General features: G+C 44.7%; 4 protein-coding genes across 6 annotated transcripts; 1 reads left to right on the plus strand and 3 right to left on the minus strand.

The window, feature by feature from the left end:
• Nucleotides 1-8,269: 8,269 nt before the first annotated feature.
• On the minus strand, nucleotides 8,270-8,881 carry LOC311137175 (achaete-scute homolog 1b-like; the record flags this gene model as incomplete). The annotated part of the gene is made up of 1 exon (XM_084171528.1): nucleotides 8,270-8,881. The coding sequence occupies one exon, from the start codon at nucleotides 8,879-8,881 to the stop codon at nucleotides 8,270-8,272; it is 612 nt and encodes a 203-aa protein (XP_084027654.1).
• Nucleotides 8,882-15,596: 6,715 nt separating this feature from the next.
• On the plus strand, nucleotides 15,597-19,607 carry LOC311137367 (interferon regulatory factor 7-like). Its single transcript, XM_084171815.1, has 10 exons — nucleotides 15,597-15,670; nucleotides 16,023-16,179; nucleotides 16,329-16,497; nucleotides 16,614-16,717; nucleotides 16,838-16,901; nucleotides 17,037-17,177; nucleotides 17,354-17,559; nucleotides 17,789-17,990; nucleotides 18,146-18,261; nucleotides 18,688-19,607. The coding sequence occupies exons 1-10, from the start codon at nucleotides 15,663-15,665 to the stop codon at nucleotides 18,859-18,861; spliced, it is 1,341 nt and encodes a 446-aa protein (XP_084027941.1). The 5' UTR covers nucleotides 15,597-15,662; the 3' UTR covers nucleotides 18,862-19,607.
• A 4,207-nt stretch (nucleotides 19,608-23,814) lies between these two features.
• Nucleotides 23,815-46,818, minus strand: LOC311137214 (uncharacterized protein). The gene is made up of 19 exons (XM_084171581.1): nucleotides 46,750-46,818; nucleotides 45,804-45,976; nucleotides 45,571-45,690; nucleotides 45,248-45,432; nucleotides 44,882-44,965; nucleotides 44,456-44,589; nucleotides 44,152-44,243; nucleotides 40,069-40,241; nucleotides 37,510-37,645; nucleotides 37,280-37,404; nucleotides 36,974-37,167; nucleotides 36,618-36,746; nucleotides 36,377-36,522; nucleotides 31,730-33,482; nucleotides 30,254-31,602; nucleotides 29,885-29,961; nucleotides 27,239-27,412; nucleotides 26,696-26,824; nucleotides 23,815-26,357 (listed from the first exon to the last, which is right to left on the minus strand). The coding sequence occupies exons 2-19, from the start codon at nucleotides 45,889-45,891 to the stop codon at nucleotides 26,193-26,195; spliced, it is 5,253 nt and encodes a 1,750-aa protein (XP_084027707.1). The 5' UTR covers nucleotides 45,892-45,976; nucleotides 46,750-46,818; the 3' UTR covers nucleotides 23,815-26,192.
• A 9,145-nt stretch (nucleotides 46,819-55,963) lies between these two features.
• Nucleotides 55,964-119,878, minus strand: LOC311137215 (ras association domain-containing protein 8-like). 3 transcript variants are annotated; one of them, XM_084171583.1, is made up of 7 exons: nucleotides 119,786-119,878; nucleotides 114,509-114,551; nucleotides 65,290-65,496; nucleotides 63,506-64,494; nucleotides 58,946-59,120; nucleotides 58,764-58,871; nucleotides 55,964-58,243 (listed from the first exon to the last, which is right to left on the minus strand). In XM_084171583.1, the coding sequence occupies exons 3-7, from the start codon at nucleotides 65,390-65,392 to the stop codon at nucleotides 58,200-58,202; spliced, it is 1,419 nt and encodes a 472-aa protein (XP_084027709.1). In that variant the 5' UTR covers nucleotides 65,393-65,496; nucleotides 114,509-114,551; nucleotides 119,786-119,878; the 3' UTR covers nucleotides 55,964-58,199. The 3 variants fall into 3 exon arrangements, with proteins under 3 accessions (XP_084027709.1, XP_084027710.1, XP_084027708.1); XM_084171584.1 differs by lacking the exons at nucleotides 114,509-114,551; nucleotides 119,786-119,878 and adding an exon at nucleotides 99,953-100,433 and having other exon boundaries at nucleotides 55,964-57,302; XM_084171582.1 differs by lacking the exons at nucleotides 114,509-114,551; nucleotides 119,786-119,878 and adding an exon at nucleotides 99,953-100,433.
• Between the last annotated feature and the right edge of the window lie 5,544 nt (nucleotides 119,879-125,422).

Below are 125,422 nucleotides of genomic sequence, written 5' to 3' on the forward strand. Positions count from 1 at the left end.
TTTAATGGCGGTTTTGGAGCAGTGGCTTCTTCCTTGCTGAGCGGCCTTTCAGGTTATGTCGATATAGGACTCGTTTTACTGTGGATATAGATACTTTTGTACCTGTTTCCTCCAGCATCTTCACAAGGTCCTTTGCTGTTGTTCTGGGATTGATTTGCACTTTTCGCACCAAAGTACGTTCATCTCTAGGAGACAGAACACATCTCCTTCCTGAGCGGTATGACGGCTGTGTGGTCCCATGGTGTTTATACTTGCGTACTATTGTTTGTACAGATGAACGTGGTACCTTCAGGCATTTGGAAATTGCTCCCAAGGATGAACCAGACTTGTGGAGGTCTACAATTTTTTTCTTAGGTCTTGGCTGATTTCTTTTCATTTTCCCATGATGTCAAGCAAAGAGGCACTGAGTTTGAAGGTAGGCCTTGAAATACATGCACAGGTACACCTCCAATTGACTCAAATGATGTCAATTAGCCTATCAGAAGCTTCTAAAGCGATGACATAATTTTCTGGAATTTTCCAAGCTGTTTAAAGGCACAGTCAACTTAGTGTATGTAAACTTCTGACCCACTGGAATTGTGATACAGTGCATTATAAATGAAATAATCTGTCTGTAAACAATTGTTGGAAAAATTACTTGTGTCATGCACAAAGTAGATGTCCTAACCGACTTGCCAAAACGATAGTTTGTTAACAAGAAATTTGTGGAGTGGTTGAAAAACGAGTTTTAATGACTCCAACCTATGTGTATTTAAACTTCCGACTTCAACTGTATGACACCCCTAAAGGTTCTACAGTATATGCACTGAACAAAAATATAAACACAACATGTAAAGTGTTAGTCCAAGAAATGTTCCATAAGCACAAAAACCTTTTTTTCTCAAATGCTGTGCAGAAATGTGTTTACATCGCTGTTAGTTAGCATTTCTCCTTTGCCAAGATAATCCATCCACCTGACAGGTGTGGCATATCAAGAAGCTGATTAAACAGCATGATCATTACACAGGTGCACATTGTGATGGGGACAATAAAAGGCCACTCTAAAATGTGCAGTTTTGTCACACAACACAATACCACAGATGTCTCAAGCTTTGAGAGAGCATGCAATTGGCATGCTGACTGCAGGAATGTCCACCAGAGCTGTTGCCAGAGAATTTAATGTTATTTCTCTACCATAAGCCGCCTCCAACGTCGTTTTAGAGAATTTGGCAGTACGTCCAACCGGCCTCACAACCGCAGACCACGTGTAACCACGTCAGCCCAGGACCTCCACAACCGGCTTCTTCACCTGCGGTTTGAGACCAGCCACCCGGACAGCTGATGAAACTGTGGATTTGCACAAACAAAGAATTTCGGCACAAACTGTCAGAAACCATCTCAGGGAAGCTCATCTGCATGCTCGTCGTCCTCACCAGGGTCTTGACCTGACTGCAGTTCGGCATCGTAACAGTCTTCAGTCGGCAAATGTTCACCTTCGATGGCCACTGGTACGCTGAAGAAGTGTGTTCTTCACGGATTAATCCCTGTTTCAACTGTACACACTTAGAAAAAAGGGTTACAAAAGGGTTCTTCGGCTGTCCCCTTAGGATAACCCTTTTTGGTTCCAGGGAGAACCCTTTTTAGTTCCACGTAGAACCCTTTTGGGTTCCATGTAAAACCCTCTGTGGAAAGGGTCCTACATGGAACCCAAAAGGGATCTACCTGGAACCAAAAAGGGTTCTTCAAACGGTTCTCCTATGGGGACAACAAATAACCATTTTAGGTTCTAGATAGCACCTTTATTTCCAAGAGTGTACCGGGCAGATGGCAGACATGGCATCATGTGGGCGAGCGGTTTGCTGACGTCAACGTTGTGAACAGAGTGCCCCATGGTGGCGGTGGGGTTATGGTATGGGCACACATAAGCTACGGACAACAAACACAATTGCATTTTATCAATGGCCATTTGAATGCACAGAGATACCGTGACAAGATCCTAAGGCCCTGTCACGAATTCAGCCGAGGCTGCTCCTCCTCCTTGCTCGGGCAGGCTTCGGCGTTCGTCGTCATCGGAGTACTAGCTGCCACCGATCTATGTTTCTGTGTTCTACTTGGTTTGTCTTTATTGCACACACCTGGTTCCAATGTACATTAATTTGTTTCCCTATTTTACCCTCTGGTTCTCTTATGGTGTTGTGCGTGATTGTTCGTTGTCTTGTTGTCATTTGCTTTGTGAGTCGGTATTTTCTTCCCTGCGTGGAGGATATGTTTATTTACTTGTGATAAGTAAAGTACGTCGTTGACCAAGTTCTGTGTCCTGCGCCTGACTCCGTCCTACCGCTACACACTGACGCATGACAGAATCACGCACCCATTATGGAGTCAGCAGGTACATCCATTCCTCCAGGATCGGTGGAGGAATGCATCCAGCAGCACTCGACCATGCTACAGACTCTTGGCACAGCCATGGATCGAGTGGTACAGACTATGGAGCTATGGGAGAGGGTTTTTTTTTCTACACCTCCTTCCACTACTATTCACTCCACACCGCTGTCCACCCCTTCATCACCTGGATCCAGTGGGATTCGGCTCTCGCTCCCGAGGGCATATGATGGAACAGCTGCCGGGTGCCAGGGGTTTCTGCTCCAGGTGGAGCTCTACCTGGCAACCATCCACCCGGCTCCCTCGGGATATGAGAGCGTATCCGCCCTCATCTCCTGTCTGTCGGGGAAAGCGCTCGAGTGGGCCAACGCTGAGTGGGGAAGTATAGACGCGGCATCGGTGCGCTATGAGGATTTCACCCGCCGTTTCTGGGTGGTATTTGATCATTCACCGGAGGGGAGAGCGGCGGGGGAACAGTTGTTCCACCTCAGACAGGGGAAGAGGAGCGCACAGGACTTCGCACTGGACTTCAGGACCATGGCAGCCAGCGCGGGATGGAATGAGAGGGCCCTGATCGACCATTACCGAAGCAGCCTACGGGAGGACGTTCGTCGGGAGCTGGCCTGCAGGGACACCACCCTTAACCTGGACCAACTGGTGGATTTATCGATACGACTGGATAACCTGTTGGCCACCCGCGGATGTCCGGATCAGGGTCCGTCAAGTCCATTCCCCAGCACTTCCGACCCTACACCGATGGAGCTCGGAGGTGCTGATCTAAGGGTGACCGGAAGGGGGGCCGTTTCCTGCACCAACTGTGGCCGCAGAGGACACACTGCTGGTCGGTGCTGGAAAGGGTCCTCAGGGAGTCGAGGCAGCAGGCAGGGCACTGGTGGACCACCCCAGGTGAGTAGGCACACGACTCACCCAGAGCTCCCTGTTGCGCAAATATGTGTTCATGTAGAATTTCCTGAGTGTTCCCCGCATTCCCAGCATAAGGCGCTCGTAGATTCAGGCGCAGCTGGGAATTATCAGTCCGGCAGAGCGTAACTATGATGTGGGGGACCGGGAGCTGTTAGCTGTTGTTAAGGCTCTGAAGGCGTGGAGACATTGGCTTGAGGGGGCAAAACACCCTTTCCTAATTTGGACTGACCACCGCAATCTGGAGTACATCCGGGCGGCGAGGAGACTGAACACTTGCCAGGCAAGGTGGGCCATGTTTTTCACACATTTTGTTTTCACCCTCTCGTACAGACCAGGTTCTCAGAATGCTAAGGCAGACGCTCTGTCCCGGCTGTATGACACAGAGGAGCGGTCCAGTGAGCCTACTCCCATACTTCCGGCTTCTTGTCTGGTGGCACCAGTGGTATGGGAGGTTGATGCGGACATCAAGCGGGCGTTACGCACGGAGCCCACTCCCCCCCAGTGTCCAGTGGGTCGTGTGTATGTTCCATCTGATGTTCGCGATCGATTGATCTATTGGGCTCATATGTCACCCTATTCTGGTCATCCTGGCATCAGTCGGACAGTGCGCTGTCTTAGTGGGAAGTACTGATGGCCTACTTTAGCTAAGGACATGAGGGTTTATGTTTCCTCCTGCTCGGTGTGCGCCCAGTGCAAGGCACCTAGACACCTGTCCAGAGGGAAATTACAACCCCTACCCGTTCCACAATGGCCGTGGTCACACCTATTGGTGGATTTTGTTACGGACCTCCCCCCGTCACAAGGGAATACTATGATCTTAGTTGTTGTGGATCGTTTTCTAAGTCCTGCTGTCTCATTCCTTTGCCCGGTCTCCCTGCGGCCCTACAGACTGCGGAGGTCCTGTTTACTCACGTCTTCCGGTACTACAGGGTACCTGAGGATATAGTGTCTGATCGGGGTCCCCAGTTCACATCAAGGGTCTGGAGGGCGTTCATAGACCATCTGGGAGTCTCAATCAGCCTGACCTCTGAGTTTCACCCCGAGAGTAATGGGCAGGTGGAGAGAGTAAACCAGTATGTGGGTAGGTTTCTGAGGTCCTATTGCCAGGACCGGCCGGGGGATTGGTCGGTTTACATCCCCTGGGCAGAGATGGCCCAAAACTCCCTCCACCACTCCTCCACTAACCTGTCTCCATTTCAGTGTGTACTAGGTTATCAGCCGGTCCTGGCACCATGGCATCAGAGCCAGATCGAGGCACCTGCGGTGGATGAATGGTTTCGGCGCTCTGAGGAAACCTGGAACGCTGCCCATGTACGCCTGCAACGGGCTTTCAGGCGACAGAAGGCGAGCGCCGACCGCCACCGCAGTGAGGCCCCGGTGTATGCACCGGGGGACCGGGTCTGGCTCTCGACCCAAAACCTGCCCCTTCGCCTGCCCTGCCGGAAGCTGGGTCAGCGGTTTGTGGGGCCATTTAAAGTCCTGAGGAGATTGAACAAGGTTTGTTATAGGTAACAGCTCCCTCCTGATTACCGTATTAACCCCTCGTTCCATGTGTCTCTCCTCAGACCGGTGGTAGCTGGTCCGCTCCAGGAGTCTGAGGTGCGGGAGGTCCCTCCGCCCCCACTGGACATCGAGGGGGCACCGGCGTACTCGGTCCGTTCCATTCTGGATTCGAGGCGTCGGGTGGAGGGCCTGCAGTATCTCGTGGAGTGGGAGGTGTATGGTCCGGAGGAACGGTGCTGGGTTCCTAGGAGGGACATCCTCGATCCCTCCCTGTTGAGGGATTTCCACCGTCGTCATCCGACTCGCCCTGCTTCGCGTCCTCCTGGCCGTCCCCGAGGCCGGTGTCGGCGCACGGCTGGAGCCGAGGCTGCTCCTCCTCCTTGCTCGGGCAGGCTTCGGCGTTCGTCGTCACCGGGGTTCTAGCTGCCACCGATCTATGTTTCTGTGTTCTACTTGTTTTGTCTTTATTGCACACACCTGGTTCCAATGTACGTTTCCCTATTTTACCCTCTGGTTCTCTCATGGTGTTGTGCGTGATTGTTCGTTGTCTTGTTGTCATTTGCTTTGTGAGTCAGTATTTTCTTCCCTGCGTGGAGGATATGTTTATTTATTTGTGATAAGTAAAGTACGTCGTTGACCAAGTTCTGTGTCCTGCGCCTGACTCCGTCCTGCCGCTACACACTGACGCATGACAGGCCCATTGTTGTGCCATTAATCCGCCTCCAACACCGCATGGATCAGCATGATACTGCACGGCCCCATCTCGCAAGGATCTGTACACAATTCCTGGAAGCTGAAAATGTCCCAGTTCTTCCATGGCCTGCGTACTTACCAGACTTGTCACCAATTGAGGATGCTCTGGACTGACGTGTACAACAGCATGTTCCAGTTCCCGCCAATATCCAGCAACTTCGCACAGCCTTTGAAGAGGAGTGGGACAACATTCCACAGGCCATAATCAACAGCCTGATCAACTCAATATGAAGGAGATGTGTTTTGCGCTGCGTGAGGCAAATGGTGGTCACACCAGATACTGACTGGTTTTCTGATCCACGCCCCTACCTTTTAAAAAAAAAGGTATCTGTGACCAACATATACATATCTGTATTCCCAGTCATGCCATATATTAGGGCCTAATGAATTTATTTCAATTGACTGATTTCCGTATATGAACTGTAACTCAGTAAAATCGTTGAAATTATTGCATGTTGCATTTAAATTTTTGTTCACTGTAGAACCCATTTGTAGGGTTCTTTGAACAGAACCCCAAGGGTTCTTCTTCATTAAACCAAAATGGTTTCCATATAGAACCCTTGTGTTCCATATAGGGTTCTATATGGAACCAATTTCAGTTCTATATAGAACCTTATGAGGTGCCATATATGAAGCATCCAGGAACCAGTTTTTCTAAGAGTGTACACTCATTCCATTGCTTATCAAAATGTTGGTATCCGTTTTGCAAATCCCGAGTCAGCATGTTTTAGAATGCAACCCAAATTACGCAAAACACATTGGCCTTGCATATAATATCAGCCTCGATCCCAGCTCCTGTAGTTGTGGTTTATTATGATTCTAAAGAGAGATAAAGTAGCCTATACCTGGTGAAATTAAACGAGTTATTTCTCTTTCAGCCTCGTAGGTTCTGACATCGATGTTTATTTACAATGGAGGCTCCCTCATAATACGCATAATGAGACGCAAAAGCGTCACACAATAGTGCGCACAATGGGGTATTGTGCTCTCCATTTCGCAGGAGATGGGCTTTTTGATTGGATTGTGTGCACCCTGAAAAACACAGTCGGGGATACAAGTTGTCTACAAGCCCAGGTTTTATTTAAACTGTTCTCAATCGGCCAATAAGATTTTTTGACCCGCTGCATTGTCTTCCTGACTTTCGCTGAGCCGTATTTCAAAGTGACTATAGGGCCTACCCCATTGAAGAAAGTGAATGGTATATACCTCTCCCTCCAGCTCTCTCTCTCTCTCTCTCTCTCTCTCTCTCTCTCTCTCTCTCTCTCTCTCTCTCTCTCTCTCTCTCTCTCTCTCTCTCTCTCTCTCTCTATCGCCTTCCCTCCCACCCTCAGCTCCAGGCCCTCTGTGTTATTGGGCGAAGAGAAAGCGAATGAAAAATAAACAATGCAGTGCATGAAACGTAATATTAATCTCCCCGTTCTTTATGCAGACAAAGCGCAAGGCAAGGTGCACGTCTTTAAATGGTTATTGAGTGCTCACACAGCTGCGCAGTTCTCCCGTGTGTGCCAAAACAACTCGGTAAATGGTCAGACTAGGCCTTTGAATAAAACCACAGAATAAGTCTCTGTTTGCTCAGTGCAGACCCTCAGATATATTTGTAAATCATATATGAGTCAGTCAGGTGTGTCTACATAATAATCAAATCATGTAGCTTATTATTTGTGAGCATGCCTGTCAGGCCTATACCAACTATTTGAGAAAGCTGAGAAAATAAATTAAAAACTGTGTCCAAATAATAATGCAACAACAACATATAATTTAATATAAATAGAGTTATCTTTATTCATAAAAAACGGTTTACACAAAATATATATGTTAAAATTGCATATGTACACTTTAGGAGGCTACGAAAAACGGAGAGCAAGTGCATACATTAAGAAAGGTCTCCATACCACGTAAAACCCTTCAATCTTTCACGGGAGGATGTAAAAGATATTGCTGACCAATCGCTTGACACAGACATATGTGCCAATTCAATTGTCCAGTTGTCCAGTAATGCTTATCACATCTCATGAGCTCTCACTGTCAGCAAAGTGGCAGTGTTCATGGTTGCAGAACATTTGCTTTTATCTCAATTAACAAAAATAAGTATTTATATTTAGCAAATAAGAATTTCAATTTCAGACAATGTACACCAAAAACGTTCATTTCAGATGGCGCCTCATCTTCGATACAATCTTCCCATCAGATGCAGTCAGTTGAAGAAGTCTTGTCCTCATCTGAAACTGGTGTCAACAGCAAAGTCCTTGAGCCAAAACCGTGCACATCTAACTGGGCTACTGTGCGGACCGCACCGCTGCTTTTTCATTTATTAATGCACTTATTCAAAGTCATCAATAAATAAATAATTCCAAGCGTCACCCTGCAGTCCTTCGACGCTTTGTCCATGCGTGCGCGCACAGTCTCTCCACCCTGTTATTCCGAGGGGAACCAAAGGGCCGTTCGTTGTACTCCCTTCTCTCTTGTAGCATAACAACGGTAACTCTGCTTTACTTTCCTCTCTCTTATTGCTTTGCATCTGCAAACGCTGCCTGGCGAGGGGAGAGAGAGAGCAACTCGGTGCCAAGAGAGTGTTCACTGGTGCCTCGCCTTGCAGAGTGAATCGAACAACTTGACATTATTTTCAACTTCTAGTCACTTCTGATAGAAGAAGCCCCTGCCTATACACAGGTGCCCTGCCTATACACAGGTGCTGTGGGATGGTAACGACAATTAGGCTACCGGTGTCTCAGTATCTGTCGAACCAGGTGGTAAAGTCCAGCAGCTCCTGCTCCTCGGAGCTCAGGGGCTCATAGCTCCCCTCGTCGGAGGAACAGGTGGAGTGGGGTGACTCCGGCTCGGCCGAGTAGCTGTTGGAGATGGTAGGGGAAGGCACCCCGCACTGGAAGGCAGCTGACACAGCATCATGCTCGTCTAGTAGCTGCTGCAGAGCTCGAATATACTCCACGGCGGACCGCAGCGTCTCCACTTTGCTCATCTTCTTGTTGGCTGCCCCGTTGGGCACGTGCTGACGCAGCGTCTGGAAGCCCATGTTGACCTGCTTGACTCGGTTCCTCTCGCGCTCGTTTCGCCGAGCCACGGCAACGGGGAGCTGCTGAGGGATGGAGTAGCCGAGTCCGTTAAAGCTGAGCCGCCGTTTGCAGCGCAGGAGCTCCGGGGAGCTGGAGCGCTGTCTTTTCAGCACCGTGGTCTTGCTTTGGTAGCCGGCTGCATTGGTGTCATTAGGGAGAGCACACTCCTGGGCTGGAGCGTGCAGGGTGATGGTGGTGCGCCTTTCCGTCAGTACAAATGGGCATGCGTTCTGCGCCAGTTGCGTGGTGGTGATGGTGGTAGTCTCCATGTTGTTCGGTGGTGAGACAGGGCTACTGACAGATGTGATTTGCAACAGCGCACCCTCACAGACACTCAGTGGAAGAAGATAAGAAAAAATAGACAGAGGTTGACAGTGCACTGCTCTCGTGTCCTTCGCGTGGGGACCTTGTGGCTATAGCTGAAGCGCTGTGGCTTTTTAGTGTCCAAGTCTTTCTTGACTGCGCTTGCTTACTCCACGAGCCGATCTGACCCAAACTTTGGCAGCACTCCTCTTTTCAACACGCGCCCCACACACCCCACCCCTTTGGAGATGCACGCTTCCCCGCGAGGCCCCGCCCCGCTGTGTGATTCTTCTCCTAGCCGACTCCGCGAGCCAGGCGCGTGGCTCCAGGAGCTCAATAAACAATCCCGAGCTTTCACTGCGCCAGGAGCACGCGCTGGGCTCATTTACATTCCAATGTCTCCAACTTGAAAGCCCGGTTGTGGATTCAAATAGCCTTCAACCGGGCAAAAGGAAAGAAAGACGGAGAGAAAGAAAAAAAAATAGGAGAGAATGAAAAAAGTGAATGGTTTGGTCCTTTAAATGCCTTTTGAATTTGACAATGTACCCCTGGCACGTCTTCAAATTATCAGTCTCTCTCCTTCCACCCTTCTCCTCTCGCTCTTTAAAACCCCAAATACCAAGGACGCTCTCTCCGGTATCCAGGCTACAGCCATTAAGAGGAAAATAAAAAGGCAAGCGTGTCTCTGTATAGAAGTATAGACCTTGCATAGAAACACGATTAATTTAAGGTAATATGAGTTGTGGGTATGTCTGACGTGCGCAATGACCCCAAAACGAGTGCGCTACAGGTGCACATTGTCTGCATAGAGATTCAAGCGTCTACTGCCTGGCAATATTGGCAGCTGACGATCGGTTGGATTCTGTGCCATTCCAACACTCAAATGCAAGCCTCAAATGTCATGCGTAAAAGGTGTATTCGCAAATATGGATTTAGATGTTTAGGCTACTAATATGTTATAACTAGGCCTATTCAACGAGGCAGTTATTACGCACATTGGACGTATTAATAAATATACAACTAAAGGTACCACACTGAACTTTGTGTTCTCGTTTGAGGCGAGTTTCACCATGGTCGATGTTGAATTGTCTTTTTCAGCACCACATTCGACTGGACAGCACGTTGCAACAACAGTCCTTATGTTATTTATGGTCAAATGGCTGCACAAACCTAATCCTCCACATAATGTGTAAAGAGGACAATAGGCCTATGCAGAATTTGATTATTCCTCATTCCATATGTTTATGGAATGCAACATTTTGTATTTTAGCGCGCTGTAACATTCTTTCCGCTCTTACAAAAAACGTTTGTGCACTGAGCGTTTTTCAACAAATAGTCTAAAATTGAAATCAATGGTATTCTCTGCCTCTGCGTCGTGTATTGTAAACTCATATTACATTCAACGAGACATCTCGAATTTCTTATCAAGTCGCTTTAAAAATAAACACGTAGTGACCTCTGGCGGTGAAAATAAGACATCAAGCCGTACAATCCTATTATCTTTCCATATCGCTATCGGCCAGTAGAGAGCAGCAATGGATAAGGTTCAAGATTGGTGCTATGGTTTTTCAAAGGAACCGTATTTCTGTAGGCCACTTGCCTATGATGCAATTGATTATTATTTTGTCTCCGAGTTAAAATGATGCACCAACAAGAACATAATAGGCTACTAAAGGGTTGATTTATATATGGCAATAGGGAATAGGGTTGGGGTGTTTCCATCAGCGGTACTTCATGAAGTAGGCCTATTTGTTTCTTAATGTGCAGTAGGCCTACACCACAGGAGGTTGGTGGCACCTTAATTGGGGAGAACGAGCTCGTGGTAATGACTGGAGCGGAATCAGTGAAATGGTATCAAATACATCAAACACATGGTTTGAGGTGTTTGATGCCATTTCATTTGCGCCGTTCCGGTCATTATTATGAGCCGTTCTCCCCTCAGCAGCCTCCGCTGGTCTACACTGAGTTTACAAAACATTAAGAACACCTTCCTAATATTGAGAACAGCCTAAATTCATCGGTGCATGGACTCTACAAGGTGTTGAAAGCGTTCCACAGGGATGCTGGCCCATGTTGACTCCAATGCTTCCCACAGTTGTGTCAAGTTGGCTGGATGTCCTTTGGGTGGTGGACCATTCTTGATACACACAGGAAACTGTTGAGCGTGAAAATCTCAGCAGCGTTGCAGTTCTTGACACAAACAGGTGCGCCTGGAACCTACTACCATACCCCGTTCAAAGGCACTTAAATATTTTGTCTTGCCCATTCACCCTCTGAATGGCACACATACACAATCCATCTCTCTATTGTCTCAAGGTTTAAAAATTATTATTTAACCTGTCTCCTCCCCTTCATCTACATGGATTGAAGTGGATTTAACAAGTGACATCAATAAGGGATCATAGCTTTCACCTGGATTCACCTGGCCAGTCTATGTCATGGAAAGAGCAGATGTTCTTAATGTTTTGTACACTCAGTGTATATATAAACAATATCAGATATAGCCTACAGTTAGTTGTGTTGGTCTATTATCATTGGCAGGTCAGGAGCTGGTCAAACCTGGACCTGGGGATAAAACTAGTTTCAACTGGTGATGCAACACCCACCTCCACACAGATTAGAAAATAAACACCCACAGGAAGTCCAACACCCTTAGATCAGTATTATGCCAATACAGGGACGTGTGGGTGTGTACAGTATGTTTCTTTATGATCCTTATACAAGCACTCATAGTGATGAAACCAGCCTATACGTACAGTATACAGTATCAGACCTGACTATACTCTGGGGTACAGAGTTACAGTAGATACTAAACATACCAGTCTATTTAGATAGTGTTGATAATGGTAGACAATCGAGAGAGGAGGGAGACAGGGAGAGACAGACAGAGACAGAAAATCAGAGACAGATAGACTGATATAGACAGAGAGGAAGGTATCCAGATAGACAGAATGGCAGAATGGTGTGGAGGGAGACAGAAAGAGAAAAATAGAGAAAAGTGGTTGTTTCTGAAGGTCTCAATCTCCCAAGAGATGCAGTTTGGATTTCCCCCTCAAAACTCCCTACAATATAGGAGCCTTGGGGGATCTTTGATACAGAACTCTCTCTCTTAATTGTCTGCTCAACAATACATGCTCTCCTCTCCGTGCTGCAAGATGCTGAATAATTTAGATATACTGGTAAGAAACTGGTAAGAAAGTGTGGCCACAATCCAGTGCCTAAACTGTCTTACCGGTATTGACCCATTTTTCTTGCACTTCCTGGTATGACAAATGCTAATCACAAACTAAAGCAAGAAGAGGATTTCAACTGAGAGATTTTTTTCAAGAGATTTTCCTAAACATTTCTGAATTAATCCATTGACCCTGACACACACTTGAGTAAACCTCTAACCACACTTCTCCATTCGCGCATGTATGTGTGTGAATAGGGATGTGAAAACTGCGTCTGAATGAGGGAGCTACATCCTTCCCCAGTGCCGGTCCAGGGGCCTACACCTGGCCACAGAGCCACAGGGGCCTGCTCCTACTAAGAGACAAACCACAGATTACGGCACAACAACACTTCCAATGAGCGGGAACAGGGAAGTGTTCAGCTAGAGTGAATTTCGCTTCCCCATTCCTGAGACGGACATGGTGGAGCATGTACTATATAGGTATAATAAGACTACTTTTAATCCATTTACCACAGGTTAACCAGAGTGTGAAGCCTTGATTAGGCTCACTGAGGCAATGAAGATAGGTCAGACTATGCTAAACAGAGGCTTCCTTGAGACAAATAGAGAGACTACTAGACTGCCACAGTGATTGTAGTGATAGTGACTGAAATAGTAATAGACAGTGATATGACTTTTGCTTTTTCATCATTGTGTGGCAGCCTAATATTGCTTCCTACTCATGACCTGTGGGTGGGAGGACACAGATCTAGAATAAAGAGGAAATGTGATTATTATACATCCTGGTGTTTCCCCCTGCTGTATGTCAGTGTGGTTGTATTGAAAGAGAAGGGCTGAAAAAACAAAGTGTTATTCTAGGCCCAGCTGAGAGACAATATTAGAGGTTCTCTCGTCAAGAAAGAAGAGGGCATCCCCAGCCCCTCTCACTCTGCTCACTGTCTAACTTATTTTTTACCATGTCTCACACGTAAGCAAATGATATAACAACACACCTGCAGCTTCCTCAGTCCAAAACTCCTGCTAAATGCACCCCTCTCTCAGTCCCATTGTTTTATTTGGGGTATAGGTAATTTATTATACCTCGCATTAGGACAGTGTTATTCAGGTTGACATTCTCCTATTACAATGCACAGAGGAGAAAGAAATGCTGTCCCTACCTCATTTTACAACCAAGACGCATGAACACTGGAGCGAACTGAAAGTGAAAACATATTCAGCAACTCTTATCTGAATGATGTATTACTGCATAATTAATTGAACCAAATACAGCAGGAATATGATTTTGTGAATTTTTACTATGAATGAACATATCCAATAGGATATCTGCAGATTCTGGAAATAATTTATGAATCGGCATCAGCCTAACCCCAGATGTGGGGTTATAAATAGGAACAATGCTTAATCTTGTATTTACAGAGAAGTTTCATAAGTGACAATCTGTGGTGATCCACCCTGGATCCGCTCGACCAATAGCACGTCACTCATAGCAGCTGTTGTGGGTTATAGTTAGCCCACAAACCCTGGACTGCAACCCAATCCACTACTAAGGTCCAGGCAAGTGACCAAATGGCTAAAGTAGATGGGTGCCTTGTAGAATTAATTAATGTATTAGGTCATGTTTGAATCAAACTCAAAGGGCTGTAGTGAAATGTATTTTCATTTTCATGCACAGTCACTTATAACTAAATATAACTGCATTGCTTTGATATAATATTAGAACAATTATATGATTTAAAGTCATTAGACCTACAAATATGTGGATTGCTGATGCAAGCACTCAACGTTTCTGATTAAAACTGTTCTAGTTGCAGTGTTCTAGGGGCCATTGTCTTCATCTGTTTGCCTGAAATCCCCTTAAGTTCCCTGGAAGTATTGTTCAATGTGAATGCAATTAAAGGACCTTCAGCATTTACCATATTGACCGCAGTTGGCATAGAGATTCAAATGTTTGTTTGTTTGTTAGTGAATTTCCACTCCTGGAGATAACATGAGACACACTTCCTGCAATTAGGATTCTTTAAGCAGTGACAAGTGCCTTCAGTGCATTCTCAGTGTGATAGGGGTGTCGAGACAAAACTAGCATGTCATTGAATATCATCTGCGTAAAATCCCTTTAGAACCAGTCAAATGGAATGTTACAGTTGTGACATACAGGTCTCCCTCCCCTCCCGGAGGATCTGAGCCCTAGGATCATGCCTCAGGACTACCTGGCCTGATGACTCCTGGCTGTCCCCAGTCCACCTGGTCGTGCTGCTGCTCCAGTTTCAACTGTTCTGCCTGCGGCTAGGGAACCCTGACCTGTTCACCGGACGTGCTACTTTGTCCTGGACCTGCTGTTTTCGACTCTCTCTCTCTCTCTGAATGCTCGGCTATGAAAAGCCAACTGACATTTACTCCTGAGGTACTGACCTGTTGCACCCTCTACAACCACTGATTATTATTTGACCGTGCTGGTCATCTATGAACGTTTGAACATCTTGAAGAACAATCTGGCCTTAAATGGCCATGTACTCTTATAATCTCCACCAGGTACAGCCAGAAGAGGACTGGCCACCCCTCAGAGCCTGGTTCCTCGCTAGGTTTCTTCCTAGGTTCCTGCCTTTCTAGAGAGTTTTTCCTAGCCACCGTGCTTCTACATCTGCATTGCTTGCTGTTTGCGGTTTTAGGCTGGGTTTCTGTATAGCACTTTGTGACATCTGCTGATGTAAAAAGGGCTTAATAAATAAATGTGAAATAATACAGAATGGAACAAAATGCATGATGGGTCGTTCAGACTGCCTTAATCCAGTTTTACTGATGATTAGGATGCATTATCATTACATGCTGTCCAAAACCCAATCCCAAATAAATGCATCCTCTAATACCTAAAACTCCAGAACAATGTGCTGTATGACATTTTATACTGGCCACCCGTGGGAATGGAACCCACAACCCTGGCGTTGCAAACGCCATGCTCTACCAACTGAGCTACATCCCTGCCGGCCATTCCCTCCCCTACCCTGGACGGCGCTGGGCCAATTGTGCGCCTGGATTCGAACCAGGATCCCTAGTGGCACAGAGATGCAGTGCCTTAGACCACTGCGCCACTCGGGAGATCGCTCTGTATAAGATTGACATCATAAATGTTTGTTATGATACAGCCTATTATGTATTGTATATTAATGACCCTGACAGTTTGATTGCCGATTTCAGTGTGAGAGAAAAATAGGCTATTTTGTTTGTTTCATTATCATTTGCTGACTGAACAAGAAGATGACGCAATCAAGAATGCGCAATCTATAGTGTCAGCATAACTTTCACTTTCAGACCGACGTTTCTCAATTCGCAACACCATTTGTTACACCAAACCAATGAGTTGGATACACATAGATGCATTAGATTAAAGTACCCAACCAACTCTGTGGGAATAAATAATAAATATATCTCCTCCTCTTTATCCAAGGGGGAAGTCCAACTATATGACATCATGACGCCTATAAAACTCGTGTGCCCGGCCATTAACTGAGAACACTTGTATAGTAGTACACGTCCACAGTAAAACAGAAAAAAGCCTACGCGGCTCAGCATTAAAGATGCAAAGGTAAGTAACATTTTTAATATCTGTACTTCAGGTAAACAGAGAGAATGTTCTGGTAATCTGCAGACTATAGTAGTTGTAGTTAAATTGATAACTGTACAATAGAGTTCGAAATTGATATTTCCATGGGCTCGGCTATGCTTAGTGAATGTACTGTGCTTTTAGGCTACTGCAAAAAACAATGTTACAGATTTAATTGATTGTTGCGAGGTAGTGCAATGGTAGTCTCTCTCTCTTTCTGTGGAATTAAGACGTGCTCTTTCAATGACAATTCGCTCACCAATTTTGCAGCTACTGCCCCTCTTTTCTTAAGTATGTAACGTTAGGCTATCTGCTTTCTCCTTGCATGATTCAGCTGCAAACCCAAACCTCAGTTCGCTGACTGGCTGATTGAACAGGTGCGGACCGAGCAATACGCCGGGTTGACCTTTATGGACAACAAGAAGTTCAGAGTCCCGTGGAAACACAATTCTAGGAAGGACTGCTCCGAGGACGACTGTAAAATATTCAGGGTAAGGAATATATGGTGGACGGTGGCCAGAGCTTTGCAGAAATTCAAGGAAATAGAGGGTGTGGTTTGATTGTAAACTGATTCATGACATTTGTTTATTTATTTATATATATAACTCGTTATGATGACACTTCAATTCTCTGGTTACAGGCATGGGCAGTGGTCAGCGGTAAAATCAATGAGCATCCCAATGACAAGGCAAAGTGGAAGACCAACTTCCGCTGTGCACTGAACAACCTGACCAAGCGTTTCAAGATGGTGGAAGACCACTCCAAGGACTCAAAAGACCCACATAAAGTCTACCTGGTCATCAATGAGTGTAAGATCACTAAGGCTTGTGTAACTTCTCTAAAGTGCCACAACTGTTAGCCTGCTGAACTTGAGTCTCTTCTTGCCCCAATTTTAAAAATTGATTAATGTTTTTTTTTGTTACAGATAACTATGAGAGCCCGCACATAGAAGAAATCACTCTGGAGGACTATGACATTGACATCTTCAGCTCTCTCACCCCTACAGACTACATCCCCCCAGGCATGGAGGTACAGTAACATTACATCTATATTGAACCAGGAGCTGGTTCTTTAACCCTGATTCTAGTCTTTTTTTTTTTGGGACAAACTTATGTTAAATCAGTGAAAAATTTTTTTTTCTCCAAACAGCATGATGAAATGCTTAACTTTAGCAACCTAACCTTGAACACCCAAGACCTGACCCAACACACAGGTACAGCACCTCCCCACCTGCAGAAAGTAACCCATTACAATGGGTTGTTAATTACAAACATTTAAATACAAATTCTGGAGAAAGCTTTCTAACGACGGGACAAGTTTTCAACTCTTCCTTTCTTCTTCTCCACAGAGGAGCAGCAGTGGACAGAGAATTATATACCGGTACACACACACTACCCAGTGGTACCAGAAGACTGCTACCCCATCCAGCCTCTACCAGAGCCCCAGCCAGTCTCACAACCAGTCCTAATACAGCAGCCATACTACGACGGTATGCCAGGGCCATACTTCCACAAGTCAATGAAAAAGGGACAATCCACACATCCAACTTGTTGTTATTGTGTAAATAACATTTTACCATGTAATTTCTGTATTGTAAAATAAAGTGAATTTCACTCATATAGTACAATGTGACCTATTTGATGACCTTTCCTATCTCCCCCACAGTGAACCAGGATGCCCTGCTCAACCCGCCTGCGGTCCACCCATCTCTCTTGGACCTGGAGATCACCATCTCCTACAGGAGGAAAGAGATGCTGAAGACCCAGGTGTCATGCCCCAGGGTTCAGCTCCACTACCAGTGTGACGCTCTCGAGCCCAACACCCAGCCCCTCTGCTTCCCCAGCACTGACGGCCTGCCGGACCACAAACAGGTACAGTACAGCAGCACACCTGGTGCTGCTACCATTCACCTGCACTACTATCTGTGGTTCTGTGTACTTACCTGTGGTTTTCCAATATGTGTCTTTATTAAATTATATGCAACTGAAACTGACTGGTCAATTCACTAGCAATGTACATAGCAACAAGACTCACTGGCGACACGCAAAACCACTACATTTTATTCCAAGACTAACTTCTTTGTGCCTCCATTTACACCAGATTGAATACACCAACCACATCCTAGAAAGCGTCCAAAGGGGTCTTCTCCTGGAGGTACGAAACACTGGTATCTATGGTTACCGGCAGGACAAGTGCCACGTGTTCTCCAGTACTAGCGACCCCAGAGAGGCACACCCTGAACCCAGGAAGATGCCCCATAATGAAATGGTACAACTGTTGAGCTTCCAGCAGTACGAAAATGGTAAGTATGGCTCACTGGCCGACACATAAACACACAAACCCAGCTATATGCACACACACAAACCCAGCTATACACACACGTATACTGGTACACACATTTCTCTAAGACATGTATCCACTGTCTGTCAGCGCTTTGACAACCATCAACCTTTTCAGAGCTGATAGCGTTTAAGGAGAACAGGCGAGGCTCTCCTGACTATACCATCCACATGTGCTTCGGCGAGAAGTTCCCAGACGGAAAACCCCTGGAGAAGAAACTCATTGTCGTCAAGGTAACCCTCTCTCTCATGAGCTTTAACCAGTAAGGCAACAGGCAGAATACTAACACACCCTAGAACGGGGCTCTCAACCCTATTCCTGGAGAGCTACCATCCTGTAGGTTTTCGCTCCAAAAGCTAATCTTGCACACCTGACTAGAATAATTAGTTAGTTGATAAACTGAATCAGGTTAGTTACAACTGGGGTTGGAGCGAAAACCTACAGGAGGTTAGCTCTCCAGGAACAGGGTTGGAGAGCCCTGCCCTAGAACAAACCTACTATATACAGTATGTATACATTCCTATGTAATATGTTGTATAATCCAGTTGCACATCCTAATTTTGAAATGTCTTCTCTCCACCTCTTGTTTCTCATTCCCTCTCCATCCCTTCCCCTCTCTCTCCTATTCCCATTCCCTTCTCTCCTCTCTGCTTTTCCAGGTGGTTCCCCTGATCTGTCGTTACTTCCACGAGGTGGCCCAAGGGGAGGGGGCATCGTCCCTCCAGAACGACAACGTCAGCCTGCAGATCTCCCACCACAACAGCCTGATGGAGCTCATCAATTCCGCCTGGCCCGACGGCCCACAGCACGACATGGGGCAATACTTAATCTAGACCACCAATGGTACCACATCACCACCCACCCAGCCAGCTCCTATCTAGGACTGGTACCGTATTACTAAATTGAATCTTCCCACAGGAAATCCATGTTTACAAAAAGTATATATGATGCAATTATCTGATCTCTAATTATGTGTACAATTCAAATTTGTAGATCTTTGAAAGTCAGACAAATGTTGAGCATTAGATCATTGTTCCTGGACCGCTACCGTCCTATAGGTTTTCACTCCAACCCTAATCTAGCGCACCTGATTTGAATAAATAGCTGGTTGATAAGACAACTGGGATTGGAGAGAACCTACAGGAGGGTAGCTCTCCAGGAACTGGGTTGGAGACCCCTGTGTTAGAAATAACAGATTCAGATCAGAATAATCTATCAATGTGTCATGCACTAGTAGAGGCCATCCTTCTCTTGATAGGTTAACAGAATGTGATACTGTTTGTGGGATAGGTCTTTTTTTTAATAAGTCAAAATCAAATCACTATCTCTGCCTGTTTTGTAATGAGTGTTCATGTCTCATTTAGTGGTATTTTCTCTTCTACTGAAGAATCCCCTTCTGTCCCTATGGGTCACACTTTAAACCTGTCTAGGTCACTCAACCCTTCAGTCTTTGTTCTTTTTATTGTCCTGAAAAACTTGTTTTATTGTACTGAAAGTTAGCAAAGTACACCCTGTCATTGAAAAGCACATTGTATAGTATGCAAAACAAGATCAATAAACTTTGCCTCTTGTTTCTTTACATTGGTTTATGACATGTCTGAGTGCAATCTCTACAATGGTGCAGGATTTTACCCAGTGAATTATGAAATGTTTACTTTAGTCCTGTATGTCATAAATCAAATCAAATCAAATTGTATTGGTCACATGCGCCGAATACAACAGGTGCAGACATTACAGTGAAATGCTTACTTACAGCCCTTAACCAACAGTGCATTTATTTTTAACAAAAAAATTAAAAATAAAACAACAAAAAAGTGTTGAGGGGAAAAAAAAGAGCAGAAGTAAAATAAAGTAACAGTAGGGAGGCGATCTATACAGGGGGGTACCGTTGCAGAGTCAATGTGCGGGGGCACCGGCTAGTTGAGGTAATATGTACATGTGGGTAGAGTTAAAGTGACTATGCATAAATAATTAACAGAGTAGCAGCAGCATAAAAAGGATGGGGTGGGGGGGCAGTGCAAATAGTCCGGGTAGCCATGATTAGCTGTTCAGGAGTCTTATGGCTTGGGGGTAGAAGCTGTTGAGAAGTATTATGGACCTAGACTTGGCACTCCGGTACCGCTTGCCGTGCGGTAGCAGAGAGAACAGTCTATGACTAGGGTGGCTGGAGTCTTTGACAATTTTGAGGGCCTTCCTCTGACACCGCCTGGTATAGAGGTCCTGGATGGCAGGAAGCTTGGCCCCTTGCGGTCGGAGGCCAAGCAGTTGCCATACCAGGCGGTGATGCAACCAGTTAGGATGCTCTCGATGGTGCAGCTGTAGAATTTTTTGAGGATCTGAGGACCCATGCCAAATCTTTTCAGTCTCCTGAGGGGGAATAGGCTTTGTCGTGCCCTCTTCACGACTGTCTTGGTGTGTTTGGACCATGATAGTTCGTTGGTGATGTGGACACCAAGGAACTTGAAGCTCTCAACCTGTTCCACTACATCCCCGTCGATGAGAATGGGGGCGTGCTCAGTCCTCTTTTTTTTTCCTGTAGTCCACAATCATCTCCTTTGTCTTGGTCACGTTGAGGGAGAGGTTGTTGTCCTGGCACCACACGGCCAGGTCTCTGACCTCCTCCCTATAGGCTGTCTCATCGTTGTCGGTGATCAGGCCTACCACTGTTGTGTCGTCGGCAAACTTAATGATGGTGTTGGAGTCGTGCCTGGCCATGCAGTCATGGGTGAACAGAGAGTACAGGAGGGGACTGAGCACGCACCCCTGAGGGGCCCACGTGTTGAGGATCAGTGTGGCAGATGTGTTGTAAACCTACCCTTACCACCTGGGGGCGGCCTGTCAGGAAGTCCAGGATCCAGTTGCAGAGGGAGGTGTTTAGTCCCAGGATCCTTAGCTTAGTGATGAGCTTAGAGGGCACTATGGTGTTGAATGCTGAGCTGTAGTCAATGAATAGCATTCTCACGTAGGTGTTCCTCTTGTCCAGGTGGGAAAGGGCAGTGTGGAGTGCAATAGAGATTGCATCATCTGTGGATCTGTTGGGGCGGTATGCAAATTGGAGTGGGTCTAGGGTTTCTGGGATAATGCTGTTGATGTGAGCCATGACCAGCCTTTCAAAGCACTTCATGGCTACAGACGTCAGTGCTACGGGTCGGTAGTCATTTAGGCAGGTTAAATTAGTTAGCCTGCTACGAATTATTATTATTATATTATTATTATTATTATCTTAGAGTCCTTGGGCACGGGGACTATGGTGGTCTGCTTGAAACATGTTGGTATTACAGACTCTGTCAGGGACATGTTGAAAATGAAGACACTTGCCAGTTGGTCAGCACATGCTCGGAGTACACGTCCTGGTAATCCGTCTGGCCCTGCGGCCTTGTGAATGTTGACCTGCTTAAAAGTCTTACTCACATCGGCTACGGAGAGCGTGATCACATAGTCATCCGGAACAGCTGGTGCTCTCATGCATGCTTCAGTGTTGCTTGCCTCGAAGCGAGCATAGAAGTGGTTTAGCTCGTCTGGTAGGCTTGTGTCACTGGGCAGCTCGCGGCTGTGCTTCCCTTTGTAGTCTGTAATAGTTTTCAAGCCCTGCCACATCCGACGAGCGTCAGAGCCAGTGTAGTACGATTCAATCTTAGTCCTGTATTGACTCTTTGCCTGTTTGATGGTTCGTCGGAGGTCATAGCGGGATTTCTTATAAGCGTCCGGGTTAGAGTCCCGTTCCTTGAAAGCGGCAGCTCTACCCTTTAGCTCAGTGCGGATGTTTCCTGTAATCCATGGCTTCTGGTTGGGGTATGTACGTACGGTCACTGTGGGGACGACATCATCGATGCACTTATTGATGAAGCCAGTGACTGATGTGGTGTACTCCTCAATGCTGTCTGAAGAATCCCGGAACATGTTCCAGTCTGTGCTAGCAAAACAGTCCTGTAGCTTAGCATCTGCGTCATCTGACCACTTTTTTATTAACCGAGTCACTGGTGCTTCCTGCTTCAGTTTTTGCTTATAAGCAGGAATCAGGAGGATAGAGTTATGGTCAGATTTGCCAAATGGAGGGCGAGGGAGAGCTTTGTATGCGTCTCTGTGTGTGGAGTAAAGGTGGTCTAGAGTTTTTTTTCCTCTGGTTGCACATTTAACATGCTGGTAGAAATTAGGTAGAACGGATTTAAGTTTCCCTGCATTAAAGTCCCCGGCCACTAGGAGCGCTGCATCTGGATGTGCGTTTTCCTGTTGATTTATGGCCTTGTACAACTCATTCAGTGCAATCTTAATGCCAGCATTGGTTTGTGGTGGTAAATAGACAGCTATGAAAAATATAGATGAAAACTCTCTTGGTAAATAGTGTGGTCTACAGCTTATCATAAAATACTCTACCTCAGGCGAGCAAAACCTCGAGACTAAACACCTTATCATAGATGTTACTATTAATCAAATGTATTTTAATAAAGCCATTTTTACTTTAGCAGTTGTCACAAAGTGCTACCCAGCCTAAAACCCCAAAGAGCAAGCAATGCAGAAGCACAGTGGCTAGGAAAAACTCCCTAGAAAGGCAGGAACCTAGGAAGAGACCTAGAGGAACTAGGCTCCGAGTGGTGGCCAAACCTCTTCTGGCTTTGCCGGGTGGAGATTTTCAGACTACATGGTCATTAAGGCCCGATCTTTCTTCAAAACATTCAAATCACAGTAGATCGGTCAAAGTGATCATGCTTAACATAAGTAACATTTGCTATGATAAAGGGGAGGGTATGTTTGGATAAAGATACTTAAGACACTAAGTTTGGTAGGGTTGAGTTTGTTGTAGCCTTGTATAAACACTGAAGAGAGCTTTTAAATAAATTTGATAATTTAGATAAAAGCTTTGCGACACCAAAATAATACCCTGGGATTTATCTAAAATGTTTTTATTTCAATGGTGAGAAATACCAATAGAGAATAGTTTTCAGTATTTTTTATTAAATACATTGTTCCAGATAAATATGTACAAACAGTCGAGTGGGACCTCCAGGCCCAGTGAGATAGTCAAGGCAGCAGTAAGAATAGCACAGAGCGGCCAGACGGAAAGAGAACCCTCTCCACTGGCTCAGTTAGAGCAATAAACCATTACAAAGAGAAACCTATAGCAGGGTTGGGGTTTCCACCTTAATTCCAGTAAATTCAGGCTTTAAAATTAATTCCTATGGAGAAATGTAATGGCTGTTTTAAAGCTAGAATGCACAGTTGAAACGATAAAGGGACACACCGCCCGTTTTGGTAAAAAGCTGAAGGATGGGCCTGGAGAAATGTAACCACTCTCAAATTCATAGACAGAGAGCTATGGATGACCATCCATGATATCAAAATGATAGTTTTAACCATGTTTTGAGGCTATACAGTGTTTGTTTACATTGGAGTAAAACAAGCTTATATTTTGGGTTCTGATGGGGTACGACAGTTGAACTAAGCTCATGAGGCATTTATAAGTTATATTCTTCAAGAAACAATGAGTTTATATATATAATTAATTTATACGTCCAAAAATTGATGTAGCAACTGCAGATTCTAGCTTTAACAATTGACAGGAATTGAAATTGAATTAATATAACCCCCACCCTGGTGAAATATCCAGCCTTATCTCATAATTTCATCACAGTTTGAGATTAACTGCTTCTGTAAAGATGAGTAATATCCTGTTAAATATTATGTTAGTGGGTTCCTTTCCAAAATGTTGCCCATTCAGTCACAAAATATATCTTAGCCCCCACCCCTTAATTTTCCATATTAGTAAAACATGAACACCACAAAAAAAGTAAATTGGGACAATATTGTATTTTATTTTACTTAGTTATAATTTTGTGTTCCCTCTAAACCACTTGTCCTAGAAGATCAAGTAAATGGAGAAACACAAACAAAATACATTTAACTCAAGCATTTCCTTTCCCCACTCCTCTCAAAAACAAAGTACGTATGCTCAATTCCAATCAACCCCTAGACACTTCAAGTAGATCTGAAAGGATCAGATACTGTAGGTACAGTATACACAATTTGGTAATAACTCCATCTGGCCCTCTGATACACCTATCCAATCCTTTCAGGTCTACAGAAGTGCCAAGGGGATATAATCTAGGGATCGATTTGAAATTTGAATATAGGTGTAGGACAAAACAGGGCCCAGTCCAAAGCAGGTCCACACACACCCATTCTACTACACACACAGAATGGGCACATGCAAATGACAAAAAGGAAAAGACAGGGATATCTTTTACGCACCTTTCTACAAATAAAGTATTTGAAAATGAGTAGAGAAGGCCAACCGTTTCCAGGTACAGTTGTAAGAAGTATTCATTAGCAGGAAGGAAGCCAACCACTTCCACCAATGAGAAACCATGATTACGGATGGCATGAATTGCATACAGTATGACTAGGGCCAGGGGTTTCTCCCACCCACTCCACCTGACTAGGAAATCCTTTGGCCCCTTGTTAGGAGTTTTTGTCAGGTCATGTGGTCATCAAAAACATCCTGGCCTTGACTAGGATTATGGACTATTACTTGATTAACAATTTCCAAGCTCGCAACTACAAGTGTGGCAATATTTTCAAGGACTAAAACAAATCTAGTTTGTTTGCGACAAAGAACAAACTGTGGCCAACCAGTGTCAAGAATAAGGGTTATTGCTCATTATTCAAACTGGAAAATAAGCTTTTGGAATCAAACTAAATCTTTCAGAAGAAATGTGAGCAACTAGCTGAGTTCATAATCAAGTGTGAATGTGTGAAGAAATGGGAAAAACATTGATTAGGCTGCAAGACAGGCATGATATCCTTTGTCATTTGACTAGTTAGCCTGCTACAAATATACAACAGGACTAGCCAATTGTTCTAGACTACCTATAAACTAAGATAAAACACAGGTGAAGGTGCAGAATTCACAAAATGTATATAAACTCCAGTGTCTGCTGGTTTTCACTAATCATTGGCAAATGACTGGTCAATTGATAAACTAAAGCTGATGATTGCAGTCACCTCACCTGGTTTCCTGTCTTAATCAAAACCTGATGGAAAGGTAGGATTAAAACGAGTAGACACTTTGAGCCTAGTCCAAATTTGAGAAAATTTACACAACTGAAACTTTCTCAACAACCATGCATTGATTATCAATGGGAGATTTTTTGAGGAAGTCTGAGTTGTGTGCCCTCATCTCAAGTTAGTATTCTGCCAATAGAGACCAGAGGAGCATTGACAATCTGAGCACCAGAGGAGGACAGCCGCTATGTGCAGAGCCACATACTGTATGGTCAACCAGCACTCCATCGGACCCACAGTCCCATAGCACAGAAACATTCACAAAAACAACAAACTTAATCCAGAACCATTCACAATATACATTTGTGAATTCCCGGTAGGCAGCTAACTCAACTGGAAGGGCGTACATACTGATAATTCAAAATCAATATTTACACCAAATCTAAAATCAGAAATAATTGTTTATACTTTTTCTTATTTTCTATTATTTTCTACTACATACTGGTATTTTTCTACATTGTGGTGTTCTTTTCTTCTTCTATGTCAATGACGGCATTAAGCTTTCTCACACCAAAAAATTAGGACTCATGCCACAGATAAATACCCCTCTACCACCGAAAAGATAAAAAATAAAAAGCCAGCACTGCTTCTATTCAGAGATTTTGCCTGCAGAAATAGCTGCTTCACATTATTCCTCAGCCTCTCTTGATTGAAAGGCTATCTGACTGAGAGCTGTCTCTTTAAGACAGAATCTCTGTGCTAGCCACGTACAGAGTAGACCAAGCTAGACCAACAAAGTACATCTACATGGTCTGACCCTGGGTGAACCTTGAAATAAATTCAATTCAAAACAGATGCTTGGCAGTCAGTGGTAATCAAAGTGCCAGACCACATAGGGTGCACTAAAAGTTACTTCCACATCTTCTTTCAACGAAACGGCTCTTCCATGATTTTGTGAAACAGTGAATTACTATGGACAGAACATAACTTTATCACACCAAAAAAAACAATGAAGAAAACCTCAAATTTGGAGGCACTATTTCTCTAAGCCCTTGCTTGAGTCCCCTAAAAACCTGTGACATGATTTGATAACAGAAATCGTAAAATGAGTGAAACTGGCTGAGAATGGCTGAGTATCCAGTGCATGTGGAGGAATGGGGGGTCCTCATGGGGTCTCTGGATCGTTTGTTCTATCAGTTTCTGCCTCCTCTGTCTTCCCTCCATCCTCTCCTTTCCTGTGTTTCCTGGCGTGTTTGTATTTGTCCACGTAGGCTTTGACCAGGTTGGCCACTTTCACTGGGTTGATCTCCCCGCTCTTACTGTGGCAGACCTGGAATCACAATGGAAAATAAATCACATGCAAGTTAGGTCAGCAATTTACAAACAGTCAAATTATTTTATTTACATCCACAGTGAAACACAATGGCTGTCTTTCATCATGTACTGCAAGAATTAGTGGAAGACTCTCGTAAATCTAAACTCTCATATTGCACAGGTTGGGACAAGCCCCTACATCAACCAATGAAAGACACTTGATCCAAAGATTGACTCATGATAAACATCTTTGGTTTCATTATTATGTGCATGTTCTCCAGTTCCCATAAAAACTCATTTTAATTCGGAATTGCAAACCACATGACAACACTTTGAGCCAATGATCAGGTGTACCTTCTGGACAGCCTTGCGTACGATTTCCTTGTACTCATCCTTAGTGATGTCTTTCTTCTGGTAGAAGGGCTTGATAGCCAGCTTCACCTCCTTTATGGCTCTCTCCTGCATGTGAATCTTTTTTATGTACTGAGGATAGACACCGGGGATTAGTCAATATACACTACTACGCTATGAAGGGGACTGGTCATTTGTTGGCAAGAAGTATACAAGGACATGTATACAGTGCATTCAGAAAGTATTCAGACCCCTTGACTTTTTCCACATTTTGTTATATTACAGCCTTATTCTAAAATTGATTCAATTCTATTTCTTCTTCATCAATCTACACACAATACCCCATAATTGCAAAGCAAAAACAATGGACATTGATGGGGCAAAAAAATAATTTTAACCATTTTAGAATAAGGCTGTAATGTAACAAAAATGTGGAAAAAGTCAAGGGGTCTGAATACTTTCCGAATGCACTGTATACACACAGATATCACCCAAGTGTGCATTGATACATTTGAAGAACATAATTTTCCTTTCTCTCAGACTCACATTATCATTTCTGGAAGCATCATCCTCTCCCAGGGCTTCATTGGGTTCCCTCTGCCCTACTTGTGGTAGACTGTTGGAGCTGGAGGGCTCACTGGGCAGCAATACAGACACACTGCCCCTCTTGGTGCTCTGGACCTTTGGGTCAGTGAGTGACGTAGCACCCAAGGCAGCCTCCTATGGGTGGGAAGGTTTACTGACTATGGATTGAATCCCAATTTGAAATTATGTGCGCAAATTAAATGTTCACGTAAATTGTGCATTTATGTTAAGGAAAGAATTACGCAAAGATTTGAGGTGATGGTAAATTACAGTACAATATTAACGTTTTAATTGTAACTTTTGTATTTCTTGTTCTTAAATCACAACAGCAATATTACCCAACTAATGAAATAAACATGGGCATAAATCTCAACCATCTATTGTCTCATCGAGACCTAGCAGGAATATGTGTTATTTTGCTATGGTATTACCAGCACATAAAAGCCTCTGACGTGTAACAGTCCTCCATTCTACAGTTTCGATTTTCCCAGCAAGGCTTCTACTTTCATTTCACAGTAAAACGCTCCTTTATCAGTTCCAGTTTCTGTCACATGATCTCTCTATTAGCCCATGTGATCTGCACTGGCTTTACGCTGACAGCCACAACAACTGCTCTCCGAGTCAAAAAAGACAGTCTGCCACCCTGTGGCCTTTTAGGAGAGGTGCATGTTAATTACAGGAACATTTTGTGATGAATGTTTTGGAGCACTAAATCACAGATATCTGTAAAGATCCACAGAACGTCTACTTGATATCATTAACATGACCGACCGTCCGGCAGTATGATGCCGTGACTAGGTGCCATTTCATAGTGAATTCCATACTGATTGATCATAACCAATGTTCCCTCTAAACTGCACACCTGCTCAGGCGCACAGTAGCCCCGAGACTGCCACACAGCTCCCCCGGGACTAGAGCGCAAGGAGAGAAGCACGATATTGAACTCACTCAACTTTCTAGAGTTTCCCTTTACTGTGGCAATTGTGATCGAATCAACGCAATATTAGCCACTTTCAATGCAACATACCGAAACAAATGATATATGCAAGAGATTTTGCTGTTGGCAGAACGCTTCGGAGTAGGATTCTATTGCGCACGACTCAGCCCATCCTCAACACAGACCCGTGCGGCATAACCAATCAGACCTGCTGTAGACCTATATGCAAATAAACCATTGCCGTATATGGATCTGTGCCATTTCCTTTGAACTGGACTGTGTTTACAGCTGTGGTATGCGCTTGTTTTGAGATCAAAGCAAGAACTGCATGTAGCCACGTGTGCACATTTTGTTCATATCCTTTGCTAGTTAGTGAGTTATTAGCCCAGTTATAGATCATTTGTAGTCAGCAAAAGGAGACTGATTTCTTCCTACAAGAGCACAAAAGTGTACATTTCTAGACATCTTTGAAAAGCAAGTTAAAGGGGAAGTGTTGTATTTTGAAACAGGCTTGAATAAGTTAAGTAGCCAATAGGCAGAGCGTAGCATAATTTGTCTGATTCTCTGTAATAATGGTATGGGAATAATAATACATTTTATTTTGTAAAGTGGTTTCTTGCATCAAACAACACAACAACATTTTCAGTCACCCCCTTGTCTGAAGGACAAGTGGATAAACAGGTTAATGGTCAAGCCCTGCATGTTTTTTTTCTCAAAAGTATCATGAAATGTAGGCCTACATTGAACACATTGGCTGCTACTGTAGGCTGAATGATAGAACAACTATTTCCATGTTAAAATGTTATGGGATGCATTTTGTCCATTGTTTTTGATGGTAGGCCACTCTGGTAGGCCTACATTATGATCAAATAGCCATAGTAGCCTACTTGGCCACTGTTAAAACTAACTTAAAGCGGGTACAGCCTCAGTGTTCACGGTAAACGCGCGCTAGATGTTGCACAGAATTTTCACAATGTTCAAGTTTGCCCTCAGCAGACCTCAAATTTGCTCAGGGCCGAAAAAAATGAGAGGGAACATTGATCATAAATATACTGAACAAAAAAATGAACACAACATGCAACAATTTCAAAGATTTTACTGAGTTACAGTTCATATAAGGAAATCAGTCAATTGAAATAAATAAATTAGGCCCTAATCTATGGATTTCACATGACTAGCCAGGGGTGCAGCCATGGGTGGGCATAGGCCCACCACTTGGCAGCCAGGCCCACACACTGGGGAGCAAGGCCCAGCCAATCAGAATTTGAGACATCTGTGGCAAAAGCTGCACCTGTGTAATGATCATGCTGTTTAATCAGCTTCTTGATATGCCACACCTGTCAGGTGGATGGATTATCTTGACAAAGGAGAAATGCTCACTAACAGGGATGTAAACAAATTTGTGCACAACATTTGAGAGAAATAAGCTTTTGTGTGTATGGAACATTTTAGTTTTTTTTATTTCAGCTCATGAAACCAACACTTTACATGTTGCGTTTATATTTTTGTTCAGTGTACATATTAGCAGGAAAGAAAGGCAGCATACAGCGGTAGAGGCCTGAAGCTACGCACAAAATAGTTATCTAGGTAAGTAGGCAAGGCCAACCTAATGCATCTATGTTTCTGAGAAGTAAGGAGAGGGTTTGTGTGAGGAGGTGGCTGAGCCGTACCTGATTGGAGGCCTGGGCGGAGGAGGCAGGTCTGCGAGCTCCCTCCTGTTTGAGCTTCAGTTTGTAGAGGGCCAGCTCTGAGACAGAGAAAAAAAAACACACAAGCTATGACCCTCTCTGTGTTATGTGAATAAGAGGTAGTTTCTGAATCTGAGTCAAACAGCTGACTAGAAAAAGTATACTTATGTAATACAACACGTAAGGGCTCTGATTGGGTCAATCCAGATTGTGGTAAATTAAGTTTCTTTGTCATATGCACAGGAACACTTGGTGTACACAGTACAATGAAATGCTTACATGGAGGTTCACCTCTCGACAATAATAAGAATAAAAAACGTAGAACATTTGAAAATGTACAATAATACACACTACTCCCAGTCTTCTCTGGCTGTGGTCCATCTGGTTCCTGCAGGTTCCAGGTGACCCTCTTCACCGAGGGTTTGGCCTTAGCGCCTGGCGTGACTGCCACTGGTTCTCCCCCAGTCTTCCCCTCCTTATCCTCCCCTTCTCCCTCCTTCTCCTCTTTGACCTCAGCCTCCCCTTTCTCTCCTCCTGGCTCTGCTTTCTCACTCTTCACAGAGTCCAGACTGTCCAGCATCATGTCCACGTCCATGTCATCAAGTTCATAGTCTGAATGCTCCTCTACCTCTTCCTTCACTGGGTTCACTGAGATGGGTTGGACAGATGGAGGGGTCTCTGTGAGGGCCTTTGGTACTGGAAGAGGCAGGGATGGGGCCACCTGCTGGCCGGCTGTAATCACTGCAGCCTGAGGAGGCGCAGGGACAGGGTTGGTGCGGAGTGTTGAGAAGCTGGGGCTGGGTTGGCCTGTGGGGGGAGCAGGGATGATGGAGGTCAGGTGTTGAGGCAGCTCAGGCCAGATGGGCTCAGTCTTGATGGTTTCCTTTAATGCCTGGTCTTTTTGATCTGTTACGTCTGAGGTGGAGAGGGCGCACGCCTCGTTTATGAGTGGGGAAGGTTTTTCTTTTTTGATCTCCTTGTGCTCTTGCAAGTCCTTGAACTCATTGAACATTGACAGAGGTTTTTCTTTCTTGATTGGTTTACTATCCAGTGATTCTTCGAACATATCAAAGGCAGACGGTATCTCTTTTTTTATTTCTTTGAGCAGCTTAGACTCCTTGAGCAGTTTTGCTGAGAGAGAGGCGTGCTTCTCTGTTCTAAATTCATTGCCGTCACTCTCCTTTTTCACCTCGGAGACAGAGAGAGGTTTGAGTCCTAAAGAAGAGGAAGGCATCTGTTTTTTGATCTCTCGCTCTTTTCTCTCTTCTTTAGCCTCTCTCTCCTCTTTTAGAGCGACACAGGAAAGCACTTTTTCCTTTATCTTCTCTGTCTGTTCTTTTAGCTCTTTGGAGGAGGTGGTTGAGGAAGACCCTGGTGGTCTGTGTGTGCCCTGTGACGACCCCTCTTCTTTCCTCCTCTCTCTGGACTGCGACCTGGACCTCGGCCTCTTCTTGTCTTTTGACCGCACCTCAACCCAGTTTTTTGACCCAGAGGACGATGGTTGTGATCGTGAGTGGTCTTTCCTCCTCTCCCTGGACCTGGACCGCGAGCGAGACTGCGAGCGACCTCGCTTCTTGTCCTTTGATGGCCGACCCTTCTCTCTCTCACTCCCTCTGCTGTCGTTCCTCTCCCTGCTCCATCTCTTCTGCTTCCTACTCTTGGACTGCTCTCTGCTGCTAGAGCCCGACCTTGACCTCGACCTAAATCAAAATAATAATATTAGCTATTATATTAACAGTATACACTAGAATACATTTTATATTATTATTAAAAGACCACAAAATCACTGCACACAGAATTGACATTATCACAGAATTACATTATTACCTGGAGCGCCTCCTGTCTTTGGAGCGCGAGCGTGACCGTCTCGTCATCTTGCGAGACTTCTCAGAGGCATCAGAGGTGGAGCTGTCTGATGGGGAACGAAGCCGTCTCCTCTCCCTCGATTCCGAACGCCTGGACCTCCTCTCTCCCCCCTCTTCTTCTCCTCTCCTACCCCCCTCGTCTCCTCTCTTCCTCCCTCGCTGTTCCAGGGCCTTGTCTCCTCCCTTCCTGCCTGCCTCCGGGCTATTTGAGGCAGACCGCCGCTCCGTGGAAGACCCCCCACCTTTGGATGTTTTCCTCCCCTGGCCTGAGGGCCTGGAGTGTGATTTAGACCTGGATGGGGACCTGGGGGGGCTGTCCTGGGGCTCTGACTTGATCTCAGTCTTCACCATCCTGTTGCTGTGGTGGCTGGGGGCTGAGCTGGAGGAGAAAGGAGCAGTTTTCTGGTTCTGGGGCTCTCTACTGTTGCCTGTCTGCCCATTCTCACCCTCTGGCTCTTTCCTCTCCCTCTTCACAGGGACCTGGCTCTGGGACAGGGGTGTGCTGGTGCCAGTCATCCCAGACCTGGGTGTGTTGTGTGGGCCGTGACCAGGCTTCGCAGTGCCTGGCTCGCTCTTCACATCCAGACATTCTCCTGAGCCCTCATCCCTCTCCAGTGACACACTTCTCTCCAGTGCCTCAGCTTTCACCTGGTGGCTGGCACCTTCCTTGTGCGCCATGTATGGTTTCCCCCCAGCATGGCTCTCTGCTTCGCTTTCTGAGGCATTGGAGTCTGAGCCTGTTGGGTGGAAAGGGTCGTATATATCCCCCTCCTCCTCTTTGACCCGTGTGTGTGAGGTGGTCAGGGGCCTGCTGCTGCGCTCCTCTCTTCTCCTCTTCGCCTCCTCTTCTTCCGTGGATAGTGGTTCTTCACTGTTGCCGGCGGGAACCATTGCAGAGGCGTTGCTAAGCTGCCGGGCGTACCACGCATTGCCACTGGCGTTGATCCGGAAGCACACCGTGGATGCCAATGCCGGGTTGGCAGTGGAACCAGAGGAAGAGGAAAAGGAGTTGGAGAAGGCTGACGAAGAGCCTGCTCGCTCTGGTCTCTGTCTCTGGGTCTGGCCCTCTGTCCTGCCCTGCTGCTGCTTGTCCACACTTGGCTGCCTACCCCTGTTACCACCCAGGCTGTTCACACAGGCCTCAGGGAAGCCATTACTACCACTACCATTAGCACTGCTACTACTCCCCCCTCTACTGGCACTGCCATTCGTTAGCACACCACTCTCCCGTTTTATCTTTGGTATCCTGGGAAGCACCGATACTGGTGCTTCCCATACTGGTTTAGGGGCGGCCTTCTTAGCCTGGGGCTGTGATGGCACGGTCTCCCTCCCTCGTGACCGAAAGTCTGGGGTAGGAGGGGAGGTAGAGGTGGCTTCCCTCTGGGTCCCATGGGGGAGTCGTACACCAGTGGCCCCCCAGTGGCTGTGTCCAGGACTAGGGCTGGGTCTGGGAGGCGGGGGAGTCTGGCTGTGGCTGGCTGGGCATGGGGATGAGGGGGTGAGAGGGGACAGGCAGGGCCCTGGGGAGCTGAGGGAGAAAGAGGGCCTGTTCAGGGGACTACAGGAGGGTCCCACCACCAGGTCTCCGTTAGTGGGGAGAGAGAGAGAGCTGGCTGCTGCTGGGTTAGGGGACATCCCTGAGTGGTGCTGGGCTACTGATTCACCAGAGCTGCTGCTCCTACTGCTGCCCAGCCTGGACGAAGACGACACACCCACTACAATACAAACAGAAGACAACCATTTACTAACCCTTTTCTGCTGTACAACACAGAATCCAACAGACTTCAAAATCAATGGTTGACAAACAATAAAACTAGGGCTGTCCCCGACTATAAAAAATCTTGGTCGACGAGAGTCGTCCTGTTACTTCAACCAATCAATTGGTCTAAATGTTTAAACGTATTTTTCCAGATATAGACAGACACACCCTATGTGTTTGAATAAAACCAACTACATATGCACTGAGCTTGTCTGATGCTTTAAGCACACTGTTTGATTAAATAATTAAGACACACAAATGACTCAAGAAAGAGCCCGATGTTCACACTTTGTTAAAAAGAATGACAGCGAGTGCCTGTGTGACTGGCGCACGTTGTCTCGCTCTCCTCCCTACTGCAGTGAAAAGGCACCACAGCACAGCACGCTGTCCGTGCTGAAGCTGCAACATAATTTCAGCCATTTAGTTTCTTACACATTTCTGACTGAAAAGTTATTTTACCGAAATTCCTAATTTGTTTAGGAAAAATATTCCCTATTCCCTCAACCCTTGCTCTCTTTACGTGAAACATGTAAGCGTCACATGCATGTGACCAATAGGGCCTGACCTATAGCCTATCATAATCACATCAATAAATTGGTTATAACAAACTCCGAACACAGTAATGTCAACAGCAAAATGGATGCGGAGGACGTGAAAAAGAAACTTGAAACAGGCAGTTTACTGGTTGCTCAGGAGGGAAGTCAGATCTGTGGAAGACATTTGACTTAGTTGTGGAAACTTCTGGAGATGAAGAAAAAGGAGGGTATAGGAGCAAGCGTTGAGTGAGCATTGTGTGCCAAACAGTTGCTGTTAGATTACAATATTATAATTTTTTCTGACCATTTGGAACAGTGTTAACATTAAATAAATAAGTGTACTAGTGTCTGTTCTAATGTAAAATATATATATATAAAGCCTTTATTACAGCATACTAAAAACAGTTGCATGCATTCGTGAACTGCGGTTTATTTATTCAAAGCTCCCTTTGTTATTTAATTTTAAAACTAAAATGATTGATTGCATTTCAAAGCATGAATGTCTCGTATGCTGTGTGATGGCATGAACGAATGAATGAATGAATGAATGAATGATTGATTGATACAGTAGCCTACATATTGAAATATAAGCCTAAGTAAGTTACGGTATTAAGACTAAACAGGACGCGCTCTTAGGCCTAAAGCTCAATGGTGTTATACAAGGTTACTGTACAAAGCCTACTAATGATAACGACATTACTTATTATGGTCCTCTGTAGCTCAGCTGGTAGAGCACGGCGCTTGTAACGCCAAGGTAGTGGGTTCGATCCCCGGGACCACCCATACACAAAAAAAAAAAATTATGCACGCATGACTGTAAGTCGCTTTGGATAAAAGCGTCTGCTAAATGGCATATCATATCATATCATAATGATGATCATAAATGATTGTAATAATAACAATAAGAAGATTATAGACCTAATTAAGTTGGGGTTTGCGCTCTCCTCAATTTTCTTAGACAATTAGGCTAAGCCCTATTCGCACGGGACTCGTATTACTAGAGAACTTTTTTACTATGTAATTATTACCCCAGAATCTCCGTTATTCCAGAGGACGAGCCGGACAGGATTCATTTTTTCTAAATTGCCCCCTGTAATTATTTTTTCCAATAAATTGACAGTTATTGAGGGTGGAGGTTTTTTCTAGGCGTGAAGATATTTCAACAAGTCGAGGCGATAACAGGGCTACACTGATAACTCGAGCTTGGTTCCCACGTTTCTAAACCATACCAAACCATCTTTGGTATAGTGTTGCCAAATTATTTGCATTGAGGAAGTGTGATCATAGGATATTTTAGCGATCTGCAGTAGACGCACTAAATGCCCCACAACCTTCAGATGTGAGCTAAACAGCGCACTTGCACCTGAGATGCGTTTTAAGGCTATGGATGCGAAAGTGAACTTATCATTCCCAAACGTTTAGGTCAGTTGTATGCTGCTTTGCGATCTATTAACAGCAAGGGTTACATTAAATAGGCGCAATCATTTTTACTGATGCATTTGGCAATATTCTATTCATACGCACAAAACATATGAACAAAAGCATTCACTGTGAAAGTTGATTCATATATAGGCTATGCGCAGCACTTCGTTCAATTTATCGAATCAGTTATTGTTTTCTTGCTCAAACCGTGAGCAACACCTGTCAAACTCAGACATTGGAGTTCGCCAAAAAAACGTAGGTTATTCTGGCTGGAATTGTTACTCTCCTGCCATGTACAAATTACTGACATGGCAGATTCGGATGGGACTAAAATGACAGATGTGGTGTTTTGTTGCTCTCAATCCCAATATGCTGGTTAATTTAGGTAATATACACAAAGCAACATAGGGAAAGGCGGCAATTCTACAGCTCACTGAAGATTATGTTTCAGAACCGTGGACAGCGACCATACCCAATGCGGGAGAAAGCACATTTGTTATAAAATAATATTAGATTTATTAGTGTTGCACCATTATTTTTACATAATATAACCATATACAATTTCAGTATCCCGTCTTAGAGTGATGGACTGTGCCGTCCCCGTGGCCTCCGTAATGGATTAGTCCACTGAGACAGGCGCAAATCAGCGGTGTCTTGTGCGCCATGAAAAATAAAATAAAATTGCGACCACTTGACTAAAGAAATCTTGGTCGACCAACAGCCTATCGACCAAACAATCAACCAGTCGACTAAATGGGGTCAGCCCTAAATAAAACGTTCACTAGTTCTTGAATAGCCAGGTATTAGATACAGAACAAGAAAAATATTAACAGAAAGAAAGAGAAAGGACAAGAGATTGAACTAAAGAAAGGAAAAAACCCTAGCAGCCCACCTGGTTTGGTAGCCTTGAGAGATCCGTCTCTGTTGATGACCACGTCTGAGCTGTCCATCAGCAGCATGCTCTGTCCTGATAGGATGCTGCCCAGTAGGTCAGGCACTGGGGCCACCTCCTCCACCTGGAGCAGGCTTGGGCCCCGCCTACAACACCATGGCAACCACAGGTCAGACATGTACCATATTGAAGGATGTGAGCTACATAACAATATAACGTGGGAGGAGATGAGAAGGTGTACCTGGAGAGGCCAGCAGTGATTGGTCGAGCCACAGGCTGGTGCGAGCGGAGGGCGGAGCGAGATAAGCCACGCCTCTTGGCCTCCAGCAGTGATGTTGTGGCCAAGGCATGCTCTTCCTCCTCTTCATTCCTGGGGTGGGATCAACAACCAATCAACATTCAGAACAGGGTTGGGGTCCATTCCACAATTGCCTGTTATTTTCTGAGTTTTTTAATTTTTTTAATTCATGGTTTTGTTTAAAAGTATTATGTTGTCTATATGTTCAGTGTTGTGCCAGCATTAGCTGGAGATTTTCACTCTCTGGATTAATAAAGTACTACGTTATCTTATAGTTGTGAGTTCTGCCTGAGACAGACCTGTCAGTGAAGGGGTCCAGGTCATAGGGGTCTCCATAGACAGAGAGCGAAGCAGCTCCTATGTCAGCTCTCATACTGCCCAGAGTGGTTTCTGTAGGCCGGTACACAGAGGGAAGGGACGAGCCCTGTTTGGGCTTCCCTATCCCAAGGCTATGGGCTATACGACCACGAGACGTAGGCTCCTTCTTCACCACCTAGAAACACACACGCAAACATACATACAGACAGATTGCACATGAGCACTCCTATCATTCTGTTGTAGGTACTATACATTTCCTGCTATACTTGCTAAATGTAAAGTCTCACCAGTTTCCTTCTAGACTTGGTCCTCCTCACTCTCCGTTTCCTCCTCTTCACCCCAGTGCCTGCAGCTTTGCCCTTACCACCCGTGGCAGGCGATGACCTCTTACTCTTGCCTTTCCTGCGCTTCACTGTGGGCACAGAGCAAATGCATCTCTTTTAACAACCCAGATAGGTTGTGTGTGTGTGTGTGTGTGTGTGTGTGTGTGTGTGTGTGTGTGTGTGTGTGTGTTCACCTGTCCTGCGTCGTCGGCTGGATGGAGCGCGAGGTGTGAGGTCCCGTATGTACACAGCTGTGTTGAGTCCTGCCACTACTGCGTTGATAGTGTCATCCAGCCAGGTGGACTGTGGCATCAGAAAACTGGGGGCAATCTGAGACCAGAGGTACACTGCATCACTCTACTGATTCTCTGTTGTCTATTTTGTCTATAGACATGCTTTACTTGACATGACCTTCACAGCCGTCTGATGAGAGGCAGCATCACTCTAAAGAGCCACCTCTCTCTGACTCTCTATTCTATTCCTGCATGTCAAATGTTACTTGGTGCAAGTAGCGCATTCAAACGAGACAAAATAACATAGTCATCTTTCATCAAATGTTATGTAATAAAATACTACATAGAAATACCCATCATACACGTATCAACATTCATTGAATCAGATGGCTCATTCATCACAAAACCAACTGATATTGCCAACTACTTTAATGATTTTTTCATTGGCAAGATAAGCAAACTTAAGAATGTCATGCCAGCAACAATTGCTGACACTACACATCCAAGTATATCTGACCAAATTATGAAAGACAAGCATTGTAATTTTGAAATCCGTAAAGTGAGTGTGAAAGAGGTGAAAAAATTATTGTTGTCTATCAACAATGACAAGCCACCGGGGTCTGACAACTTGGATGGAAAATTACTGAGGATAATAGCGGATGATATTGCCACTCCTACTTGCCATATTGTCAATTTAAGCCTACTAGAATGTGTGTGCCCCCAGGCTTGGAGGGAAGCAAAAGTCATTCCGCTACCTAAAAATAGTAAAGCCCCCTTCACTAGCTCAAATAGCCGACCAATTAGCCTGTTACCAACCCTTAGTAAACTATTGGAAATAATTGTGTTTGACCAGATACAATGCTATTTTACAGTAAATAAATTGAAAACAAACTTTCAGCATGCTTATAGAGAAGGACATTCAACAAGCACAGCACTTACACAAATGACTGATTGGCTGAGAGAAATTGATGATACAAATATTGTAGGGGGTGTTTTGTTAGACTTCAGTGCGGCTTTTGACATTAACGATCATAGTCTGCTGCTGGAAAAACGTATGTGTTATGGCTTTACTCCACCTGCTATATTGTGGATACAGAGTTACCTGTCTAACAGAACACAGAGGGTGTTCTTTAATGGAAGCCTCTCCAACATAATCCAGGTAGAATCAGGAATTCCCCAGGGCAGCTGTCTAGGCCCATTACTTTGTTCAATCTTTACTAATGACATGCCACTGGCTTTGAGTAAAGCCAGAGTGTCTATGTATACGGATGACTCAACACTATACATGTCAGCTACTACAGCAACTGAAATGACTGCAACCTTAACAAAGAGTTGCAGTTAGTTTCAGGGTGGGTGGCAAGGAATAAGTTAGTCCTAAATATTTCTAAAACTAAAAGCATTGTATATGGGACAAATCATTCACTTAACCCTAAACCTCAACTAAATATTGTAATAAATCATGTGGAAAATGAGCAAGTTGAGGTGACTAAACTGCTTGGAGTAACCCTGAATTGTAAACTGTCATGGTCAAAACATATTGATACAACAGTAGCTAAGATGGGGAGAAGTATGTCCATAATAAAGCGCTGCTCTACCTTCTTAACAGCACTATCAACAAGGCAGGTCCTACAGGCCCTAGTTTTGTCACACCTGGACTACTGTTCAGTCGTGTGGTCAGGTGCCACAAAAAAGGACTTAGGAAAATTGCAATTGGCTAAGAACAGGGCAGCACAGCTGGCCCTTGGATGTACACAGAAAGCTAATATGAATAATATGCATGTTGATCTCTCCTGGTTCAAAGTGGAGGAGAGATTTACTTCATCATTACTTGTGTTTATGAGAGGTGTTGACATGTTGGGTGCACCGAGCTGTCTTGTTTGAGCTACTGGCACACAGCTCGATCACCCATGCATACCCCACAAGACATGCCACCAGAGGTCTCTTCACAGTTCCCAAGTCCAGAACAGACTATGGGAGGCGCACAGTACTACATAGAGCCATGACTACATAGAACTATATTCCACATCAAGTAACTGATGCAACCAGTAAAATTAGATTTAAAAAACAGATTAAAAAAACACCTTATGGAACAGCAGGGACTGTGAAGCAACACAAACATAGGCGCAGACACATGCATACACACACGATAACATACGCACTATACACACACGTACACATGGATTTTTGTACTGTAGATATGTGGTAGTGGTGGAGTAGGGGCCTGAGGGCACACAGTGTGTTGTGAAATCTGTGACTGTATTGTAATGTTTTTTTAAATTGTACGAACTGCCTTAATTTTGCTGGACCCCAGGAAGAGGGGATCCATAATAAATACAAATTCAAAACCCAGGAGGGAAACATGGGTAACATAATTTTTCATACTGTAAGTACATTATCATGCTGCTCACTAAACAATCTTCGGTGCTACAGAGTAAGGGATGCTGACACTAGTGGTGAGGAGCGGAGTGCAGTGAGGGAGAACAAAGAAGCCAGTAGGAAGCAACACGCCTCATGCCAAACCTGTGCAGTGCGTGCCTGGGTGATGCGGTGGCGGTTGACACTGGCGCGGACCCTCTCGCTTTGCTGGGTGCGGGCGATGGCCCGGGTGGGGCCCGTCGTGGTGGTGCGGGAGTGGCTGGTGGTAGGACGGGAGCTGCTCAGACTCTCCGCGTCGCTCTGCTCCGCTGAACCCCCTGAGGAGCAGGAACATTGATGAGCTCTGGGATCTTGGTAAAAGGACTTACACTACCAGTCAAAAGTTTGGACACACCTACTCATTCAAAGTTTTTTCTTTATTTTTACATTGTAGAATAATAGTGAAGATATCAAAATTATGAAATAACCCATATGGAATCATGTAGTAAGCAAAAAAAGTGTTAAACAAATCAAAATATATTTTATATTTGAGATTCTTCAAATAGCCACCCTTTGCCTTGATGACAGCTTTGCACACTCTTGGCATTCTCTCAACCAGCTTCATGAGGTCGTCAACTGGAATGCATTTCAATTAACAGGTGTGCCTTCCTAAAAGTTAATTTGTGGAATTTCTTTCCTTCTTAATGCGTTTGAGCCAATCAGTTGTGTTGTGACAAGGTAGGGGGGGTATACAGAAGATAGCCCTATTTGGTAAAAGACCAAGTCCATATTATGGCAAGAACAGCTCAAATAAGCAAAGAGAAACAACAGTCCATCATTACTTTAAGACATGAAGGTCAGTCAAAACAGAAAATCTCAAGAACTTTGAAAGTGTCTTCAAGTGCAGTCGCAAAAACCATCAAGCGCTATGATGAAACTTTCTCTCTCTCCCGCTACTCTCTCCTCTTCCATCCTATCATCTCTTCCCTCTGCTCAATCCTTCTCCCTCCAATCTCCTGATTCTAACTCCTCAACCCTCCTCTCCTCCCTTTCTGCATCCTTTGACTCTCTATGTCCCCTATCCTCCCGGCCGGCTCGGTCCTCCCCTCCTTCTCCGTGGATTGACGACTCATTGCGAGCTCACAGAACTGGGCTCCGGGCAGCCGAGCGGAAATGGAGGAAAACTAGACTCCCTGCGGACCTGGCATCTTTTCACTCCCTCCACTCTACATTTTCTTCCTCTGTTTCTGCTGCTAAAGCCACATTCTACCACTCTAAATTCCAAGCATCTGCCTCTAACCCTAGGAAGCTCTTTGCCACCTTCTCCTCCCTGCTGAATCCTCCTCCCCCTCCCCCCTCCCTCTCTGTGGATGACTTCGTCAACCATTTTGAAAAGAAGGTTGACGACATCCAATCCTCGTTTGTTAAGTCAAATGACACTGCCCTACCCTATGCTTTGACTTCTTTCTCCCCACTCTCTCCAGATGAAATCCTTGAGACGGCCGGCCGCCCAACAACCTGCCCGCTTGACCCTATCCCCTCCTCTATTCTCCAGACCATCTTCGGTGACCTTCTCCCTTACCTCACCTCGCTCATCAACTCATCCTTGACCACTGGCTATGTCCCTTCCTTCTTCAAGAGAGCGAGAGTTGCACCCCTTCTCAAAAAACCTACACTCGATCAATCCGATGTCAACAACTACAGACCAGTATCCCTTCTTTCTTTTCTCTCCAAAACTCTTGAGCGCGCCGTCTTTAGCCAACTCTCTTGCTATCTCTCTCAGAATGACCTTCTTGATCCAAACCAGTCAGGTTTCAAGACTGGTCATTCAACTGAGACTGCTCTTCTCTGTGTCACGGAGGCTCTCCACACTGCTAAAGCTAACTCTCTCTCCTCTGCTCTTGTCCTTCTAGACCTGTCTGCTGCCTTTGATACTGTGAACCATCAGATCCTCCTCTCCACCCTCTCCGAATTGGGCATCTCCGGCGCGGCTCACTCTTGGATTGCGTCCTACCTGACAGGTCGCTCCTACCAAGTGGCATGGCGAGAATCTGTCTCCGCACCACGTGCTCTCACCACTGGTGTCCCCCAGGGCTCAGTTCTAGGCCCTCTCCTATTCTCGCTATACACCAAGTCACTTGGCTCTGTCATATCCTCACATGGCCTCTCCTATCATTGCTACGCAGACGACACACAACTAATCTTCTCCTTTCCCCCTTCTGATAACCAGGTGGCGAATCGCATCTCTGCATGTCTGGCAGACATATCAGTGTGGATGACGGATCACCACCTCAAGCTGAACCTAGGCAAGACGGAGCTGCTCTTCCTCCCGGGGAAGGACTGCCCGTTCCATGATCTCGCCATCACGGTTGACAACTCCGTTGTGTCCTCCTCCCAGAGTGCAAAGAGCCTTGGCGTGACCCTGGACAACACCCTGTCGTTCTCCGCTAACATCAAGGCGGTGACCCGATCCTGTAGGTTCATGCTCTACAACATTCGGAGAGTACGACCCTGCCTTACACGGGAAGCGGCACAGGTCCAAATCCAGGCACTTGTCATCTCCCGTCTGGATTACTGCAACTTGCTGTTGGCTGGGCTCCCTGCCTGTGCCATTAAACCCCTTCAACTCATCCAGAATGCCGCAGCCCGTCTGGTGTTCAACCTTCCCAAGGTCTCTCATGTCACCCCGCTCCTCCGCACACTCCACTTGCTTCCAGTTGAAGCTCGCATCTGCTACAAGACCATGGTGCTTGCCTACGGAGCTGTGAGGGGAACAACACCTCTGTACCTTCAGGCTCTGATCAGTCCCTACACCCAAACGAGGGCATTGCGTTCATCCACCTCTGGCCTGCTGGCCCCCCTACCTCTGCGGAAGCACAGTTCCCGCTCAGCCCAGTCAAAACTGTTCGTTGCTCTGGCACCCCAATGGTGGAACAAGCTCCCTCACGACGCCAGGAGAGCGGAGTCACTCACCACCTTCCGGAGACACTTGAAACCCCACCTCTTTAAGGAATACCTGGGATAGGATAAAGTAATCCTTCTACCCCCCCCTTACCCCACCCCAAAGAAAGAAAAAAAAACATATTGTAAAGTGGTTATCCCACTGGCTATAAGGTGAATGCACCAATTTGTAAGTCGCTCTGGATAAGAGCGTCTGCTAAATGACGTAAATGTAAATGTAATGAGGACCGCCACAGGAATGGAAGACCCAGAGTTACCGCTGCTGCAGAGGATAAGTTCATTAGTTACCAGCCTCAGAAACTGCAGCCCAAATAAATCCTTCACAGAGTTCAAGTAAGGAGGAGGAGACTGTGTGAATCAGGCCTTCATGGTCAAATTGCTACAAAGAAATCACTACTAAAGTACACCAATAAGAAGAAGAGACTTGCTTGGGCCAAGAAACCCGAGCAATGGACAATAGACTAGTGGAAATGTGTCCTTTGGTCTGGAGTCCAAATTGGAGATTTTTAGTTTCAACCACCGTGTCTTTGTGAGACGCGGTGTGGGTGAACGGATGATCTCCGCATGTGTATTTCCCACCGTAAAGCACGGAGGAGGAGGTGTTTTGCTAGTGACACTGTCTGTGATTTATTTAGAATTCAAGGCACACTTAACCAGCATGGCTACCACAGCATTCTGCAGCGATACGCCATCCCATCTGGTTTGCGCTTAGTGGGACTATCACTTGTTTTTCAACAGAACAATGACCCAACACACCTCCAGGCTATTTTACCAAGAAGGAGAGTGATGGAGTGCTGCATCAGATGACCTGGCCTCCACAATCCCCCGATCTCAACCCAATTGAGATGGTTTAGGATGAGTCGGACCGCAGAGTGAAGGAAAAGCAGCCAACAAGTACTCAGCATATGTGGGAACTCATTCAAGACTGTTGGAAAAGCATTCCAGGTGAAGCTGGTTGAGAGAATGCCAAGAGTGTGCAAAGCTGTCATCAAGGCAAAGGGTGGCTATTTGAAGATAACAAATATATTTTGATTTGTTTAACACTTTTTGGGTTACTACATGACTCCATATGTGTTATTTCATAGTTTTGATGTCTTCACTATTATTCTACAATGTAGAAAATAGTAAAAATAAAGAAAAACCCTGGAATGAGTACGTGTGTCCAAACTTTTGACTGGTACTGTACCTGTACTGTACAATACCTGTACTACTGCTTTGTACAAAGAGCATTGTAAACTTTTTTCTCAGAGGAAGACGTAATGACTCAATAGTACTGAGTGTGATTACTTGAATGGCGGTTGATGGCTTGACACTCTGGGCAGAACCATTCCTCCACAGGGACAGCATCTAGCGGGGGGGTCAGGCACTCCATGTGGTACCTTCCATGGTGCACAGAAATGAAGGGTTAGGAATTAACATGGATATGATCAGAACATAATAGAAAACCAGGGGGAAAGGCAAAAGGGTTCATTTTAATGACCAGATGGAGATAAATATATTCTGATTTTCCAGATGTCGTACAATCAGGAATGCATGGTTAATCAGGACAAATCCAAGAAAGATCAGGTGGTGTGTTTAGCTTGTGTCTCACCCTGCATCACAGCCGTCACAGAGCAGCAGGCGGTCTTCACGGTCGCTCCCCCCACACACCTCACAGCTGGTCTGTTCCAGCTCCAGGTCTATCACCTCCTCCTGGCCCTCCTTCACTGGCTTCTGCACTGTGATCTGCACTCAACCATCACAACACGCACATAGAGCAATGAAAGGAAAGTGACTGTCTGCAGCTCCCATGCATGATCCATATTTGGATACACAATGTTTGGACCCTAATGTTCTTTGCCACAAAATAAATCAAACACCCTTCATGAGGAATACACATGCCATCTGTAGTAGCTACTTCTCTACCTCTCAAAGACATCCCCCCCCCACCCAACACATTCACAACATTAAATCATGACCAAAAAAGGCAAATATAAGACATATTCAACTAGAGAAAGTCTGAACTTTTTTAACTCACCATTTTCTGCACTTTCCCGCCATAACATTTTCTCAGGTAGATGTTATTGAAGACTATTCTGTCCACAGGACAGGAGTTTGCATTCTGAGGAAAGAACAAAAACACGCTTGGAAGTACAACATTCGGACACACTAACATTTCATGACTGTCTGTCTTAACAAAACCTCAGTTTATAGGATTGAAAGTGAAATCTGAGGTGTGGTGTCTACTGTCCATAGTTTCAGTGACGCTCATCAATTTGACAGGTTAGTGTCTTCTAGTTCCTCCAACAATATCATCATTTTGAGTCTGTACGAACACCGAAGTCAGTAAAAGGCTTTGATGCCTTGACCTCTCTTCTTGCCCCCTCTGATGTCACCCACCCACCTTGGACCACTCAAGGATGCAGTCGAGGCAGAAGTAGTGCTTGCAGCTCTCTGGCGTGGCCACAGGCTGGCTGTGGAAAGAGTTGAGGCAGATGGGGCATTTCTCAGTGTCCTCGTCTGAGCTCAGACCTGCCAAGTCAGCCGACGCTCCCCCCACCGCCTTCACAGCATCCTCCTCTTCTTCATCTGAGGAACAAGTATGTTGTTTGATCAGAGGTTATGAAACTCAAGTGGTGGGTCTATACCTTGGGTACTAAAAGTGTATCATGGACCATTACCGATTATTTCCTATGAGTACAGTGGCCTACATCTCCATAACCTCACCATCACTGTCATCCTCCTCTTCTCCCTCTCCATCAAGGTGTTCTTCCTCCTCCTCCTCATCCTCACCACTGTCAGAAGCTACCTCCTCCGATTCCTCCCCAACTTCATCTGAGTCTTCATCTGGATGTTGACAAAGAAATGTACAGCCTTACAAAGTTAGTTCTCCTAATCTTTCCAATAGTAGTATTGGAAGATTTGAGGGGGTCATAAAATGTGGGGATATGAGCCCATACCTGAGATTGCCCACAATGCTGGCCTTTTCCCTTTTCCGTGGGTGGCATTCCGGTTGATCAGCTCATCCTGGCTGTCCTCTTCGTCCATGGCTGAACATCAGAGAGCCTCCAGCACCAATCTCTAGCTAAATCCCAAAGGCTCTGCTTAAGTGAGACTTATGAATTGTCAGTAGCTGGAAAATACATTACATTTAAATGAGTGCCACAACTTTTCACCTGGTCCATGCGCAAACAAAGCTTTCCTGTGTACTCAGTGTTGACACCTGCTACAAACAAGAACGCTTGTAGAAATATCAGATTAGCACCTCATGAAGGAGCTATATGAAAACTAGGTAGCATGTCACAAGTCAAGTGCCACTTGAAGTGGACAGTTAGCTAGTCCATTGACAAGAGACTTAACACAAAGGTTAAAGTCTGCCAGCCATATAACAAGCACAATAGACAGACAAACGAAGTAAAAATGTATACCAAGTTCTCGTTTTCGTAGATTAGATGGCTAGATTTTAGTAGCTGTTTAGCTTAACTAGCTAACAACTGTTGTTGCTTCAGTTTCCTCAATAACAACAAACACGCTGCGCGACTGTGGTGATGTACTGCTGTGCATACATGCTCGCTAAGAGTTGCCTGTTGTTACTAGGTTAACTTTTAAATAAGCTTTTGTTACCTAGCTAGTTACCTTATTGCAAAGAAAACATGCAAGTTATGGAATATTCTTAGCTAGCTATGCAACCAATGCATGTTAGCTAGCTAGCTGCATTGTTTTTGGAGAATAGCCTGCTAACGTTCGCCTGCTAGCTAGCTACCATTATTAGCTTGAGTCTAAATATAACTTGCAAGCTCGTTATGTTCGGTGCATGCGACATTCATGTTGATAAATGTACAGTTGCTAATTATTCAGGCATACGTTAATGTTTACTTCGAACGTGCAAAGTGTTTTTACACCTACCCTAAACGGTTGTGAGTGACATGTTTGGAGTAATTTGTCAGTCCACGATTTTTGTTGAGTGACACCGCCGGCTGGAGTGACGGAAATGGCCGAACGCACTCTTCTTCTTCTTCTTTGGGATTGGGTTGGCGGATCGCATCCAACTTTGAAGGTGCATACACCGCCGCCTACTGTACTGGACTGTGAGCCCAATAATATAATAATAATAATATGCCATTTAGCAGGCGCTTTTATCCAAAGCGACTTACAGTCATGTGTGCATACATTTTTACGTATGGGTTGTCCCGGGGATCGAACCCACTACCCTGGCGTTACAAGCGCCATGCTCTACCAATTGAGCTACAGAGGACCACATGAAATTATCTTCATTATTCCTGTTCCTCCTCTCACTACACCACCCAAACCCCAACCAGCCTCTCTAACCCCTTCACACAATCTCTTCCTATCTACATCATACAGTTCACAAAATGTCAACACATTTTCCACCGTTTCCTCCGCTATGCACTCATCACACAGACCTGTTGTGTGGAATAGACCCTAGTCTATTCCACACAACTTTCTCTCTCCTACATCACATCTCTTCCTTTACTGACCGGTGCAGTCGATACAATAGCCTCCTTTGACTACTAGCATCCCACTCCCTTTGCCAAAGATCGAGCCCTTTTGCCCGGCTCAAGGACTTGACTTCGCTGCATCCCAGCGGGGCCTGAATATCTACTCCCTCTCTCCTCACATAACTCTTAGCCACCACATCGGCCTTCTCATTACCCTCCACACCCAGCCAAATGCACTCAAATCACTGTAACACTCATATACGGTGTACCTGAAATGTATCCATTCAATCACTATTTGATACAATGTATGCCATTTGATACACATTTTTATGAAGTATATTCTGATTTCGTCTGTTCTTTTGGCATATAGGGGGCGGTAGAAACGTCAAAATGTCAGAATTTAAGTAGGCAATGTAGAGTGGCAGACCAATCTAGGTTGGATAGGTGAAAGCATCTTCGTCAGATAACGCAGGTTTGGTTCAAACTATTTTATACAAATTCTTCCAAGCCTAGATGAAGGAAATGATGAAGGAGATCAAGCCATTTTGGCCCTGGGTTCACCCCTAGTTTTTCCCCCAGTCTTTTGGCAATTTCAAACTGCAGTGACTAAGTTCACTGACATAGCACACAGCTGTGCAGCCACCGCAAGGGCATGTCATAAGCCATGATTTGTTTTTTTAATGACAGGAAATTAGCTTTAAAACTAACATTTTTTTGCTCGGTCCTTCCGGCCCCGCGAAACTGCGCTATGCCACTGCCTATGCTAACCATTATGCTGCCTATTAGGCTAGCTAGTTTATAGGTTACCCATGCCATCCAATCTTTTAAAAAATAGTACAACTTTACTGTAGGCTATGTGTGTGTAGCCGGACTGATCATAAGACTAATAATGGGCATACCGGTTGCCTACATACTATGTGGCTCTGCCGCCCTCTGCTGGTTTATGTAAAGATGACGCATGACCTGGATGGGCCTGTTACATAACAGGCTAAAGCGTAAGAAATTCCTGCTTTATTGTTGCTTTGTATCGTGGGAGAATTTGTCCCCACTGTATCCGATTGTATCCAATCAAGTAAATGGTATGGTCTGGCATTTTCGACCAGACAAGATTCCGTTCCTTTGATGTTGATAGCTCTGGCTTCGAGTTCAAAAAGGTCACTTGGTAATGTTGTTGAACCTGCGCGCCAGTATCAATAAAGCTTCAGACACACACAGCACTATTTAAATATGTTTATATATATATATGGGGGCGACAAAATTAGATTGTTGGTGAGCTTTGACACCAGCCAACCCGTCGCGGTCAAAAGTTCACATTTTGAACAGTTTTACGCATTGACCACCGTCACTCAAGGCAAACTAGACTAACTGCTATAGCATGTTACTTTTGATATTTAATATAATCTATCAGCAAAATGTGAGTATCAATCTGTTTAAAACGTGTATTAAATAATGGTATTGAGTGTCTGGCAATTGTATCTGACATTGCACTTTGCGTCTTACAGGACTTCTAAATAATGTAAGACCCCCTGTAATTTAAGACCCCCTGTATATAGCCTCTCTACTGTTATTTTATTTTACTGCTGCTCTTTAATTATTTTTTATTTGTATTTTTTACTTATCTATTTTTGACTTAACACTTATTTTTCTTAAAACTGCATTGTTGGTTAAGGGCTTGTAAGTAAGCATTTCACTGTAAGGTCTACACCTGTTGTATTCGGCGCATGTGGCAAATATAATTTGATTTGATTTGAAGATGCTCCGTAACGCGCCTTGAATACTTCATGATTGCACTACCACATTAGTCCAAATTATACAGTCTGTGTCATTCGCGCTCTCTCGTTCTGACTTCCACTACTGTCATGCAGCAGAATCCTTGGTACGTGCACAACCACACTCGCCTCATGGCAACGCCGTACATAAGCGAACAGAGTTCAACCACTTTCAGCAGTAGAACGGGTAGAGCGGTCTTTCTCAAAACGGGTTAAATACACGTCCCTTGACTCCCGTGACCAATGTTACATCACAGTTCGCCCGATTTAGACTGGGTGGAATCTTGTCGTGAACGCATTTCTGATTAATGTTGCCGATTGCAGGAAATCTATGCGGTGAAAATGGTTCATTCCTAATGTAAGACGTGCAGAAATGAACGCGCCGCACCCCAACTATAACTCAGGGAAATCTACCAAACCCATTGGTGGTGTTAAGCACACCCCTTGGAGCTGTCATTCGATGGTTGTCTATTGGACGGGCTGTACAGTAGGAATATGACAGCCCACTGGCTTTACGAGACGCCAATATATGTATGATTTGCATATGCAGGTCAGGTTGCAGATGCAGGGGAGTGGGCATGGTTGGGGTTGAGCAAGTGGACTGAACTTCTGTGTTGGTGTAGCCTCAACTGCTGTTCTTTAAATGCACCTAACTTTAATGACATATTTTACCTTTTTGAGAAAACAGTTACAGTGTTTGCATGCATTCAAGTGTAGCACTCATCAGAGCTATTGGAGTTATTTTCTCTTACAAATGACTGTTCAAAATAAAACTTGGGAGATTGGTGAGTAGGCTGTACTGTATATTCTTATCTGGTGTCATTTTGTATTCTGTTCATAATGAGAATATTTTCAAAATGTTTTTCAAATAGCTAGATGCGATATTTCACAGGTTGTATGATGCTGTGTTATAGGCCTATGTTGTAGAATGAATCACTTGTGTTGATCATATTGCAATTTTGACTGATAAGATTAAAAGAGAACCATGCTAAATATTTTACAACCTAAATATATTGAGAATTCAGATGAATATGCCAAAGATGAGCCTGCCAAGCCAACTATGACTGCCATATAGTTTTACATTTTTTGAATCCCAATGTTATTTTTCAGCATTTGGATGCACACTATTTAGGCAACTGCTCTGCCAAATTCCTAAGGCCACAATTAAGTTTATATTTGCATGCCATGTTGATATCAAATAAGATGTACAATTAGGATATTATTATTATTATTATTATTATTATTATTATGCTATTATTACTGTATAATAATCAACCATGTTTTTCCCCCCTCAGCACCTCATGGTAGCATTTAGTAGGATATCTTACAAATCTGAAATCAGGTAAGCCACTGACTAACGTACATTGTGCCTATCCCAATTCCACTGTGCGTGTGACAGCGGCTAACCTGGTTTTAGGGAGACTTCTCTGCCCCTCCTGCTGTCGTGGGAACGGCCCCGTCCAGACAGACTTTCTCTAAATGTAACGTATATCTGTAGCTGTACATCTTGTGCTATCTGACGCTTATTAGCATTACTGCCCTCCTTGTGGCCTTTCTGAGTACTGTATTATATCCTAGTACACTATCTCTATACAGGCTGTAATTCAGAGGCCTTTACATTAGGCTTACTATGGACCTGCCATCCTATAGACCTTTCATGCCATCTACTGGGACTCTACTGGTGGTGAGTTGTTCTTTGGCATTGCCTTAGTTGACTTTTATGTGTATTTCGTTAATTAGCATAGATACTTGTATCAATGTATGTAACTATGTATACTCAGTTCCAAAACATTTGGCTTGACAATGTGTCCCTATGGGAAAAAAGTAAACTTTCTATTGAAATCATGTGGCCTCAAGTATATTTATTTCCTTCTTACTATACAGTTAAAAGCTCTTGTGTTGTTTCAGTATTGAGTTTATTGCCTCCTGGATGACTCAGAGTGACACCCAGTAGATAGATAAGTAAGTGTTGTAAGTCAGACTCATTAACTGTTGCTTACTCAGCATGATGTGAATGTGCAAATACTCACGGCACCACCCCATCAACAGGCAGGCATGCAGGCAGCAGGGCTATATCCAGAACATTCAGGCCCCGGCTACAAACAGCCTCTAGCCTCCTACCTCTTAGACCCAGGCACATGTGTACTGTAAATTTGAAATGATTGGATTGGTATAAGCAATATGGCAAAAGTGGAGCTACCATCATAGGGCTTATACCTATCCAATCCTTTCAGATCTACAGATCTACACAAGTAAGTCTGTTTTTGGACAGGGCCCCCTCTCTTTCTAGTGATAACAACATTCAATGCCATGCCATGACAAGTCTCCCGAGTGGCGCAGTGGTCTAAGGCACTGCATTGCAGTGCTAGCTGTGCCACTAGAGATCCTGGTTTGAATCCAGGCTCTGTCGTAGCTGGCCATGACCGGGAGACCCATGGGGCGGCGCACAATTGGCCCAGCGTCGTCCAGGGTAGGGGAGGGAATGGCCGGCAGGGATGTAGCTCAGTTGGTAGAGCATGGCGTTTGCAACGCCAGGGTTGTGGGTTCGATTCCCACGGGGGGCCGGTATGAAAAATATAATGTATGCACTGTAAAAATATAAGTAAAAATATAAGTCGAACTGTAAGTCGCTCTGGATAAGAGCGTCTGCTAAATGACTAAAATGTAAATGTAATGACTTCCAACCCACTTCCTGTCTAGATACATATTGATCTGTCTGGTTAAGCTCGTTTTTATCAAGTTTTCATATCTAAAAGGCAAAGGTTTCACTTGCCTCTTGCTGAACCATACTAAACAGATAAGGTGAGAGAGGATCCATGTTGAGTGGTATTGTATCTGTGAGCAAACATAATGCCCTCATCAGGTAGACACTCTGCCAACCCATCATAATCTGTTAATGTTCTACTGTTTGAGATTGCTTTCCTCAGGGTTTGATTTTGAGTGGGTGAGGTTGTGTGTGTTTGTGTGTGAGAGAAGTAGTCCCTGTGTGACTGTTATGTCTGTACAGGCCACAAAGGGGACGTTTCCAAAGATTAGAGACTAACTGGATGTGCTTAAACTGCTCCTGAACTGGAAGGCCTTCCAGTGTGATAATCCCCAATAGGAAAACATCAATTTTACTCAGTCTGTGTTTTGGTATTTGTTTTTTTCCACATCTCTCTTAACTTCCCATGAGACTATCACACGACATTAGCGTTTAGTGTTCCCCTTCCACTGCATGCTCATGTCTGTGTGACCCTGCAACAGCTCAGTGAGTGTGTGTGAGCTTCCCTTTCCCAGGTGCAGTTTAGTGAAGTCATACCAGATCAGAGAACTGTCCCCTCTCTCCTTTCTCTTCCTACTTCTCTCGCTTTCTCTCCCTACTCCCCCCCCCCCCCCCTCTCTCCCCCTCTCTCTCAATTCAATTTAAGGGGCCTTATTGGCATGGGAAACATACGTTTACATTGCCAAAGCAAGTGAAATAGATAATAAACAAAAGTGAAATAACAAGAAAGATTTAACAGTAAACATTACACTCACAAAAGTTCCAAAAGAATAAAGACATTTCAAGTATCATATTATGTATATATATACAGTGTTGTAATGATGTGCAAATAGTTAAAGTACAAAAAGGAAAATAAATAAACATAAATATAGGTTGTATTTACAATGGTGTTTGTTCTTCATTGGTTGCCCTTTTCTTGTGGCAACAGGTCACAAATCTTGCTGCTGTGATTGCACACTGTGGTATTTCACCCAATAGATATGGGAGATTATCAAAATTGGATTTGTTTTTGAACTCTTTGTGGGTCTGTGTAATCTGAGGGAAGTATGTGTCTCTAATATGGTCATACATTTGGCAGGAAGTTAGGAAGTGCAGCTCAGTTTCCACCTAAGTTTGTGGGCAGTGTGCACATAGTCTGTCTTCTCTTGAGAGCCAGGTCTGCCTACGGCGGCCTTTCTCAATAGCAAGGCTATGCTCACTGAGTCTGTACATAGTCAAAGATTTCCTTAATTTTGGGTCAGTCACAGTGGTCAGGTATTATGCCACTGTGTACTCTCTGTTTAGGACCAAATAGCATTCTAGTTTGCTCAGTTTTTTGTAAATTCTTTCCAATGTGTCAAGTAATTATGTTTTTGTTTTCTCATGACTTGGTTGGGTCTAATTGTGTTGCTGTCCTGGGGCTCTGTGGGGTCTCTCCCTCTCGCTCTCTCTAGACTATGAGAACTGCAGGGATTTGGTGCTTATCTATCCCCAGCTAAGCCAGACATGTCCTGATCTTATCACCATAATCCAATTCCACATAATTAATCTTAATATCAAAACCGTCTTGCACTTTCAAGTAGCTCTGACAAACATACACTACCGTTCAAAAGTTTGGGGTCACTTAGAAATGTCCTTATTTTTGAAAGAAAATTTGTAAAAATTCTCCATTAAAATAACATCAAATTGATCAGAAATACAGTGTAGACATTGTTAATGTTGTAAATGACTATTGTAGCTGGAAACGGCTGATTGTTAATGGAATATCTACATAGGCGTACAGAGGCCCATTATCAGCAACCATCAGTCCTGTGTTCCAATGGCACGTTGTGTTTGCTAATCCAAGTTTATCATTTTAAAAGGCTAATTGATCGTTAGAAAACCCTTTTGCAATTATGTTAGCACAGCTGAAAACTGTTGTGCTGATTTAAAGAAGCAATACAACTGGCCTTCTTGAGACTAGTTGAGTATCTGGAGCATCAGCAATTGTGGGTTGGATTACAGGCTCAAAATGTCCAGAAACAAATAACTTTCTTCTGAAACTCGTCAGTCTATTCTTGTTCTGAGAAATGAAGGCTATTCCATGCGAGAAATTGCCAAGAAACGGAAGATCTCGTACAACGCTGTGTACTACTCCCTCCACAGAACAGCGCAAAGTGGCTCTAACCAGAATAGAAAGAGGCGTGGGTGGCCCCGGTGCACAACTGAGCAAGAGGACAAATACATTAGAGTGTCTAGTTTGAGAAACAGATGCCTCACAGGTGCTCAACTGGCAGCTTCATTAAATAGTACCCGCAAAACACCAGTCTCAACGTCAACAGTGAAGAGGCGACTTCGGGATGCTGACCTTCTAGGCAGAGTTGCAAAGAAAAAGCCATATCTCAGACTGGCCAATAAAAAGAAAAGATTAAGATGGGCAAAAGAACACAGACACTGGACAGAGGAAGATTGGAAAAAAGTGTTATGGACAGACAAATCGAAGTTTGAGGTGTTCGGATCACAAAGAAGAACATTTGTGAGACGCAGACCAAATGAAAAGATGCTGGAGGAGTGCTTGATGCCATCTGCCAAGCATGGTGGAGGCAATATGATGGTCTGGGGGTGCTTTGGTGGTGTTAAAGTGGGAGATTTGTACAGGGTAAAATGAATTTTGAAGAAGGAAGGCTATCACTTCATTTTGCAACGCCATGCCATACCCTGTGGACGGCGCTTGATTGGAGCCAATTTCCTCCTACAACAGGACAATGACCCAAAGCACAGCTCCAAACTGTGCAATAACTATTTAGGGAAGAAGCAGTCAGCTGGTATTCTGTCTATAATGGAGTGACCAGCACAGTCACCGGATCTCAACCCTATTGAGCTGTTGTGGGAGCAGCTTGACCGTATGGTACGTAAGAAGTGCCCATCAAGCCAATCCAACTTGTGGGAGGTGCTTCAGGAAGCATGGGGTGAAATCTCTTCAGAATACCTCAACAAATTGACAACTAGAATGCCAAAGATCTGCAAGGCTGTAATGGCTGCAAATGGAGGATTCTTTGACGAAAGCAAAGTTTGAAGGACACAATTATTATTTCTATTAAAAATCATTATTTCTAACCTTGTCAATGACTACATTTCCTATTCATTTTGCTATATTTCCTATTCAAACTCATTTCATGTATGTTTTCATGGAAAACAAGGACATTTCTAAGTGACCACAAACTTTTGAACGGTGGTGTATGCGCCTCAGCTACTCCCCCAACCAACAGAGGTAAGGGTTACAACAGGCATTTGGAGAAATGCCTGACATAGACAAAGTCATTAGACAACTATTGAAGGGTGGAAAAAATACATAAATATATGGGTGCAGATTCAGTATGTAAAGGGAAGAGGAATGTTCTTATGTGCTTTTCTTGGGATTCCTAACAAGTGGTAGCAAGGACAAATATTTACAGAGCAGTGGAGCAGCTAAGCAGAGTTTGTTTCAGGACAGTGGTGGTTCATGTCACTCATTCCATCAGACAGCCACCATGTTTACACAGGTAAACACAGAGAGAGGGAGAACGGTGGGACTGGGTCATCTGACGTGGGTCTAGAGAGAAGTGGGTCTGCTCACTGTTTATGATATCACTTACTGTAGTGGTGACATCCCTAACAAGATTCATTACAGAGCAGCAAACTGTGAATAGACATTTGACTTTTCATTGCTATCTAGTCTGCTAAATAAAATATCAGGACCAGGTCTACTTATCATAAAGGTTTGGATAGATTGCTTTAGCATTTTTGATAGTTTGCATAGTCTGTTAAAACTAGATTGTACTGTCATTGTTCCTAGTTATGCACTCTTGTTATGTTTGCTTTTTGAATAAGTTCCTTTTTATTTTCCATGTTCAATTACCATGGAAAGTCACTGTGGTTGAGATGAGAGAAGAGATGAGTATATGGTATGAAGAAGCACCTGAGTAGAGAATTAGCGTGCATTAAATGTGTATGTTCAGCCATCTTGTGAGTGGACATGTCAGCATAGCATAGTACTCTCCATAGCAGTCGGTGCTAGGTCACACATACTGTATGTCTACTGTATTATATCACCCACCCCCCCACAGCAGGGGAGACATTTTGGTAACAGACTGTATGAGCCACCTGTGTGTAATGTATTTATTGTGCTTTCTGTCACTCACAATGCATTGGAAGACTTGCAGTAACCATTCAAAACAGCTTCTTATAGCAGCTGTTATTAATCTATCAATACCTATAATAAATGTATAATGGATTAAACAAATGTGCCTCATAGAAAGAGCGACTTGAGTTTTCAGTCAGCTTTATGCACTAGCATGTGAAATATTCAGAGTTGGACATTCCCAACAGCGGCCCATTCTTGCAATATCCTATTGCATCACTAAACCAGGCCTATATATGCAAGTACATCTGCAAATATGATGTGGTTTCTTCAATTCTTCAAAGATGTCTTGGAGAGGCTTGAACGTTTTCATTCATTCATAACACAACAACAACAACAGCCAGATTATCTCAAACATAACGCACCATCTTTTATTATATTTAAATACACAAAGTAATAATTCTCTAGGTAAAATGTTTCCTAAATTATTTTACATTTCATACATAGGTACTATGTATTGTACTTCATACAGTATACAGTAGCCAAATGCTGTAAATATATTTATGTAGTATATACAGTATGTATATAGTATATCAGTGGATGCTGCTGAGGGGAGGACGGCTCATAATCATTTCTAGAATGGAGTCAATGGAAAGGTATCAACCACATGAAAACCACGTGTTTGATGTGTTTGATGCCATTCCATTGACTTCATTCCAGCCATTATTATGAGCCGTCCTCCCCTCAGCAGCTTCCACTGTAGTATATGTGGTAATCTGGATAATAATATTGACAGACAGTAGTTATAAAGACAGACAGGGGTTAAATAGAATATGTGGTGGTGACATTAAAGAGATAGTTCACCCAAATTACTAAATTACATATTGGTTTCCTTACCCTGTAAGCAGTCTATAGACAATGCATGACAGCAATCCATGCATTGGTTTAGTGTTCCTGGCACTGTTTCCACATGCTAACGTTTTAGCATTTGTGCCACAAATCCCATTAAAGTCATGAGACCGATATTAGCATTTTTCGCGCATCATGTTGAAAACATCTATAAGTGACTTTGTTGAGCTTCACAATCAATTTTAGATACTTTTGGATGATATGGACATGATGCGCAAAAAAATGCCAATATCGGTCCCATGACTTGAATGAGATTTTTGCCACAAATGCTAAAGCGTTTGTATGTGGAAACAGTACCAGGGAATCTAAACCAAAGCATGGATTGCTGTCATACCTTGTCCATCGACTGCTTACAGGGTAAGGAAACCATTGTGTAACTTTGTAATTTGGGTTAACTATCCCTTTAACTGAACAGTGAACAACTCCTTGGCCCTGCCGTCCCTTGTTTTATCTCCATGATGATTCTCTGGATGTCACGACTGCAAGATACACAAAAATAAGTGGGGATGATGTCTCCATTCATTTGGTTTGGTTTGGAAAACACTTTTCTCGAAACCAATTTTCTTGTTAAGGCGGAAGGAGAGCTTGATAGATAGAGATAGTAAAGCATGCCCTGGTAGTGGGTAGAAGTTGGCCCTAACCATTGATTCAGAGTCTGATTCAGATAATTATTTAACTACCTAATGGATTGGGTCATAGGGACATCTGATCCTAGATCTGTGGTGAGGGGCAACTTCTACCTCAAGCATGCTACTTCTATTTCCCCATTAAAGCCAGTGAAACAGTCCAAAGGAGGAGGGAGAGAGCACACACACCGGGGAAACCCATTCCAACCAGTTAGGAGGAAACCCAACATCCCACATACTAAGTTTGTGGCCCTTTATCATTACTTCTGAAATGCATTGTTCCATTCTCTGTCCTTAGAAGTAATGACTAATCTGAAATATTACTTTACCCTATCCAATCAAGTTGGATCAGAGATTACGTCATGGAAGGAAGGAAGGAAGGATGCATGTTTAAATTATTCATGACCTCACACAGGGGACATACATACAAGGCAATATGGAAGTAATCTCCCAAACAGAGACATAAAAGCCTCTCTGACACAATAATCAAACACAATTTTATTTTACACTACAGTCAGAATGGTCATTCATTGAGCCTCATTTATCAATTGTAAGCAGCAAAAAATTGTATTTTTGCATTCAAATGAGGCCCACTCTTTTATACAGAAATAGAGTGGTGACAGTGTAACATTGTGGTTGTGTTGAGACACAGCTGTCTGTAGAGAATAGGCCTGTTGTTCTGAGGGTGGAGAGACACCCTGCATCGCTGGACTGACTGGGGGAGGGGACACAGTGACATACTGTGGGGAATCATGAAGAACTCACAGCTACATCACCTGGGTGTCCCAGTACAGCTGCAGTAAAGGGAGCAGTAGGAGTCAGAGCTACTGTTAGTCCACAACACACACACAGAGAGAGAGAGAGGGAGAGGGAGAGCAAGGGAGGGTAGAGAGAGAGCCTGACGGAAACAGAGCTAGAGAGAGTGGGGATTGAGAGAGAGAGACAGAAGTAAGGGAAAGAGAGAGCGGTTGGGAAGAAACAGAGAGAGAAGATGGAGGGGAGATGTGCATCTGAGTAAGATGTTAGCAAAGCAGAGTTGAATAACATGATTGTAGACGGACCAATATAACAGATAACCAGAATGATCAGAGAATCAGATAGCATTAAAGGCGTAAGGGGCAGTCAGAGGATAGAAGAAGGTTGTTAAGGGAAACCGTCGGGGGCAGGGAGGGGGTTTGGGGCTCCATGCGGGGACCTCCACCCTTAGTACCAGAACAGAGGGGTGTGGCCGCCAAAAAGTCAAGCCGGGGCAGTAGGGAAGGGCGGAGTGGGACAGTGTGGGGTAGCGGCAGGTAGAGTGTCAAACATACACACCCTCGGGGTTGAGGCTGGACACCAGCGGGTTCTGCAGGTTGCGGGGGTGTCCCAGGAACTGCTTGGCTGTGGGGCGGGGAGGCGACTCTGAGGGGAGCAGGCCCAGTCCTGGTGGAGAGAGAGATGGAGGTTTAAGATGAGCAATCATCTGAGTGTGTGTGTGTGGTTGTGTGGATCCGTACCTCCGTTCCTGTATCCTTCCTGTAGCAGGTGAGCCAGTTCTAGCTGGTCCAGCTGGTCGCTGAGGTCTGTGCGTGAGTGTGTGTGTGCCGGCACGACTCCCGCCTGCTGGATGAACTGCTGCAGGTTACACTGCCTCAACTCCTTGTTCAGCTCATCCAACTCCTCCTGCTTCTCCTGGGAAGGGACACAGAGAAGGGGCCAGGACAGTCACACCTAATCCCAAATAGACCCCTATCCCCGACACTGACACACTTAATGATTCTATAGGCATAGGTGTTGGATAGGTCAAAAGTTGGGATTGGGCTTTAAAGAGAAAATCTCTCTTCTCATTCTATTCGTTTCTCTCAAGGGAAAGGGGATACCTAGTCAGTGGCACAATTGAATGCATTCAAATGAAATGTGTCTTCCACATTTAACCCAACCCCTCTGAATCAGAGATGTGCAGGGGGCTGCCTTAATCAAAATCATCAGCACCCAGGGAGCAGTTGTTGTTAGGTGTTAACTGCCTTGCTCAAGGGCAGAACAACAGATTTTTCCATCTTGCCGGCTCAGGGATTCAAACCAGTGACATTTTGATTACTGGTCAAATGCTCTTAACCACTAGGCTACCTGCCCTAGATGGTACAGAAATATGTTTGACACTGTGAAATAGGACAGTCTCAGTAATGTTTGTATTGTGGTAAGATGTTTTCAACATGAAAATGTTGTTGCTATTGCATGAATCAACTCCTTTGTTTTCTGGGACTACCTCACAAATATCCAAATACTGCATATCGGAACTGCTTAGTTGGAATATAAATCAACCACAAATATAGAGCTAACTGGCAGAGACATGAAATGTAATTTGCAAGGTTACTTAGGTTAGTTACATAATCATTGGAACAAACACAGACTAACTGGTGTTGAAATCTTTCAAAGGCTGTAATTCCTATTCCCACCACCAGAGTGCAGCAACAGCCACAGCATTAATCTCAGATGTCAGATGCTCCTCATATTAACGAACAGTCACGTGCTGCATACATCTCTAGCAAGCCACTGCTGCCTGCAAATGTGTAACATTCATGAACATACATTTCATAAGCTTGTTACAATCAGTAAAGTATGTTTAACTGTATAGATGCCCATCAGTTTGAATGTAACTTTGAATTGTATGGAAAATGTATGCACTCACTAACTGTAAGTCGCTCTGGATAAGAGTGTCTGCTAAATGACTAAAATGTAAAATGTAATTGAACTGGGTGAAAAAGAAGAAGAGAGAAGCCACTTGTCTTGCCAACATCAACTGTCAACTGTAAGTCGCTCTCGGAACAGTCGAGAGAGGAAGCGAGACAGAGAGAGAGAGAGAGGGGGGAGGTGGATAGAGAGAGTGGTGCTCTACACTGCCGCCCATATGTGGAAATTGATCCTGAATGGAATGGATTATTTGTGGGAAACAGTTGACACCTGCAGGCTCATCTCCATTAAGATTCAAATTCAGAGTGTTTAATAGTCACATTTACAGGGGTTGCAGGTGTGTTTGCAGGGTACAGTGAAAATCTTAGGCTCCGAGCATCACCTACCCACTGGGCACACACTGGTTGAATCAACGTTTCCACGTCATTTCAATGAAATTACGTTAACGTGGAATAGACGTTGAATTGACGTCTGAGCTCATCAGGTAATGACAGGAGCTGTGAGCTCATCATCATAAAAACACACAATACTGATGATGTTTACTATCAGCTTACGGGGTTTGCCTTGCAGTGAACCAGGACCAGCAAGCTATAGTTCTGTACGAGAGGAACAGCAAGCTATGGTTCTGTACAAGAGGAACAGCAAGCTATGGTTCTGTACAAGAGGAACAGCAAGATATGGTTCTGTACAAGAGGAGGACCAGCAAGCTATGGTTCTGTACAAGAGGAACAGCAAGCTATGGTTCTGTACAAGAGGAACAGCAAGCTATGGTTCTGTACAAGAGGAGGACCAGCAAGCTATGGTTCTGTACAAGAGGAACAGCAAGCTATGGTTCTGTACAAGAGAAACAGCAAGCTATGGTTCTGTACAAGAGGAACAGCAAGCTATGGTTCTGTACAAGAGGAACAGCAAGCTATGGTTCTGTACAAGAGGAGGACCAGCAAGCTATGGTTCTGTACAAGAGGAACAGCAAGCTATGGTTCTGTACCAGGCAGCAAGTGGGTCCTTCCTCCTTGAAGGACCATATAGGGCCAGGTAGCCTAGTGGTTAAGAGCGTTTCGCCAGTAACCGAAAAGTTGTTGGTTTGAATCCCCAAGCCAAATAGGTGAAACATCTGTTGATGTGCCCTTAAGCAAGGTACTTAACCCCAATTGCTCCTGTAAGTCGATCTGGATAAGAAATGGAAATGTTGTGACTGACTAAATGAGTGTCATGTAGACCAAGTCACATTCCAACTTAGAGAATAAACTGATCCCAAATGAGCTTTTCATGGTCTTTTAATGTAGCACAGCCATTACTTATGGATCCCCAGGAGATGGGTTTTAATAGTCTAAGAGCGCCTATGGCCCTTTCTTAATGTGGGATGTAGCAAATGCACTCAACCCACACGAAAAACATTACAATTTCAATAGCTACATAAACAAATAAGAGGGGGGGGGGTATTTGCACAATCAGTATAGCCTTCTGTTTGTTTTCTTGGATAAACTTTCCAAAACCATTCTTCTACCTTCATGTAAAAAGCTGTTCCTCCTACTGAAACAGAATTTACAATTCTGGGTGTATCTGACCTGAACAGTGTCCCTGATCCACAAAGTGTCTCTGTTCGAGTATCAGGTTCCATGTGGATTATGATGAGGCTTGTGTTTCCTCCAACTGGGTAAGGCCTTTATTCACCAGGCACTGCAGGCACAGCCTCACCACAACAACAACAACAACAACAACAACAACATTAGAGCCTCACCGATATGTTTTTTGTGGTCCGATACTGTTTGCGATTTGTTTGGGGGCAAAACTTACCGATACTGATATACTGTTTTACAGCGGGAAAATTAAAAAATTGCCATCCAAAAGAGCAATTGTCCAATAACTATGCTACAAATGTTGATTTCATACATTGTGACAATAATGACACATCATAAGAATGGCCACAAGTGTTCAGATAAGCATGAGATTCCCCTTTTCATCCAATTTTTTGAATATTGGTAATTGTGGAGTTATCAGCTGATACCGATATAGCGTTAAAAGGCCAATCCCGGCCGATAATATCAGTGAACCGATATATCGGTCCGGCTCTAAACAACATTACTGTCTCCAACTATCAGCAATCTCTGACAGACCTGCTTGTGGCCAAGTCAAGATAAGAAAATGCACTTGTGCAATTGAACAGTGGTAGAAAAAGTACCCAATTGTCATACTTGAGTAAAAGTAAAGATACCTTAATAGAAAATGAAAAGTAAAAGTGAAAGTCAACCATTAAAATACTACTTGAGGAAAAGTCTAAAAGTATTTGGTTTTAAATATACTTAAGTATCAAAAGTAAATGTAAAAGTATGAATTGAAAATTCCTTATATTAAGCAAACCAGACGGCACAATTTTCTTGTTTTTAAAATGTAAGGATAGCCAGCACTCAGACATCATTTACAAATGAAGCATTTGTGTTTAATGAGTCCGCCAGATCAGAGGCAGTAGGGATGACCAGGGATGTTCTCTTGATAAGTGTGTGAATTGGACCATTTTCTGTCCTGCTAAACATTCAAACTGTAATGACAAAATGTATGGAGAAAAAGTACATTATTTTCTTTAGGAATGTAGTGAAGTAAAAGTAAAAGTTGTCAAAAATATAAATAGTAAAGTAAAGTACAGATACCCCAAAAATCTACTTAAGCAGTACTTTAAAGTATTTTTACTTAAGTACTTTACACCACTGCAATTGAATAGTGATCTTTATTTAGTTTTGATATTTTTCTCCATTTCAGATTAAAGAATATAAGGAAGTAGAGGTACTGTCAATGTCATATGAATGAGAGTACAGATTCGTATATATGGGAGAGTGTATCTAATCAGTCCAGATGAGAACTAGGCTGTCACAGCCAATCATACCTGTCAAGCAAGTTCAGTCAGACACCCAACAGGGGTCACATTACAATTCATAACAAACATTCATAAAATTAGATTTAGGTACAAAACATTGTTTTAATTATGAGCAAGTTTTCCCATCACCATTGGAGTCAGAGATCATATTTACTTGTTTGTTGAGTGTCCTTGCACTGATGAGTGTATGCGTGTGTGTTTGCTGCAGTGTGCTGTCAAGAGGGGGTGAGAGAGGGTAGCTACACCAGTGGTTCCCAAACATTTTTGATAAAGTTTTTCAAATGTGATCCACCTGATCACAACATGTTTTGCCTCGATCAAAGATCATTAAGCTGCAGACATCCATTAATTGATTGATGTCATTGATTGGCTAACTTGGTTTCCCAGGTTTGTCCCACACCATTGACCCCCCATTTGGGAACCACTGAGCTTCTCGTGGGTACTGGGTAGGTGTGTGGGTGAAGGAGAGTGCGAGCTACACCCCTCTCTCCAGGGCCCTGCCCTCTCTCCTTACCTGCAGCAGTGATGCGGCCTTCCCCAGAGCCTTGTCCGTCTCTGATAACGCCCCCTCCAGCTCCTCGCTGTGCCTCCCCTGGCTCTGTAGCTCCGCCCTCATCACCCCTAGGGACTCCTCACCCCCTGCCTGATTGGCCCTCGCAGGCTGGGCGCCGCCCCCCAAGCTCTCCCGTTGGATCTGCTGCTCCAGCTGGGCGGAGCGAGATGAGAAGTCTTGGAGTCTCCGGCCGCAGTCGTCCATCTTGGAATGGAGCTCCCCCAGCCTCCTCCTCATCCCCCTCTCTCTCTCCACCTCCACCTGCAGCTCTTCTTCCCAGAACGTCTCATGGGCCAACTCAGCCTGGTTCCTCCTGGCTGCCTGCTCCAGAGCTTCCATCTCCTCCTGGAGATGAGCCTCTGGGAAAGGGGAGGGGGCTGGGGAGGCCCTGTTCCAGGACCGAGAGTCTCTCTCCATGGCCTCCAGCTGGGCCTCAATGGCCCTCAACCTCTCCTGCTGCTGAAGAACCTGCCGGAAAACCTCCTCTTTGGATGGGCCCACTGGAGGGGAGGGAGAGGGGGAGTGTGAGGAGGGAGAGGGGGAGGGGGAGTGTGGGGAGGGGGAGGGAGCATGGTGGGGAGGGATGGGGCTGGGTGAGGCCCTCTGTTCGGGGGAGTCGCGGGGAGACTTCCTGATGAGCTGCTTGGCTTTGGTTCTGGGGGAGGTGGAGGGCCCCAGGTTGAAGGTGAGGGACTTCTTGGGCTGGTTGTGTTTGAGGGGCTCTGGGTCGGGGTGTTTGGGCAGGGGAAGAGGGACGACCCGGTCCTGGCTGGAGCCAGAGCCAGACCCTGGTCCATCACTGCTACTGGGGCCGGTGCGGCGCAGGAAGAACTGGACGTCGTTGCTGTGCTGGCCCAGCTTGGCCAGGGACTCCAGGGGCTTCTCATTGGCTAACAGTTGCCTCTCTGAGTCCCTCAGTCTCTGGATCAGCACGTAGCGACCCGTCTGACCTGTGGCAGGAAGAGAGCGGGAGAGAGAGATAAAGCGAGTGAGAGAGGGTCAGAGAGAGAGAGAGAGGGTGAGAGAGAGTCAGAAAACTGAAACACAATAAACAACATCAAATCACTACAAATCACCACATAAATATACAGTAAGTGGGCATCATGTTGACACCCAAAGTTCCATAATCTATGCAGTTAACTGCTAGTTGCCCTTTCTCTGGCTCTGGGCTATTGCTAATGGCTATACAAGACTCTAAACTCTAGGTCTGCAGTCCTTCACTCAACTCTCTCTCTCTCTCGCTCGCTTCTCTCAGCAATGAAAAATATGAGTAGAAGACTGTTGTATAAGTCTTATACAACATATAAACATGTTCAAACAAACTGAAATCTCCATGAGGACTCTGAAATGAGGACAAACTCTCCCTAATGACCTGGCAGCCGCTCACGCACAGAGAAAAGGAAACCGCTAAATATGGGGTTTAGTTTTTGGCACTGCAGTATGTGGCTTCAGTTCAGCCTGAGGGTGTGGTGACAGAAGCTTGCTCCATACAAAGTTGACCCCTAGCCCCCTTCCCCCTTGGCACTTCTTTGAGGTCAGAAAGGATGGGATAGGTGGAAGAAATATGGTAATACAGTAATTCCAACTTGCCCTATGATCAGTGGGATTTTCACCATACTGCTGAATCCTTTTCAGATCTAGTGACTATGGGGTAGGGGCTAGTCAGGGTTGGTTTGGAAAGAGCCTTAAGGGTGTAGAGGGACAGAACTCGCACCTTAGAGAGGAAGAGGGACTGAGATACTGACCAATGGCCTGAGCCAGTGCGATGACCACATCCTGGCAGGAAGTCTCCTCTGATAGGCCACAGACCACGCGCACCACTCCATCCACCCACACCTTCAGCTCCATCTGAGATGCCAGGCTACGAGATGCGACAAGGACTTCAGTTCAGATCCGCTTGGCTTGGCTCAATCTGGCTCAATTCAGCATTGCATGGTATTACTGACTCCTCTCTGCAAGGAAGAGAAATATGGATAAGGTTAAACAACACCCTCACAACCAACCAACCAACCAACCAACCGACCGACAGTACAGAAATACTGTACGTGTTACACGGAACTTGTCGAACACCCACAATGTTATCTAGCCAAAGGGGGTGAAAAAAAGTAATCCCTCAAGACACAGCAGCATAATAATGTTGCAAACTTTAACACACCCCACAGGCAGCTGTGTCACACACAAGTGGCCCATTTCTCTCTCCATCTGTTGATTGAGGCTATGGGTTTAGCATCTCTCCTGCAGGCTCTATATGTAACAGAGACATTTTGACGTCAGGCCCTGCGTATGTGTGACTACCAGTAGTGACTGACTGAGCCGAGCCGAGTATTACCTTCCTGAAGTTTCCGATGGTACCTCACGGACCCGAGAGCGTCAACACAGATCTGTAACCCAATTAATTGCTCCACTTCCCTTCTTCAAAGACGTTATGACAGCTTAGATCCAAGGGGAGTGGACAGGCAGAATGCACTGTAGCCACTCAGTGTGTGTGTGTTCCACTTTGATGCCTCCCACCAGGAGCTGATCTGGCAGACCTGGCTGACCTGGAACTTCAGACACTGTCTCTGGGAAGAGCAGCATAGCCTAACACATGAGGATAATTAAGCCTGAGTGTATTTCAGAGTGACGAACAGGAGCAGCACTCCGTTTTATGACTGTGCTTGATCTGTATTCCACTAATAACAAGGCAATAACATGCGTAGCCTGACTCATAAAGTACACACATATAATTTTTTTAATGACAGTAGTAGTAGGCTAGGACTATACAGTGTCTCATTTGGCATATGATAACTCAGTAAGGCCAAAGACACCGATATGGCAGTGTGATCCTAAGAAAAGTTATGTCAACATGAGTAATAGATCAAATGACCCACTTGCTATGTAACTGGTACACAGCACAGCTAGTGTTCGAGCTCAAACCCCTAGCCTAGCTCCTCCCCCTCCTCTCGCTGATGTGTTTTTAACCAAATCCTCCATGATCTCCTCCTCATTGACTATTGGCTGTGGTCCAGGGGCCATCTATAGGGGAGCTGCCCAGCAGGAATGCACTGACTTCATCTGATGAACACAAGAATTCCAGCTTTCTTAACAAACCATCATTATTACGGTTTATATACCGTCACTAGCTCCCCTCCCTGTGACCAAGCTACCCCCAGCATTACTCATGATGTGGTATTTACAGGCCAAACACTGGATGCGCTGGGGAGCAACAGGGAAGCTCATTTGGCAACAGGACACAGAACTCATCACAACACCACCACACAAGATGGTGGTGTAGTAAAAACATAATCCGAAAATGTTGTTCTCTGTTCTTCAGGCTTCCATAAACGTAACTTGCATTCAGTTTCTCTCACACTAACCCCGCCTACTCTGCAAATGCAGCTCGCGTTGTCGTGCTGTTTGTTGCGACTTGGCCACTTGCCAAACTTTTCGTTTTTTACTTTTAATAACCATTTAATCTAAACTCTGCATTTAACACATTTACCAACGTCTTCGTTTCTTCCTCGCTCTACTTTTTTCATTCAACTTTTTACCCCGGACGCTTTAGTACCTGGATACCAACTACCGAGCCAGGCTACCAAGAGCTCAACTCATACAACGCTCTCTATAAAACTATTAAAGGAAAGTTCTAATTTCCAGCGTATGAGTGTGAATCCAATTGTTGGCCATAAATGCTGTAATTGTATGTTTTGTATCCCCCATGACTACAGAAACTGGGGACACGACTGACACAGCTCTGAGAGGCTACACCGAACACAAACACTCAGCCGGGCCGGTGCGTAGAAAGGAACAGCCGGCGACCTGCCACTGATAACCGACCCAGGACATCACCCGCCCCCCTGTACTTCTCTCTTGCTCTCACATTCAACGAGAGACAGACAACAACACAGTTGTGCGGGGGGTTGGTGGGGGCGTCCGCGGCCATGGAGGGAGCATCTAAGTCCCCGGGGGAGCCGGGAAATGTTTGTTCCCTTGGACTGTCGGCGTGCAGCAGTGAAAACTCATTTGAATCTGCTGGGGACTCGCAAGCAATTACATTTATAATATGCGACATATTTGTTGTTGTCACAGGGAAAGGTCCGATGGATACCTTCATTTGTGAAAAATGTATTGAACTTGATGCAGCTAAAGAAATTATTATTACTCTTCATGAAGAAATACAAAATTTGACCAAGCACCTTGAACTGAATAACGATTCTATGAGAATATCGCTTCCTATCAAAACATTCAAGAGGATTATAATGGGACCTTCCTGGACTATAATCAATTTCCGCCACTGCACTCCTCTACTAGCTTCAATCAGAAAATGGCTGCTCACTGTTCGACTCCAGGTGAGCGTAAATGGATGCATGTCGGAACCAGAAAGAAGGAAAATAATCGTTCTCGGCGCGCCGGCCATCTTCCCCCGTGTCCGGTCATATGACTTTCAAATCGCTTTGAGCCCCTGTACCAGCTGTCCTCTGTCGGGGGCTTGGGTGTTCCCTCCATTGCTGTGGATGACCCTCCAGATACCTCTTCCGGTCCTAGTCAATCAACTGTCTGGGCACAGCCTGGACCACCGCGGCCCCCCTCCGCTGGGTCGTGCTCTCTGGATCAGAGCTCTGTCCCTTTGGCAGTTGTGGCCTGCACGCAGCCGGCGTCGCAGCAGCCCTCTTCTCAGGTGAGTTCTGTGGCTCTGGCCTCGCAATCTGCTTCGAGACACGGCAGAGGCCGGATCATTCCGGCGATTGTGATAGGGAGTTCGATGGTGAGGCATATATCTGTACCTGGGGCAAAGACTTTGTGTTTTCCTGTGTCAAAAGTTCAGGATATCACCAGGTTGCTTCCCGGGGCTGTGAGTCAGTCACCGGGGCATGATACTGTCATGGTTCATGTGGGGTCAAATGACATTATGAAGGGCAGCTCAAAACAGCTGAAGATGGATTTTAAAGAACTGATTGGGTCTCTACTTAACACCAACAAATGCCCCATAATATCTGGCCCTCTGCCCTCCCTAAATCGTGGCATTGAATGGTTCAGCAGACTTTTAGCCCTTATTGACAATTTCGATACCTTCTGGAAACAAAGCTCGTATTATAAGGAGAATGGGATCCACCCAAATCATTTGGGTTCCTGGATCCTTTCACAGCATTATAAGGCTGCGTTGAGACAATGACTTATCAACGAGCCAAGTCCAGCTCATTTAATCCCTACTATTGTGTCGCTGAGTTGTCATAATGATTCAGCATATGTACATTATCCTAGGGGCGTTGGAAGACACAATGTAAATAACCTAATTTATGTCCTTCTTACTGCCCGGAATGCCTCTGCTGATCCTACAGCAATTGTATGCAGTAATCATATGCCTATGAACTAGAGTAATACTGTTAGCACTGAGGTGGTGTGCCCTAGTAGGAAGTCCACTGTGTGCAGCTCACCCTGCACTAATAAAAATAACCTAAGTATGTCTACTTCTGCTAAGCTTCCCAGTAAAGCAAGAAAAATTATCAAGCATCCCAGAAAAGTGTTATAAATAGCCCATGTTAACATATGTAGCTTAAGAAACAAGGTTCATGAAATCAATAATTTGCTACTAACAGATGACATTCATATTCTGACAATCTCTGAAACTCACTTACATAATACCTTTGATGATACAGTGATAGCAATACAAGGTTATAACATTTACAGAAAATACAGAAATGCCAATGGGGGCGGTGTTGCGGTCAATATTCAGAACCACATTCCTGTAAAGTTTAGAGAGGATCTCCTGTTAAATGCTGTTGAAGTAATATGGCTACAGGCTCACCAGCTTCCCCTAAAGCCCATTCTGGTGGGAAGCTGCTATAGACCACCAAGTGCTAACAGTCAGTATCTGGATAACATGTGCTTGACAATGCTTGATAATATATGTCATATCAATAGAGAGGTATACTTCCTGGGTGATTTAAATATTGACTGGCTTTCATCAGGCTGCCCACTCAAGAGAAAGCTTCAAACTGTAACTAGTGCCTGCAACCTGGTTCAGGTTATCAATCAACCTACCAGGGTAGTTACAAACAGTACAGGAATGTATTGATCATATCTTTACTAATGCTGCAGAATTTGGTTTGAAAGCAGTATCCAAATCCATTGGATGTAGTGATCACAATATAGTAGCCATATCTAGGAAAACCAAAGTTCCAAAGGCTGGGCCTAATATTGTGTGTAAGAGGTCATACAATAAGTTCTGTAGTGATTCCTATGTTGTTGATGTGAAGAATATTTGTTGGTCTGTGGTGTGTAATGACGAGCAACCAGACGCTGCACTTGACACAGTTATGAAATTGCTTATCCCAGTTACGAATAAGCATGCACCAATTAAGAAAATGACTGTAAAAACTGTTAAATCCCCGTGGATTGATGAGGAATTTAAGAATTGTATGGTTGAGAGGGATGAGGCAAAAGAGATGGCAAATAGGTCTGGCTGTACAACCGATTGGCAAAAGTACTGCAAATTGAGAAATCATGTGACTAAACTGAATAAAAAGAAGAAGAAACTACACTATGATACAAAGATAAATGACATAAAGAACAATAGTACCTTAAATGAAATTTTGGGGGAAAAGGCAAACTCCGCTCCATCATTCATTGAATCAGATGGCTCATTCATCACAAAACCCACAGATACTGCCAACTAGTTTAATTATTTTTTCATTGGCAAGATTAGCAAACTTAGACATGACATGCCAGCAACAAACGCTGACACTACACATCCAAGTATATCTGACCAAATTATGAAATACAAGCATTGTAATTTTTAATTCCGTAAAGTAAGTGTGGAAGAGGTGAAAAAAGTATTATTGTCGATCAACAATGACAAGCCACCGAGGTCTGACAACTTGGATGGAAAATTACTGAGGATAATAGTGGACGATATTGCCAGTCCTATTTGCCATATCTTCAATTTAAGCCTACTAGAATGTGTGTGCCCTCAGGCCTGGAGGGAAGAAAACGTTATTCCGCTACCTAAGAATAGTAAAGCCCCCTTAACTGCCTCAAATAGCCAACCAATCAGCCTGTTACCAACCCTTCTCAAACATTTGGTAAAAATGGTGTTTGACCAGATAAAATGCTATTTCAAGGTAAACAAATTGACAACAGACTTTCAGCACGCTTATAGGGAAGGACATTGAACAAGCACAGCACTTACACAAATGACTGATGATTGGCTGAGAAAAATTAATGATAAAAAGACTTCAGTGTGGCTTTTGACATTATCGATCATAGTCTGTTGCTGGGAAAATGTATGTGTTATGGCTATAAACCCCCTGCTACAGTGAGGGAAATAAGTATTTGATCCCCTGCTGATTTTGTACGTTTGCCCACTGACAAAGACATGATCAGTCTATAATTTTAATGGTAGGTTTATTTGAACAGTGAGAGACAGAATAACAACAAAAAAATTCAGAAAAAACGCATGTAAAAAAATGGTATAAATTGATTTGCATTTTAATGAGGGAAATAAGTATTTGACCCCTCTGCAAAACATGACTTAGTACTTGGTGGCAAAACCCTTGTTGGCAATCACAGAGGTCAGACGTTTCTTGTAGTTGGCCACCAGGTTTGCACACATCTCAGGAGGGATTTTGTCCCACTCCTCTTTGCAGATCTTCTACAAGTCATTAAGGTTTTGAGGCTGACGTTTGGCAACTCGAACCTTCAGATCCCTCCACAGATTTTCTATGGGATTAAGGTCTGGAGACTGGCTAGGCCACTCCAGGACCTTAATGTGCTTCTTCTTGAGCCACTCCTTTGTTGCCTTGGCCATGTGTTTTGGGTCATTGTCATGCTGAATACCCATCCACGACCCATTTTCAATGGCCTGGCTGAGGGAAGGAGGTTCTCACCCAAGATTTGACGGTACATGGCCCCGTCCATCGTCCCTTTGATGCGGTGAAGTTGTCCTGTCCCCTTAGCAGAAAAACACCCCCAAAGCATAATGTTTCCACCTCCATGTCTGACGGTGGGGATGGTGTTCTTGGGGTCATAGGCAGCATTCCTCCTCCTCCAAACACGGCGAGTTGAGTTGATGCCAAAGAGCACCATTTTGGTCTCATCTGACCACAACACTTTCACCCAGTTCTCCTCTGAATCATTCAGATGTTCATTGGCAAACTTCAGACGGGCCTGTATATGTGCTTTCTTGAGCAGGGGGACCTTGCGGGCGCTGCAGGATTTCAGTCCTTCACGGCGTAGTGTGTTCCCAATTGTTTTCTTAGTGACTATGGTCCCAGCTGCCTTGAGATCATTGACAAGATCATCCCGTGAAGTTCTGGGCTGATTCCTCACCGTTCTCATGATCATTGCAACTCCACAAGGTGAGATCTTGCATGTTGCCCCAGCCCGAGGGAGATTGACAGTTATTTTGTGTTTCTTCCATTTGCGAATAATCACACCAACTGTTGTCACCTTCTCACCAAGCTGCTTGGCGATGGTCTTGTAGCCCATTCCAGCCTTGTGTAGGTCTACAATCTTGTCCCTGACATCCTTGGAGAGCTCTTTGGTCTTGGCCATGGTGGAGAGTTTGGAATCTGACTGATTGATTGCTTCTGTGGACAGGTCTTTTAAGCTGAAATTAGGAGCACACTCTTAAAGGGAGTGCTCCTAATCTCAGCTTCTTACCTGTATAAAAGACACCTGGGAGCCAGAAATCTTTCTGATTGAGAGGGGGTCAAATACTTATTTCCCTCATTCAAATGCAAATCAATTTATAAATTTTTGATATGCGTTTTTCTGGATTTTTTTGTTGTTATTCTGACTCACTGTTCAAATAAACCTACCATTAAAATTATAGACTGATAATTTCTTTGTCAGTGGGCAAACGTACAAAATCAGCAGGGGATCAAATACTTGTTTCCCTCACTGTATATTGTGGATAAAGAGTTACCTGTCTAACAGAACACAGAGGGTGTTCTTTAATGGAAGCCTCTCCAACAAAATCCAGGTAGAATCAGGAATTCCCCTGGGCAGCTGTCTATGCCCCTTACTTTTTTCAATCTTTACTAACGACATGCCTCTGGCTTTGAGTAAAGCCAGTGTTACCTGTCTATGTATGCGGATGACTCAACACTATACACGTCAGCAACCACAGCGACTGAAATGACAGCAACACTTAACAAAGAGCTGCAGTTAGTTTCAGAATGGGTGGCAAGGAATAAGTTAGTCCTAAATATTTAAAAAACTAAAAGCATTGTATTTGGGACAAATCATTTACTAAAATCCTAAACCTCAACTAAATCTTGTAATGAATCATGTGGCAATTGAGCAAGTTGAGGAGACTAAATTGCTTGGAGTAACATTGGATTGTAAACTGTCATGGTCAAAACATATTGATACAACAGTAGCTAGGATGGGGAGAAGTCTGTCTATAATAAAGTACTGCTCTGCATTCTTAGCAGCACTACGAACAAGGCAGGTCCTACAGGCCCTAGTTTTGTCACACCTGGACTACTGTTCAGTCGTGTGGTCAGGTGCCACAAAGAGGGACTTAGGAAAATTGCAATTGGCTGAGAACAGGGCAGCACGGCTGGCCCTTGGATGTACACAGAGAGCTAACATTAATCTCTCCTGGCTCAAAGTGGAGGAGAGATTGACTTCATCACTACTTGTATTTGTGAGAGGTATTGACATGTTGAATGAACCGAGCTGTCTGTTTGAACTACTGGCACACTGCTCGGACACCCATGCAGAGCATGGAACTCTATTCCACATCAAGTAACTCATGCCAGCAGTAAAAATAGATTTAAAAAACAGATACAAATACTCCTTATGGAACAGCGGGGACTGTAAAACTACACAAACATAGACACATGCATACAAACACACGATAACATACACACTATACACACGTACACATGGATTTTGTGTTATAGATATGTGGTAGTAGAGTAGAGGCCTGAGGCCACACACTTAATATATTGTGAAATATGTTATGAATGTATTGTAATGTGTTTAAAATGTATAACTGCCTTAATTTTGCTGGACCCCAGGAAGTGTAGCTGCTGCCTTGGGATCCATAATAAATACAAATACAAAGGAGTCACAACTCAACATTGCCACATATAAAGGAGTCACAGCTCAACATCGCCACAATTCTATCTATCTTCCGGTTACTCACACAGGCTGTTTTCATTTAGAATGCAAGTCAGGGAGGGAGGAAGGGTTAATCTGTTTATCAACCTCACCAAAGGACATTCTAGCACTATGGTGGAATTGTCACGACTGGCCAAAATATTTTTGCTTTGAGTCGGCATGCACTTGTCCTATGTTGCAATAACTATGTGCACATAAAAAACACACACGCACACAGACCAAAGTGTGCTCACTCTATTCGAGATTAGATAAGATTAGTTTTCACTCATCAATTAAGTCATTAATCTCCATCGCATTGCTTATCTCCTTCAATTTCCCCCAAAAAATGATTCAAATAATAACAGCCCTCTTTCCATCCTCTGGTATCGGTCAGGCCGAGAGAAGTGGAATGCTACCTTACAGGCCTGTGTGAAAGAGAGAGAGGGAGAGAGGGATAGAGAGAAAGAAGAAAGAGAGACGCTGGAACAAACTCTCCTTTGTCTGTGAATAGACTAGGACTATAAAAACACACTCAGTAACCCAGTAAATCAAACATGGCATCCAACACCAACCCATCTCCCCCTGTCAGGGCATCACAGTGGCCTGAGAGACACAACGCTCAACACACTCCGGTAGGAAACTGGAACAAACACTGCACCTGAATTCTCAAAAATGGCTTCCTTTCCTTGTCACTTGCATTGATTCTGCAGAACTGGACGATAGGTGAAAGCAAGTGTAACAGTTGATATAGGCCTCCAAAGATTTCCTTTAATTTATCTAGTTTTCAGATTGTTGTAAAAGCAGGTGGTGAGATAAGGTGAGGACATATTAGATAAGAAGAGGGTAATGCTTTGGATTAACAGAGGTATCTGTCCCCTGACCCCTATAAATGAGCTCAATCTCATTTAACACCTCACCTGGCCAAGTCTTATTGGCCAAACGAGCCCTAGTGTGTTGAGGCTCATGTATGACAGGTTCTCACGCTGCCTATGACACCCTGTGACAGTGTGTGCCATGACAAGCTGTCCTCCCACAAAAACACACCCCCTAGACAGTGAAATGTGATCAAGCACACCAACAGGAAACAAACCAACCACACGGTCTCAAGTTACTGCCTGGCTATTCTCACTGTTCGTCTGTCACAGGAACAACAGTGGTATCTATGCCCCATGAGCACTATCATGTGAAGTTCATAGGAGCACATAAAATGTGGTGTCAAATGGAAGCTAAGAGAAATGAAGGCATATCTTTTCTCTTTGCTTATTTGAGCTGTTCTTGCCATAATATAGACTTGGTATTTTACCAAATAGGGCTATATTCTGTATACCCCCCCCCACCCCCCCCCCCCACACACACACACACACCTTGTCACAACACAACTGATTGGCTCAAACGCATTAAGAAGGAATTCCACAAATTAACTTTTAAGAAGGCACACCTGTTAACTGAAATGCATTCTAGGTGACTACCTCATGAAGCTGGTTGAGAGAATGCCAAGAGTATGCAAAGATGTCATCAAGGCAAAGGGTGGCTATTTGAAGAATCTCAAATTACCGGTCACCCTAGACCCACTTCAATTTGCATACCGCCCCATTAGGTCCACAGACGATGCAATCGCCATCACACTGCACACTGCCCTATCCCATCTGGACAAGAGGAATACCTATGTAAGAATGCTGTTCATTGACTATAGCTCAGCATTCAACACCATAGTACCCTCCAAGCTCATCATCAACCTTGAGGCCCTGGGTCTCAACCCCGCCCTGTGCAATTGGGTCCTGGACTTCCTGACGGGCCGCCTCCCAGGTGGTGAAGGTAGGAAACAACATCTCCACTTCGCTGATCCTCAACACTGGGGCCCCACAAGGGTGTGTGCTCAGCCCCCTCAGACAGTGTGGTGAAGAAGGCGCAACAGCATCTATTCAACCTCAGGAGGCTGAAGAAATTTGGCCTGTCACCTAAAACCCTCACAAACTTTTACAGATGCACAATTGAGAGCATCCTGTTGGGCTATATCACCGCCTGGTACGGCAACTGCACAGCCCACAATCGCAGAGCTCTCCAAAGGGTGGTGCGGTCTGCACAACACATCACCGGGGGCAAACTACCTGCCCTCCAGGACACCTACAGCACCCGATGTCACAGGAAGGCCAAAAAGATAAATCAAGGACAACTACCACACGAGCCACTGCCTGTTCACCCCGCTATCATCCAGAAGGCTGTAAGGGTTGGTGTGAGGTGTGACCCAGGTGCTGTGCAGGATAGACAGTAGGCAGTAGGCAGAGATGGTGAAACAAGGATCTTTACTGGTGGTCCCAAAGCCGGGATACAAAATAACGGACTTGTCCCGATAAAATAAAGGAGGAGCAAATTGGTCTCCAAAAACAGTCTGACAGCAAAAATACAAAATTCTAACTATGACTGAAACAACAATGAAACAGGGAGAACACTTCTCAAGTACCTGTACATACGTCTCGCGATCAGACACTGATTCGTACTGCTTGGCATCGAGAAACTAGCAGAGAAAACAGAGCAAGGGAACACAGGGAAGTGAGGGCATAAATACACAGGTGAACAGGTAGACACAGGTGACACCAATATGATCATGATTAGTCCAGACTGTGAGTGAGGAGGTGCCTAAGGTTGTCGGAGGAGTACATCTAGTGGGTCGCTCCGGAACTGCAACCCCCTCCTGGTGGGGGGAAGATGCAGGCGGTAGGCCACTGGGTTGACTCGCTGGACTACTCTGAATGGCCCGACGAACCGGGGGGACAGCTTCTTCGACTCCATGTGGAGGGGAAGATCCCGCGTGGAGAGCCACACCCTCTGACCCGGGCGAAAAACTGGGGCCGGGCGACGCCTGCGGTTGGCCTGATGTTGAGACCTGACCGAGGGCTGCTTAAGTGCCGCCCATACCTGCCTCCAGGTGCGGCGACAGCGACTGATGTGGGCCTGGACCGACGGGACCACTGCCTCCTCCTCTGGGAATAGGGGGGGTTGGTACCCATATTGGCACTGGAAGGGGGGCAGGCCAGTGGACGAGCAGAGAAGGGTGTTGTGGGCGTAATCCGCCCACGCCAGTCGCTGACTCCATGTAGCTGGGTTGCTGGAGGCGTAGCACATTTTTAAAAAATTACATTTTAGGCATTTAGCAGACGCTCTTATCCAGAGCGACTTACAGTTAGTGAGTGCATAAATTTTTTTCATACTGGTTCCGCGTGGGAAACAAACCCACAACCCTGGCGTTGCAAACGCCATGCTCTACCAACTGAGCTACAGGGGACTCAGCACCTCAGCACCCTGTCCAGATCCTGGTTGACGCGCTCCGTCTGCCCATTCGACTGGGGATGGAAGCCGGAAGACAAGCTGACAGAGGCGCTGAGGCAGGTGGCGAATGCCTTCCAGAACCTGGAGGTGAACTGAGGGCCCCGATCCGACACCACATCTTGGGGAAGGCCGTGGACCCGGAAAACGTGCTGCACCACCAACTTAGCCGTCTCCCGGGCCGACGGGAGTTTGAGAAGGGGAATGAAGTGGGCAGCCTTTGAAAACTGGTCCACAACGACCAGGATGACTGTGTATCCATCAGAGGGGGGTAGGGCGGAAATGAAATCCAGCGAGATGTGGGACCAGGGGCGCTTGGGGATAGGCAGGGGTCAGAGCAGCCTCCACTCCCCCAGGGCGAGCTTGACCGCTAGTAGCTCACGGTTCCCCACATCGTAACTCCGCTCCGCCAGGGACAGCCGACGGGAGAAAAACGCACAGAGGTGAGTCTTACCGTCCGTGAAGAACCGCTGGGACAGGATTGCTCCCACCGCAACGTCTGAAGCATCCACCTCCACAATGAACGGCAGGGACGGATCAGGATGCCCTAGGACCGGGGCCCAGCAGGAGATCGATAGCGCAGTCATATGGCCTGTGAGGAGGTAGGCCCTTGGCACGCCTCTTACTAAACACCTCCCCAAGATCCCAATAGTCCCGGGAACGCCTGCCAGGTCTGGGCCGGTGACAGAGTCTGTAGCCACCATCATCCCGGTAGCAACCGCCACTAGGGCGGTAGGCGGTTTGGAGTGCGGGACCTGGGGAAGAGGTGAGGACTGGTAGGTGGTCTGGGACGGTGGTTTGGGCTGATGAGTGGTCGGTGGAGACCGGAACATAGCCACCCGGACACGCACAGGGATAGTGCACCGGGTGATGAAGCCAGACCCCAACGGCTGGCCGTCCAGGCCCATGACCGGAACCGGCTCGGAGAGGGAGAGTAACGGAACGCTCCACCCTTGGGCCAGCTCCGCATCCATCAGGTTTCCCGCGGCCCCCGAATCCACCAGTGCATGCGCCCGACGCGCAGCGCGGGCCCACTGAACCCTGACGGGAAGAAAAGTCCTGTAGTCTCTGGAGTTGGAGTTGGGGTTTCGGGTTCCGGCTCGCTAGCACCCCTCTCGATATTAGCGAGCCCTCCCATTTCCCGGCTTCTCTGGGCATGAGTCGCAGTGGTGACCTGCCTGGCTGCAGTACAGGCAACGTCCCTGGAGCAGACGGCTCTGCTTCTCCATCCTGGACAAGCACGCCGCACCCAGCTGCATAGCCTCCTCCTGCACGCCTTGCGTCATCCCTCTCTTATGCGTCCTCTCACGACACTGATTGTCTACCCGCACCGAGAGGTCGACGAGGCCGTCCAGACACTCAGGTAGCTCCGTGAAGGAGAGTTCGTCCTTCATCCCCTCCGATAGCCCCTGCGCGTAAAGGACAACCAGGGTGGCCTCCTCCCATCCTGCCTCTCGAGCCCGGGTCCGGAACTCCACGGAGTAGTCCATTCTTAAATGGAAGAAGTTTGGAACCACCAAGACTCTTCCTAGAGCTGGCCACTCAGCAAAACTGAGCAATCGAGGGAGAAGGGCGTTGGTCAGGGAGGTGACCAAGAACCCGATGGTCACTCTGACAGAGCTCCAGAGTTCCTCTGTGGAGATGGGACAACCATCTCTGCAGCACTCCACCAATCAGGCCTTTATGGTAGAGTGGCCAGACGGAAGCCACTCCTCAGTAAAAGGCTCATGACAGCCTGCTTGGAGTTTGCCAAAAGGCACCTAAAGGACTCTGACCATGAGAAACAAGATTCTCTGGTCTGATGAAACCAAGACTGAACTCTTTGGCCTGAATGCCAAGCGTCACGTCTGGAGGAAACCAGGCACCATCCCTATGGTGAAGTATGGTGGTGGCAAAATCATGCTGTGGTCTCTGAATGTCCTTGAGTGGCCCAGACAGAGCCCGGACTTGAACCCGATCAAACATCTCTGGAGAGACCTGAAAATAGCTGTGCAGCGACGCTCCCCATCCAACCTGACAGAGCATTTAGACGGCAATGCCCAGGAGCAATTTGGTTTAAGTGCCTTGCTTAAGTGCACATCAACAGATTTTTCACCTAGTTGGCTCAGGGATTCGAACCATCGACCTTTAGGTTACTGGCCCAACGCTCTTAACCGCTAGGCTACCTACCGCCCTGTAACAGCATGTCAACATGCCACCAACAACAGCATGAAATATCATACATACTTAATCGTGCACATCTATTCTGGTATAATGTAATTATGTCCAATGAGACATCCAGCAGCCTCTGACAGCTTCTCCAACCCCAAATGTCTTTAGGTCGACTCCACCACATCCTTACAGTGGCATTTCCAGGCCTGACTGACACTCATCTAATGGTTGTGTGAAAGGTGTGGAGGATCCACATAGATCGCTCACACATGTTCAGAAACACAGGCCCTCCACACCCAAAGTCTCAGAGAACAGAGAAAAAGCAGGCCAAAAATATCCCCTGACCCCATCCCCCACCCTAAGTTGCTCAATGCTGCTCTGCTCATGCTCATTATTTCCTAGTTCAGCACAGATCCACCCAGAGATAAATAACAGTGATTACAGACATGTGCCCTTCCCTTTTCTCACTTCCCTTCTCTTTTTATGTCTCTCATCATCATCACCCAGGTAGCCACTCAGCCAGCCTCTGTCTCTGGTCAATGAGAGGGAGAGAGAAGCCTCCAACATGGCTGCCTGCTGCACACAAATCATTATACCAATGGAAGAGACAAACACTGACACACAGGTCTAGTCTGGTGCTCTAGTCCTAGGAGTGAATAGGGTGAAAAATGAGGTGTTCTTCCTCAGAAGAGAGAGCTCCCCGCCCTGATAACCTCTAACCATGGTAACCATAGACACATTCCTTTGGCTTCACACTCACTCAGTAGATCACTCTAAACACACACACACACACACACACACTCACTAAGATTCACACAACACACACACACGCTCATGCAAACACACACAGATTCACACAAGTATGCACACAGTGCTAATCTAGTTTTTCAAAAGTATCTTTAATCTGATTACAATCTTTTTGCTGGTAGCGTAACTGCTGACGCAAACGCATACAGATTCACACAAGCAAGCACACAGTGGCCAACCAATTCTAAGTTTCCACCGTACAGTAGAGGTGATGGTCAGTCATTGGTGACCTTTGTCTAGTTTAATGTCAGCCGAACTACTAGGGTCAGCTCTCAGGGGGACAGGAGTACACATCTCTACAGAGCACAACAGAACATGTTCAACTAGACTGAGTACAGGTTTCTCTCAAGTGATCAGCATCAAAGCCCACACCGACACACAGGCAGCATGTATCTCTCCGTCAGTGTGTGAAAGAGTGTTTGTGTCTGTATGAGTCAGCCTGTATAAAGCACAGGGCCCAAGACAAGCAGAGCATGAAGAGGCCTCCATATGTACTCCACAGCTGTTCATAGAGTGGAACACGCATACACACACTTTCACAAAGACACACCTACTTACTGTATGTCAGACACACCTTAGAATAAAGGATATGGGAAAACTTTCCACATGTGCTTTAGGTTATGAATCCGATCCAACACCTGCCCCTTAGGCAGTGAAAAGCAAGGAGCGGTATGGATGTGTGTGTGTGTGTGTGTGTGTGTGTGCCGAAACTAACTGCGCTACAGGCTAATTTAAATATAGCCCCACCCCTCAGAGAGAAAGCGCTGTTGACACCAAGGCCCACAACTATTATTGTACAATCGCTGAGAGAGAAAGAGCGAGAGAGAAAGAAAGAAAGAAAGAAAGAAAGAAAGAAAGAAAGAAAGAAAGAAAGAAAGAAAGAAAGAAAGAAAGAAAGAAAGAAAGAAAGAAAGAAAGAAAGAAAGAAAGAAAGAAAGAAAGAAAGAAAGAAAGAAAGAAAGAAAGAAAGAAAGAAAGCGATTGAGTATCCCTTGTCACTGAGTAGTCACATGGAAGAGAGGAGAACAATGAGGAACAAAGGCCAGTGTACAGCACACACACCCTCAAAGATGACGCACACACACACACACACACACACACACACACACACACACACACACACACACACACACACACACACACACTGAGTTTCAAACACATTCTCGTTCTCTATGAAACACAAACACAAAAACAAACTCTCTCCCTCTCTGTTCTCTCCCTTATCCTCACTCACAGGAAAACACACACTGTCCTTGACACACCAACACCCAGTATCAGTGTAAGTAACGCCCCAGCTCCCTGAAGTAGACAGCGTGATAATGAGTAACACTCTGGCAGTCTGGACAGTGGGCAGTGCCCAAGTGACGTGCACGGCTCTGCCTGCTGTGCCACTCTACCCCTGGGCAGAGACTGAGACAGTAACAGGCTGGCACCAACCACCCTGGTCCCATCTGTACTTTGGGGAGACTCATTGTTATAATGACCACATGTATTCATGCCCTCTGGGTTCCTCTTGCTTTGCACCACAGAGACACTAATTGCTGCTCCTATCAATAATGTAGAACAACACTGTCTGTCACAATGGGCGCCCACATATTTATGTCGTCCTCCCGCTTGCTTTGTTTGTTAGACTTGACACTCATTACCGGCTTTGTTGGTTCTGTCCGTCTTGTCAGGCCGTCTGTTTTATGACCATTCTGCCCCAGGTGGGACAGCGATAACGCTGTAATAAAACTGTTGATTAAACTTTATTTTGTCTTCTCTAACATCCTTTTTTACATCCCTCATTCCCTCTATTCTTCTTCTGTCCCTCCATCGTTCAGATCAGCTCCACAAGTGAGAGAGATAAGACTAATAAAACAGCCAATTAGGTCAAATCATCATCATCATCATCATCATCCGCATCCAGCAGGGTTCTGACAAGCTAACTGCCCCACTTGGAGCAGGTGCTGGAGGTCAAAGAACAGGCTCAGCAAAAAATAAAAGAAGACTCAAGAGTCTAGAAACATCATGGTACAGAGCAAGCAGCCTAGGAGTTTCTAACTTCCTGATGTCTGAGGAGGAGAAAGACAAGATGCTGTCACATTCGGACACTCTAAACACAGACACAAAAAACCCACAAAACTGCATCCTGCAGTAGGCCATATCTAAGCAGATGTGTTCACATGCAGAAGTGATTAGCCGTAGCTTTGTCCTCCAGCAGAGCTGCACTCACTGACTGACTGACTGACTGACTGACTGACTGCAGTAGAGAACAGGGAGTGGTCACAGGCCCTGGAGGAAATAAGATCTGTGATCTCAAGCCTCCACATGCTGCCCTAAAAAGGACTTTAATTCCTGGAGAACTTTTCCAACAGGACCACACCTCAGACTGGAGCGGATTAACCTTTATGGTCTGTGACAAAGTAGTAAAGAGGTTTGAACAAGAACATAACCTCAACGGAACATCAAAAAAACTAGAAAGGTCCCTGTGTGTGGAGGTAGAGGCAGGTTTTTTCTCCTGTTTCACAGTCTGTATAGCTGTGTGTGTGTGTGTATGTGTGTATGTGTGTGTGTGTTTTACTATACTTGTGTGGACCAGAAGTCCTGAGGACATTTCGTTAGTCCCCACAAAGTCAAATTCTATTTCCATGGGGTTTAGGGTTAAGGTTAGAATTAGTGTTAGGGTTAGAATTAGGGTTAGGAGCTAGGGTTAGTTTAAGGGTTAGGAGCCAGGGTTAAGTTTAGGGTTAGGCTTAAGGTTAGGTTAGGTTTTGGGGTTAGGGTTAGGGTTAGGTAAGGGTTAGGGAAAATAGGATTTTGAATGGGACTGAATTGTGTGTCTTCACAAGGTTAGTTATACAAGACTGTGTGTGTGTGTATGTGTGTGTGTGTGTGTGTCGCGGTTTGTTCTCTCACACAGAGGAGGGGGCCAGGCTGCTGCAGCCTCTCTAGACAGCCTGGTCTCATAGACTAGACGTAACATAGTAAATGTACATCCGAGACACTCAAAATAGTATGATACTGTATGTTACGTTTGACATGGTTACGAAAGTAGGTTGGTTGGTTGGTCGGTCAGGTGGATGGGGGAGGTATAACGCAAACGTCTAGCAACCCAAAGGTTACATATTCAAATCTCATCACGGACAACTTTAGAATGTTCGGTAATAACCATTTTGCAACTACTTACTACTTTTTAGCTACTTTGCAACTACTTAGCATGTTAGCTAACCATTCCTCTCACCTTAAACTTAACCCTTTAACCTAACTCCTGACCTTATCTTTAACCCTAGCCTTAATCCTAACCTTAATCCCTAATCCTAACCTCTAGCCTAGCTAATGTTAGCCACCTCGCTAACGTTAGCCACAACAAATTGGAATTGGTAACATATCATACAAATTGTAATTCGGAACATATACCAAATGGATGATGGACATCCACAAATTAATACATACCATACGAAATGTAACTTATCATACAATTTGGCACATCCCGGATTTACGTTTAATATGTTATGTCTACCCTTGAGTCCAGGTTGGACACACAGCTTGTTAATTAGACTGAGCGGTTGCCTGGTTTTCCAGCAAATGGAGCGCAGAAACAACTCATGAATAATGCATTTCACAGCACATTAATTTGGCAAATATTTCTCTGAACAAATCCCAAACACATGTGACCGGTCGGCAGCGCCTCTTTGAAAATATCCCCTCTGTCTGTCTGTGGTAGGACTATTCAGATGCTAATGACTTAGCAGGAGGCATCATAAACTGTGGTAATAAGCTGTTTCAGCCACTAATATAGAAGAACACTTCACTGCTACAGACATCAATATCAACTCATTATACTGATTGGCTTACTGAAGCCTTAAATCCTCCAGGTTTGTGGGTTTATTTGCCGCAAGAATGACAACATCTTTTATATTAAATCTGTTTTAGTGGTTAGTTAATGGTGTGGACACCTGTGTCTCTAAGGCTCTGTGAAATGACAAGGCATATGCCAGCCAGGCATTGTTGAGCAACATCTCACTCGGTTTAAAAGATGCAGAGTAACCACCCAGTTGGATTACATACACTCAGCAAAAAAAGAAACGTCCCTTTTTCAGGACCCTGTCTTTCAAAGATAATTTGTAAAAATCCAAATAACTTCACAGATCTTCATTGTAAAGGGTTTAAACACTGTTTCCCATGCTTGTTCAATGAACCATAAACAATTAATGAACATGCACCTGTGGACCGGTCGTTAAAACACTAACAGCTTACAGACGGTAGGCAATTAAGGTCACAGTTATGAAAACTTAGGACACTAAAGACATCTTTCTACTGACTCTGAAAAACACCAAAAGAAAGATGCCCAGGGTCCCCGCTCATCTGCGTGAACGTGTCTTAGGCATGCTGCAAGGAGGCATGAGGACTGCAGATGTGGCCAGGGCAATAAATTGCAATGTCCGTACTGTGAGACGCCTAAGACAGCGCTACAGGGAGACAGGACGGACAGCTGATTGTCCTCACAGTGGCAGACCACGTGTAACAACACCTGCACAGGATCGGTACATCCGAACATCACACCTGCGGGACAGGTACAGGATGGCAACAACAACTGCCCGAGTTACACCAGGAACGCACAATCCCTCCATTACATTTTACATTTTAGTCATTTAGCAGACACTCTTATCCAGAGCGACTTAATTAGTGAGTGCATACTGGCCCCCCGTGGGAATCGAACCCACAACCCTGGCGTTGCAAGCGCCATGCTCTACCAACTGAGCTACAGGAGGCCTCCATCAGTGCTCAGACTGTCCGCAATAGGCTGAGAGAGGCTGGACTGAGGGCTTGTAGGCCTGTTGTAAGGCAGGTACTCACCAGACATCACCGGCAACAACGTCGCCTATGGGCACAAACCCATCGTCGCTGGACCAGACAGGACTGGCAAAAAGTGCTCTTCACTGACGAGTCGCGGTTTTGTCTCACCAGGGGTAATGGTCGGATACGCGTTTATTATCGAAGGAATGAGTGTTACACCGAGGCCTGTACTCTGGAGCGGGATCGATTTGGAGGTGGAGGGTCCGTCATGGTCTGGGGCGGTGTGTCACAGCATCATCGGACTGAGCTTGTTGTCAATACAAGCGATCTCAACACTCTGCGTTACAGGGAAGACATCCTCCTCCCTCATGTGGTACCCTTCCTGCAGGCTCATCCTGACATGACCCTCCAGCATGACAATGCCACCAGCCATACTGCTCATTCTGTACGGGATTTCCTGCAAGACAGGAATGTCAGTGTTCTGCCATGGCCAGCGAAGAGCCCAGATCTCAATCCCATTGAGCACGTCTGGGACCTGTTGTATCGGAGGGTGAGGGCTAGGGCCATTCCCCTCAGAAATGTCGGGGAACTTGCAGGTGCCTTGGTGTAAGAGTGGGGTAACATCTCACAGCAAGAACTGGCAACTCTGGTGCTGTCCATGAGGAGGAGATGCACTGCAGTACTTAATGCAGCTGGTGGTCACACCAGATACTGACTGTTACTTTTGATTTTGACCCCCCCTTTGTTCAGGGACACATTATTCCATTTCTGTTAGTCACATGTCTGTGGAACTTGTTCAGTTTATCTCTCAGTTGTTGAATCTTGTTATGTTCATACAAATATTTACACATGTTAAGTTTGCTGAAAATAAATGCAGTTGACAGTGAGAGGACGTTTCTTTTTTTGCTGAGTTTATAAACCAACAGTAGCAACACACAGCATAAACACCAACAGTAGCAACAATTATTAACCAGGTAAAAATGTAATAAGGCTAACGGACAGACCGACAGAGACAGACAGACAAGACATTCACCTCACTGCAGAATGTCAGTCCTGCAGCTGAACAGCACAGTGTGAAAACCACAGTCTGGGTGAAATCCCAACGATCATCAACTAGCTACCAAGCATGGCAATACTGACAAAGGAGTTGACTTCTCGTCATCACCAGTCAGAGTCAGTCAGTGGGACAGTGACTTGATGACAGGTTCCTACTCTAAACCACAAAAAAAGCACACATCTGGACAAAACGGTCCAATCAGAGGTTATATATGGTGTGGTTTAATCATACCAAGAGAATAATATAGGTTTTGCTCACACTAATGACACCCACCATCTCAGATCATTCTGAAATTGTTTCTGTAGTTAGAAACAAGTAAGATTGTCATTCTTCAACAATATTTTGTTTAAATATAATTAGATCTATGAGAAATTAAGCTAATTGATTGCACCCAAATTGGACATTTTATTTTATAGGATTCAGATAATATTCAATAAATATAGTACCCAACATCCAATTTGTGCCAAACTTCTTCATACCAATGAGTAAGACATGAGGAATCCCCAAAAACTTCAAAAGAGTGTGGCGGTATAGCAGGAACAGAAGCATCTAGTGGTACTACGTTTTGGTAAATAATGTAAGTGACTTCAATTATTAATTTCAATAATTAAAAAATAAACATAACAGGGAATACATGACATAGTATGGAGAAGTAATACTCCAAGCCACAGCTTTATAATATTTGTAAAACATAGAGAACTGATACTGTATACTAGTTGTTGGGGTGGGATTGGCATGGGGTGTGGGGGGTCCGTTGGTGGCTTTTGACCATTTCTTTGGGATTCCTCAACTCTTACTCATTGACAGGAAGAAGTTTGGTCCAAATCGGATGTTGGTGCTATATTTATTTAATATTATCTGAATCCTATACATTTAAATTGCCAATTTGGGTGCAATCAAGTAGCTTAATTTCTCAGTGTTCAAATTTCTATAATGCTAATCGTATCTGTTACTAACTACAAAAATGATTTCAGAACAATCTGAGATGGTGAGTGTCGAAATCCTCTTTCTTGTGCTTTTTGAGGTGGAACGACCCCTTTGCTTCTGTTTAATTAGTGGGGCGGTAAAATTCTGTTTTAGGTGGGCGTTTGACAGACGTCAGCAGAAATTAAAGTTTGGGAAGAGCTGAACTATGTAGCAGGCCCAGTTTTAGTGGCTAATAAAGACAACAATAGAGGCTTACTTATAGTTCCTCAGACCTACCTCATCCACTACCACAACTGCTCTAACTGGATAAACACTTTATTCACTACTGTAAAGTATACAGCAGGCAAAGTTTTTGTAAATAAATGAAGACGACAATAGAATGTTACTCATCGTGGCTCAGCCCTATACAGCCCATACACTGATAGAAATACATGAAATACACGGCCTGGCTGCCTCGTTACAAGGCTAAAGGTGGTGAGGTTCTAGAACAGAAAATAGGACTTAGCCTAGTCATCATTACTCAGCCCCTCCACTGATATGAGAGACGGGGACAATGAGGAGTGAGTGGTGTGGCTATTGAGCTCTACAGAGTACAGGAGGCTTTATTGTTAGCAGAACTACTAGGCTACAGCCACAGACTGCTGATGGGCACCTATATGTGTAATTATACAGTCTCTACCTGACTCAGCACTACTGCCGGCCTGGCAGGGAGATCACACACACAAACACACTGGATGAAACACATTCCGAAGTGGCTGAATTTGAATCACTGAAAAAAAGGAATGAGAGAGTAGAGAAAGAATGGCAGACAGAGAAGAGAAGGAAATTAGCCTAGATCAGGGTTCCCCAACTGGCCCCCGAAGTTTTCTGAGCAAAAATGATTGTTGACATAAAAGACTGTAAAAACACCAGCAAATCAGCTCCAAGTGATTTTAATTTAGGAAATCTGTTCAAAAGTATTCCCACGCATAATAGAGAGATACAGTGTATGTGATCATATACAAATGTAAGCAAGATTTGAAATGATTATGTTTTAGTCAAATATTATATATCTGTTTGGGCTGCTTGCGGTCAATTTGCAGTCTACAAATTATTTGTAATTATGTTCCGGCCCCCTGACATCCGCTCCAGAAAAAATTGTCTCGCAGCTGAATCTATTTGATGATCCCTGGCCTAGATCATATCATGTTGATGCTAGGTTTGTGCCTAAAATCATGGACTTCATCTAAGAACGGAGAGGCTTTATTCCTACCTTCAGGATAGTTTTTTAATTTTTATGGTATCCTTAAATTGCACTGATGACAGTTATATTCGTAGGCCCTGTTCTAGTCTCATCTATGTGTGTGTGCGTTTGTGTCTCGTCCACCAGTACCACTGGGCTGGTCTCATTAGTAATTTAAGGCTCTTTCCATGTCTGCTAACATCAATAATTAAATCCTGTTTTTTTTGTTTTCCTTTTTGGGATTTAATGTTCCAGCAGTACGCTCCAAAATGTTCCAAATGATACCCATTTAAACCCAAAACACTAAGTTAAAAGTTGTCTATAGCCTAAAACCAAACAACAAATGGGAGAGTCTTTTAGGATCCAGTCCAGACTAGTGCAGGTGTGTATACTTTAACAGGGCTGTCCAGACAGTAATAATATATGACTCCAAATGCAAAACATGGAGTTGTGGGCTAGATGAATGTTTTAGCAGATGAGCTCTGTTCTGCATTCCACCCAGTTAAGTTACCTCCCAAGTCACCCAACCTGGCTGGGGCCATGCAATGTTAACAATAGGGCATTTCCATGTAAAAAGCTCCATGAGCGCTAGCATGTGAAGTTCATAGGAGCACATCAGATTTGGTGTCAAATGAAAGCTAAGAGTATATGTTTGAGAAATTAAGGCATATATACATTTTTCAAACATTTTCCATCCTAAAAATTAATAATAAGCAAAGGCTTTGATTTCTGGTCAAACAGATAGAAAATGGTCTTAGAAAACATCTACCAGAAAAAGTCTTAAAAGATACTAGAAATACATCAAAACACAATAATGTTGAAGTAAAGACCGTGCCCAATAATATCAACATTTATATTTAGTTTTGCAGAAATTATTTACATTCTGTAAGTTTAAGAAATATTGTCTTGTCTTTCTTTAAGATATTTTCTAATGTCTCTCTCTCATGAGGATGGAGGATAATGAAAGTTCACAGAAGTAACAAGTAAAGGTAGACCTACCAATTAGTTATAGTGATTTTAGTGATAGCAATTTGGTTCATTAAAATGTGACATTCTGTTACCAAATCGGAACTGAATTGGCTACAATGGGAATTCATAGTAGTCAGTCACAAACCACAGTTGGGTCACCTGCTACTGTCCTCCCTTCCACTGGCATACTGTCAGCTCATAACTGTTTTCTTTCTCTTTCTGTCGCGTTGTGGTCAAAGCAAGAGTGTGAAAACTGTCTGGACAACCCCCCCTCTTCTCTCTCCTGTTAATGTCACCTTGCTGACACCTACTCATGAACCCCCACTCTTTCCATTTACTGTAACCAGTCCTCTCATCCACTGAGCACCGACCGACACTAGACGTCCATGGACGTTGAAAAGTTGTTAAAATTTGGTCAGTCCAAATCTGAACCAATCATAGACATCTGTTTCACAAGTTTGGACAGCACAGTACAGTACAATACAGTACAGTAGAGCATATTACGGTACAAGATGAAGAAAGTAAAGAAAAGTAGAGGTCAGTACAATATAGTTCTGTACTGTACTGTAGAGTACAGTTTAGTACAGTAGAGTAAAGCACTCTACTGTACTGTACTTTACTGTAATGAACTATATTTTACTGTACTATGCTGTACTATGCTGTACTATGTGTAGCTCAGTTGGTAGAGCATGGCGTTTGCAACGCCAGGGTTATGGGTTCGTTTCCCACGGGGGACCAGTATGATAAAAAAAATAATAATAATGACTAAAATGTCAAATGTAAATGTACTGCATTGTACTGAACTCTACTCTACTCTGATGTCCAAACTTATGAAACATAGACGTCTATGATTGTTACAGATTTGGTCCGGTTTGCCCAACAGCAATTCAACACTGGTTTCAATTAAACTGAACTCAGCTTAGTTTCTATGAGGACCTAGTTCCATTTCTTCTCCCTAAAACTAGGGAAATATTTGTCAAAGTTCCTAAGCTGGGGTCATGCAATGGATACTGTAGTCAACCAACAGCCAGCTCTATCACATGACACTAAACAAGTCTTAGTTTCCTACGGCTCAATTTCTTCTCTTTCTCCTCCGTTTCATCTCCTGAACACTAGTGAAACATTTATCAAAGTAATACACAGGTTAGGTAATAAACATGTGTTATAGATTAACATGTAGCTCCATGGTTAAGTTCAGGGGTATCCAAACCTCCTATCACACACACATAATATTGACCTTGGAGAGAGTGACAGGCTTCTCCATGGCCCTGGGAGAGTGGGATAGGAGCAAACACAACACAGGAATGTGTGTGTGTGTGTGTGTGTGTGTGTGTGTGTGTGTGTGTGTGTGTGTGTGTGTGTGTGTGTGTGTGTGTGTGTGTGTGTGTGTGTGTGTGTGTGTGTGTGTGTGTGTGAGTGAGTGAGTGCGGACATTCAGGTGAGGTCTTTACTTAAAACAGGCCAGGGGGGATTCATACACCCTGAAGAATGTGTGTTGTGAAAGCATGCGTTGAGGACAGATGTAAGGTCGAGGGCGGAGTAGGGTATGGGTTTAGGGGCAGAAGGTGTTTGGTGTGAGGGGAGCAGAGTACGTGGATGTTTATGGACGCTATGAAGGTATTATTGACTTGAGTGTGGTTGGTGTGGGTCATGCAGTGGGGATCTATAGGTGGGTATAGGGCTAAGAAGGCCTAAGGCTACTCATTAGGAGAGATTTATAAAGCGGTGCGGAGGTGTCAGCCACAAATCTCTCTCTATCTCATTAAACTGGGGGACGAGTAACGATTATCGCTCTCCAAGTGGAGGGGTGAATGGATGGAGGGATGGAGGGGTGAATGGATGGAGGGATGGCGGGGAGGATGTAGATGGGATGGAGGGGAGGATGTAGATGGGATGGAGGGGAGGATGTAGATGGGATGGAGGGGAGGATGTAGATGGGATGGAGGGGAGGATGTAGATGGGATGGAGGGGAGGATGTAGATGGGATGGAGGGGAGGATGTAGATGGGATGGAGGGGAGGATGTAGATGGGATGGAGGGGAGGATGTAGATGGGATGGAGGGGAGGATGTAGATGGGATGGAGGGGAGGATGTAGATGGGATGGAGGGGAGGATGTAGATGGGATGGAGGGGAGGATGTGGAATTCCTTGTATCCCAGACACTTTATTGGAACAGGGTTGTACATCTGCCTCGCTCTGTCCCAGCCCTGGAAACCTCCTTTTCACCCCTCTTCACACACACACACACACACACACACACACACACACACACACACACACACACACACACACACACAGACATGCGCACGTGCACACAGTGAGAGAAACCTGCAGAATGGTTCACACACACAGTCAGGGGTCCATAGTTGACACTGGCCAGGCTGTTGAGATTGATTTCTCCTAGGGAAGATATCTCTCCCCCAGGAATCCACAGAGGTGGGGCACACAGAGGAGGGAGGCATGGGGGAGGGGTTAAGCTCTTCTTTGTGTATGCCTGGGATCTATTTAGAAAGTTAATTTCCACACACACAGCTCAGGCACTTTTCAATATTTCAAAGCTAAAATGTCTATGGTGGTACAACCAGTACACAGTCCACAGAGCAGGATGGAGATATAGCCAATTTTTACTTTGTGGCTGTGGAATCTAGTGGAAACTGTTTATCATCCGGTTTGACGGGCTTGAAAATCACTGCACCATTTTAAGCACCTCCTTCGCCAAATCCTGATTCGTTCAAATAATCAATAACGAAAAAACCCAAACCAGGAACTGCTGCTGCTCGTAACCACATAATTCAATGTGAGTCTTGACAGATTCTCGCCGTTTCATCTGTCCAGGGTTTCCAGGTCTAGCTAAAATTTCCAGCCCAATGACCCACCCAAAAGGCCTGAAAACTAGCTCAACATTTCTTTCCACAGCAAGAGAGGAGTTGCCACATTTATACAATAAACCTTTTTCCATAACGTTATTGAGCCAATTAAGAAGGAATATTGACGTAACTTGTAACAACATTAGAAGCAAAATTCGGGTTTCATTTCTACGACATTACATAAAACTCACTTGAATATGTCACAAGAGAAAAGATAATTCACCCTTATTAAACTCGCCAGATCACTTTCCATCACTGGATGTCGATTTAACTCATTTGACTGCTATGATTAAGCAATAAGGCACGATGGGATATGGTATATGGCCAGTAAAATATAAAAATAATGTATGCACTCACTAACTGTAAGTCGCTCTGGATAAGAGCGTCTGCTAAATGACAAAAAAATATTTAAAAAAATAAAGAAATACCACAGCTAAGGGCTGTTCTTAAGCATGACACAACGACTGCCTGGATACAGCCGTTAGCTGTGGTATATTGGCTTATTGCTATTATAAACTGGTTGCCAAAGTAATTAGAACAGTACAAATATTTGTTTCGTCATACCCATGGTATATACGGTCTGATATACCACAGCTATCTGCCAATCAGCATCCAGGGCTGATTGGCAGATATTTACATTTTCGTCATTTAGCAGACGCTCTTATCCAGAGCGACTTACAAATTATAAATCCCTTTTGCGCATGTGCATATCTATAGATAAATCCGACAGCTGAGTTTGAGTGATGAAAGTTGGACAGATGATATCGAAATCTTTGAGCAAGGAACACTTAGACAAACTTAAAAAAAATAATTTTAGGCTATTTTCTGGCAATTGTGCCATTATTATGTGCCAGATGTTAAGACTACAAACAGTTATAAATGGCCCATTTACGAGATTGACTTGTAATTTCAATAGGCATAGGCTACAGACTAAAATCTGGGTTTATGATTGTAATTCAACATTGCCGTGGTTTGCCTTGATATATGCAGGTAGCCTATAGCCCCTGATAGGCATACATCTTATTTCAGATAGTCTACAGTAGCCTAGGCAAAATGTAGGCAAGATGTAAACTGAATGATTTACCAGCTTGCTTAGTTCAAATTAACAGACTCATTTGTTCAACATGAATAGCTTAGTGATTGGGGTAAGAAGTGCTTGTGTTTCCCAATAGCCTGCTGAAATAGGCTACTGAGGATGGGGTTGTAACTTCAATCACTGAATTAAATATTAATAATATGTAGCCTGTGTCCGTAAAATGTATATAGTATGTATAAGCTGGAAGTAGAAGCCTAAGTGTTGTTGTTCATTAGTTTATTCCAATTAGGGGAGGGGTGGTATGGTTAGCCGAAAATAATAAAGGAAAATATATTTTAAAAATGTGTATAATTAAAAAATTAACAAAAACCCTTGAATGAGTAGGTGTCCAAATTTTTCACTGGTAGTGTATATATATATATATATATACACAGTGGGGAAAAAAAGTATTTAGTCAGCCACCAATTGTGCAAGTTCTCCCACTTAAAAAGATTAGAGAGGCCTGTAATTTTCATCACAGGTACACGTCAACTATGACAGACAAAATTAGAAAAAAAATCCAGAAAATCACATTGTAGGATTTTTTATGAATTTATTTGCTAATTATGGTGGAAAATAAGTATTTGGTCAATAACAAAAGTTTCTCAATACTTTGTTATATACCCTTTTGTTGGCAATGACACAGGTCAAACGTTTTCTGTAAGTCTTCACAAGGTTTTCACACACTGTTGCTGGTATTTTGGCCCATTCCTCCATGCAGATCTTCTCTAGAGCAGTGATGTTTTTGGGACTGTCGCTGGGCAACACGGACTTTCAACTCCCTCCAAAGATTTTCTATGGGGTTGAGATCTGGAGACTGGCTAGGCCACTCCAGGACCTTGAAATGCTTCTTACGAAGCCACTCCTTCATTGCCCGGGCGGTGTGTTTGGGATCATTGTCATGCTGAAAGACCCAGCCACGTTTCCTCTTCAATGCCCTTGCTGATGGAAGGAGGTTTTCACTCAAAATCTCATGATACATGGCCCCATTCATTCTTTCCTTTACATGGATCAGTCGCCCTGGTCCCTTTGCAGAAAAACAGCCCCAAAGCATGATGTTTCCACTCCCATGCTTCACAGTAGGTATGGTGTTCTTTGGATGCAACTCAGCATTCTTTGTCCTCCAAACAGGACGAGTAGAGTTTTTACCAAAAAGTTATATTTTGGTTTCATCTGACCATATGACATTCTCCCAATCCTCTTCTGGATCATCCAAATGCACTCTAGCAAACTTCAGACGGGCCTGGACATGTACTGGCTTAAGCAGGGGGACATGTCTTTCACTGCAGGATTTGAGTCCCTGGCGGCGTAGTGTGTTACTGATGGTAGGCTTTGTTAATTTGGTCCCAGCTCTCTGCAGGTCATTCACTAGGTCCCCCCGTGTGGTTCTGGGATTTTTGCTCACCGTTCTTGGGATCATTTTGACCCCACGGGGTGAGATCTTGCGTGGAGCCCCAGATCGAGGGAGATTATCAGTGGTCTTGTATGTCTTCCATTTCCTAATAATTGCTCCCACAGTTGATTTCTTCAAACCAAGCTGCTTACCTATTGCAGATTCAGTCTTCCCAGCCTGGTGCAGGTCTACAATTTTGTTTCTGGTGTCCTTTGACAGCTCTTTGGTCTTGGCCATAGTGGAGTTTGGAGTGTGACTGTTTGAGGTTGTGGACAGGTGTCTTTTATACTGATAACAAGTTCAAACAGGTGCCATTAATACAGGTAACGAGTGGAGGACAGAGGTGCCTCTTAAAGAAGTTGTTACAGGTCTGTGAGAGCCAGAAATCTTGCTTGTTTGTAGGTGACCAAATACTTATTTTCCACCATAATTTGCAAATAAATTCATAAAAAATCCTACAATGTGATTTTCTGGATTTTCCTTTCTCATTTTGTCTGTCATAGTTGACGTGTACCTATGATGAAAATTACAGGCCTCTCTCATCTTTGTAAGTGGGAGAACTTGCACAATTGGTGGCTGACTAAATACTTTTTTTCCCCACTGTATAATAATAATAGTGAAGACATCCAAACTATGAAATAACACATATGGAATCATGTAGTAACCAAAAAAGTGTTAAACAAATCAAAATATATTTTATATTTGAGATTCTTCAAAGTAGCCACCCTTTGCTTTGCACTCTTGGCATTCTCTCAACCAGCTTCATGAGGTAGTCACCTGGAATGCATTTAAATTAACAGTGTGTGCCTTGTTAAAAGTTAATTTGTGGAAGTTCTTTCCTTCTTAATGCGTTTGAGCCAATCAGTTGTGTTGTGACAAGGTAGGGTTGGTATACAGAAGATATTTGGTAAAAGACCAAGTACATATTATGGCAAGAACAGCTCAAATAAGCAAAGAGAAATGACAGTCCCATCATTACTTTAAGACAAGAAGGTCAGTCAATACAGAACATTTCAAGAACTTTGAAAGTTTCTTCAAGTGCAGTCGCAAAAACCATCAAGTGCTATGATGAAACTGGCTCTCATGAGGACCGCCACAGAAATGGAAGACCCAGAGTTACCTCTGCTGCAGAGGATAAGTTCATTACAGTTACCAGCCTCAGAAATTGCAGCCCAAATAAACACTTCACAGAGTTCAAGTAACAGACACATCTCAACATCAACTGTTCAGAGGAGACTGTGTGAATCAGGCCTTCATGGTCGAATTGCTGCAAAGAAACCACTACTAAAGGACACCAATAAGAAGAAGAGACTTGCTTGGGCCAAGAAACACGAGCAATGGACATTAGACCGATGGAAATTTGTCCTTTGGTCTGGAGTCGAAATTTGAGATTTTTGGTTCCAACCGCCGTGTCTTTGTGAGACGCGGTATGGGTGAACGGATAATCTCTGCATGTGTATTTCCCACGTAAAGCTTGAAGGAGGAAGTGTTATGGTGTGGGGGTGCTTTGCTGGCGAGATTGTCTGTGATTTATTTAGAATTAAAGGCACAATTAACCAGCATGGCTACCACAGCATTCTGCAGTGATACGCCATCCCATCTGGTTTGGGCTTAGTGGGACTATTATTTGTTTATCAACAGGACAATGACCCAACACACCTCCAGGCTGTGTAAGGACTATTTTACCAAGAAGGAGAGTGATGGAGTGCTGAATCAGATGACCTGGTCTCCACAATCCCCCGACCTCAACCCAATTGATATGGTTTGGGATGAGTCAGACCGCAGAGTGAAGGAAAAGCAGCCAACAAGTGCTCAGCATATGTGGGGGCTGGTGGATGGGTTAATAATAAAAAATTAAATAAAATAATAAAAAAGGTTTCTGCCGATACTCCTTTAAAATCATAGATTTAGTACCTTCACAGCCTGCATTATGCTTATGCTTGGCACCTAAACACCCTCTCTCAGGCCCCTGTGTGTGTGTGTGTGTGTTTGTGTGTGTGTGTGTGTGTGTGTGTGTGTGTGTGTGTGTGTGTGTGTGTGTGTGTGTGTGTGTGTGTGTGTGTGTGTTCAGGCCCTCCCCTTGCAAAGACTACAGCTTTATTTACGGTCTTGTATGATGCTGTGAGTCAACACGGCTCCTCAAACACCCCATCGCCATGTCTCCGCCTGGTGTCACAAGACTCTCCCAGGGGATTGTGGGATGTTTGCGTTTCCACGGTCACAAGACAGTGCTGAGGAGACAAGCTGCGTCAAGGTAAATCTCACTAGGCGCACCACACACACACACTGCGAAAAGGGAAATCTAAGCAAGCCTAAATATCTTATATTGATTGATAATTCACTTTAAAAAAATAAAAAACCAAACTAAATGATCTAACGTCATTGGCAAATATTAATTTATCTGAGTTGAAGATATTAAGGTCAAATATCTTGAAGCCTTTTTTAGGTTAAAATAAGCAAAATGATCTGCCAATGACGTTAGATAATCTAGCTTGGAAAGAATAAAACACTAATTATAAGTGAATTATCACTCAATATAAGATATTTAGGCTTGCTTAGATTTCAATTTTTGCAGTGTGCGCACACACACACAGCCCCTCGTCTCTACGTCCACAGGTGTCCGGAGGCTTGGCAACACTGCCAAGGATATTGACAGAACACACACACACACACACCCTCCCTTGTCTTCAGGTCAGGGTGAAAGAGGTAATGCAGTAAGAAACAGACAGGGCCTGAAGCTGAGAGTGCAGTGGAAAAGCACACACCACCGTCACCCAGGTAGACTGTTGTCAGTAGCAACAAATCCTGAGGTGTATGTGTGTTATCAGGTTGTAATCTGACAGTGAGGGAGTTTGCTGCTACTGGGGCACAAAGTTCTCGCTCTTTCCCTACCGGACTAAATGACCACAGCCAAACTGTCCGGGACTTTCCATTAGAACTTCTCTCTAACTGGTTGACTGAATGCAAACATGCAGCAATTGGTATCAAACATTTCCCTCCAGAAACACAAACAGTCTGAAATCTATTGGTTCCTGCCACACAGTTAGGGCCCTATTTCAAAGCAATGTAAACGTGGCTTATTGAAAGGACTGATGAGGTTACATATGAAAGTCAAACTGTTCATAGAGCATAAGAGAAAGAGAGAAAGAGAAAGAGAGAGAAAGAGGGAGATATTGGGAAATACAAGTGTGTGTGTGTGTGTGTGTGTGTGTGTGTGTGTGTGTGTGTGTGTGTGTGTGTGTGTGTGTGTGTGTGTGTGTGTGTGTGTGTGTGTGTGTGTGTGTGTGTGTGTGTGTGTGTGTGAGAGAGAGAGAGAGAGAGGGAGGGAGAGAGAGAGAGAGAGAGAGAGAGGAAGAAGAGTGCTTATGAGGAGAGCAGCACTGGATCAATCTTTTATCACCATAGTGCGCTCTCCTTCCTAATGGATCACACATGAGCCAAGCACAACACTGCCTGCCATCACATTATACACACACAGAACACACACACACACACTCCTTCACTTTCTAAAACACATAAGAAACAAGCAATACTTTCCCTCATGCAAACATTCCTATACTGTTGCCTTGAGTTGAGTCCACCTTCAGTAGGTAGCCTAGGTCTCGTCGTGATAACCAGTGACAGGCAGAACCACTTCACGGCATGAGGACAGTCACTTTATACACCCACATCATGATTTAGATGGAACTGACTGCACTCACCAAGATTACACTACAGCTAGACACACACACACACACACAATTCATAACAGAGGCGGAGAAAAGGGGTCATGCTTGTCCATAGATATGTAGTGAAGCAATAAAAGGCCATTAAAAATAACATCACTGTGAACACAGCCATCCCTCAGAGGATGCTCCACTCTCTCCATGCTAAACACACCCAGCCCAGCCAAATGTCATGGGAAATGAACCATAATGCAGGTTTGATCCTGTGTGTGTTTGCGTGCACAGACGAGAACTAAAACAACCAGGCTAATACAGGAGGGGAACTTAGAGGTGATGTCACTGACTGAGGAGACAGCTGGATGATGTGCTAAACATTCACATCCCTCCATCCCTCCACAACCATCTATTACCACTGACACCATCTCACACACTGACAGACAGACAGACAGACTAACATACTGGTACAGTCACACACTTACACAAACCAACATACACAAACACACATGCACACACAGATAACACATGAAGTATGGCTGTTTACTCAAATCAAATCAATGTTATTGGTCGCATACACATATTTAGCATATGTTATTGCGGGTGTAGCGAAATGCTTGTCTCAGGGTAAGCCAGGAAATAAAATCACCTCTCTTTCTCTCTCTGGCTCCCTAATCGATCCACAGGATTGGACAACAACTACAGACTTATAATGAGACGCTATCCGTAACACACACACACACACACATAGGCTAGGATAATGAGTTATGTTTTAGCAAGCGTAGCATGCTAACAGTTAAATAAGCTTTGTATATGAGTGAACTTTGCTCGTGCCCTCCATAAATGTATCTTTCATCTGTGAGGGTAAAAAGAGCTGGGTGACGTGCAGGCTGTGGAAGAGATACCCATGGCTTTATCATGCCTTCTCACACGCATGTATAGACATACAGAGAGACACACACACACACACACACACACACACACACACACACACACACACACACACACACACAGGTACACACACGTGTTGGACAGACAGTTTCCCCCTAACAGGTTTGAGTCGTGCCATGCTACAGAGGAGGGGGCTTAGCACCAACAGGTACATTTAAGGACACAGTAGCCTGTTCAGGGACACTGAACACACACACACACACACACGTAAACACACTTTGGTTGTTCCACCTTAAAAAGCACTAGAAAGAGGATTTCGACACCCACCATCTCAGATTGTTCTGAAATCGTTTCTGGAGTAATTAACAGATATGATTAGCATTCCTGAAACATTATTTTGTTGAAATATAATTTGATCTTTGAGAAATTAAGCACATTTATTGCACCCAAATTGCCCCTTTTTATTTATAGGATTCAGATAATATTCAATAAAATATAGTACCCAGCATCTGATTTGGACAAAACTTATTCCTACCAATCAGTAAGATTTTTAAAAAATACTCCAAGCCACCCACGGACCCCCCACACCCTATGCCAATCCCACTCCAATAACCAGTATACAGTATCAGTTCTCTATGTTTGACAAGTAGTATGAAGCTGCGGCTTGGAGTATTGCTTCTCCATACTATGCAATGTATTCCCAGTGAATCTGGTGCTCGTATGAATACTTTTTCTACAAGCCCAAAACGTTGATGGAGAAATGGGCTAGGGACTAAAATGTTGTGACAACCCTAATAAAATTATGTAATTGCATGGCAGTCTTATGCATTTGGTCTTTTACCATTGAAGACCATTAGAGACCATAACATTGAAACCATTAGAACTGATGTATCCTAATGTTTTAACAGTAACTACTCTAGACATTTTTTGAAGGGAATAAACCACACACAAAGGGGCCGTTTCCTGGACACAGATTAATTGTGAGGATGACAACACAATTAATTTTCCTCATGAGGCAAATAGATTGGTTTTCTACCCAAACTTGCACTTCTGGGTAAGCTTTTACTCAAACATAATCTGACGCAGTTACAGTTCAAACACAAACTTCCTCACACACTACTGAGGAATATTCAAACACATATAAACTCCCTCACACAAACACACACACTCTTTCTCAAAACAAGATGTGTCACACTCACCAGGTGTGGAAATGTCTTCCTTCTCAGCTCTCGCTCTCTTTCTAGCTTTTTCTCTCTCAGGTAGATTCCACTCGCTCCTCCAAGCTCTGGAGAGAGGGATCAGGAAGTGTAGTCCCAGTGAAAGAGGGAGGGAGGTAAAGTCCAGCAGGGGTCAGAGTCAGACGAGGTGGCTGGAGACTAAACTGATATGTTCGTCTGTACTTTCTATCTTTCTCTCCCTCTCGGTTTCTATCTGTCTCCCTCACTCGTTCGCTGGATGCTTCAGGAATGCAGCTCTCCTGGGTGTTCTCACCATAGCAAAGATCTGAGACTGCTGAGCTCTGACACACACTCTGCTGACAGGGCAGGCCCCTCCCCCTCTCCAGGTAGTGGGAGTAGAGTAGTCTCTCTCTCTCTCTCTCTCTCTCTGCCTTTCTCTTTCACTCTTAATAACACACTCAGAATTTGATTTGCTGTAATGAACTGTCTCAATATTCACACCGTACACTGCATAGTGTGTGTGTATGTGTGTGTGTTTGTGTACATACGACCCGAGGCAGTAGACTTCCTCCCTCTTGCCTCTGGTCACATGAACAGCTGACTATGCAAATGAGGCTCTCAGGTGATGTTCTCTTCCTGGAATGAGGTCACAGTCCCATGGCCAGGTGTGTGAGTGTGTGTTTAAACAGGGAGCCTCTCCCAGAGAGTGCAGGGCGAACCTGACCATTTGGGTTGGGAACACACACACATACGTCCTGCCCTCCAGGACATATATTGTACAGCACTCAGTGTCACAGGAAGGCCAAGAAGATCATCAAGGACCTCAGCCAACTGAGCCACGGCCTGTTCACCCCTCTACCATCTAGTAGGCGGAGACAGTAAAGGTCCATCAACGCTGGGACCGGGAGACTGAAAAACAACTTCTATCTCCAGGCCATCAGACTGTTAAATAGTCACCAGTAGCTGGCCTCCGGCCAGTAGCCTGCCCTGAACTTTAGTCACTGTTACTAGCCGGCTATCACCCAGTACTCTACCCTGCACATTAGAGACTGCGTGTGTGCGTGCATGCATGCGTGTGTGTGTGTGTGTCATGTTCTGCTAAGCTACTAAGGCTGTGTTTGGAGCCATGCCAGACAAATTAGATGTTTTTGTGTTGGTATTGTCACGGCAGGACAGCCTCCCCTATGGCCTTTAGGGTAAACACACTAGAAATCAATACAGACTGAGCATTATGCTAATTTACAGAGACTAACCTGATATGATTCATAACCATCTTTAACTAAACACATTCACAAACACAGACACATTGACACTAAAAGGATTGGTCTATGTTTTTCTTGCAATAGCCCATATGTGTCCCAAACGTAATACCATTTAAACAAGGCTAGGCCTAGCTTTTTACTTCAGCCTGAACTATAGAATCCCTCAGAGAGTTTGCTCACATCTGACACTGTCCACTGACACAAGCTTTTGCCACATTTAAGAGCTGAGATCCACGACAGATCCTGCCTGTAATTCTCTCTCTCACACAAACACACAGTAGGCCACTTCTGACTGGAACTACAGTAAAGGGAGAGTACCCTAGAGGTTCGGCTGCTAGTGGCCAGGGTGAGAAAAGCAGAAGGTGTCAGAGGGAAGTAACTTTTTGAAGGGACAATTTCGAGAAGTCCGTCTTTTTCCTAACGATTAGGGCCTACTTAGTTGGGAAATCCCATAAGTCAAACAGAGCCAACTGGACAGGGTTGAGAGCTGAGGGCTGAGGTCAAGTTGGGTTAGTTGTGGGCTCTGTGATGTAATGATTAGTCTGAAGGCTTGGAGATTTCACAGTCACCTTCCAGGCATTCCTGAGGGTGCATTCCTCCCTCTATACCTCTATGCTGTTCACAGACTACAGCTCAGCCGTCAACACCATAGTGCCCTCCAAGCTCATCACTAAGCTCGGGCCCTGGGTCTGAACCCCGCCCTGTGCAACTGGGTCCTGGACTTCCTGACGGGCAGATCCTAGGTGGTGAAGGTAGGCAACAACACCTCCCCTACGCTGATCCTCAACACGGGGGCCCCACAGGGGTGCATGCTCAGCCCCCTCCTGTACTCCCTGTTCACCCATGACTTTGTGGCCATGCACGTCTCCAACTCAATTATCAAATTTGCAAATGAAACAACAGTGGTAGGCCTGATTGCCAACAACGACGAGACAGCCTACAGGGAGGAGCTGAGGGCCCTGGCAGAGTGGTGCCAGGAAAATAACCTCTCCCTCAACGTCAACAAAATGAAGGAGATGATCGTAGGATTCAGGAGACAGCAGAGGGAGCACGCCCCCATCCACATCGACGGCGCCGCAGTGGAGAGGGTGAAAAGCTTCAAGTTCCTCGGCGTGCACATCACTGACAACTTGAAATGGTCCATCCACACAGACAATGTGGTGAAGAAGGTGCAACAGCGCCTCTTCAACCTCAGGAGGCTGAAGAAATGTGTCCGGGCCCCTAAGACCCTCACAAACTTCTACAGATGCACCATTGAGAGCATCATGTCGGGCTGTATCACAGCCTGGTACGGCAACTGCACCGTCCTCAACCACAGGGCTCTCCAGAGGATGGTGTGGTCAGCCGAACTCATCACCAGGGGCACACTGCCTGCCCTCCAGGTCATCTACAGCACCCGGTGTCACAGGAAGGCCAAGAAAATCATCAAGGACCTCTGCCACCCGAGCCACCGCCTGTTCACCCCGCTACCATCTAGAAGGCAGAGACAGTACAGGTGCATCAAAGCTGGGACCGAGAGACTGAAAAACAGCTTCTATCTCCAGGCCATCAGACTCTTAAATAGTCACCACTAGCCAGTGGTGGAAAAAGTACCCAATTGTCATACTTGAGTAAAATTAAACATACCTTAATAGAAAATGACTCAAGTAAAAGTGAAAGTCACCCAGTAAAATACTACTTGAGCAAAAGTCTAAAAGTATTTGATTTTCAATATACTTAAGTATCAAAAGTAAATGGAATTTCTAAAATATACTTCAGTATCAAAAGTAAAAGCATAAATCATTTCAAATTCCTTATATTAAGCAAACCAGACGGCACCATTTTCTTGTTGTTTTTTATAATACGGATAGCCAGGGGCACGATCCAACACTCAGACATAATTTACAAATGAAGCATGTGTTTAGTGAGTCCTCCAGATCAGAGGCAGTAGGGATGACCAGGGATGTTATCTTGATAAGTGTGTGAATTAGACCATGTTCCTGTCATGCTAAGCATTCAAAATGTAACAAGTACTTTTGGGTGTCAGGGAAAATGTATGGAGTAAAAAAGTACATCATTTTCTTTTGGAATGTAGTGAAGTAAAAGTAAAAGTCAACTACAGATACCCTGTCACGGATTCTGCCGAGACTGCCCTTCCTTCTGGCTCGGGCAGGCTTCGGCGTTCGTCGTCACCGGAATACTAGCTGTTGCCGCTCTATGTTATATGTTTCTATGTTCACTTGATTGTTGTCTGTTGTTGCGCACCTGTTCCCCATTATGTTAGTTTGTCTGCCTATTTAACCTGTACACGTCCACTGTTTGGTGTGCGTGTTTATTGTATGTACGAGTGTCATTAGTGTGAGCGGGTTTTGCTCCTCCTTTGTTGTTTGGAGGTTTTTGCTTGTATTTCTTTACTACACAGTAAAGTGGTTATTCATCTCATTCTGTGTCCTGCGCTTGACTCTGGCCTACCGCATTCCACCGACATTCGTGACAGAAACACACACCACTATGGAGTCAGCAGGAGCAGCCGGAGTAACCGAGACGATGGAGCAACAAGTCCAACGTCAGGAAATCATGATTCAGACTCTCGGGGTCACCATGGAACGAGTATTCCAGACAATGGAACGATGGGAGAGAGGTGGTTTCCCGTCACCATCTCCAACCGCTCAACCACCTACAACACTGGTCACCGCTTTGCCATCTGGGTCCAGTGGGATTCGGCTCTCGCTCCCGAGGGCATATGACGGAACACCTGCCGGGTGCCAGGGATTTCTCCTCCAGGTCGAGCTGTACCTGGCCACCATTCACCCGGCGCCCTCGGGATACGAGAGCGTGTCCACCCTCATCTCCTGTCTATCGGGGAAGGCGCTAGATTGGGCCAACGCCAAGTGGGGAGGAATAGACGCAAGTACTGTCTGCTACGAGGATTTCACCCGCCGCTTCCGGGCGGTATTCGATCATCCACCAGAGGGGAGGGCGGCGGGTGAACGTCTGTTCCACCTACGACAGGAGATGAGGAGCGCGCAGGAGTTCATGCTGGAGTTCAGAACGTTAGCAGCCAGCGCGGGATGGAATGAGAGGGCCCTGATCGACCATTATCGCTGCAGCTTAAGGGAGGACGTCCGTCGGGAGCTGGCCTGCGGGGACACCGATCTCACCCTGGACCAACTGGTGGACATGTCCATCAGGTTGGATAACCTGTTGGCAGCCCGTGGACGTTCTGATCAAGGGCCGTCCATTCCATCCCCCAGCACCTCCGAGTCTACCCCCATGGAGCTCGGAGGTGCTGCGGTTAGGGAGACGGGGAGAGGGACCGTCCCCTGCACCAACTGTGGCCGCAGAGGACACACTGCTGGTCGGTGCTGGGGAGGGTCCTCAGGAAGTCGAGGCAGCAGGCAGGGCACTGGTCGACCGTCTCAGGTGAGTAGGCACCCGACTCACCCAGAGCCTACTGTTGCTAATTTGTGTATAGATATTGTTTTTCCGGAAGTTTCCTCCCATTCCCAGCATAAGGCGCTAGTAGATTCAGGCGCGGCTGGGAATTTTATTGATCGGCAGTATGCTCGTAGTTTAGGGATTCCTACTGTGTCTGTTGATAAACCTTTCCCTGTGCACGCCTTAGATAGTCGCCCGTTAGGGTCAGGCATAATCAGGGAGGTCACCACCCCACTTCTGATGAGGACGCAGGGGGGTCATGAGGAGAGGATTAGCCTCTATCTGATTGATTCTCCTGCGTATCCTGTGGTGTTGGGACTTCCCTGGTTAACCATTCATGACGCCACTATTTCCTGGCAACAGAGGGCTCTTAAGGGATGGTCTGGTCAGTGTTCAGGGAGGTGTGTAGGAGTTTCCTTGGGGGCAACTACGGTGGAGAGTCCAAACCAGGTTTCCACTATGCACATTCCCACCGAGTATGCCGATTTGGCTATCGCCTTCAGTAAAAAGAGGGCGACTAAATTACCACCTCATCGTCCGGGGGATTGCGCGATAAATCTCCAGGTAGGAGCTGCACTTCCCCGGAGTCACGTGTATCCTTTGTCTCAGGAGGAGAAGGCGGCTATGGAGACATATGTCACCGAGTCTCTGAGACAGGGATACATTCGGCCATCCACTTCACCTGTCTCAAGTTAATTTTTTGTGAAGAAGAAGGATGGTGGTTTACGCCCGTGCATTGATTACCGTGGCTTAAATCAGATTACCATCAAGTACAGCTATCCATTACCCCTGATAGCTAGTATGACGGAATCATTGCACGGGGCACGCTTCTTCACAAAACTGGATCTCAGGAGCGCGTACAACCTAGTGCGTATCCGGGAGGGAGATGAGTGGAAGACGGCATTTAGTACCACCTCTGGACATTATGAGTATCTTGTCATGCCATACGGGTTAATGAATGCTCCATCAGTCTTCCAATCATTTGTGGATGAGATTTTCAGGGACCTGCACGGACAAGGGGTGGCGGTGTATATTGATGACATACTTATATACTCCACTACAAGGGCCGAGCATGTGTCCCTGGTGCGTATAGTGCTTGAAAGACTGTTGGAGCATGACCTGTATGCTAAGGCAGAGAAATGCCTGTTCTTTCAGGAGTCCATCTCCTTCCTAGGGTACCACATGTCCGCGTCTGGGGTGAAGATGGAGAGTGACCGCGTTTCGGCCGTGTGTAATTGGGCGACTCCAACCACGGTAAAGGAGGTGCAGCGTTTCTTGGGGTTTGCCAACTACTACCGGAGGTTTATCCGGGGCTTTGGTCAGGTAGCGGCTCCCATTACCTCGTTGCTGAAGGGGGGACCGGTGCGTCTGCGGTGGTCAGCTGAGGCGGACAGGGCTTTTAGTCGCCTGAAGGAGCTGTTCACCTCGGCTCCAGTGCTGGCTCATCCGGATCCCTCCTTGGCCTTCACGGTTGAGGTGGACGCATCTGAGGCTGGGATAGGAGCTGTACTTTCGAAGAAGCTCAGCCCGGCGGAGCGCAACTATGATGTGGGGGACCGGGAGTTGTTGGCGGTGGTCAAAGCCTTGAAGGCGTGGATACATTGGCTTGAGGGAGCTAAACACCCTTTTCTCATTTTGACTGACTACCGCAATCTGGAGTACATCCGAGCGGCGAAGAGGTTAAACCCTCGCCAGGCAAGGTGGTCCATGTTTCTAACCTGTTTTGTTTTCACCCTTTCTTACAGGCCAGGCTCCCAGAATGCTAAGGCAGATGCTCTGTCCCGACTGTATGACACGGAGGAGAGTTCCGTGGAGCCCACTCCCATACTTCCGGTGTCGTGTCTGGTGGCACCGGTGGTGTGGGAGGTTGACGCGGACATCGAGCGGGCGTTATGTAATGAACCCTCTCCTCCCCAGTGTCTAGAGGGTCGTAAGTACGTACCGTTAGAGGTCCGCGATCGTTTGATCTATTGGGCTCACACGTCACCCTCCTCTGGTCATCCTGGCATCGGTCGGACAGTGACCGATGTCTTAGTGGGAAGTACTGGTGGCCCACCTTAGCCAAGGACGTGAGGGTTTATATTTCCTCCTGCTCGGTGTGCGCCCAGTGTAAGGCTCCTAGACACCTGCCTAGAGGGAAATTACAACCCCTACCTGTTCCACAGTGACCGTGGTCCCACCTATCGGTGGATTTTATGACTGATCTTCCTCCCTCAAGGGGGAACACAACTATCCTGGTCGTTGTGGATCGGTTCTCTTCCTGTCGCCTCCTTCTTCTGTCCGGACTCCCTACGGCCCTACAAACTGCCGAGGCCCTGTTTACACACGTTTTCCGGCACTACGGGGTGCCTGAGGATATAGTGTCTGATCGGGGTTCCCAGTTCACCTCAAGGGTGTGGAGGGCGTTCATGGAACGGTTGGGGATCTCGGTTAGCCTTACCTCAGGGTTTCACCCCGAGAGTAACGGGCAGGTGGAGAGCATTAACCAGGAGGTAGGTAGGTTTCTGAGGTCGTACTGCCAGGACCGGCGAGGGGAGTGGTCGGTTTTCCTACCCTGGGCAGAGATGGCTATAAACTCCAACCGCCACTCCTCAACTGACCTCACACCATTCCAGTGTGTGTTATGTTATCAGCCGGCCCTGGCACCGTGGCATCAGAGCCAGATCGAGGTACCTGCGGTGGACAAGTGGGTTCGGCGCTCGCAGGAGACCTGGGACGCTACACATGAACGCCTGCAGCGGGCCAGCAGGCGTCAGAAGGCGAGCGCCGACTGCTACCGCAGTGAAGCCCCGGTGTATGCACCGGGGGACCGGGTCTGGCTCTCGACCCGAAGCCTGCCCTGCCGGAAGTTGGGTAGGCGGTTTGTGGGCCCATTTAAAGTCCTGAGGAGATTGAACGAGGTATGTTATAGGTTACAACTTCCTGTTAATTATCGTATTAACCCCTCGTTCCATGTGTCTCTCCTCAGGCCGGTGGTAGCTGGTCCACTCCAGGAATCTGAGATACGGGAGGTTCCTCCGCCCCCACTGGACATCGAGGGGGCACCGGCGTACTCGGTCCGTTCCATCCTGGATTCGAGGAGTCGGGCGGGGGACCTGCAGTATCTCGTGGAGTGGGAGGGGTACGGTCCGGAGGAGCGGTGCTGGGTTCCTAGGAGGGATATCCTCGATCCCTCCTTGTTGAGAGAATTCCATCAGAACCATCCCACTCGCCCCGCGCCGCGTCCTCCTGGCCGTCCCCGAGGCCGGTGTCGACGCACAGCTGGAGCCGCGCGTCGGGGTAAAAGTCAACTACAGATACCCTGTCACGGATTCTGCCGAGACTGCCCTTCCTTCTGGCTGGGGCAGGCTTCGGCGTTCGTCGTCACCGGAGTACTAGCTGCTGCCGCTCTATGTTATATGTTTCTATGTTCACTTGATTGTTGTCTGTTGCGCACCTGTTCCCCATTATGTTAGTTTGTCTGCCTATTTAACCTGAACAAGTCCACTGTTTGGTGTGCGTGTTTATTGTATGTACGAGTGTCATTAGTGTGAGCGGGTTTTGCGCCTCCTTTGTTGTTTTGGAGGATTTTCCTTGTATTTCTTTACTACTCAGTAAAGTGGTTCTTCGTCTCATTCTGTGTCCTGCGCTTGACTCTGGCCTACCGCATTCCACCGACATTCGTGACATACCCAAAAAAACTACTTAAGTAGTACTTTCAAGTATTTTTACTTAAGTACTTTTTTTGCAGGCTGTTCTGCGTCAGGCTTGATTAGCATTGTATAAGGCTCAACCGTCTCCCCTCCCCCTCTTCAGAGATTACACCTCCCTCTCTTTTTCCCCCGTTTCCCAGAAAACCTAATTCAACAGGTGGGAACAGGTCAGATATACACCGCACTGGGCAAAAACTGGTTGAATCAACATTGTTTTCACGTCATTTCAACCCTCCAAAAAACACAACAAATCTATGTGTTGACATTGAATCAACGTGGGAAAACGAATTGGATTTGCAAAAAGTCATCAACGTAAGGGCATGTCGTCTGTTTTTCACCCAACTTTTTCCCTAAATCCAATGACATGGTAAACTGTTTGTTGATTTCACTGTGAATTCACGTTAGTTGACAACTCAACCAAATGTAAATCAAAACTAGACATTGAACTGATGTGCCCAGTGGGAAAGGTCTTTAAAACATACAGGAAGTAGAATACAGGCAGGGTCGTGTTCAATAGGAGCCAACAGGAGAAAACACTTTAAAACTAAAAGGGACTACAGTCCAATAAGAACATTGATATTATTTTTCCTTTAAAATAAGTTTTGCTTCATTGTTTGTCCAATTGAAGCCATCCCAGGATTGCAATGACACGCTCTGAGTTCTGAACTTTTGTTGACATAGAATTTGTGGTCAGGGTAAGTAAGACCAAGGTAGTAGTAATGTTTTGTTTTTCCTTCCTAGCAGAGCTATAGCATAGCCATATCATTATGGGCAGGGTTGAACTATTGCTCCTGCATTGTAGCTCTGCTCAGTGTATCATTAAGATAGGCTGGATGGCTTTCTCTTAGGTAATTGCATGGTTTACTCTTAAATATAGTACATCCCGCAGAAGTTAAAAACAAAGCCTTTCTCTCAATCAGGGAATAATGTAGGTATATCTTTATGATCTCATTAAGAAATCATAATAATCCCACCTAATTTCATCTGTACTACTACAACAGGCCATTGTCTTGTCTGTGCATTAAAACGGTTCATATACCAGGTCAACAATAGGAAAGAGAGAAGCAAACCTGGTAGCCTGTATCTCTTCCTCTGCTGTCATCCAGTCTAGACCATTTTGGTGTCATCCCACAGCCAGTGCTGGGAAGGGAAGGGCTCTCTATCTCTCAGTCATGCATGGAGCCCCTCAGTGTGGAACACAAAAGCCAGTCAGGGTTTAAGTCAACAGTACGCTCAAATCACACACTGACCCCAAGCCCCAACCCTCAGCTCCTCTGCATTCTGGGAGTTCTGGTGGTGGGGGTGGGTGGGATAACGAACCACCAGGCCAGACAGAGAGAGAAACAGAAAGACAAGTGAGGGAGAGAGAGAAAGAGATGGATATAAACAGACAGAGATGGACAGACAGATGATCAAAGAAACACACACATTGACAGGGAGAGAGAGAGAGACTGATGAGAAGAGTAGGCAGAGACAGAGAGAAACAGTCAGACAGACAAAGAAACAGAGAAAGAGACAGAGTGGTAAAGAGGGTCTGGAGGGTGGTGTTGTTGATGATGACAAAAGCCAGTGGAAGGTAGCAACGGTTATAACATTTGTTAAATGATGTAAATACTCCAAACATTTTAACTTTTTTAAATCCATCAGACATTGAATTATAGCACATAAAACATTTTATTGGCACAGACAAATAATGAATGGAGTTCAGTGATTTTGGTTAGGAATTCAGGTATTCAATGTATTGTAAAATGTCACTTTTATTTTCTAAGAATGCACTCATATATACATTTTCTAATGGTAACAGGTATTTTTTTATATTTTGTGTTAAAATAAAGAAAATTATATTTGTCTCATTTGCATAAATATACTGGGTATATTTGCAAATATGAATTAATTAATATAAAGGGGTGGAACAGGGCTGCAACCACCAAAAACTTGCTCTGTCTAGGCCTACCTGCACTCACCTGTGCTGTCTAGACTGCCTCATTAATTACTGTTGTATAATTCAACAAGTGTGTCAATAGCAGGATACCCTCGGATAAAAAATCAGCACAGTTGGCTCTAGATTACACCTATCTATACATACTTTACATTGCTTGCGAGATCAGACATAATATCCCTATAATCCGAGTGTTCATTTTCGGAAGTTGCTTTCATTTCAGCGCATCTAATTTGTAAAGATTTCAACTGTATTAAATTATAACTTTTTTCAAGTCCACAAAAGTAGTACACCCATCAAAATAAAATGCGTTAAATCCTTGATGAAGCTTTAGCATTCTTATAGATGCAACAGAAAGATAATGTATTCCATTGAGCCCATTTCAGCCATAACCGGGGTGTGTTCGACAGGTCATTACAAACATTTCAGCAGTCGTAACATTAAAGAGAACAAACAGCACAAGCAAGAGTATGAAAGAGTCGTAGGAGTAAAATGAAAGCAATCAATCCACCGAGATTTAAGTGACAACTGGATTTTGCACCCCTCAAACACAGGAAATAGATCCTCAGGTAGCAGGGCATGTGCTTTGCTAGTGGAAGGGCATCAAGTCCCGGTTAGGGTGAATGGACCAGTCAGGTGATTAGAGGTCAGGGGTGAACAGAGTAAGCCTTTCAGAGAGTGTGTGAGGTCGCCCTGTCTCTGTCTGGTTCTCCCTCTCCCTTTACCTGTCTTTCTCGATGTCTGTCTGTCTGTCTGTCTGTGTCATTCTCTCCCTCTCTCTCGCTCTCTCTCCCTCACTCACTCCACTTCTCTTTCTCTTCCGTGGATCAAATTATTAATCTTGCTGTGTGTGCAGTGGGGTGGCTGGTTGAGTCAGTGTACGTCCCACCCTCACCCTTCCCTTCCCCCTGTACGCATCCTCCTGCCTGGGGAACATGACACTGTCTCCTCTCACATAATGGACTTGTATTGTTCTACTACACATTCATTTATAGATATCATCCTCACAATATACTATACGTCTCATATTCTAGAGAGTACTAGTGTAAAAGGGCTCATCAGAACCTGGCATAAAAATCATCTAGTAGCCTAAAGAATCTACAGAAACACTGCTTTGCATTACACCACCAGTAGTGACATCATACAAGGCACCATGTGGCAGGCAGCAACAACGCGGCCCCAGTCCCTGTTCCTTAGTCAAGTATTAATGTCTACGGATAGATAAAGCCATGACATACTCCACCACAGCTTCCTGTGAGCACACACTCACACTCATGGGCGCGCACACACACACACACAAACACACTTAAAATCCTGAGTAGATACAGTGAAGGAAAAAAGTATTTGATCCCCTGCTGATTTTGTACGTTTGCCCACTGACAAATAAATGATCAGTCTATAATTTTAATGGTAGGTTTATTTGAACAGTGAGAGACAGAATAACAACAACAAAATCCAGAAAAACGCATGTCAAAAATGTTATACATTTATTTGCATTTTAATGAGGGAAATAAGTATTTGACCTCTCTGCAAAACATGACTTAGTACTTGGTGGCAAAACCCTTGTTGGCAATCACAGAGGTCAGACGTTTCTTGTAGTTGGCCACCAGGTTTGCACACATCTCAGGAGGGATTTTGTCCCACTCCTCTTTGCAGATCTTCTCCAAGTCATTAAGGTTTCAAGGCTGACGTTTGGCAACTCAAACCTTCAGCTCCCTCCACAGATTTTCTATGGGATTAAGGTCTGGAGACTGGCTAGGCCACTCCAGGACCTTAATGTGCTTCTTCTTGAGCCACTCCTTTGTTGCCTTGGCCGTGTGTTTTGGGTCATTGTCATGCTGGAATACCCATCCACGACCCATTTTCAATGCCCTGGCTGAGGGAAGGAGGTTCTCACCCAAGATTTGACGGTACATGGCCCCGTCCATTGTCCCTTTGATGCGGTGAAGTTGTCCTGTCCCCTTAGCAGAAAAACACCTCCAAAGCATAATGTTTCCACCTCCATGTTTGACGGTGGGGATGGTGTTCTTGGGGTCATAGGCAGCATTCCTCCTCCTCCAAACACAGCGAGTTGAGTTGATGCCAAAGAGCTTCATTTTGGTCTCATCTGACCACAACACTTTCACCCAGTTCTCTTCTGAATCATTCAGATGTTCATTGGCAAACTTCAGACGGGCATGTATATGTGCTTTCTTGAGCAGGGGGACCTTGCGGGCGCTGCAGGATTTCAGTCCTTCACGGCGTAGTGTGTTACCAATTGTTTTCTTGGTGATTATGGTCCCAGCTGCCTTGAGATCATTGACAAGATCCTCCCGTGTAGTTCTGGGCTGATTCCTCACTGTTCTCATGATCATTGCAACTCCACGAGGTGAGATCTTGCATGGAGCCCCAGGCCGAGGGAGATTGACATTCTTTTGTGTTTCTTCCATTTGTGAATAATCGCACCAACTGTTGTCACCTTCTCACCAAACTGCTTGGCGATGGTCTTGTAGCCCATTCCAGTCTTGTGTAGGTCTACAATCTTGTCCCTGACATCCTTGGAGAGCTCTTTGGTCTTGGCCATGGTGGAGCGTTTGGAATCTGATTGATTGATTGATTCTGTGGACAGGTGTCTTTTATACAGGTAACAAACTGAGATTAGGAGCACTCCCTTTAAGAGTGTGCTCCTAATCTCAGCTTGTTACCTGTATAAAAGACACCTGGGAGCCAGAAATCTTTCTGATTGAGAGGGGGTCAAATACTTATTTCCCTCATTAAAATGCAAATCAATTTATAACATTTTTGACATGCATTTTTCTGGATTTTGTTGTTGTTATTCTGTCTCTCACTGTTCAAATAAACCTACCATTAAAATTATAGACTGATCATTTCTTTGTCAGTGGGCAAACATACAAAATCAGCAGGGGATCAAATACTTTTTTCCCTCACTGTAAACAATTATTCACTTGTAACAGAACAGCTGTTTCCCAAACTCCCTGTCTAGGTCCAGCCAGTCTGCCTCCCGTACATTAGCCTTCCCATTCATCCTGTATCTTTTTCACACAAGACACAGGCAAATAATACAGGCTCTCTTATCAGCAACCCAGCTCTGAGTATGAGAGATAACCTCTCACAGGACTGGTCTCCCCTGACTAAAGAGATGCTGAAATGAACCTGGTATGTCTGCTCTATTGTGTAGGAACTGGTAACTGACTGATCTGCGCAGGTCAAGTATCACAGGACAGCCAGGTCGATCGAGCAGTGTGTGTGTGCGTGTGTGCGTGTGTGTGTGTAACAGGAGATCCTCAGGCCATCAGACAGACAAGAGTGCACCTGTGGGAGTGGCCGAGAGCTCTGCTTCTGGCGTTGTCACGGTTACCAAACACAAGGCGAGCCACCTGGTTGGTGGAGCAGGAGCAGGGCAGCCAAAAGAGGACAACACTTGAAAGCAGTTGCCATGCCAAAATGTGACAAAGTAGCCTAATTCACAGACACAGCCCAAAGATTGTCTGTGTCGGGACAAGGCCAGAGAAACACAAGACAGCTCACAGCTGCAGTCTCAAGATAGCAGCTTTCTCTACTACACAACCAATACGACCAAATGGTTTAAAGAACACAAATCTTGAGACCACAGACACAATTGTCACGCCATCAGTTTGAACACAAATTCTTTCCATAGACTTTCACTGAAATGAAGACAACTGTAAGCTCCATGTTTAGGGCTAACGCAGCATTACACTAAAATTACTGTCAATTTAATTTCCCATGGAAGGGAAATCCACCACCAATCTAGCCAGAAAATGAATCATACTCATCTTAATTAATAGTCAGCATGCAGCAATAACAACAAAAGATCTATGACTCCTAAAAGATGTTCAGACCGTAGATAGGCTACATGAGAGCTTTGATAAATGTACCCTCACCTGATATGAAGACAAGACATTTGTGCCAGTGTTAGACCTGCATTCACCTTTAGACACTCAAGTGATTGCTCTGCTCTTGTCATTACCATGGTAATGTCTTTAATAGATAGGCTACTGGTAAGAGCATTTTTCATCAGTCAGTTGCCATAAGACAATGTGAATGACACATAAGCGAACAAAAAGTTAAATTGCAGACTGATTTCATAATTCGTTTTTTGTTACAATCTGCCTTAGAACGACATCAACGTCTATTACTTCACATTATTTCAAACACTCTGAAAGCAACAGTTTGACAAAGACAGCCAACAGAAAAAGAGCCAGAACAAACTTCCAAAACAGGGGACAAAAACCCAACAACTACTCACTTTCTTTAGTAGACTCCAACCATTTGTCTGGGTCTCTGTGGTGCTGTGAAAGAAGAGCAAGAGAGAGAAACACACAGTGAGAGTGTGTGTTACACTGCTCCCTGATCCAGTGGAGTGAATAAGAGCCCCACACACTCAGCGCGATGTGGAGGGAAGGGGTGGGGGCAGGAGAAAAAAGTGAAGTGGTGCCGCCATTCTCTGTCGCCCTGGAGACCAATACTTTTTCAAAGAAATCGACCAATGACAAACACTGGCGATTGTGTTGAGACAAAAAAGTCACATGACTGCAGGACTGCCGTTCCCTCAGCACAAAAAAAACACAGGGAGAGAGAGAGAGCGAATAAGAAAAGAGACAGGGAAGATTTTATGGAAAAGACATAGGAAGAGAGAGACAGAGGAAGAGAGAGACAGAGGAAGAGAGAGACAGAGGAAGAGAGAGACATAGGAAGAGAGAGACAGAGGAAGAGAGAGACATAGGAAGAGAGAGACATAGGAAGAGAGAGACAGAGGAAGAGAGAGACAGAGGAAGAGAGAGACAGAGGAAGAGAGAGACATAGGAAGAGAGAGACAGAGGAAGAGAGAGACAGAGGAAGAGAGAGACAGAGGAAGAGAGAGACATAGGAAGAGAGAGACAGAGGAAGAGAGAGACATAGGAAGAGAGAGACATAGGAAGAGAGAGACAGAGGAAGAGAGAGACAGAGGAATAGAGAGACAGAGGAAGAGGAAGAGAGAGACAGAGGAAGAGAGAGAATGATCGAAAAACAGACAGAGAGAAACAGAGAGAAAGAAAGGGGGATGGAATGGAAGTCAGTGAGTGACAAAGGGGGTCAGGGCAGTGAAGAGACCACCAGACCAAGTCCTGTCCCCATTGTCCGTATTCTAGTCCAGCTCAACTTTAACTCCCTGCCCGCCATCACGCCCTTTGACCTGCTAACACCCCCACAGCCTCACTGTGCTCGAGGCACAAGTTGCCCTTAACCACAGATCTAGGGCCAGCATACCCCATTCCCCCAATCCTAACCTTAGGCCTAACTACTAGGAGAATGGGAAAATATCTGACCCTGTATCAGTGGTTAAGGATAACAGTCCCATATCCTCCCTGTATTTCCCACGGCTGAGAGGAACCAATGCTCTCTCTAGTCTACACCACCGTGTGAGCCTGATGATAAGTGCTACAGCTTCAGTTGGTCCTACGTTCGGAAACAGCTGAACTTCCACATTATTATCTGTTGTTGACACCATGCTGGTGCTGTCAACTGGTCTGCTGATGATAACACTGTCACAGGTGGCTGGTGTACCGTGTGATTTGATAAGAATGTGACTAACTTCAGAAGTGCTGTAAAAGTGCTGTGCAGAATAGCCCTGATTTCCCAACAACAGCTAATGTGTAGGGACTAGGGAGAGTGAAATACATACATGTAGATGGGCTAAACAGAAAAGATAGCTGTATATTTGCATTCACACATCCCTCACATTGTCAGCAATACTTGAGCACATGATCTGTTTCACTAAATTACCTTCATTCATCAGTAAATGCTCTCTCTGTAAATGCTCTCACACCATAGAGAGAACAGACAGGTCTAAATGGCTAGGATTTATTTATTTGAAGTGGGTAATGGGGAGTTCTGACTGGGAATTAACTGCTCTGCGATAGCCCTGCATGAGGGTTTTAGTAATAGCTGTACCATAGATCTCAATCTAGCATAGATATTTAGGCTACATAGATACAGCAGCAGGCAGACATCACCTAGCCTATTTGAAAATTAGATTTATCCCCAAAATGAACAATGAATGACCTATTGCACTGTAGCCTAATAGTAATAGAGGGTAGCCTAATAGCTATGGATCTGACATGCTCTTTGAATGGATATAGCCTACTGTAGCCAAACAAAAGTAGCTTTATAACATCCTAGTATGACAGTCATTTCAAAATCATAGATCCCCATAATCAGAGACTGAACAATGAGGCATTGTGTTTGAGCAGTGAGCAGCACGTTCTGTAAATACTGTGTTCCGGTATAACAGTGACTGACTGACTGTAGAGATAACCTGGAGCTGACAGGAGGAACCAGAAGTAGCCTAAGGTCTGTTTTTATGGGCCTTTCAATCAGAGGAGAACATGTGAGTCACAGCTCTGATTAGGCTGTTGCAGGAGTACAGGCAGGTTTAAGTACACAAACACTTCAAACTATTCTGACTGGGACAGAGGAAGAGAGTGTATTGAGATGCACCCAGTGAGTAGCCTAGTTGGGGTGAAGGGAACAGGGAGTGCCTCTATGGATCTTTCCCCTACTGGGTGACTGGTCAACAATGACATCATAGTGTTTGAGAGTGGACTGATGTGGGAGTACGTAGTTTACTTGGGGTCATGCCCATGAACGGAATGCACTCTGTCTACCCCACAGCTAACAGTGTGTAAGGATGAGTGATGTGTGTGTGGTTGATGTGTGTAAAGTGCTTTCTCCAGCTGGTACACAAGCCTTTTTGTTTTCCAATGGAGAAGCAGCAGGATGGGATGATTCAGTATGGGGGGGATTTCAGGGAGGGGAAGGAGGAGGAGGGCAAGGAGGGGGCAGACACACAATTAGATACACATCTTTTGTTTCATTACAACAATATGATAAGACCCAATAGACACCGGGGGAGGGAATGTATTCATATCATGGGAAAATACACCATGATCATACCAAATTATGTTTTTGCGTTTCACTGAAGTGCAGCTCCCAAAGAAATAGAAAGATGCAAATGTGGCTCATTTTGCACTGCAGTTTTTAGATTGCAGAAGGAAACTGTTACTTCCACCACTTATTAGGAGTTGAGGAGGAGCAGAATGGAAGGACTAGTCTACAGATCAGGGGGATGGGATATCAGCCTATTCTCTCTCTCATCTCTGTATATTGCCTATATCAGCACCTATAGCAGAGAGAGTAGCGAAGGGGATCCTAATGCCATTAGTGATGCTGGAGGCATCCCACCGCACACAAACCAAACAGACAATGCAGCCACTATAGAGCATTACAGCACAGTACATACTATTACCTGTCCTCAAAATACCATAAACTGGATGTCTTGCAAGGTCCTATTTCATGGTACAATGTAAGCAAGTACAACAAATACAAGCAGAGCAGAGGCGTATATTCTGTTACAACATTTATTAACAAAAAGCCTATGATACAAACAGAGCGCCAACTTATTTAATGCTGAAATACTTTACTGGCATTTCACAGCAACAGTGGCGGTCGGTGCCGTTTAAGATTAGGGAGGACGATTTTGGGGGGGAACATGGCCTTATGTCTATTACAGCATATTGGATGACTGTCATTCATATTCCATTCACCCAGCTCATTCGATAGGTTTCGGCTACTACATGATACTCGAAGTTGCCCTATACCCATCATGAGGTTGCTACAACCTAGCCTACAAATGAAAGTTCATGCACAGGTCTAGAGACAAATTGGAGTAATCAAGGTGACAGACAGTAACACATTCAATAGCGCCTTGCTCACTCTAGCTGATCTGGGGTGTAATCATTAGTCCAAACAGTGGCAAAATGTTCAATTTTGCAAATAAAACAAGAGTTTCTATTGGACAAATGTAGGTAGGTCCCTACCCATTTCGTTCCGTTGGGCTTCCATTTAAGAAATGTTTCACAACAGAATCGGCAGAATGGATACACCCCTGATCACCCGCACACACAGCTCACTTTCATAGCAGCCACATACAGCATCATCACTTTGCTCATGGCGTTTGCAACGCCAGGGTTGTGGCTTCGATTCCCACGGGGGGCCAGTATGAAAAAATAAATAAATGATCCACTCACTAACTGTAAGTCGCTCTGGATAAGAGTGTCTGCTAAATGACGTAAATGTAAAAAATGCTTGAAAACCCACAAATGTCGCTGAGTTAAAGCAGTTCTCCATGCAAGAGTGGGCCAAAATTCCTCCACAGCAATATGAAAGACTGATAAACAACTACAGCATTTGGTTGCACAACCAGTTATTGAGTGTAAGGGGGCAATTACTTTTTCACAGAGGGGAATTGGGTGTTGCATAACTTTGTTAATTAAATAAATAAAATAATTATATATTTTTTTAGTTATTTGTAAACTCAGGTTCCGTTTATCTAATATTAGGTTTTGGTTGAAGAGCTGATAACATTCAGTATAAAAAATATGGAAAAATTGAGAAAATCAGAAAGGGGCAAATATTTTTTTACGCAACTGTAACTTGGCCTAGGCTATATTCTGCTCTTGGCCATACCATTAGACACTCACAACAATGACAACTGCTGTTTTCCCATAAAACACTAGAACAGCTGGCCCTCTCACACTGCTATGGCAGAGTATTTATTTAATGGGCAAAAGCAGCAACATCATGCACTGCGTAGCCGCGGGAAGTAGTTTGGGGGTGCTGCGATTTTCTTGCCCGCATTGAAGATGTCTATATCGGTCTGCTAATACAGGACTAGTAAAGGCCCAGTGCACTACTTTTGTGAAAAAAATTTAACTAAATGTATTTGAGTGTTTACCAGCATTTGTAACTTGAGTCTGATAATAATCTGTACAAAACTGTTAATCTGATAATACTTGTGGAAAATAAAAATACTTGCTGGTTAAGAGAATGCCAAGAGTGTGCAAAGCTGTCATCAAGAGAAGTAAAGTGGGCGTGGAATCTAGTAAAGCCTTGCTCTGCACACTGTATCGCCACAGCCTCCCACCTGCTGTGCCAGCGGGAGGCAGGGTCAACCGCTAGACAGTGTCCTTCGCCCCCGCCTGTCGGCCACGGTTTCTCGGGTACACAGTAGGAGGGCGATCATGCAGGAACCAATGGGATGCTCGAGGGGTGGGGGTGGGGGGTGGGGGGTGGGGGGGGTTGTTCATGAAGGAACCAATGGGATGCTCGGGGGGGGGGGGGGGGGGGGGGGAATGCCCACATGCAGGAACTCCTGAATTGCGGGTTGCAGTTGCACACTATTGGTCAGATCTTGTACAACACAACTGTTTAACCATAGTGAAGGAATTGATCCCATTCACACATGCAAATATCAACCTGATATTTACATACTCGTGCAAATATTTAAATGGCAGAAAAATTGCTTGCAGGTGCCTCTTTTGATACATTATGGTTATTGGAGGAGGCAATCAGAAACTGAAAACAAATACACACACATACACACAAAATAAAGTTGGCTAGCATGGCTTACTTAGCTAACATTATTGTAGCTAGCTAACAGGTGTTTTTTTTCTTGTGCAGGTGTTTTACCAATTTTGTCTCTTACCGGATTATAGCAATTCGAGGTCAAACTACAGAGATCTTCGTCTCTTATTTCAGCAGTTGTTTTACCATGGAGCGCATGGTCCCGTTGAATCTACTCCCGATGGTCCCTGTCAGCTACTTTCTACTGGACATCAGTTCCCAGGCCACTGTGTAAACAACAGTCTGATTGACATCTTAAAGGGGTAGTGTCCGGAGTATTTGGCCGACATGTATGGAAAAAGTTCATGACGATGACTCGTGTCCAGGCTGGCATATGCCGTTTAATTCTTTTTCTTGAAAGTAAGAAATAGACGCTGGATTTTGAAGTTTTTACTTGGAGAATTTCAGTGCATTTTGATCTCATAAAGTTGGCATATTTCCATTGAACTATAAAACAACGGATAGTTCTCATTTCAGCTCCCTGCCTTTAACAGCGTTCCACGAACTTCTCCTAGCAACAGGTTCACCCCTTTCTCCCGACCATTTTTATTTCTATGCTCTGCCCCCGCCAAGAAACCAAAGGCATCGTCGCTCATAGCAACAGTAAACGGCCTTGGAAAAACACTTCACATACCCAACATAATCAGATTCCGTGTAGGCCCACAGGTTGAGCTAACCATAGATGCTGTATAATACCTGTATGATACCTACATAGATACCTCGACTTCGTCTTGGGCCTAACAACACCAATGCCAATATATCCTCCAAACCCTCGGGCATTATCACTTAAATATTATCTATGGTGCTAACAACAACTAACGTGACAACAAATCAGTTCGATGTAGGTTACTTTAATAAAAGCAACAACAAAAAAGTTTTTTCACAATGACAAACTGAAAGTTGTACAATGCTTCAGTGAGTTGTCTGTGATATCAAATTGTAGCAACTTGTAATAGCCTACACTTGTTGTAATCCAATTTTGCTAAACTTTTGCAAATATTAAACCCTAGCCGCCAGCTCTAGCAGCACTAGCACTACGCTAAGCTACACATGCATTGGCTTGTTGGCTACATCAATGAACATGTTATTGATCACAGTTTTTAACGCATAGGCAAAGCATGCACTTAGATTGTTACAGCAAAGATTAGTGCAGAGGCCTACATGGACCAGAGATGGTGCCACAGAGAGAATGGAATTCAAAACACCTTCCTTGCTTGCATAGGTGCCTGAGCAATGGAGCAAATGGAGCAGCTTTAACCCCACTTTCAAAATAGGGGTGCAAACGTAATGTTTTTGCACCCCCACTTTTTTTAACAGAAAATTATCATGATCAATTGGGTAATTTGTCATTTTAAAATTATTAGTAATGTTTTGAGCTTGTCTGTATTAAAATGTGTCTATTTTATATATCATATAATAATTAACAGATTGCATTTTGCACCCCCTCCCCCCATCCTCGCAAGAGGAATGGTTTTGACCAGTTTTGCTTTGCTCCAGCATGTCGCTGTTTTGGTTCAGTGCTGTTAAAAAGCAGTAGTTGCACCACTGGTGTTTAAAATGAAAAGGCACCTGCAAAGGGTGCAAAATCCTATGTTGTTGTGCTGTCATTACATTTGAATCGTTGTTTCATGGCCGACGGTATTGGTCCAATTGTGTTGTTACATATCATTTGCGCGGCGTGCACCATGAGCAAATTCATTGTATAACTTCACTTTGCCTTTAAGAATCATGATGAGCACAGGCATGTCTGATTAGATTAGGCTTTGCTGTAGTGCAGACTCTGACTCTGAGTAGCCTTCCATCAGCCTACCAAAGGTTACACCTTATCAGAAAACTGCATCTCTGGTAGCTCGCGGGATGTCAAGGAGTAGCTGGCAAGTGTGAGAAATAAACAGTAGGCCTAATATTAGGTTACATTATTAAATCTGTGAAATAATTGTCCTCCCCAAGCTTACAGGCATTTAATACCATTCTGCATTTGTTCAGGCTACAGATGTGTTCAAATGTAAAACCCTTTTATTTTCTCTCATCTTTACATTCATAAAGCATATCGCAGGGCGTTATAAAACTAGGCTACTTGCGGACTGGACCGTTAACCATTTGTTTAGGATCCACCTTGTTCAGTCATGTTACCTTATTAGCTAGCTATAGGAAACAACCTGGGGCACGTTCAGTAGGACGCAACGTTTTGGAAAGTTAATATAGAAATATGCTATGTAGAACAAACATGCCTCTCTGAACGTCGCCCAGGTAGCATTACCAGTAGCCTATATGCAAACATTTGGTGGCACAGAAAGGAAAATGGATAGCAAACAATTGACTAAATCGCTCTTGACACTACACAATATCTGACTGGGTAAATAATTTCATTTTGGGTTCATCTGGACCCAATGACTCAGACTTACGCACTTAGACCAGGACTCGAGCACGGGGACTCTGACTTTAGCCATAGGGACTCGTGACTCGACCATTGATGTCTCGGACTTGGACTCGGAGTCGAGCACAGGGGAATTGGGACTTGTTTCGAACTTGAGGTTTAGTGACTTGATTACATTACTGGGCGAAACAGTCATTAGCCCCCCGTTCTAAGTCATTAGCCCCCGTTCTAAGTCATTAGCCCCCGTTCTACTTTTGGACATCAATGTGGCTGCGGCATCTGTGGAACGTTTATAACAATGGCAATGACGTTACCGAGTGATGGAGGTGTAACCCATACTACTTTGCCAATACTTTGCGGTAACATCTGGTGATTGTGCTACTCTCTCTCTCTCGCGCTCTGCACTTGTGTGTGTCTGTTTGTTTTGTATGTAATGTGCAATATCTATCTATGTAGATAATTGTTATACACTGAGTGTACAAAACATTATGAACACCTGCTCTTTCCATGACATAGACTGACCAGGTGAATACAGGTGAAAGATATGTTCCCTTATTGATGTCACTTGTTAAATCCACTTCAATCAATGTAGATGAAGGGGAGGAGACAATTGAGACATGGATTGTGTATGTGTGCCATTCAGAGGGTGAATGGGCAACACAAAGGATTTAAGTGCCTTTTAACGGGGTATGGTAGTAAGTGCCAGGCACACCAGTTTGAGTGTGTCAAGAACTGCAACCCTCCTGTGTTTTTCATGTTCAGCAGTTTCTCGTGTGTATCAAGAATGGTCCACCACCCAAAGGACATCCAGCCAACTTGACACAATTGTGGGAAGCATTGGAGTCAACATGGGCCAGCATCCCTGTGGAACGCTTTCGACACCTTGAAGAGTCCATGCCCCGACAGATTGAGGCTGTTCTGAGGGCAAAAGGAGAGGTGGGGGTGCAACGCAATTTTAGGAAGGTCATCTTAATGTTTTGTACACTCAGCGTATATTCTTACATGTATGTTTGTCATATTTCTGCTGTTGGGAAGAGAGTAGGATGTTATGCAGAAAAATATGTTGGTAGGACAAGGCTATGTATGTTTCTGCACATTGAAGTCAATGATTTATGTTTACTATAGGTTAATGAGGCAATACAAAATGTGTGATGTGGCTAAAATGAAAGGGCATTTAGTTGACTAAAATGGCCCACTGTTTTTGTCATTTTGACAATAACTAGACAAAATCATTATTCAAATGACAAAAAAAGATCATTATATTTTAGTCAAATTGACTAAGAGTAGACTCAATCTAAAAAAGAGTGCCAAAATGAACACTGCTGTGGGCAGGATTCTGTTCCATACTGTACATATCTGAACCCATAGGATGTTCCAATACTGGACCCAGTTGAGCTTTGTTATCATTCCGATAATGGAAAACTGACATGCCTCCACCTAAAGTAACAGACCAGGGCAGGCAGCTCCTCTAATAATTATGTTTAATTGCACACACTTGACAAAGGTGTTTATGTCAGAGAGTGCATGTCTGTTATATAATTACATGTTTCTTGCTTGGCATCAGGCGCAGAATGCGAATTTGTGCATGCTGCCTTGTTAACTTATATTGTAACTCATATACTGTAGTTGTTATATTGCCTCTTCTCCTGCCTCATATGATTGAGGCTGTCGGATTGTGATTGTAACTGAAACCTACCTGACAAGATCGTAAATCACATCCAAACCCAATTATTTCTGAGTTCATATTTATAGCTAGTATGTATGTTGTTGTTGACACAAGATGTAACCAAATTATTTTCTCTACACTTTCCCTGGCTGCCACTGCTCTTGCTCAACAAAATATTTCCTCTGTGTCAACACAACGTTTGGAGATATTTCAACAAAAAACTATTTTGTGGTAAGTTGATCTAATTTTTTGAAATTTTGAAAAAGTTGTAGATATATTCCAATGAAGTTAGATTTATAATTGTTTCATTATACAGTACAGGTAGGAAAGCCTTAAGATAAATAATCCACTTGTTCAGAGAGAAAAATGTCAATTTTTGAGTAAAGGTAGTAATATGTTGGATGAGTGTGTTGGGCCTCTGGAGGCTAGTTACCCCTTTATGGTTATGAATGTGTTTCTACCTGTCATTTAGACAATGACTAGCCCATTTAGCGCTAGTTTATGCTAACTTCACTAGCAGTAAATGCTAGCCATCTAGCTAGTTCGCATAAGCTTCTAGGAGTGTTAGCTAGCAACCTTACTACCAGATCATCTGAGGTAAAATACATTAAAAGTATAACGTAACTTAATTGCAGTTGTAATGTTTTCACTAGTGACTGATAGCTTTACAGTTAATGTTACTTTATAGCCTTTTAGCTATTTTACACAGCATTTTATGTCATATAGCTAGATACGTTTTTAAGAGACAGCTTTTCAATTGACATCTCTCCCCCTGTTTTCAGTCACAGGTGGGGACTAGATTAGGTGTGAGCAGTGCAGGAGGTGGGCTCATCAGTTGTGCTCCAATTTTACTGGGGATAGCTTTATTTGTGTACAAATTACAATCGTGCAATAGCAGAGCATAAGAGAGTTGCCACATCAATGTCACACTGAGTTAATGAGTTAAGTTATTGTTATTAAATGTTATATTCCAATGTTATTTAATGTTATTAGTTATATTCCATTCCAATATTATATTCCAATTAATATTTATTTTAATGAATTAAAAACAACTATTGAAAACCTTTCACCCCTGAATGTCATTTTAAAGACTGCTGGGATTTAAAATCTTGCATTATTCAAATAATATTTAGTGAAATTGTACATAATTGATTGTATGGAAAAGGAACAACAAAGAAAGAACAAAGAAAATGTATGTGCATGTGAGTTAAAAAGAGGGACTTTACATCAAATCTCCTCATAGTGTATTAATGGTGACATGTGCAACAGCACCCCCCCCCCCCCCCCCTCCCCCCATTCTATTAAAATAATTAAAATAAGACAACTAGACTTGGCTTTTAAGTATTACTTACTAAATAATTTCTAAATAAAACTGATTAAATGGATTTTAACACACTTGTGTGAAACCCTATGCATAATATTCTACCGGGGAGGGGGGCAAGTTACCCCAGTACTTTAAAAAAAACATTTAATGAAATAACTAAAAAAATGTAAACTGTAGCCATTTATTTCCCTTTATAGTTTATTCGCCTAAGCATGACCTTCATCCATATACAATTTTTTTCTCAAAACATTGCTTTTTTGTGTTACCAATTAGACATTGTTCCGAGGGGGGGCTAGTTACCCCTTAGTACCATACTTGTATGGGCCCATAGATATTCTGTTATTGAGTATTC

The sequence above is a fragment of the Coregonus lavaretus genome, assembly GCF_964263955.1.
Source record: "Coregonus lavaretus genome assembly, chromosome: 11".
NCBI classification, from domain to species: Eukaryota; Metazoa; Chordata; class Actinopteri; order Salmoniformes; family Salmonidae; genus Coregonus; species Coregonus lavaretus.

Excerpts from the sequence above, each read along its gene's own strand:
- LOC311137367 (XM_084171815.1), top strand. Across the intron at positions 16,902-17,036 it reads AGACCTGACCCAACACACAG|AGGAGCAGCAGTGGACAGAG; the intron begins GTACAGCACCTC and ends TCTTCTCCACAG. Across the intron at positions 17,560-17,788 it reads GCCTGCCGGACCACAAACAG|ATTGAATACACCAACCACAT; the intron begins GTACAGTACAGC and ends CATTTACACCAG.
- LOC311137214 (XM_084171581.1), bottom strand. The coding sequence starts at position 45,891 with ATGGACGAAGAGGACAGCCAGGATGAGCTGATCAACCGGAATGCCACC. Across the intron at positions 40,242-44,151 it reads AGCCATCAACCGCCATTCAA|GGGGTTCAGCGGAGCAGAGC; the intron begins GTAATCACACTC and ends CCTGCTCCTCAG. Across the intron at positions 27,413-29,884 it reads CCGCCCAGGCCTCCAATCAG|GAGGCTGCCTTGGGTGCTAC; the intron begins GTACGGCTCAGC and ends TCCCACCCATAG.
- LOC311137215 (XM_084171583.1), bottom strand. The coding sequence starts at position 65,392 with ATGGAGCTGAAGGTGTGGGTGGATGGAGTGGTGCGCGTGGTCTGTGGC. Across the intron at positions 64,495-65,289 it reads CGCACTGGCTCAGGCCATTG|GTCAGACGGGTCGCTACGTG; the intron begins GTCAGTATCTCA and ends TTCCTGCCACAG. Across the intron at positions 58,244-58,763 it reads GTCCAGCCTCAACCCCGAGG|CTGTACTGGGACACCCAGGT; the intron begins GTGTGTATGTTT and ends CCTTTACTGCAG.